The sequence below is a fragment of the Apostichopus japonicus genome, chromosome 17, assembly GCF_037975245.1.
Source record: "Apostichopus japonicus isolate 1M-3 chromosome 17, ASM3797524v1, whole genome shotgun sequence".
NCBI lineage: Eukaryota > Metazoa > Echinodermata > Holothuroidea > Aspidochirotida > Stichopodidae > Apostichopus > Apostichopus japonicus.
The window spans coordinates 18,053,890-18,198,068 of record NC_092577.1 but is presented as its reverse complement, the minus strand read 5'-3'; the positions used below and the strand labels follow the sequence as shown (position 1 = coordinate 18,198,068).

At 40.9% G+C, this 144,179-nt stretch overlaps 5 protein-coding genes and 1 long non-coding RNA gene across 6 annotated transcripts; 1 reads left to right on the top strand and 5 right to left on the bottom strand.

Moving 5' to 3' along the window:
• Positions 1-3,789: 3,789 nt before the first annotated feature.
• On the bottom strand, positions 3,790-9,935 carry LOC139984473 (uncharacterized). The gene is made up of 11 exons (XM_071998388.1): positions 9,921-9,935; positions 9,183-9,317; positions 8,438-8,551; positions 7,957-8,093; positions 7,622-7,724; positions 7,210-7,287; positions 6,699-6,879; positions 6,201-6,284; positions 5,812-5,889; positions 4,790-5,420; positions 3,790-3,992 (listed from the first exon to the last, which is right to left on the bottom strand). Exons 1-10 carry the CDS (start codon positions 9,933-9,935, stop codon positions 5,293-5,295), a joined length of 1,053 nt encoding a protein of 350 aa, XP_071854489.1. The 3' UTR covers positions 3,790-3,992; positions 4,790-5,292.
• Positions 9,936-28,974: 19,039 nt separating this feature from the next.
• Positions 28,975-30,662, top strand: LOC139985180 (uncharacterized). The gene is made up of 2 exons (XM_071999436.1): positions 28,975-29,188; positions 29,229-30,662. Exon 2 carries the CDS (start codon positions 29,311-29,313, stop codon positions 30,253-30,255), a length of 945 nt encoding a protein of 314 aa, XP_071855537.1. The 5' UTR covers positions 28,975-29,188; positions 29,229-29,310; the 3' UTR covers positions 30,256-30,662.
• Positions 30,663-94,756: 64,094 nt separating this feature from the next.
• Positions 94,757-106,631, bottom strand: LOC139954636 (general transcription factor II-I repeat domain-containing protein 1-like). The gene is made up of 8 exons (XM_071954529.1): positions 106,431-106,631; positions 101,268-101,397; positions 99,881-100,077; positions 98,909-99,056; positions 98,453-98,536; positions 96,018-96,176; positions 95,410-95,469; positions 94,757-95,099 (listed from the first exon to the last, which is right to left on the bottom strand). Exons 2-8 carry the CDS (start codon positions 101,290-101,292, stop codon positions 94,999-95,001), a joined length of 774 nt encoding a protein of 257 aa, XP_071810630.1. The 5' UTR covers positions 101,293-101,397; positions 106,431-106,631; the 3' UTR covers positions 94,757-94,998.
• A 5,348-nt stretch (positions 106,632-111,979) lies between these two features.
• On the bottom strand, positions 111,980-114,100 carry LOC139954635 (uncharacterized). Its single transcript, XM_071954528.1, has 3 exons — positions 113,882-114,100; positions 113,026-113,201; positions 111,980-112,688 (listed from the first exon to the last, which is right to left on the bottom strand). Exons 1-3 carry the CDS (start codon positions 113,973-113,975, stop codon positions 112,326-112,328), a joined length of 633 nt encoding a protein of 210 aa, XP_071810629.1. The 5' UTR covers positions 113,976-114,100; the 3' UTR covers positions 111,980-112,325.
• Positions 114,101-114,230: 130 nt separating this feature from the next.
• On the bottom strand, positions 114,231-115,428 carry LOC139984567 (uncharacterized). Its single transcript, XR_011799091.1, has 3 exons — positions 115,338-115,428; positions 114,635-114,695; positions 114,231-114,290 (listed from the first exon to the last, which is right to left on the bottom strand). It is a non-coding gene; the product is annotated as an uncharacterized lncRNA (long non-coding RNA).
• Positions 115,429-116,021: 593 nt separating this feature from the next.
• LOC139984959 (uncharacterized) lies at positions 116,022-134,283 on the bottom strand. The gene is made up of 6 exons (XM_071999118.1): positions 133,805-134,283; positions 131,119-131,646; positions 129,362-129,464; positions 117,552-117,629; positions 116,592-116,772; positions 116,022-116,248 (listed from the first exon to the last, which is right to left on the bottom strand). The coding sequence occupies exons 1-4, from the start codon at positions 133,805-133,807 to the stop codon at positions 117,601-117,603; spliced, it is 663 nt and encodes a 220-aa protein (XP_071855219.1). The 5' UTR covers positions 133,808-134,283; the 3' UTR covers positions 116,022-116,248; positions 116,592-116,772; positions 117,552-117,600.
• Between the last annotated feature and the right edge of the window lie 9,896 nt (positions 134,284-144,179).

Here is a 144,179-nt window from a genome sequence, read left to right as displayed (position 1 = left end):
TGAATTCTAGTACTAGACCAATATTCTAAAATGTGTTATTTCAACCCAACGGCTGCATTCTGAGCCAGTCACAAAGAATTTTGCACATATTCTGTAATATTCTGGCATATCTTCAGTATAAGATCACTGTAGCAATCATCCCAGCAAAGTATTGGGAAGTAAAATGCAATAACTATATATAGCGAAATATAATCATGATGTGTTTTCACTTTGTGTTCCTTTGTATAAGTGGGTCTCAACCAGGATAGCCTTGTTCTTTATATGGGACAATCTGTTCAGTTTGACCAAACATATCCACCCCAAATAATTCCGCTTCTCGTAACACTGCCAACTCGAGCAATTCCAAAATACAATGCTACGGTATTCTTGCTTAATCTCATTTTTGGAAAGGCACCGGCTATTTAACTATGGGTTTAAGTCAATGTGTTCTCCTACAATTTTGAGAGCTGAACATTGAGTGGCTGAAATTCCAACTGGATGGGTTTTGGAGCCAGAAAATTCCGAATGCTGCCTTTTTTTTGGGGGGGGGGCGGGGCTGTTAATAACTCACATGGAAATTTTCAATTGTTTACTTCATTCCAACTGAGCATTTCGAATGAAGTGAACAATTAAACATTTTGCAGAAAATATGTCAACTAACGGGTCAAAGTTTTACATGTTGATGGCACTTTTAAGCTACCGTAGATTAGCATTGAGCGTTTTATCGTATTTCATAGAGACATAAGCCTATATATCTTGAACTTACTTGGAGCTAGCGAACAGGGTCAACCCACCCAATAGCAAAATTATGTATAAATAAACCGAATTGAAGCTGGCGAACGTTGTACAGTAGTCTATTAGGCTTTTTTTGTTTTAGAGTATTACAAATCATGCGAAGTTTTGTACGGTGAAGTATAAGGATCGCGAGATGCAATTTCTCAAAGAGGCAAGGAAAACGTGGTAAATATGACTATTTGGTCAATTTTTACCAAATTTTGTAGGTCATTTACAATCACAAGAATATTTGAATAGGCCTAGGTAAATTAGAGCGTTACAGTCGGAAATTCCGATTGTCGCACTCAAATGTTCCAGCTATCGTCAGTTTTACCAAGATTTGGGGGGGGGGGGGGTGACAACCCCAACACCCTCTAGCGACGTCCCTGCTTTCAGTAAGGGTGTGGGTGGATGGCGACAGGTGGTGGATATCTAGTCAACGGATGAATAGACCAATCAAATGTCAAATGTAGTATGTTATGACAATACAAGTGGGGCGGCGGGGGGGGGGGGGCATATCATCACCAAATTATGAAGGTACCTAGAAAGAACACCCTTGTAGAAAGTCTTTCTACTATTCATTCCCACTCATTTATTATGTAACTTGCTCTGCATCAAGTACAATTCTTTTCCCAAATTATCTAGTATAGGTTTTGAATGGACTGTTACATGTGGAAATTAGAAAAAGGTAGACAAAGAGATGAAAAAAAAAGTACACACACAATGAATATTACCAATCAGAATTATACTTGGGGTCACCTGAACTTTCAAGACTTATCAAATATTTTAGTCACTTGAATGTGAGCTGCACAAAACACACCCACTCCATATAAGGTATGAAAAATGACTCATAAACCTACCATACCACTGTAGTGTTGCCCTAATGTAGAACTTGTCCTTAAATTTTATGAGAGGTTTGTTAGAAATACAAGTTATTACTTCCAGAGGCACTGCTTAAAATATGATAGAAGTCATGTTTATAATGCATTTTCACCTCCTTCTTCGACGAATGGAAAATAAATGATCACAAGTGGAAGTTACTGACCAGGAAATTAATACTAAATAAATGCAAAATCCATAACAATAGTTGCTCCAAAGAATCAATCTCATGAAGGTGAGAAATTTGGAAGAATAAACTGGGATGGGCAAGAAAATAACATCTGATAATTTAAAATGTTATAACTCCGGAAGCATTAATTAAAGATCCCATTTAAAACAATTTTTTGAAATATTCAACAAACATGAATGCAAGAGTGGTAAACACTTCCCATTGACACATGCAAAAATCCTCTCCAGAGAAGGTAAATGGGTATCCTGGAACTAATATAGGTTCCATACCATAACATCTGTTCTGATGTAACCAATACAACAACAACTTCCTTCATGTAGTTATCTGTTAAATATAAACTTGATAACAAAAGATTAATGAAATGTTTCCTTGCACTGACCATAAAAATATTGTCTTACCAAAACATATTTTGAAAATGCAAATAACATATTGCAAGCAGTAAGAACTGTTATAAGATGGATTGATAGGGATCCTATCTGATGGCATTTGGGGATTTTGTTTTTGCTTTGCCAATGACATGTTTATTACGCAACAATTTGGTAATAACATCTTACTAATGGACCTTGCATTGTAAATATAATAGTAAAAAAATTATACAAGGGCCAAAATATTTTTAAAACAGTGGTAAATATATTAAATGTTTTGAAGTCTCTGTTATGTATTAATTTTCTCTACATGAATATTCTAATAGATCGGACTACTCATGTTCTTCTTCTTCATCTTCACTCAAGGTTAACTGATTTACAGGAATATCAATATTTCCTCTACGAGCTATAGCAAATTGACTTTTTAATATAGGAGATAAAGAATCAATAGAAGACTTCTTTCCTCTGTAATGAACTAATAGGCCTTCTTCCTTCAGTGACCGGGGTTGATGCAGCTCTAAATTTGAAATAAGGTTATGAAGTATTGAGGCCTGAACTTCATAAAACTCAATGGTGTTCTTCATCTCCTTTGTGGTGATATTTTCCTCTTCATTTGCTCTGTCTAGCATATTGAGGGCACACACTGCCTTCCTCTTCACACTCATTGGAATTTTTTGTTTGTCCTGTAAATTAACAAATAAGTATGTTCCCTTATTGAACAATTAAATAACAATATGTATGTATTAACAATGCATTCATTGTACAAATACTAAACACAGTACCCAAATGAATGGGCTACATGGTGTGACTGTTCCAGTGATGCAGTCATTGTTATTGTGCACATATTTTCTACAAATAAATGACTAAATATGCATGTATAAAGTTTCATCTTTTAAACTGCAAAGAGGCTTGCAGTCACCACCAGGATTACAATCTATGATCACTGTTTGCTCTATATGTGGATGATATATGTATGATACATGTTTCCATCTAGTTTAAAACAGTAATGGTCAGTGATGTCAGGTCCTACTTTGTCTGCTGTTGTTAGGAACCAAACAAAATTGTTGTTGACTGTCTACCCTGTAACAACCAGAGCAAATAGATATATGTACATTTAAAGGTGCAATGACTCAGAAAAACAACTGATCAGTCAGTCAACTGTCAAACATATACAATAATAATTACCGTTGAATGTGCATCATCCAAATAATGATACAAATTATTGGACAAGTCAGCCACTTGTGCAAATGTAATTGGTTGGTCAAGTCAGAAAAAAAAATTGATTATTTGTCTGCAAATACTGCTATAAAATATTCACACATAGAGAATGTACACATAAAAACAGTGTGCTGCTTGTGCAGGCACAGCCCAGCGATAGCAAACCAAAACTGAAATAAATTACTGATCAATAACTGGATTAAAATTCTTTAAATCTGGTCTGGACTCAACAGTTCTTCCACTCTAATCAGACAAATGAGCAAAAAAGAAAAATATATGATATAAAACAACAAATATTTGAATTGAGAAGAACCAGCAGTATTGCTGCGATACATTTACATTTCACCTTTCAGAAACAACTATTGAGAAGTCTATAAGAGATATTTCAATGCAGCTTACCACTGTACTTTTTGGAAATTTCTTTGGGGTAGCTGTACTCAACCACCTGACTCCTCATCTTTTCAAGGATATTTTTCCGTTTAACTTCACAAAGCTCGGTTGAAATGGATGAGTATTCAACAGAATCCCTGGACCAGCGACTTGTGATGTCATGTTTTTTTTCAGATTTTTGTATTGCATCTAGCACTCTGCAAAATTTGAGCAATATAAAGAAAGAAGTTGGTTATGAATTGGATAAGGTAATATTATTGACATGGTTTGAAAATAGAAAAGTAACACAAATTTAGAGAATGACCTTACTCCAATATATCAATTTAGCTAAGACATAATATATAAATGAAATTGGTAAATTTGGAAATTACAACAAGCTTTGCTGAATTATTCATTTATGTAGGCTTCCAAATAGTAAAAAAAAAAATTGTTCAAACACTTCCTTCATTGCTAGAACACAAACTCAACATAGGCTAATTGTTAAGTTTATTTGTTACTAACTTTGGCTATAGGAAGACAGACATTGTTCAAAATCTGAACAGCCAGACAATTAAACCATTATCAGCTGAGTTAAAGAGTGAAGCAAATGAAGCTAGACACAGTAACAACTAAAAATATGTACGACTATATGAATCGCATGTGTAATCTAAACTACATTGAGAGTTATGACTGAAATAACACTTTCTTCTTGTCTGAAGTATATTAAAGTGTGAATATCATATTAAAATCACACTCACAGATTATCTTCCCTGAAACAAAAGCATATTTCATAAATTTTAACCTGTACATGTTTGCACTTATATCAGAAGGAAAACTATATCTAAATTCTCACAAACATAAATATATTTTGTAGGGTGTCCATGGATACTTAAACACCAATAGAAATGAGAGGAAACCTGTGGACAAGAATGTAACATTCTGTGCATCTTTTTGAAAAAGGACACCTTCCCTTCATTATAAATATCAGCAAACAATTGCTTTAATGTGTACTTACTCCCGAATATGTCTATTAAGCAGCCTGATGTGGTCGTGGTCTTCACACAAGGCTAACTCACAACTGAATAGGTAAATGAAAAGAAAAAAGGTCATAAAAGTGACATTCCTGTAAACCTTGAATAGTTGCTTAAATACATGTTTCCATAACCTGATGATGATCTCAGTAGGACTTACTGAAAACAATTGGACATACTTGAAGCATGAATTATTTGGTTAATAGTAAATGCCATAGACAGAACTCTCAACTTCCAACTTCATTAGGTCATGGCATTTAATGTGTTTTTACATTCAACAAGGGCCATGAACAGGCCTCACAAAAGAAATGAACATGTATTACTATTCAGGCATGTTCTGTTAATAGCCATCTTATAATAATATATCTTCTGCAGTAGATGCATGGATCTGAGGACAATTACAGAACATAAGTTCACTAGTTTAATCATAAAATTATACACTGAATACACAACATTGTAATCTTCATTGATGGCTTTCTTCCAGCTATTATGTTACACTTAGTCTTGGGGAGAGAGGTAACCTTGCAAGCTTTTCTTTGGTAATATGCAAAACACACCATAGTTCATGATACTGGTCCAGGTTTTGTACGTAGACCTCTTTCCATGAAGCACTTCCTTGAAGAAAAATAAAAAACACACACATGTTTAAGAATCTGGAATGTGAAAACTAATAAGAAAATAAAACAAGTGAAATGGAATATGTACAAAGTAGTAAACAGTATAGTGACATTTCTTATAGAAAACTGATTATTCCTTAAATGGTATTCCAAAGACTCAATATCTTACAAGACATTGACAAACTGCCGATAAAATGTGGAGACCAAGGATCTAAAAAGTACACAAATACTACCCATCTGAGGGCAGATATAATAAAAAGCATTCACATGCACTTTCAACACTAAGTTATACAAGTGCAAGTTGTAGTCATGGGACCAACCACTTTGGATGGGGGAAGCTTTAGTGAATTCTAGAGCTTCTAGTGTCTTATGATATTGGACACACTTACTTCCTGATGATTTTTTGTTGCTAATGGCACATTTATCTTCTTCTCTCCACCTTTTGATGTCATCGACTGTGGTTTTAACTATTGCACAGAGAACGAAAATCCAAAAATGATGCAAGAGACATAACCCTACCATAGGATTCCATAGTAACCAAAAGAGCATATGGGAATGGTTTGCATTCACTTTAACCATTCCTAAGATACCTATGGTGCAGGCTTTTATATGCAATTGTAGTGGAATAATTGAAAGGAACAACCACAGAGGCTGTTATGGCACCTGCAGGTTTAGAAAATAGCATTTATGATTATCAAAATGAGAATATAGCCCTTATGAATGTTCTCCTTTAATGCTGACTTACATAGTCTAGTACATTAAAAAATAAAACACTCACATTCTCTGCAAATCTCCTGAATTTCAGAGTTTGATTTCTGTGCGACATCCCGGCATTTTTGGAGGCACAAACATAGTGAGGCAGCTAAAAAAAATAAAAACAAAGAATAAATAAATAAAACGCTAGTAAACAATTGGAAACAAATGTCAAATGTTTAGCCACATCTTCCTGATTATACTTTGGTCGAGACATATAATGCCTAAATAAACTCATCTGACAGTGAAGGCAGTGAAGTAAGAAGGCCTAAAGAGTGCCATTGATGACTGATCTTAAAGGCATTTTGAGAGCAGACTTATTCTTGGGAAGCTAAATGCAAACTCATAGTGCCATGATAGTAACTTTTGGGAAGTGCCATCTCAGGCCTTCACCACACTAATTCCGATTACATCAATATTTGTTTGATTGTATTGAACATTTGAAGAACTTTAACCTGTATTTTATTGGGGATGGTTTAATTGGCTACAGTTTTGAAAACTCATGGGATAGGATGAAGCTTACCTTGGTTGCAAACCTTTCCCATGGCAAAGTGGCGAAGTGCATCAGAGAGAAGGTCGATGCGATGCGAAGGGGTCATCTCTTTGGTTATGTGGGCAAATTTTCTTAAATAAGACCACAACCTTTCCATGCCTTCTCCATCTGTCAGCCCATAATCTTTCCTCCATCTTGTGATGTATGCAACCTGAAAAGGACAGCTGTTAACCTTTACAGGGGCTATGAGTGTGCCCTAAATGCTAAGTATGCCAAAATGGGCAAAACAAGAAATAGTTTGATGAGCAACTTTGACCATTTTGGACTATTTGTTGTCTAAATCATTTAGACTGTCGAATACATTGAAATCACATTTAATTTAGTTTCAACAGTCTTTCACTGAATTTTGGAACAATCAAGAAATATGTCAGTCATGACAAAAGAACACACTCTCTGTATACACACACAAACCCCTTGCATGAATACAGTAGGTTAGAATTCTAGTGAAAGCTAAAGGACAGCAAAATATGTGTTTCTATACCTGGCATTGCACCTTATGCCCATATGCATGAAAAACAGGAAGTGCAAGGTCATATCCTGTAAGTTGTGGCAAGTTTTTCTGTAAGATAATAGAAGTGAAAATGTTATCATGAATGTTTTGTTGACCGTCAATTATGCAATGACTTTAATAATAACTTCATTGCTATGATCTTCTTTGGTTTTCTTAGCTTCTTTTTGTAATTTTTTGTTATAAAATATATGACAACATACTATTGATGCAAAGAAATTTTAGTTATCTGATAGCAGTTGTTGACTGAATATATTTCTGCAGTTATTGTTCATTTCTATAAGTCAAAATGATCAACTGCTTCTCTAATACATCTCAATCCTTTCTGATGACATGAAGAAATTTCATATTTCAACTTTGAAATATAAGTAACAAAACTATTTACCTTAATATGTGTGTCAAACTTGCATGCTATATCATAAATGACATGATGATGCAAGGTACTACCCGTCAGTAATTTCTTCAGTAAAAGAGCAGGGTATGCATACCTGAAATCAATGAATAATAAATATTGAAAAGTGATGCTATGATGTTGCTAAAGTGAGTTGGCATCTTTTATCTATAGTTAGAGAGAATTTCAGAGACGAGATGTGTAAGTTGAGGTGATTGAACAATGTAGATCAATCAGAAAATTATATCCTGTCCGCCTTTCAAACAAAGCAAGAGCTTATGCTTAACGCATGTTGTTTGGGTCAATGTGATTCATTCCATGTGACATACCTTTCACCGTGGCGCATGCTCAGAAAAAGACGGGGCACACCATGGCGACAAGCTGAGCCAAATACACCAGTGGCATCTAAGTTTGCGGTCTTATTCTTCGTTCTGATAACGGAGGTGGCTTGAAAACTGTTGCACTCCTGTTAAATTTACAAACATGTTAATTAGCCTGAAATGATGCCAATAGTTGCGTGAACAAGAGTCTCATATTGCAATATCGAAGCAAATATGAACTGTTCTTTATCTTGTTTAAATATGATACTTTAAGCAGTCGAAATTCTCCCGATGCTTTATTAAATATGACATCTAGGAATTTAGATTAGATTATTGATAGCAACATTAATGATGATAAATAGAAATTGTTCTTTAAAAATGTGCAGAGAAACCACACAAACAGTCTGCAGTATTTGTTAAGAAGCCATGTACTGTGCAAGTCTGAAATGAGTGTTGCTGGTACAATGTGCCTGTAATATGTTGAACTTACTTGATGTTCTTCCTTACTAGATGTCTGTGTACTGTACTGGTCGACATAGTCATCCACTTCTTCCTGGTTGATGAAAAATTTAGAAGCATGCTTGGGTGGCTCTAAAGCTTGTTCCTGAATTTTTTTTCCTCACCAGACCAAAGTTAGCATCAAGTGACACAAATATGCTATCATTTTTCTGCAGAATGAAAAAAGGCAGTTCTTTCAATTAATCATGTTCTGTCTTCTCTTTGTTGTACTATGAGGATGGAATGCTTATGTTACTTTCATTTTAAATGTGAACTGTAGAGTGCATTTTCAACACAAATTACTGCATGTATGGTCAATGTACATTGTGATGGGTTACTTTTCAATATTAAATGTCTTTGAAAAACAAACATTACCCAATGGTTTGTTTCATATCCTTTCTTATCATTTGCTTCTGGTTATTGAGGATGCATTGCAAGGGTCATTCACACACTAGCCTACAAAAAGAAGTAAGTCACAGCTTGTTTTGGTTACCAGAGTGCGTGACATCTAGGGCACCCAGCTATCTGTCAAACATTTCCCAGTGCATTTTGGTCTGTTACTTTACACACTTAAAGTTGTGGTTATGACAAAGTTATGATTCTAGTTGTCTTTGGCATTTAAATAACTCATGCCACAGTGTTACCAGCCACATGCCAATATTCAAATCACTGCTGCAGCCAAATGAACATTACTGCCAATAACAATTAATTAGTAATGAACACACAGTGAAAATTACCTTTGGGCAAGCTGGACAAGCTGAGCCATCATCATACAAGCCTTCTTCTTCCTCAGGGAGCCTTTCAGTTTTATAATGAAAGAAGCGAAACTCTTCAAATGTCTCGTGTGTTAATGTGCGATACAAGTATGCAGTCTGTAAGAATAAACAATACATTACCATGTAATGTCATAACTCACTCTACAGATATAAGGCCAGCAAGTATATGAAATTTCAGTCACAAAATACAGAACGCCTGTCAGAATTGTAATAAATTTTAAGGATAAATAAAGCTAAGGCACAACAGTTGACCCATTAGAAAAAGAATACATTTTTTAATTCACAAAAGCAAACAATTGATTGACTTTACAAATAATGCCTGGTGTGAAGAGCTGACATATATTCATCCATGTTTTAAATGTTGATACAATATGTTAAAAACCAAAAATGTTAAAACCACTTACCGATGCTATCTGTATGGTTATCTGTACAACTTAAATAGCAACTACTTCATCAGCAAAATAAGATATTTCAGGATCACTTTATACATAATTTATGCTCACAATCTGAAATATATTAGAAGAATGGTTGACTCCTTTAAAGACACTAGAGAATGTTATGATACCTAACATGAATGATCAGGCATTTTGAATCATGACAAACTGTATGTAACAAACCAGTTCTATTTCATATCCATTTCATGTATTATGCCAATGATAGAAGTACATTTATGCTCCACAAAAAAGCTCATCGACCTACCTCGGAATCTGACATGTAATTTTTCCACTGTAAGGAATGGCATATAGCTCGCAGTGAGGATTGAGTTTCTAATAACAGGACTCTCATCCATTCCAGCAGTTCAATACGAATAGCACATCTTGGTCCTTTTGCACTGGAGGGCCAATAGCCACATCGTACAAGACTCTCAACTTCCGGTACACATCAACAGAATATAAAATCACATGTGTGACCTCTCCCTTATAGAGCAAGAAACATAAAGAAATGTATTTGGATGTAGAATGGTGAGCAAACAAACGTTAATCTTCAAGAGAAACCATGAAATTTAATTGTACACATGCATTCTACCAAGCTGGTTTATTTGTGTTTAACCTGCCTTCTCCCTCATTTCTTTTCTACTTTTCCACTTGTGTACGTTACACGATAAAACCAACGGGAATTTAGCTCTTCTGCAGAGGAACCATTTTAATACTGACTGAAAGGTACAGTACATTTATCGTTTGTTGGTAACATCAACACTACATTGCAGAAAATTTCATGTGACATCAAAAGACACCACAAACTGACATTCAAATTACCCCATTTACTAAAACTCTGGTAATTTTTTTGGTTATTTGCATAACAAGTAATGCATGTAACTATCTACCATTTACATTAAGTGGGATGTGGTACCTGTTCTAGGGTGTCATCAAGCATATCAAATATGAAAACTCATCATGCGCAGAAGTTCACACCTGCATAACATTAATTTGCAACTAATCAAATGAAAAACAAACTATTGGTGTTTTTACAGTACCTCTATGGTCAAATACGTCCATTGACCTCATGAAAACGTTACGGCAGTCTTCATGGTGGGTAGCCTTCAGCTCTTTCTTAAAGTTGAAAGTGGAACGAACACCATCCTTAACAAATATAATCCAAATAAGAAAATAATAAATGAATAATAAATAAATAAAATTATATGCACAGCGGTTGGTGATCATTTTTGTGAGTTATACACTAATTTTAGAACTTCTTGTTAAGAATCAACCCCCTCCTAAAAGAAGATTGTCATGTTCAGTAAATTTCAGTCCACAATTCAAAGTAGTAAGTCCAAACTTGAATGTTTTCAGATCTTGACCTCTGTTGACTATTCACCTTTACTTTACAGACCTCTGCTGGCCTTTAATTTACATGTGGATTTCATAAACAAAGTACTTCTTGGTTTATCATGTCTACAATCCAATGCATAACATAGACAAACACATATAGCATTACCATCACATATGCTTCCTTTGCTTTGACAGGGAATAAACATCAAAACTGACATGCATCAGTACATCGTATACATCTAATGGCCCACCAATCCTATCATAGTTCCTGAACCCCTTACCCACAGCCCCATATAACCTACTGTATATACATATGGTACAGATTCTGAAGTAAGGCAAATATAGTAGTATACCTTGTACTGCACTAAGTTGTGAAACTTTGTATTCAGTGCATGCTTTTCCACTGCACATCCAGGGCACATCACTGGTCGAGTGTCGCAGTCAAAGCAGATGACCAATACTTCAGGGGAGGGTTCAGAACAAACCTGGCAGCAGGTACAAGAGGGTACAGAGGATTCAATGTAGGCAGTTTGTACATTTCTTCTAATATTTTGCCATGCTCGGACCTCTTCCTCTTTCTTGGTTGGTTCAGTCTCTGCAGCTGATGGACTTTTCTCTATCCTCACCTCAGCAGCCACATGATCCATAGATGGAGTTCGACTGGTCGATGGTGCTGTTCTGTCACATACATTTTCAGTCGAAACATGTGGTATATTGACCGGGAAAAACTTGACTGGAATCCTTGTAACAGACAGGTCTTTGTTGATGTGTTTTCTAGTAAAAACAAGTCTTTTGCGCTTGATTTTCTTCTTTGGAGGCATATTTTCAGGAAAACTTTTGAAGGAAGATGAAAAAACATGAATAATTTAGATCGATATGCAGTTTCCCGAGTTAAGGGAAGGGAGGAGGGGGGAGCTTGATTTTGGAATTGGAGAAAGAGTGACGAGGTGCGTGCAACCAGCTATCACCTGTATTTTTCCCCACCACACATACATGTTTAAAATAGACTTCTTTTGGAATATTGATGAATACTCACGAAACCTGTATTTGTTACCATCTTCCACAACTACTCAAAATGCGATATTTCTAAGATCTTAGAATGACTTAAACTTCCTTACTAATATTTAGCATAAATTTAGGTTTAGAGAGCAGAACCCACTTTCAAAAGTAAAATTAATTGACTTAATCATGCATGTCCTATGCAGTAAATACATATGCAGCTAGTATGGCATATCAATTTGCATACAACAAAAGCAGCAACAAAGGCTGTTGTCATAGGGCATTTAAGGTCAGCTGAGGCCATAAAGTGGAATTCTTGTATTTATGCCATATATGGTGACACTATTGTAATAAACAACAAGAAAAGCCACATTGTACAGTAGCTAGCTTTCCCTTTAACCTGCACAGAAACAAATACCAGTCTATATCTATTAAACATAGAACTATATACAGAAATAATGAACATAAGTAAAGTACTCTAAGGTCTACAATACTGTTAACCTTACCTTAAATGTATTCACTCCCTTTTAAAACTTTTAGATCTCCCACACACTTAAACAACACTCTTTGAATGCATAGGCACATATGTACACATAAATGGCAATTACTGACTTTTTAACCTTTCTATTGAACTATAAAGCTGCAGTACTGATAAAGCCACGTCATGAGTCAGCCATCAACTTATCATGGTTAAGTCAACTATAGGCCTCCAATATATATCATAAACCCCAGAATCTTAACTATTTTTACAATAATTATGTTAAAAATTAAAGAACAATTGAATGAATGGAGGCACTCTGATGAGTAATTGGCCTCAACATTCTTTATTAGCAAATATATCACTTTAAGGCACTGTACTACAGCATTATCCTACACAATACACAGTACAATGAAGTATAGCAAATGCCAACCTTCATTTTGCAGTAGGGGTAAATAAGACTATAAAATAAATAATGCCAATTTAATTAATTGACCAAATTTAAATAATACTTTACACTAAACTTCTTGAACTCTTCTCATGAGATTGATGACTTCTCCAAAGTAGAACAAATGATGAAGTGATGGAACAAAGGGAAATTGGAGCAGATGTTCCCCAACCAACTCACTAATATTGATCTTCTTAGAAACATTGAGAAAAGGACAGATGTATGCAGTGTCTGAGAAGTAGCCAATCAAAGACAAACATTAACTCTGGATTACTTTACCTGGCTCAAAGACACCATACTCTTAAGGGGTACAGCTTTGTAGCAGGAGGAACCTGTCATGATGACTCACATCCTGTTTATTCCCTACTCTCCATTTTATTCCCTACCCTCTTCCCTTAATCCTCTCTCTGTCCCTCTACTGTTTATCTTTCACCTCTCCTTTTCCTGGGTTGGTTTCGTTCATTCTTCTCTCCATCCCTTGTGTAGTAATCCTCTTACATATCTATTTGTGGTCACCGTGCTCATTAACCTGTCTGTATTTCTGTGTGTGTATTTGTCCCTGCTGTTAAAGTACTTGTCATATAGCCTCTGAAGATCTTGCTAGGCAAACTAACCACATCCTGTTTATAAGAATTCTTTAAGAGGAGCTCTGTCTCTTTGCGCAGAGCTTTATTATAGACCAATAGGGAACTTAGTAAGGCAGGCCAATTGGGAAATATGCAAAACTACACTTACCACAGTAGATTTATGGTACACTTTGGTAAAGGTGGGTGAAAATGCAGTTGTGCATATCTCATAGAGGGTCTTTTTATTTCATCACTGACACATTGGTTGTCCAAATATTGACCAGTATCACAACTGCATCAAATTAATTCTGTGTAGTTTTGGGTATATACTGTAATTCACTAATTTCTGTAAAATCTTTACCAATTATTCCAAAAAGCATGTTCCATTACCAAAATGCTACATGTTACACAAGAAAGGTCATTCATCTGGGGACTTTGGTGGGATTCGAACCCACACTCCAAAATCAAGCTTTGGATTCAACCTCATGACAAAGTCTTGACCAAAAGAATGTCCAACCTGGACCACATAACATGCTTTATGTGTAATGAACAGAACAGAATTTGCTTAGACTGTATTATATGACATAAATTAAGGTCAAAGGAATGATGATAAAGTCTTGATTAAGCTTCAGTTCTATTTTTTGGAAATGAATGAATGAAACTGTAATGATTAGCAATGTCGTCTGAGCAGCCTGCTGAACCTATACACCCTTGACCTACATGATAAGGCCCCGTCATGTTTCCCCAGATCAAATTTTGGGTACATTCTCACTGGTATTTTCCACAAATGTATTCAGACAGTCAGACACTTATGCCCAACAAATATGAGCCGGCAATGTACAGGCACCGTCATGTTAGGCCTATGGCCAATGCAGTTAGGCCTAGGCCTAGCCTATGTCCAAACACAGCACCTACAAAGGCACCTAGGCCTAGGCTAACCATTTTTTTTTTTTTTTGCAGTATGGCCTGTGAAAATAACCCTACTAAGAAATAGGCATATAGCCTAACAAGTAACACTAACTTACTGAACAATAACCATAGTAATACTTCGACTACTGTCCTAATCTCCGTTAGGTCTTTCGTGCGAGTAAGACTGAGAGCAGTTAGCCTACGAGTAGTTAGGCCTCTGTAAGGCCTTACGTTAGGCTAGTACTAGCAGTAGTAGTATCAGTTATCTCTAACATGTAACATACGCCTATCAATTTCACGACACGATTGCACTTACTATAGAAAAATGACGCAGATCGAAAGCGTTGATGGAGTAGGCCTACTGGTTGGACTGAATATCTAATTCATGTAACTTGTTTGATGTTGGTTGTTAACTTTATGCCTAAGTATCAATGTACAGCGAATAGCTTTGTGTTGCGATGGAAATACTTCAGGTCGTTATTAGAGTTAGAATCCCAGTCGCTTTCTGTAATATGCGACTATCAAAAGTCTCCTTGAATGGCTTGTAAGGGTCCACGATTGTTATCGTAAAATTCATAACATGTGTGATGAAGTTATAACACAGCACGATAACTATCGTGGATCACCATTAGCAAGAACCACGTTAGTTATCGTGACGACAAGTAGAATCGGGTGGCCGGGCATAAAACTCACGTGCGATACCCCGGTCAGCCCCGTACCTGCTTCAGGTGTGGGGAGACCGGGCACGAAGCCAAGGGGCTGCCCAAATAAAAAGTGTGGGCGCTGCCTTCGTCTTGGGCATGCTTGCCCAAGCGAAGTCGTGTGCTCACTTTGTGGGAAGGAGGGACATGTCTTTCGCGCTTGTCCCTCCTCTTATGTCTTTATGACAAAGAGTGGGGGTCAAGCAAAGGCGTCAAGTTCTGGCGCACCTACTGCCCCGGAGGAAGCTCCACGTAAGAAGGGTAACCGGGTGAGGATTCACTCTCCGCACCTCCTTCACCCTCCCCCGTAGTTGCAGACCCCAACCCCGTGCCCGCACCGAGAAAGTCTCCACCAGCTTCCCCCATCAACCCCGTGCCCGCACCGTCTCCACCACACAGCGAAGCGGACACGGGGTCTCCACCAGCTTCCCCCATCAACCCGTCCAGTTCCGTCCCCAGTCCGCCGCCGGTATCGCCAGATCCGGAGACTTCGTCTGACGAAGACTCGGTCGTCGGGTCTCCGGAGGCTATGTCTGACAGTGACTCCGGAGGCTCGGTGATCGTCGAGCCGAAACGTGCCACTGGGACGAGCTGGTACGACGAGATGGGGGAACCCTCACTGAAAAGGTCGGCTTCAAGTGACGACTCCGACGACGATATGTCGTCTAGAGCGCGCTTGAAGCTTACAGAATCGTCGTCGGCGTAGTTTCGCCCCATTGCCCTCTCATGGCCCATACATTTTCAGTTGCCACTTTCAACGTGAATGGCATGAGGGATCATCGCAAGCGCAGTCGCATTTTCCAATATTGTACTTCAATGGAAGTCGACTGCGTTTGCCTGCAAGAAACACACGATTGGTTTGCATTCTTTTCAAGTATCCACAGGGTAACATCTCCCTTTGCAATGTGTATGCTCCCAATCGGCCTTCTGCTAGACGAGAATTTTTTAAGACACTGCCTTCCTTTGTTCCTGGTAGTGCTCCATGTGTCATGGTCGGAGACTTTAACTGTGTCCCAGACCCGGGTCTTGACAGACTCGGGGCTTCTGTGTCTGCTAGTCCCGACGCTGGGATCACAGAATTGGACAGATTCACTTCGGCACACCTTTTAGCCGATGTCTGGAGGCATATGCACCCGTGTAGTACGGTCTATACGTGGGTGAGGCCTAACGGAGAAGATGCCTCCAGAATAGATCGAGTGTATGCGCCCGTAAGTTTTAAATTTTCGGGTTGCGAGACGCTCAGCTGTCCGCTCTCTGACCATGACACTGTAGTAGCACGTTTTGTTTTGCCTTCCATTTTCCCGATCGGGCGGGGCCTATGGAAGCTTAACTGTCGGATTCTTGGCGAGGCAGAGTTCCGCTAGGGTTTCGAGACCAGGTAAAAAGGATGGCAAACATTGAAGCCGGCCTTTGCTTGTACATCCCAGTGGTGGGATGATATCAAGTTGCGCATCAAACGCTACGCAATTCAGTATTGCGTGACCCGCGCACGGCGTCGAAGAGAAAAATTCTCGAAGCTGTGCGCGGAGGTGAAGTTTGGCGACCCTTCGGCAGTCATCGCTTTGCAGACTTATCTCGATGAAAAGTACCACGGTGCCCGCGTCAGGGCCCGTGTCGAAGCGGTGGAAGCCGAGGAGCGCCCTTCACTGAGGTTTTACCAGTCCGTTGGCTCATCGGCGGGTGACAGACGCGTCCCGTCTGTGCGCGCTACCGATGGGACCGTGGTCAGTGACCCTCACGGCATTGTCCGCGTATATAAAGAGTATTATTCGAGTTTGTTTACGCGTGGCAATGTCGACTTGTCGGCACAGTCTGATTTATTGAGGGGAATCTCAAAAACCGTTCCCTACGATGTCAATGATATTTTTTTGGGGGGGGGGGGCGGAATAACCACTGTTGAGCTTTGGAAGGCGCTTTCGAAGATGAAGAATGGCAAGTCCCCGGGTTCGGACGGGCTTCCGAGGGAGTTCTACCGAACCTTCTGGGCAATAATAGGACCCGACATCAGAGCCGTCTTCGAGGACGCCTTCCAAAACGGACTGTTAAACCAAAGTGAACGTCTGGGCATGTTTACTTTGCTGCCAAAGTCTGGGGACCCCTTGGATCCCCATAACAAGCGCCCGATCACCTTGTTAAATGTGGACTACAAGTTGCTGGCTAAGGCTTTGTGCAACCGCCTTGCACTGGCTATGCCGCATCTTGTTGGTGATCTCCAGACTTGTGTAGTGAAGGGTCATTGCATCCAGCAGAACTTGTGGTTGATGCGCGACTTGACCGACTTTCTTATTGAGCGTGATCTGCCATGTGCATTGGTGTCTCTGGACCAGCAGAAGGCCTTTGACATGGTGGATCGCGGTTTTTTAATGAATGTATTGGAGACGTTTCAGTTGCACCCGGTTTTTCGTTAAATGGATTTCTGTTTTGTATCAAGAAAGTTACAGTTCTGTTATCGTAAATGGGTTTTGTTCGGAGGTTTTTAACGTAGAGAGGGGGGTGCGCCCTCTGTCTCCATTACTTTATGTTTTGTTTAGCGAGTCCCTCTCTCGCCTTTTGGAAAGGGACTCCAAACTTGTTCCATTCGTTGTGCCAGGGGGTGCCAAAGTGAAATGCGCTCAATATGCAGATGACGTGACATGTATTGTTTCGACTCTGGGCTCCTTTCGCGCACTCTCGCAGGATCTATCTATTTTTGAGAGAGCTACCGGGGCGAAGTTGAATCCAGAAAAGACAAAGGGCCTTCGTCTTGGTAGCTGGAGATACAGAGACTTACCATTCGGTGCGTCGTGGTCGGATCAGAATATCAAAGTTAATGGTATATGGTTCGGCTACGATGCACCTTGTGATGTCACCTGGAAAGAGAGGGCTGAGGTATTTCAGAGCAGACTCGAAACCTTTGGCACCCGCTGGCTTTCGATCTTGGGGAAAGTCACTGTTATTAATCGTTTCGTTTCGCCCATCTTGTGGTACCCGGGCGCGGGTGTACCCTATTCCGCGTCGCGTCCTGGTGCGGTTGGAGAGGGCGATTTTTTGGTGGTACAGAGCTGGTCAAGAGGGCGGTATTGTACCAAAAACTGGAGAAGGGGGGACTAGGGGTGGTTCATTTGGGAAGTAAGTTAACTTGTTATTTAAGCAATTGTTTGTAGCGGTAACTGACCCAGGGTTGCCTTGTTCATATTTTGTACGTTTTTAGGGCGGGTTGCACTTGCGTCGATGGGTTCCGGCGCTGTTTAGCAACAGAGAACCGCATAGTAGCACACCAAGCAGAGTGGTGCGTGTCATTTGCTCCGCTCTTATTGGGTTGCCCCCTGTTGAACTGTCACGGCCAGCCCTCGTTCTCAGTTCCTTGCGGGATAGGGCCTTGAGTGCAATTTTTGTACAGGGACGTCATCCTGTCCAAGTATGGCGTTCGGTGCATTCAAGGCTGAATGGTTGCAGGCTCCGTGATCTTGCGTGGAGAATTGCACACGGTGCCTTGGTGACCAATCTGAAATGGTTTCACTGGCGATTGGGTGATGGACTGTGCCCGAGGACCGGCTGTGACAGCTTAGAAAGTACTGCCCATGTTTTTTGGCATTGCCCCTTTGTTTTGAACTTGTGGGAGCGGTTTCAGTCCTGGACCGACCGTTTAACGGGAGACCGTTCCTGGTCGGTAGGACAGGGCTTTGTTTTATATGGATTAGATCCTCCAATTTGTTCTGTTGCTGTGTTGCAGCGTATTATTTATGTTTGTTGTATTCTAAAAAAACTTATTTGGAGGAATAGATGTGATGTTGTTTTTAGGGGGAAATTTGCCAGTTGGCAGGCAGTCCTGGAGGCGGTGAAGTCTGACATTCGCCTTCAAGTTGAAGGCGATTTTCGCCGTTTATCTGGGGCTGCCTTTTTTGGACGGTGGTGTGCTGGGGAGGGCTGTTTTGTGTCGCTGCGTGCTGGTCGTCCTTTTGTGGTTTTTGGAATGTTTCAGTTGGTGGTTGGGCGTTTTGTCTCTACAGGTCGGTGGGCGTATGTACTTTTTTTTTTGGCTCGCTTGACCTGAGTTTCGTTTGTAAGAATGGGGTGGTTTGGTAGTGCCGTTTGGCCGTGACGTTTTGTATCCCGTATGACGGGTCACGTAAAAAGCACCCCCCCCAACAAAAAACAGTTCTCGTGGTAACATTGTTTTCGAAAGCGTCTGGTATCTGCAGCACTACTACCAGTGGCGTAGGAAGGTACTTGAGTGGAGGGGGGGGGGGCTGCATACTGCTGGCCGGCCTGTGGGAGGGGGTGTCCCCTATTGATTTTTTTTGCACTTCCAGGTGGCCTCGGATGCAATTTGCTGCAATATAGCACACTTGAACACCCACTCCATTTTGTAAATAATTTAGCATTTTCACCTGGCCTTAGATGCAATTTGGCGCTCCAAATGAGATTTTTTTCTGCCAAAATAATGTTCTGAGCACCAAGTTCCTTACTGATGATTATCCACAATCGCACAAACAAGTCATCACCATCATGAGAATAACAATGGGGGCCATCATCAACTACAGAACAGATTGGATGGATGAACCAGTCACCAAAGCGGATATCCTACCTGGGACTTACGGTGTGGGAAACCTCATGGGTACTACCCATGTTCATACAATTTCCAACCATTATTACACCTTCAGTGCAGAGTAACACATCTCATTCAAATTTACTGAAGAACCCCAGCCTTCGCTCATTGGCTAAAACAAACTATTTGGCAATGTGCCAAAGCAACATTGTTAAATCGTTGTTGCGTCATCGTGGTTCTCAAATACGTCTTCAAACGATGTACGGCGGAAAATTACCGTTCTGGCGTCGCAGTCGAAACAGGGATGGTCATCAATATTCTGGCCAACTTGGCAACTTCGCTGAACATCTGCCCTCCTCCTGGGGCTTCTAGCAGAATGTTCACAACTGGCTGAACCTTCGTGACTTTGACTAGGCACTGGTGCACTCCGGGTGTCTGCTTTGCGACACAGATCAGCTGTGGTAGCATGTTGAGCTGCCTCTGCAATCGTTGGCAATCAATGTACATTTCGTTATGAGAGCTGTGTTTTGTTGTGTCAAGACTTACTGTAATTCGCAAATTTTTTTCGCCCCCAACCCACTCCCTCGAAAAAAAATCCCAAGTCTGGTGCTAGCTTGTTTACGAGCGAGACAAAAGGTGGCACAACACTAAGTTTTATGAAGAAACGGACACGGACCGAAGGTCAACAGAAACAATAACAATCCCAATCTGTAATACAACAACTGAAACTTATCAATCTCTCACTAACGCAGCGTTTAACGTGACGCGAAAAGGACACGGACCCAAAGGCCAACAGAAGCAAAACAAATAAAACACTACAAACCGGCCCCAAAAAGCCAACCCCAAACCAGAAACAGTAAAAATAAAAGCGACCAATATTATATAACGACCACACAACGCCCACACCTACCAACTAACTCACTCCAAATGTCATGCTATGTACTTGCTCACCGTTTAATTCACATTGGTAGGTCTTTGTTTGGGTATCGGATCCAACAGTATACTTCAAGTTCTAATGAATTTACTTATTTAGCCTTTGTAGTTTCTATCTTCCAGTTCATGGGTGTTATCGGATAGATCGTTTTGTTAATGAGTAGGTACATTTTTGTATTATTGCTATTAGAGGTAACCTACTTTATTCTCGTCTCTTTCATACTCAGTCAGTTTCTTGTTTCAGTTTGACCACATAAAAACAACTGGGGAAATTGAGAAAGCTTCATCTGTCTTTGCCTCATTTTTGGTTAGCTGGCTGTCTAGCAAGCATATTCTACGTGAGTGAGGGCAGCACATATGTATTTACTTTTTGTTCCAAAAAATGTTACAACCTATGGTTTTACCATTTGCTTTTACCTCCATGGTATGACTGCCGATTCAAAGCATTAATCCAAAATGCTGCATAGCCCAAGATCACATCTCCCTGCTGTACTGTATATCAGCCATGGCCCAGGAAATTTCTCGGAAGGAAAAATAGGCCTACTGTTCATAAAATACTATCATTGGAAATCAGGCTCGAGCAATTTCCCAGTCCGTGCCCCCTGTACAGGTAGCAGTTTTGACTCGCACAATTACCCCAGCACCCCACCCCCTATATTTCATGGTCATTACAACATTGAGTTTTGAAACATGAGTTGATGCCTTGGTGGCTATATTTCTCTATCAACACCAGTAATGGATACCGTGGGAGCAATTGAACAATGTTCCTCAGTGAGATGAGAAAGGTGGCAAATGCTCAGACCCAGCTTTACTTCCTCTGAGCAGGCGGTAGCAACAACCAACTCTGCTGTGGATATAGCCGAAACTACTGAAAATCCTACGGAAGATGCAGGTGAACCATAGAGTTGGATTGCCAGTTCGACGAAGCCTTCTGGAAGTATTGCATCTTCTCATGCTCCCTGGTCTGCAGAGAAGGCTCAGCCACACCGCACAAGGCGTCAAGCCAGAGAACATGTGTCGCTCTGTGTTCGGTCGATGGCATTGGCAACAGGGCGTAGCTGTAGCTGACTTGCGAGGTCCTTGCATTGACGGTGTAAGTTCATGTCCTGGATCTTGCTCACGATGATGGGATCGAAGTTGGTAGTGTAGATCCTCAGCATGTTCAATGATGATGGTAGCGTAGTGGGCTTTGTTGGTCAGGAAGGTGTCGATGCAAGTCAGGTGGCTCTTCCATCTGGTATCCCCAGGGAGCTGTGGCTTTAGACTTCCTGGTCGCTCACTCAGCCATGCTGCAGGCTTGTGGTGATTGCGGAAGTACTTGTGCACTTCAACAACATGTGGTATATAATGGATGCAGGAGCTCAGTCATTTTCCGAGGAGATTGAGCGAGTGGCTGGAACAAGCATACACAAGGAGATCTGGATCGTCCTCTTCGAGCTTGCTCCTCATAGACTCCCAAGTTCTTCGCATTGTCAGTCACTATGGATGTAACCATGTTTTTGCAGTTTTCCCCTCTCTTTGTGCTTATCGCCTCTACGAAGTATGACTTGTTATCCACGTGGAGGGAGGTTGCAATGACCGGCTCATTGTGGAAGTTGCTCCACCTGTCTTCCACAAGAGTAACAGTCTCCCCCTAAAGTTCCTCTTCAAGCCCATCGCTGACGTTGAGGAGTGGTCCACTCAACATATTAGCTGTTGGAGCTTTGTATCCTGGTCGCAGAGATGAGATCCACGAGCAACTGAATTCCGCCGACATTGAAAGGTATGTTGCAACCATAGAAACATTTTGCAACTTTCTCATGTAAGTTATCCCAGGCATCAGCTGAAGTTCTGCTCACATGATCAAACAAACTCGACTGCGATACCTTCAACAAGTCATTAATTGCTTCCTCTGGCTCTGCTCTATTTGTTCCAGTACACGTCTTGTGTTTCTTCATTCGACATGCATTGGTCCTCTGCATATGTCCACATCTTTTTACAAACAGGATTCTCCATCCGTGACCCCTTTAAAGCACTCCCAAATTGAATCTATAGGATATAGACGATTCTATAACAAATTAACGTTATCGGGGATGCATGCACAGAATGTATAAGTCAAGTAAGAAATGATGGTATACCTGCATTGTTTGATCCGAACTGTCTTGTTACTGAGCGTTAGGTAATCCAAATATATCCATAGGTCCAGCGACGAAAGAACTATGGCTTTCCGAATGTCTCGAAGAGATTCGCGGATAACGTCAGCGAAGATGGTCCGTTCAGGCCTAGACTGGCCAGCTCAGTGGGGATTATTAGCCGCCGGGAACTGGTAACAAAACTAGGCTAGCTGGACTCCAATCGGACTGAGTAATAACCTAGGCTTAACGACTGATCCTAGACTTGTTAGGATAACCACAACTGATAATAAATATGAACAGTAAAACGACAGCAACTAGTAACGCTGAAAAGTTCGTCGCGGTACTACTGTAGTAACATTCTATAATTATAATACAACACTAACACTGTACAGCATACGACTGTAAACTCACTAAACAACTCACTAGTCAAACTCTTGACTGAAGTATTTGGTCCACGAGACTAGCGAAAACTTCGGTAAATATTATGCTTCGTGTTTTGCTATCCAATGTTACCTGACGATGCCAGTATTTAAGGCGATGAAACGGAGTTCCAACAATGACGAAATATAATATATCCGAGCCGGGCGCAGCTTCCGCGGACAGGATGTAAAATAGACTGCACGAGGAGTCAGGAAACCCGTCACAAAGTTTGCGCGATGCCACTCTTAGACTAGATAAATGCTACAGCTCCGACCTCCCTCCTCCCTTATTCGTTCAGGTCTGAAGACTAGTCTCTACACTAACTGCAAAACCTTGAAGTTTTGTCAATACGACACTCAACACAGTGACATTATGACCTCTACATATATGCATTATACCCGTGTGCCCATGTTCAGGTTCAGTCACTTATCCAATCAATGACCTACTTGCTAAGCAACTGGCAATTCACCCTGACCTTCCAAGTCTCAACTAGGGCAAAGTTTATTCAGCTCCATTTTAATTGTAGCAATGCAGGCTTCAGGAGTTGGATTACACTAGTTTCCAGGGAACACTTGCCCCTCCACTCAGAAACTTGTTTTTAACTAACAACTGTGCTATAATCAGGAACATTCTGGTCTGCAAAATATTACTTGCCTATAGTTGTCCGATCCTAGTACTATATTGTGTAAAGTATAAGCTGGAAGCAGGCCATGTGCTCCAAACCTACATATAGACTACCTAGATGACACTATGGTGCTTCTTGTCAATTTATTACATTGTTAGAAATCATTGCAGGTTGTTATGAAACTCGCGGTTTTTCCACCCCGGAAGAAACCTGTGTTATCTTATCAGAAAATTTGTGCATGTATAGAAACTGGAATTAAACTAAGTGTATTTAAACTCATAAACTGACAAACAACCCGAGAAGTTGCAAGGTATAATGCTACCTGGTTATGACAAGAGCTTGTATACCAGTCTTCCCTTCCCACATCCCCTCCAAATATACAAACAATTAAGTGTGAACGTTCTTACTAATCCAAGTTAGCATCAACCGGTTATGCTAGTGACGATTTTCCAAGAGGTTTGCTGTCACAACAGCTTCCTGAATACCTATGAAATGGAATAACGACACTTAATTTTTAACTTGATACTTTACAGCATGGAACAATGGGACAATATCACTAAGATCATTTAACATCGTCCATGCAACTAAGACAACGCACATGCGGCCTACTCCCAAGTCAGACAAGCAATGATGATTATTTTTCTTTCTCCAAACACAATGTTCTTTAAAATGTATTCAAAATAGAACCCCCCCCCCAAAAAAAAAGAAGAAAAAAAAGAAGAAACAATGATGTACTATGATGAAAGTATACATATATGTCTGGTGTACTTAAAAATAAATAACAACTTGTGAAGTTAAGGTGTACTGCTGTATCTACCTATGGCAAGAGCTTGAATACCAGCCCCCCAGCCCGCCTCCCCCAACAAACATTTGCAAAGAACATTGTTACTAATCCAAGTGAGCTACTGTAAATTGTGCTATTTGGAAAAAAATCTTTGGAGGAATAGATGCACTTATTCAATCTACCATCCTGCCAGTCTCCTTGACAGTTAATGATTAACTTGTCATAGAAAACTGCCTTTTACTATAATATCCCATAGAAAGGTGAATAGCTGAGGACCAAGAACTGAGCCTTGTGGAACAGAATGATCCAGAACAACAGGATCAGAGGTGGAGACATGCTGTGTGGTGCAAGTGATAAACCAATCTTGTAAGCCAAGATGATTTCCGAGTGTTAACGACAGATTATTATGATAAACGGTTCCAAGGGCAGCAATCTTTCATTTATCCTATGCAGGCAAGATATTGTATCGGACACGATTTTTAGTATAGCGCCACCAAGTTCGTGTACGAAGAAATGGAACATTTCCAGTAGTTAAATTTGGCTTTCAAGGCGAACGATGTAAGTTACTGTTTTCATTGTTAATACCTGAGCATAAGGGGGTTTCCCTACGGTTAATTGTGATAATGTTATAGTTTGAGATGCCTTCGTTCGGAGATTTGAAGTTGTATTTTGTTATGCTAACGTTTCATACTATGTAGCTATGTGTTATGAAGTCTGCAAGTAAGGAGAAGGCTGCGTATGTCCCAGGGATAACTACAGGGGATTAACATGCTGGGATTACTTAGACATGTTATTAGGGTTGAAGGATAGAGCTAGAGGAGAGGAAGATAGAAGGGTTTACGGCAGTTGGGCTGTGGCTTTTGTGAGGAGCGAAGGTATTAACGAGAGACCAGGAAAGGGAAAAGCCGAGGTTGTGTGAGACGAAAGCTCTGATAGTGTTGGAAGGACACGATGGTCGCTAGTGGACCTCCTGTTCCTGACAGGGAGGTCCACTCGATCAATGTTGACGAGGAGCTAAGAACTCTGCTAGCTCGCAGGAAAAGGGGGAACACGGCTAGGTGCCTGAAAAGACCCGTGTTGGGGAAAAAGGAAAAAAACATCGTAGATAATGACACCGGACACCTTATTCCTCGTCACCCTTAATGTGAATGGGGTGAGGGGTACCCCCAAAAAGGCCTGTCGTCTACTATCGGGACGGCGTTCCCCGGATGAAATTTGGAGTGAGTTAGTTGCTGGGGTGTGGGGGTTGTGTGGTCGTTGCATAATATGGGTTCGGTTGTTTGTGGTTTTGAGTTGGGTTTTTGGGGCCGGTTTTTTTTTTGGGGGGGGGGGCTTCTGTTGGCCTTTGGGTCCGTGTCCTTTTCACGTCACGTTCAACGCTACGTTAGTGAGAGATTTGTGTGTGTGGGTTTCAGTTGGGTTTTTGGTGGTTGTTTTACAGGTGGTTGTTTGTGGTGATTATTTTACAGACTGATATTGTTTTGGGTTCTGTTGACCTTTGGTCCGTGTCCGTTCTCTTTGCACGTAAAAAGCACGTTGGAAGGTAAGCAGAGGTTGTTAATGAAGGTTTCATGTTTTGTGATTGTGAAAGGAAGCAGTGGCATTTTGTGGAGTCGGATAATTGCATCGAATAACACTGTCCTGAACTTATTACCCCAACTTACAAATTAAGCGTAAGTGCGTTGTCATTACCGTAGTTAGAACTATATGGTCGTTACGGCGTATGGTGTATTCATTTAGCATTGTAGTATATTACGATCACTTGGCAAGATACGCCAGGATAGGTTGCGGAGTACCAATTATTTGTTTCAGAGTGTTTGACGCGAATGTTAAAGGTTACATTAGTTTCATTATGTTTCTCGCAATTTTTTTTTAGTTTTCACATTTGGAACATTTGATGTCCGTGTGATGAACTTACAGCATTCAACTTTGAAATTGATAGCCACAATCAAATGAGGGTGCTTCTCGTCAGTTTTCGCCTTACATTCGAAATATCGGCCATACCTATAGTTTCATCGGAAACTGTGAAGTCTCATCATGGACAGTTGTTCGGTTTTCGTGGCCCAGGTTCTTTCCTGGGCGACTTTTTCTTAATAAGTACCTGTTGTAGAAGGATCTAATAGATGCATGGAAGAAGATCCATAGAGGACCCGAGGAAGTCCTGATGTGTTAGCTGAGGACAGCAGTAAGAGCAGTGGATCACTGACATACAAGACTAGTACAACAGTGTACGCCATGATGTTATAAAGTACAAAGAAAAAGATGCGGTACAAAATAATTGACCGGGCCCAAGAAGGGGGATCCATTTTCTTCGTAGATTTAAATAGGTTTGTGGTACCAGCACTAACACTGATGAGATTTCCTTAACCATGCGGCAATCACTCTGCCCAGTACTGCAGAGAATCCTTGGACCAATTTAGGACGATATAAGCCAGATGTGGGAAAGGCTTCATGAGAGATATGGTGATACAGTTAAGCTAATTGACACTTGTCAATGAACTTGAAAGGAAACGGGAGATTCGGGATGGAGAAAGTTGGTACAGTAAATCGATCTGGTTGAGGCCAGCTATCTTGGCGGGAGATGTCGGGAGAGTTGTGGGCGAGATTGTAAGAAAGTTTTCGCCAACTGTGTTTGATATGTGGATGCGGTTCATGCATGAAGATGAGAACAAGGTTCACAAGACAGACAGTGTCGAATAATCAATGGACGGCAAACGAAGCAACCATTCAGCTATGGCTATTGTTCATTCAGTACATGTGGTGCCAAAGATAAGCTGTCGTACGATTTAGTCCAAATCCGCTGAAGAGAGGATGCAGATCGTCAGAGTAGGTACGGCGTGCTTGTGTTGTTTAGGTGTACGAAGAAAACGCAGTGTGGCATTGGCCGTCCAGGTCCACTGTTAGGGTCCGGTGGCAAAGCTGGAAGCCAAGCGATTTGGTGCACTCTAGGGGACGCAATATAATCACTTTCGCTTCAATGATTAAACGCTGAATCATATGTAAGCAATTGAGGACGGAATTTCATCAATAGATGTACAGTATGAGAAGTCTTTCCTAACACAGCAGAAATGGGATCTTTTCTGAAAGCTTCCAAATGCATGTTTTCTAGCATTCTTCATGCTAACAAATTCTCGCGCTACCAATGTGATATCTATGTTTTCCATGCGTTATTTGTGTACATTGCACACAGCAACCCAGTTTAACCTCTTCTGAGTCAGTGTACTCCTCAGCCAGATTTTAAGACGTCTGAGGTCACCAAAATAGCTTTCTGATTCGCATGAGGACACAGGGCAAACCAATAGAAGTCTTGAAAGCTGCTCACTAAGTGGCTCATAATCAAGTACATCTCAAGCAGGTCTTTGTCCATCTCATGTTTAACCAGGATGTCTCGCATATCCTTCTTTCAACCCAACCCACTATCCGATGTTCTGCTAAATCTCTCCCTAATCTGGGTCATGGCTGTATCAACAACATCAAACGGACTCGTCCTGTAGTGAGACTGTATATTCCCAGCTGCTGGGTCGGACTGGTCCAGACAGTCGCTTTCAGGGTGTCCTGACTCGAGGTAACTTCAGAAGTTCAAGCCCGTACTCTGCTATCCTCGCCTCTGTGTCCGAGAGAATCTCAGTGAACGACTCCTTTTTTCGGAGATACTGGAATGTTGCCATTTCCTGTTCTGAACATTCCATTATACCGGATATCGACTGTTTTTTGGCCTGCATTATATTCTATAGTTGGAGGTACTTGTTCAATTGTTTGATCTTTGCTGTGTGTGGATTGTACTCAGGTAGTCTATCGGCAAACCAAATCTCATTAAGGTTGCGGTCCGTCTCCCCATGATCGCCATTGGTTCTTCCCGAAGCTGGTAGTTGTGCAATGCTCATTTTCATAATCGGGACAGCTGTATATTTATGTACGGCAAATCGGGGGAGAGGCAGAGGTTCAAGGCCACCTTACACACGTGGTACATTTCGTGGCAGAGGATTCTCTAGAGGGTCTGGTCATTTTTTAGACCGTGGCATGGTGGGCAACAAACGTGCCAGAGGACAAATGACCCACCACTACCGACCCCCGAAACAACCAAGACATTAGATTGTCGAGGTAAGGAATATGTTGTTAATGATTTTCAGTTAATATCAACAGAAGCCATAGGTGGTAGAATAAAAAACTGCTTGCCAAGGTGGCGGGAGTTGACATCTGATAAAACTATCCCTGAGTGGGTAACAGGATACAAAATCGAATTTAAGGACCAAGAGCCATTTCAGTTGAGACCACCGTTACAACCAAAACGTACAATAGCCAGGGGGAATATATTTCAAACATTTTTGTTATTCCCGGAAAGATGGTTCAAATAGAGTTATATTTAATCTCAGAAGATTAAATTTGCATATCCGGTATCGCCATTTCAAAATGGATTCCTTGGCATCAGCTTTAAAGTTAATGCATAAGAACTGCTATATGGCTTCTGTGGATTTAAAAGATGCATACTATTCGGTTCCAGTATATAATTGCTTCCGAAAATTTTGGCGTTTTCCATGCAAAAATGAGCTGTTTCAGTTTACTTGCTTGCCAATGGGCATTACGTCAGCCCCAAGGGTTTTTACGAAATTGCTGAAACCCTTGTTTGCCTATTTGCGGAAACAAGGAGTTGATTGTAGGGGGTATATTGACGATTCATTTTTACTAGCGAATAGTTATGAAGACTGCTTAAGTGCTGTTCAGCAAACAGTCAGCTTATTTCAAGAGCTAGGTTTCATTGTTCACACTAAGAAATCAATATTGAAACCATCCAGAGAACTAATTTATTTAGGGTTCATGTTGAATTCAACAGAAATGACAGTTTGGCCAACATCAAACAAGATAATTGAGGTTCTGGGTCATATTTCCAGGTTAAAACAGAAATTCACACCTTCGGTGAGGGAGGTAGCAGCTGTTATTGGCTACCTCGTGTCTCTCTTCCCAGGGGTGCGACATGGCCCCCTCTTTTATAGGTTTTTAGAGAGGGAAAAAACTTCGGCTCTCCAACGTAATTTTGGTAACTTTGACAGTCCAATGTTACTCTCATCCCAAGCATTAGAAGAGTTATCTTGGTGGGAGGAGCATTTGAAAGGGAACTACCGGGAAATTTTGATTCCGGACCCACTTCTAATCATTCAAACTGATGCATCCCTATTTGGGTGGGGTGCTGTTACACTTAGGCCGCATGCGCAAGCGTCGGGCGTGTGGAACCCACAAGAGCAGAGTTTACATATAAATGTACTGGAATTAAAAGCTATTCTACAAGCGTTGAAAAAGCTGTGTTTAGGCTCCAAGGATATCCACATTCGTATCCAGTCAGATAATACAACAGCTGTAGCATATGTTAATAACATGGGAGGCTCGCATTCCATGCAGTCTAATTTGCTTGCTAAGGCTATCTGGTTATGGGCAATTGAACGGAATATTTGGATTTCTGCTGCCTTTTTACCAGGGAAAGACAATGTAATAGCGGACAAATTATCACGTCCACAGAAACATCATACCGAGTGGATGTTGCAACCAAAGTTTTTGGGTGATATTGTAGCTAGGTTTGGATACCCTAGCATAGATTTATTCGCATCAAAATTTAACAAACAAATAGATACATATGCATCATGGAAGCCAGATTCAAAGGCATGTTTTGTGGACGCCTTTTCGGTAAATTGGAAAGACTTTTATTTTGATGCCTTTCCCCCTATTAGTCTCATTGGCAAAATGATACAAAAAAATAAAAATAGATGAGGCATATGGAATTGTTATTGTGCCAGATTGGCCTTCCCAACCTTGGTATACAACTTTGGTGTCTCTTCTTACCGCAAATCCAATTATTATTCCACAGAGGTTGGACATGCTGGTACTTGCGGGAGATACAATTCGACATCCGCTTTGCCCCAAACTGCGGCTTCTGGCTTGCCGCTTGTCGGGGAGGCACTCCGAATGCAAGGATTTTCACCAGAATCTAGCAAAATTATCATTTCATCATGGCGAAAAGGAACACAAACACAATATGCAGGTTTCCACAGAAAGTGGGGACAGTTTTGTATTCAAAGGGAGGTGGATGTTTCGACCGTCTTTGACGGATGTAGTAACATTCCTTACCCACATATTCAATTCCGGACTCGGTTATAGTTCTTTGAACACCGCACGGTGTGCTCTTTCATCAATAATTATGAGGGATTCTGATACCATAGGCAACCATCCTTTGGTATCAAGATTTATAAAGGGAGTTTATCATCTAAGACCGCCTTCATGTCGGTACGATAACATTTGGGATGTTTCAATAGTGTTAAGGTATTTAAGAGGCCTGCATCCTTTAAGTTCACTTTCTATGAAGATGCTAACACTGAAACTGCTTACTTTAGTGGCACTAGTTTCCGCTCAAAGATTACAAACCTTGCAGCTATTAGATATCTCCACAGTGCATGGGGATGGCAGTACTTTTGTCTTTACGATCCCTGACCAGATCAAACAATCACGACCTGGATCTGGTCCGATAAAAGTTGTACTAAGAAACCTAAGAGGTAGTTGCTCAAAACTATTTATTAGTTATGTAAAACCGCATGCTGCAGTTTCTCGTGACACGCTTGCAAGATGGATCAAGCTGGTCTTGGATTTGTCCGGAGTTGATACTAAAACATTTTCCGCTCATAGTACAAGGGCCGCATCAACTTCAGCCGCCTACTCTAGGAGTGTGCCGATCGAAGAAATATTAAAAGTTGCTGGATGGAAGTCAGAAAAAACGTTTGCGAAGTTTTACAATGAGGTTCTCCATCAAAACGAGACATTTACAAACATTCTGTTAAGTTAATACTATTATTACGCCTGCTATCGAAAAGGCAGATTTGTGTTGCGTGCATTGAACACATGCTAAGATTCAGTTACTAAAGCAATGTTATCCTTCTGTTGGTAAGCTTCTGTTCACAAAATGACAGAACAGAAATTATTCCCTTCACTGGTGCAAAAGGAAAGAAAGTATATTGTTAATAACGTTCTAAAATAACTAAAAGAAATTCATATTATTTGTTGTTAACCATATGGTTTATTGTGTTTACAAGTAAGTACACAGTCATTGAGCAGAGTGAATCACTCTAGTCAAGTACAAAATAAAACAAAGAAGACACAGAAAATGTGTTGATCTACGAGTTATTCTCCTTGCTTCGTGTTCACTTCAAGCTTTAAAGTCTCATGGGAGACCGACCTCTGTATGTTACGTAAGAGATAATCCTAAAATTAAATGAGACTTCGCAGAAGTTGAAATTAGATTAAGATTATCTCGTCGTAACATACAGGGAGAGGGATCACATGCCCTCCCTTAGCCCAACCCGTTTTGGTCGGATTTGGTTTCGAAGTGAACCCTCATCTTTAAAAGATGGTGAATTAGACGATCTCATGTGATCCCTCTCCCTGTATGTTACGACGAGATAATCTTCTGCGAAGTCTCATTTCACTTTGCACATCTTCGGCCGTCTTTCTCCTATGTCCACCTGGTCTATCTGAATAAATTACACGGTACTTCATATTTTGAACCTGTTTTACATCCCTGGGTGCAATGTTTGTGTAAACTTTTCTGGCTTGATTTTCCTTCACTGTATTTTGTAACTCATCTCTTCACGTTTTAGTTGATCGTACGTATTCAGTCTCCTTTTTCCGAATACCGTGAGCACTCCCTTTCTTTGGAAATTTACCGAGATACTCGACAACTGTAATGTTTAATTTTGCACAGTCGTCGTGGGGAAGTGTTCAAACCAACATATACGCTTCTTGAATGAATGATCTCGTTTCAGGGTAGGTAATGATTGAATGATTATTACATCGTTGTCCAATGGATGAGGGGATACTTCAATATTTTGCCCACTAACAACTTTACAATACTTTCCCTGCTTTTTCTTTATACAAACAAAACTATTATTTACATTTAAGAAATCTGTTCTCTTTGTTGATGTCAATTTATAGTCCCAGACTCCACAGTCGTATGTAAAAACACTCCTTTTACCATGTTTTCCATTTACCACATTCACACAGTTTTTAATAACACAATACTTGTTATCCTTGTTACCTGGGGGAGATTTCGGTGTACTTTGGCTGATCATTACAATTAGAAATTAAGTTAAACAACTCATCTGGAGTTGGCCTTCGAAATGGCCTTTCAAATTCTTCCAACCATCATCATGTCTAATAACCTGTCCAACAAAACTGTAATCAGCCAAAAAACAATCAGAGCCCTCCGAATCTGAAGTGGAGGTTGTACGCCGTCTTCAATCTCTTTATGAGTTCTCTTCCGTTTCTTTCCAAAAGGGGCCGACATGGAGTCCTCGAACTCATCCTCAGATGGTCGCTGAACTTGTGGCAAAACATCATGGAGGTTCTGGAGGTGATGGTGATGAAACATCGATCTTGAGCCGGGGGTGTGACTGAAAAAGTTAAGTCATAGACCTCAAGTTCACATGGGTCCATACTTGAGGGTGGCGGTGTTGAGACGGTGTTGACGTCACTTTGGTCCTCTCTTTGCAGTGGTTGTAGTGAGATGCTATGAACTTGAGACAGGGGCGTGGTAGATTAAGTCTAGTCATGGATCTCAACTTGGTCCTTGCTTAGTGAGGATTGTGAGTCTCCGCGGGTGAATAGTTGGCAGGCTTCCGACGAGAAGGGGTTGATGACGCCAATACTTAGGCAAATGTCTTCTTGTTGTTGACATTTCAGATGAGGGGGACAAAGTTGTTTGGCATTCATGTACTACCTCAAGAATGTCCTGTACATGTACACATCAAGAAGGTAGGTTGCCCTCTTACGCAGAACTCGGGGTTGTAATGTCAAATTTAGGATTTTAACGCACAGGTCCGTCGTGCCGTTCATGGGTAGATAAATGGGTGGTGCCCCGATGCTGATGAATATGCGCCATCTGTGGCACAACTCGAGCATGCACTCTCGCATGTTGGGCTGACCAAATCCAGACCTGAATTGTGATGCATATCAGTATATTGTCGGCATATGTGATCAGTTCAATGCAGGTCCGTAGTCGTTAACTCCTTCGATAAGGACTCGTCTCCTTCAATGAACAGACAGTTACCATCAGTTCCCACGGCGACAGGCGTGCGATCGTCCACCCCCCCATCCCCCGTTGATGATGATTTCAGGTGTATCGATGGCAAGTCAGGACGCAATGCTGGACCTATGGTCACCTTCTTGGGCAAACCATGAAGTACAGGGGCTTCCCTCAGCAGTATACCCTCACGTTTAGCTGTGAAAGCTTTCAAGTTGGAGGAATTGTTGCTCAGTCTTCATAAGGAAAGTCCAGTGTTCCGGACAATGTAGCTTGGTAGCACCCTCTACAGGTGTAATCATGGGTCATGTCTCTGGAAAAACAAAAATTGATTTCAATGTACAATTTTGTCTTTTTCCATTTTCGTAAATAAACAATAGCTATCTCTTAAATAGCGACCATAATTGTGAAAACTAAAGTGATCGATTAACCAAGTATATTACAGTATTACCAATTTCGAAATATATAATAAATATTCCCATATAAATGGGAGAGCGAGTTTCACACTTAAGAAGAATGCATTTGTATTTGGAATACCACTGTTAATTTTTTCCTGATAAATATAATACTTCATATGAAAGATAAGGAAATTCATAGGGTGTTTTACTTGAAGACGATAACCAAAACATATATCTTGCTTAAAGAAAACAAATTGTCTATTTAATATTTTTGGCTGAACATTTAACATAAAATTACACTCCCAAAATAAATGAACTAACGTTTCATCTCTTTCACCCCACAGAACGTACATCGTGGACTATCCTCCTTATTCATTAAAAAAAAGGAAATAATTAATAGCTAAAATACAATGTATAAAACGAACATGAAAGTATTGAATCTTAGTAGCTGTAAGTGACTGGAAAGGAATTTGATAAATATCTCTCCACTGAAGCTCACCTATATTGAAGTGAATTTCTATTTAGAGCTTGACTTCGGTGGTGTTACGAATCTCTGGATAAGCTGATTATATATATAACGTGAAAGGAATGTTATGAATAGTATCCAGTAAAGACACCCCATTGTTATCACCCTGGGTAAATAACTCTTTCCAATGACTGGGAATTCCGTGGATAATACCGTAATACGTTGTAAGCGGACAATTAAAGTTATACTTTTTGGTCAACGACTAGTGTCATAGGACACAATAGTTGTCATCTATTAAATCTTTTAAATATGTTATCCCCTTGTCCTGCCAGGATTGATAAAAAAGAACTTCATGATCAACTTTAATATAATGATTATTCCAAATGTTTTGATCCTTGAAATTACAAGTTGGGTTCTGTAATGCAAAACGGGACCAGCCATGGATAACATCATTTAAAAACGTATTAGTAGTCTTAATACCAATAATTACAAAGAAATAAACAATGTTTGGCAAAATTCCTTACATAAAGTGGAAGTATCATTTCCATAATACAACACTTTTGTCATGACCACCCATCGCCTCATCCAAATACATTTCAAACCATCAATGAAGCTGTTAAGATGAACTGCTTTTAACCCACCAATGGAAATAGGATTTCTTAAAGTAGTACGCATAATTTTATCAGGTTTTCCCGAGCAAATAAACTTATAATTACTCGACTCAATCAACTGAATGAAATATTGAGGCGGGTTCGGAAAAAGATAAACAAACTGAGAGATTACAAATTACTTAACTAGGCCAATAGGGGGTGAGGTCTCGAATGACCACATATTAAGAATATTTTTGAGGCGAGCAAGCTTTGGGAGAAAATTCAGCCGAAGCAGACTGTCTGTCATTACTAACCACAATACCCAATACAGTGATTGGGCCATTGGTCCACTTAATATCATAACTATCTATAAAAGGGCCAAGTGGATTAATATTGGACTTATCACAGTTTACTTTAAGGCCAGATGTCAATTCCAAATCCCTAAAAATCTGACAAATTTCATTCAGAGAAGTGTGGGAACCATCCAGAAAAATTGAAGTATCATCTGCATACTGCATAATCTTTCATTAAGAATTGAAATACCACCGATAAGTGGATTGGAATTGATATTAAGAGCTAAAATTTCAGCCCAGATAATAAAGATATAAGGACTTAAAGAGCATTCCTGTCTCACTCCTCTATAAATACAGTGACTGATGCCGTAGGGTTGCAAATTATAGTACGGAACCTGTGGAAAAAATTTTCATTCAATTTGAAAAAAATTCAACACTGAAATATCAAATGCTTTCTCCAAATCAATAAACAGTCAAAAACCCGGGATAGATTGTTCTCTGCAGAAATCAATAGTATGAAAAATACAACGAATATTCTCGCCAATAAAGCGACCTTTCATAAAAGCAGTTTCACTGGGGCCAATAATAGCACAAAGAACCCTTACCCTCGCTGCTAATGCTTTTGAAGAAATTTTGTAATCAGCATTTAAAAGTGAAATTGCCCGGAAATACTTAACAAGAATAAGGCAGAGAAACCAATACTTGACCAAAATTGCTTGTAGAAGTCTTCAGGGACATCATTATCATCTTTCAAATGACTAATACCCTTGTTTTCCTATTACTGCTTTGGAGATGCCAAAAATATTTTGTATTCCTTTCTCCTTGTTCCACCCATTCAGCTCTAGAACGTATTATAATGCCCTTTAATTTATAATCCTTGCAATATTAAAATTCCAAAAGTACCTCCGTAGAGTCATATGAAACTGTTTCTGTAACTCTGTGATGTGTCTAGGGAGATGAACCTCATTATGCTTTCTTTCCTTTGCTTTTTTCTTACAATAGTTAATAGAAGCAACACGGATTTTATTCTTAATATACTCCCATTTTATTGCTGGGTTGCTATGGGGAATGGAATTTAGAGCAGAAGCAATAGTGATCTCGATTAACTGAATGTAGTAATAATCAGCAAGCAATGAACAATACAATTTCCAGTATCCCGGACCTCTTTGAACATAATTAATGCTAATTTCTAAATCAATAATGGAGTGATATGCAAGGAGGTTAGAATTTACCAAACTACGAGAGATTTATCGATAGCCAGATTAAACACAAAATTAAAATCCCCACCAATAATTATACAATGACAAGAAAAAGCACAAATATGATTGAACAAAATCAGAATCATCGAAGTTGGGACCATACATACAAACCAAAGTGAGAATACTGTCGAATATTTTGAATTCGCCAAAAATACCTTTATTTAGAAATGTGTAGAATGGTCACCTCAAACCGAGGGTGCAACAGAATACAAACCCCTCTACTTGATGAAGTCCCGTGACTAACAACAGCCCAAGGGGTATATGACAATACACATATTATCAAGCAAGATTGGGCTCAAATAGTCCAAGTAATTGTGGTCCTACATGTACGCATAAAGTAACCAACACTATAGCCAACACTTTTGTGATCACAAAATGTGATCGGATTTTTGATCAAAAGGTACTTTTGAGATCTAAATATGGCGTCGAAAATGTAACAAGTATAAGGTCACCTACAAGCGGGTCAACAGATATGATAACATTGGTGACCACAGATGACGTGACCTTTAAGTTTGAAAATATTCCCCTATACCATTCGCAACTTGTCCAAAAAAATCAACCTTGTCACACCTTGGCACTGGGAGTTATTGCATGAAATGTCTAAAAATTAACTTTTGACCTCCTATATGAGGTCAAACTTCACACACAAAGCTCATCCAGGGGTCAACCTATTCACATTTATGATCAGAAGGTACCTTTAACATCTGAATATAGCATCGAAACTGTCAAAATCCCCAAAACACGAAAAGGTCACCAGAGGTCAAATTGAGGTCAAGGGTCACCCAGATGTGGGTGGACAATTGGATTACGTGGAAGCAACTCCCAACCCTAACTGACAATTCCTTCTCAAGTTATCGCAAAAATACTACTTTATCATTAATTGACCTTTGGTGACCTTGGATCACATGAAGTTTGAAAATATTACCCTATACCATTTGCAACTACAGCAAACTATCATGTTATGAATGCATAAATATGTGAACAATATCTACTATCCTTCACTAATTCAACTAATTCAACAAAGGAGCCTGTAGAGCTAGTGTAGCTTCTTTCTGAGTTTTGAATTAATTTGGAAAACTTAGTTATATCAGTTATCAGTTATATCGGATTGACAAACAAGTGAAGCAAAGTAAATACCCTAGCCTATCCATATTAGACTTAAAACAGTAAAAGAACCCAATGCCTTAGTAACTTATTTCATCTTGTAGTTGCTCAGCAGGTTCGAGGTTATTTCACCACTTAAAAACCCATTCTCAGACAAAAAAAAGACAAAACTGAAATGGCTACACAAATTAGTACTCTATAACTGAGAATGACCATGCATGCAAATATGCAGTAAATTTTCAAGTTGCCAGACTAATTTATTTCTTGCTAGGAACTCTATAATTGTGCTGGTAAAGTAGAGTAGGAAATGAAAACAGTTACTTTATTGCGTATAGGCCCCTGTCCCCCACGTATCTCATTGCATACTAGACTTACAGTTACAAAATAAATATGCCCATATCAAATGCTCTTGACAGGAACAACCAGCAAATTGAGGTAGGCCCTCCATGGTGCATAATTTTATAAATCTGGGCCTGAAGCTAGGCTACAGTAGTCCTACTTTTGCTATTGCTCCGCTCATGAGAAGTTGCATTTCTTTCGAGTTTAATTTTCTTGTGGGGACATCTCCCTACCAAATCCATATTACACTAATGTACAGTAGGCTAAGTCCTATTCATATTTGCAGAGCTACCGAATCATAAACCAAACACATGATACCGCACACTTCCATACTGATCATGTTTAGTAGGCGAATATAAGTAGAAAAGCATAAATAACACTTCTTGAAATGTTCGGCCTAGGCTAGGCTAGGCTGCAGTAGCATGGACACTGCGAAGTTAATCACCTGAAACTATACTTGATATGGTTGGGTCATTTTGGAGAGAAAATAACTGTAGCTTCGTAGTTTTTCGTGCAATTGGCTCTTGCTGTAGGTTGTCTCATCGTGAAATCGCGTATTTCTTAGGGTGTCCGAACTTCGCAGTGTTCCAAACTTCGCAAAACTGACTATACTACTGCTGTGCTAGTAGCCTATGTCTCTCAGTGTATTAGTTGCCTTAGTTTGTAGTACTCGTAGTAGTAGGCCTAGCTAGCATGATCTATTGAACAATATAACAAGGAAGCCTACGGTAGACCAAACACTTCGGCCGGAAAACAGTATACAGTAGCCTAAATAGTAAATATATAACGTTAGTCGTTAGCATAATTTGCTGCCTACCTTCTCGTATGATCTGCCACCAGTAAATGCTCCGCGAAGGTAGCATTGGTCATTCTGTCGATCCCCGATCTCTGTTCCAGTAGATCGTATTTGGAGACCCAGTCCACCTCAACAGCGCGGCGACGCGGCCGCAATATACACGTTACGTGTGTTATGGTACCACTGCATGAAACTGTGCTATATATTACGTAAATTTACATACAGGGTACACTGTACACTGGCAGTATATTACAAATACCGTGTCACGTGATTAACGGTGAACCATCGAAACATATGAAATTGGCCCGCCCTCTAAAAAATTCCTAGCTGAGAGTGTGCTTTTAAGGTTATAACTTCCATGTTTATATGACTATGAATAACAATGTAAAACATAGGAATTGCTACAAAACTAAGGAACTGATGTCATCAAATATTATTGTTGCCGGACATGCTACAGAGATGGGATGAATAGCTAATGGCATGATTTTTAAAGCTCTATAACATACATAAATCACATTTTGAGTACACTTGCCCTATAATGTGGATTTTTATGCTTAGTACTAAACCATTCCATTCTTTTTCATTGTGTCGTATCTACATTAAATGATTATACACCTTAATTCCTGCTCATCAATGTTCATTATTCTAGAGTACATCCATCCATTTATATATTTTGGTGTTCCAGATTTACTGTAGTAATATGTTATTGCCTATGCCATTATCTTGTCATAAAACATTGAAGATGTTTATTCTCACCTTGCCAGAAAAAGTAAACGTTCACCTTTCTCCGACGATTTGAAATGAATTAATGTTTTTAGGATTCCAATTGATCCAGAGGATGATCTTACATACATACTGTTGGCCCTCAGCAACATTCGCATTGTATTTGCAATTAGGATGCATATAGTTTCAGTTCTGAGAGTTTAATAAAATGGAATTGTGGAGTATATGAATTATTGTTTAGTTTTCATCGTTGTCTCCTTGAAAAATATATTTCAATGAATGAATTAATCTCTGCTGTACCACGACAGTACATGAACGGTTCAAGTGTTATTGACCCCCCCCCCCCATTCAACAACCTACTATAATATGTCGGACACAAGTGCAACTAAGCTATATCCAGCTCTTCTCTCGTCCTTTGGATGATAGGGGCGACTACACTTTCACGCTGAGACAAACGTTTAACTTTAACAAACACACTTGAGGCATGCTCCCAGGACTGTTATATTACGTCCCCATCCCATGGTCGTGATTGAAACTTGGACTTCAGCCACTTTCCTGAATGCTGAGAGGTGGTGAACCTGTAGATAACTGAACTATTTTAAGGGACACAGTGAACTAGCTGGTCTTAAAATTTGGGCCACACTGTTGGCCCAGTTGGGCCCAGTGTGGGTTTAAACACTTGGGTCAAGCTCAGTCAACTGGGCCCGAAATGGGTCCCATTTGGGCCCCATGCAGTTAGCCTCATTTGGTAAAGTATGGGTTCTGTGTGGGCCAAAACGATTGTGGCCCAGAATGGGTGACAGCTGGCCCGATTGGTTCCCGTATGTCATTGGTTTGGGCCCCAATCAATCTGGCCCAACTGTGACCAGTTTGGGCCACTCGTGGGCCCCAATCTGTTTGGCCCAATTGGGCCCTGTGTGGAACGAATTACAAATCTGAATGGGCCCCAATTGAGCCCCATTTGGTCCAATTACGATTGCTGGGCTGGCTCTCTGCTCAGTTTGAAATGCATTGTTTATCACTAGATGGAGAAGTGTCTTTTGGATGCTGTAGTAAGTTGTCTTCCCAATGAACTCCAACCCTAGGAAATGTGCAAATTGTTACAACTTTGAAAATGTATTTCCGCTGAAAAGCAATGCAGCACTCACCATCAAATTGGCAGCTGGAATAGAACCTACCATTGGCTGCGACCTCCAATCCAGCACCATATGCCCATTTATACAGTACAACTCAACCCTGTGCAGTGTGCCCATGTTCTCTATTTTATGGATATCAGTGACATACCTGAAGCATGTATGTATGTATTTTCTTTCCGAAACACAACGTTCTGAAAGAGAAGGATCACGATCCTCCTCGTCCTCTGACGAAGTGTATTGACTTCCTGGCTGGTAGGACACGTCGCTTTCATGTTGATCATCCACGGATGAGCTGGATCTCTTCATGGGACTTTCATGGGTCTTTTAACAAACAGGAGATGATGTTACTGGGCTGTTAGGTAAAGCTTCTTCCCCTTTGTTGGCTGCTGTTTCAATCTAAGTTAAGACAATTAAAAGTCGTGTAAAAGTAACTTGGCCTGACGTTTCGATCCTAGCAGGATCTTCTTCAGAGGCTAAATGACAAGTACAGTAACAGAAGGGAGAAAAACACGCACAGAAAACAGACAGGTTAATGAGCATGGTGAACACAATGAGATGGTCAGAAGAAAGCAACAGGGAAAGAGGAAAGGTAGGAGATAAACAGTGGAGGGACAAAGAAAGGATTAAAGGAACATGGTAGGGAAAAAACTGGAGAGGGACAAAGACAGAAAGGTGTGGAGAAGGAGTGGGGGACAGAAGAAAAGTTTGTGAATGTTAAGCCCATGAGGTTGAATGGTGCGAAGGCGTTGCATCCAGAGCCTCTCTCTGCTGATTCGTACTAGGTCAGGGCGGCTACCTAAGGATTTAATCCTCTGTAGAGACATGTCGATAATGGTATCCTTGATAAGGTTAAAATGTTCTCCAACTGGGGTCTGTCTTCATGGTGTTGACTGTGGATCTGTGACCATGGAATCGCTTCTTGAGGGTGGTTTTGGTTTCGCCAACATACTGGATGCCGCAAACTCTACAAGAGATCAGATAGAAGACATTGGTGGAAGTGCAAGTGATGTGACCCTTAGTCTTGTGTGTGAGTTGCATGCTGTGGCTGGTGATAGAATTGGATTCAACAATGTGGTGGCTGCAGACTATACATCTCGAAGTACGATCACATTTGAAAGTACCATGCTGAATGGGTTGGAAGTTAGAGGTGGAACAGCAGCACGCACAAGAAGGTCTGGTAGGTTGCGTGGTCGTCTGTGGGCGATGGGCTTTTTTCAGGGGCGGCTCGTTGAAGTGAGGAGAATGTTGTGGAAGAGGAGGAAAATTTTGGTGGAGTAACAACCAGGGGCAGCTTGTTGTCCCAATATCGTCCCTTTTTGTCCTTCACTGCCAAAGTAAACTCTGGAAAGGGAGCGGACTCTCTGAATGGCTTCACGCACCCTTCTGGCACTATGGCCCCTGGCAGTAAGGTGTTTTCCAAAGCATCTGTATGGCGAATGAAAGAGGAATTGTTAGAGCAAATGCGACGAAGAGCTTGACTGTAGGTAATTCCAGACTTGCAGTCACGGGGCCCGGATGGCAGCTTCAAGAATGGAGATACAGGTGTGTGTCTGTGGGCTTGGTGTATAAGTCTGTAGAGGGAGAACCGTGTTCCTTGCGAACAGTCACATCGAGAAAGTTAACCTGTTGGTGAGAGTAATCAGAGGTGAATTTGATGGTACTGTGGAAAGAATTGATGTGATTGATGAAGGTGAGCAGGCTATCCTCATCACTGGTCCAAACAAAGAAGATGTCATCAATGTAGCACCAGCAGATAAGGGGACGGCAGGGGGCTGTACTGAGCATGCGTTCTTGAAGGCTAGACATAAACAGGCATGCATAGGAAGGAGCCATCCTGGTTCCCATGGCAGTCCCGTGTCTTTGAAGGTAATGCTTGTCCATGAACGTGAAGTTGTTTTTGGTGAGAACCTGTTGCATGAGAACTTTAATGTCAGAGACAGGGCTACACTCGTGGCTGCAATACCTTCAGCATCAGGGATGTTAGTGTAAAGAGAAGTGACGTCGAAAGTACCGATGATGGCTGTACTGGGGATTTGGTTCTTGATATCTTGAAGTTTTCTGAGGAAATCTGGAGTGTCATGGATATAAGAATTAATCTGAGGAACAAGAGGATTAAAGTTATTATATAACACTGTGCATCAAGTTTACTGAAAATAATTTTAACACTTCCATTTATTTGAGCTTAACAAGCAACAATGTTTGCCACCTGTAAAAGCAACTTGCATAAGAATCCGGTATAGTCAAAGAAAAAAATCAACGCATGTTTAACCTGATGGAATGTTGTGATTAAAGAAACTGCACCTTTGCATATGTAGAATTATTACAATAGAAAGCTTAACCTCATAGTATGTTGAAGACAGAAAATAATCAATAAATCATGCTTTTACAGGACTGGAGATTCATGGCAGCTACAGTGGCTGTTGCCTCTGATGTTTGCCACGATGCCCTGAAAAAATATGTACGTCTTAAGGCTTCAATAGCTTTGCAGTTAAATGACTAATCTCCAGGCCTGCCTTTTATATAAATGAAATCATAAGGCTTTAAAATGCCGTCCAATTCTCAAATTTCAAATGGTGTCTTTTGAAGAAAGAACGGATTGGCAAAAATGAAATTTCAGCAAATAATTATTTTCTATAAAACCATTTTTAGAAGTTTACCCGAGGGTAAAAAATTGTCCAAATAAAGGATTTTACTATTACAATCACTTAGAGTAAAAGCATAATATATGAACATGGGGTCCATGCAATGTATGATCCAACTGCCCAGCATGAGAAGTCCTGTTGTCAAAGGAAATTAGGCACTAGCAGCAAAACATTCTACCTCTGTTTGTGTTGATATCGTGACAGTCTCGAAGTCAGTCTGCACAGCCACTTCTTTGTGTGAAAGCCAGGCCTAGTTGCATTAATACCCCGCCACAATTTACCTGCACCCTAGGTGGCTACATTCTTAAATGGCTACGTTCTTGATAACGATGCAATCGTAGCCACTATCCCTACTTCCCTCTGACTCGAATTATTTTCTACTCTTCCCTGTACAAAATGATACACACAAATGAGAAAGATGCAACTGGACCCACCCTAGCCCCTCTTCCTACACATTCAGATTTAAAAAATTTTTAAACATTTTTTTGTATCAAAAGATACTCTTTCTACTCCCCTCACATTTTTCTTTATTAAAAGATAGGCAGAAATGGGACCGATGCAATCACAGCCATGGTAGCTACACTTTCTACTTCCCTCGGTCTTTAATAGAATGTAAAAGGATAGGCAGAAATGAAAACCAAGCCATCGTAGCCACTATCCTTACTCCTCTCCGACTTAAAATTTTCTTTAACATTTGTTTGTATAAAAAATAGGCCGCAATGAAAACGATGGAATTAAAGCCGTCTTAGGCACTCTGCCTGCGACCCTCAGACTTAAAAATATTGTTCATTATCTTTCTGTATAAAAGGATAGGCAGAATTAAGTACGTGTAACTGGGGCCATCATAGCCACTCTGCCTGCTCCCCTCAGACTTAGAATAATTTTCAACATATCTATGAAAAAGTTTCTGGGATAGAAGAAAAAAATGCAAATATCTGAAAGATGTTTATTTCAGTTTGTATTGTCTTTGTCTTACTCCCATGTGATGTACATACTAATAAACTATTTGCACATCATTACGGAGTGATGCTTGAAGTCTGTTGAAAAATACTATTTTTTGAATGATTTTTTTCCAAAAGAAGTTTTTTTAAAGTATTGTAGTGATTTCAGTGTGGTGAGAAACTACATTTTCCCACATTAACTTGTTTACACCCATTGTAGTATATATGACTTTAATGAAAGTCTTATGTAGTCTTTGTAATCTGTACTCCTGAGAATCTGTAAGTGTTCATTAAAAAAACCTAATGAGCCATAAGAATAAGTTTATCTTATCTTGATTCAAAAGCTTGGGAAAGTTTTACTGCATGCTCTTATAGTACTAATATTCTGCCCTCTCTATTGTGCACAACCCTGAACACTGCATTCCAAACCAAGTGAAATGACCCTACAAATTTCAGTATCAAAATTCAATTGTGCCTTTCAGCTCCTGTCTATAATATAATACAACAAATTCTAAAGCTAACTCAACAATCAAAACCAGTAAACCATAAACACATGAGCAAAAATGCTCATCACAACTATTTTCCAATTTCTTCACAGATAACAGGAAAAGTTTCAGCCGAAGCAACCTACACCATCATTGGCATAGATAGCGAAGAGTAAGTTCAATTGACATACATAATTTCCTCATCACACATGAGCATTAGTGTCCTTCCTTACAAGAAAATTGACATCCTCACGAATCACCATATTTAATAGAAATTTTAACAAAACATCACCCTACTATTCAAGTTAAAATCAGATATGGTTCAGTTGTAGGTTAACAGCAAATTGAAAGTTTTGGAAGAAAAAACAGCCTTCCGTTACCTTTTGTTTTCACTTTCTGTAAAACAATCAGAAATATCTTGGTATCTGCGGACCATTAACAATCACTCGAATGTTCAACAATATTCTGTGATTTGTTCTCAATCTGGTGACCTCAAATTCAAGCATTAAATGAAACTTTGTGAACCAAGATTCATATATATAATTTTTAGCTCATACCTACAGATTTCATGCTACAATGTTGTGACGATATTACTGTGGAAGTGTTACTTTCAGGTTGTTCATGAATTTAAGATCAAAGGTCAACTAAGGGTCTTTTGTGGCCAGGGCCATGGCCCTATATTTTCAATAAGACTCTTAATTGATGGCCTCCAAATTACCTTCGAAATAGTTCCCACCAAATGTTGGCTATATGTACGAAGTTACATGTTCATACGAAGTTTCATGTTGATTCAACAATCTCTAGTAATTTGCTTCTGGTGAGCCAAAAAATGACCTGCAAATTGTCAGCACAATGTACTAAGTTTCATGTTTATCCACAATGTCTGGTAATTTGACCTCAAATGACCCCTGGGGACCCTCGAATTTGTCACCACGAAATGTGCTTTTAACGTGATCCGCCATGCGGGATACAAAACGGCCAAACGGCACTACCGAACCATCCCAGCACGAAATGGTGACTACATGTACCAAGTTTCTTGTTCATCCAGCAATGTCTAGTTTGAGCCCCAAAAATGCCAGGGCCTAAACACTTATAGGGCCCAAAGAGTTCTATCTATGGATCTATGACACATACCTAACATATGTATCAAGTTTGATACAATTGCATTCAATACTTTTTGAGTTATGGACGTTTGTTAGGAACAAGGAACAAAAGAAAAAGGAACAAAATAACAGAAGAAGAGACATGATGATTTCTTAAGCTGCTGTCCCGCAACTAAAAATGTACCCTGGTTCACATGATATCTGCTCTGACCAGGGGACAGTAAAACTTGATTTGAATTTCAGCTTGAAACTTCTCCAAACATGCCTCTGTCACCTTTTGCTGATGGATGATTATCAGTAAACATGCAAGTGTACCTTCCGAACTGTGTCCGACAACCTTCCCCCTGTCCTTAGAAGGACAGGGGGAATTCATCTGCCCTAGTTTATTTACTTCTATTTCTTGTACAATTTCAGACTAGACAATATCTCCATCATCACAGAGTGCGGGAACACCTTCGACCTACCTTCCAGTCTGCTCGAAGTCACTGGCCCTGACCTTATTGACATGACTCCGCTTCAATGTCAATTGACAGTGGAAGGAGATAAGGTCAAGAAGATTCAGTTTCAGTATCCTGTTACTACAGCAGTATAGTTGAAAGTCCAAATAAGAAACTGATGACTACAGGTTATTTCTGGACAAAATTGGCCCCTGATTGACCGTTATTTGGTCATCTGTATAATCCCAGTCTTCTCGAAGTCACTGGCTTTGACCTTATTAACATGACTCCGCTTCAATGTCAATTGACAATAGAAAATAACGTCAAAGATAAACAGTTTACCCTCTTGCTACAGGTGTATATTTAGCAAGTCAAAATGAGAAACTGACAACCAGGGGCTCGAGCCGAAGGAATCTATGCAATCATGAGTGCATGTGTGTGTGCGTGTATGGTTATGTGACGTGTGTGTGACACGAAGCTTGTAAGTAGGTTTTCTTGGCACTCCAAAAGTGGATTGAGGTCATACTTGGTACAGAAGTTGCCCATCATTAGTAGACGATCTCTATTTTCGTTCCAATATCATGAATATTTATGAGTGGGCAAGGTTTGGAGCGAATTCTCTAAAATGTCAATATCTCGGCAATTGCATGTCCGATTTTGATCAAACTTCTTTTGATGGGATTGGTAGGTGGTTTGGTACGTGCAAAAGACAGCTGTGTAAATACAAAGTGAAACATATTCATGTACAAAGTTTTTTGCTGAAGTTATTCACTACATATGAAACTGTCTATTTCCAACTAAATTATTTTGTATTCCTTGCCAGAGGCTCAAAGAATCTATGCAATCATGATTGTGTGACAGGATGTCCTCCTGTAGGTATGAATACAGGTTGTACAAAACCTGTATTATTGACTTCTGTTGAAGAAGCCATGTAACAATTCAGTAAATCTAGATGAATGGTATTTTTTTCGCAAAAATCAGTATCTTAAGCAAGTGTACAACAATGAAACTTTTTACATACGGTTCGATAAGAAGCCTACCAGACAACGTCAGTAGTGACCTCATTCTGTTTGTCAACACCACCATTAAAAAATGCGGTGTTTACAGATTTCTGGTTATTACGTGAATTATTCACATATACCTTTCATTATCTTCGGCAGTGTAAAGGAAGTAGTCTACCCCTATTGTTTATCTATCTATCGTTCCAGTAATCCAGTAATAAGAGAGGTTGAAATTAATTTTTCCACATGAAGCACAGCTATGGTCAAACTTCATATTTGGTGGATAGGTCCACAATCAGTGGCGGCTGTGCATGATATTTATTCAGAGAGAACAAACCAGAGGGGGCTTTTACCTTCACATCATATCATTTTATACTTCCCCAGTCTTTTCACCCGATTCTTTCCCCCAAAATAGTACTTATTTATCATGTGTGCTCCAAAAGTCACCTGTATTTCAACTACAAAATTTATATCACCTTGCCGACATGTAATCCAACACATTCCTGCCATTTAGTCTTGAGACAGACTATGACATTGTTATTGTTTAAGTTTCTTTTTATATTCCTTTTACATCATTTGTTCTTCCTTATTTTTATGTTTATAGTTTTATCAGCCATTTCTACAATAGTGTTGAAATAAAACGAGCCTATAAAACGAACAATTACGACTATGTAATTTCTGTACATGTTAATATGTTGAAAATGATGAAAATTTGACTTCAAATTACTAGACATTGTTGGATCAACATGAAACTTGGTACCTTTAGCCAACATTTCCTGCTGCAAAATGGGGAGGTCATTTTACTAGACATTCATTCATGCTTGAATAGAATCCTCAAATTTGATTGGTGTTATCGTGAGGTTATCTAACAAATAATCAACAGTCTTTAATGCTATCGCTGGATGCACTCTGGCTTCGCTTGTATTAAACCCAGAGCGTTGATTATTCTATATATAACCTCACTCTAGACAGTGAAAAAAACCGTCATTGTTAGATCATCATGAAACTTGGTACATGAGGTAATTGGAGCAAATTTGGTAATTATCATCAAAGTTCACAGGAAGTATATCTTATTAACCGCAGCAGCTATATTGACATGGTTTGCTATATAGTTGTAGGCTCATTTGCTCTGGAACTGGTGATTTGCATGGATACCGATGAAAACCACTGATAGCTCAACCAGACGAGACACTTAAGACGGATCACCTTGATTTATTTCTCAAGAAATAATATAGATGGAGAAACAGCTGCATTGCTGCTCTTGTTAATACAGCGCTTAAAGATATTGCGATGTAGACGAAACCATTTGCTCAATTACATCGCTGAACATAGTTTTATTATTTTGTACCTGTACCTTTAAATTAAACTCCGTGTCTTTATGATAATTACATAAAAACACACGGTGATCATGCAGTAATAAGTTGAATTTATGATTCCTATTGTGATTGGACGAGCGCTTGTTGATATGCTGGATGTTTGGGTTAAAAATAGAACTGCTGTGCACGCCTGCAGCGCTGCGTGAATTTCCGTATAGACTGTGCACGTGCTAGTACCACCAAATCCAACTCTCTACAATTAGATAGATCCAGTGCAGTGGAATATTGGTAATCCAACTCGCCAGTAGAAGAAAGCGGTAAGTAATTTACTGTTCCATCTAACGTTACTCCGTTAGTACAGTCATCTGTTTATAGCTCCATGGTACAGTGGACCTAGCGTAGGGCTAAGTTAAGGCTGATTTGTACTTGTATACTAGGCCTATATACAGTATTGCGAAGTTAGGAACTCTGCTAAGATCGGACATCCTCATGTTCGTAATATTTCTGCAAGGGTAAAATGAAAAGCAAGCACTTTTCAAATATGTAATTAAAATCATCAATAAATTGAATGTAAGGTCAAAAAAATATTTCCGTCAGGTACTTGAACATTGTGTTTACTTAAATTCAACCTCGCAAAACTGAACTGTGGCCGCCATTTTAGTTGGCCGTTCGAATTATACTCCGACGTTGTCAACCTAGGCATAGGCTAGGCTAGCCAATATATTCCTGTACAGAAAATACAATAAAGGCTGAATTTTGTTTTATACGGGTATTTCTTCAGTTGAATGGATGAAAATCCCCTCATATTCTGTTTGTAAACTTTACATGGTCCATCTAGTAATACTACTACTAGGCTAGTCGTACTCGTTAGTAATTTATTATAGTAAGAGTTATGCGAAGTTAGGAACAATGCATAGTCTGAGAAAAATGAGAAAAATAAATACCTACCAGTTCAAATATATGTAATAAAGGCTCCAGCTAGGCCTAGGTGGCCACTAGGTGGCTACGTTCTTAAATGGCTACGTTCTTGAGAACTATGCAATCGTAGCCACTATCCCTACTCCCCTCTGAATCGAAAATCTTTTTCCACTTTTCCCTGTACAAAAGGATACACATAAATGAGAACGATGCAACTGGACCCATCCTAGCCACTCTCCCTACTGTCCTGAGATTAAAAAAATTTTGTAACATTTTTCTGTATTAAAAAGATAGGCAGAAATGAGAACAATGCAATCGGAGCCATCTAGCCACTCTTTCTACTCCCCTCACATTTTTCTTTATGAAAGGATAGGCAGAAATGAAAAGCAGTCCATCGTAGCCACTCTCCTTACTCCCCTCCGACTTATAATATTCTTCAACATTTTTTTGGTGTAAATAAGTATAAATAAGTATAAGAAATAAGTATCGTGCAACTGGGGCCGTCGTAGCCACTCCGCCTGCTCCCCTCAGACTTGGACAAATTTCAACATGTCTGTTCAGTTCAGTTCTCGTGGAGTGCGGACGTGTTTTCGGCTGCTCTCGACTTTTCGTTGACCACACCTTTTTGTGTTTTTACGTTGGCCTTTCATTAGTTTGCAGTTTGTGTTAGTGTAGTTTGTGTGTTTTGGGCTTGCTTCGTTTTGGTTTTTGTATAGGTGCGTGGCTTTGCCACACCCCTAGCTGTCATGGCGGCTCGCCGTGACAGCAAAATCGTATTGTTGAGTTTTTCGGGGGAGGCTAAGGTCGTCCCCGGACAAGTTTTTCAGTTTTGCGTTCTGTTGGTTTAAAAGTCCCTGGAGAGGTTGACGCGCTTCAGCGTAAACCTCTCCGGGGTATGAATTGTTTTCATGTTCGCTTACCTCGGAGGCTGCCCGCGTCCGAGGCGTCCATGTGTTGGAGGGAGTCGAGGGACTGAAGGTCACACCGTATGACAGTTCGGTGTGGGTGACAGTCCTCCATCTCCCTCTGGACATGTCTGAACAGATTGTCGTGCGGACACTGGGGCGTTTTGGGAAAGTAACCGGCTACGAGGAGCCGGAATTCCTTGAATGTAAGGGTGTAAAGACCGGGACCAGACGAGTTAGATTACAACTCAAGTCCGATATCCCCTCTACCTTGTGGGCTAATGGGCACAGGGCCCACGTTGCATACCCGGGCCAGCCTCGCACTTGTTGGAGGTGTGGGTTGGAAGGGCATGAGGCCAGGTTGTGCCCGAACAAGCGGTGTAGCCGCTGTTTACAGGTTGGGCATACCCTGGCCGAGTGTAAAGGGGATATCGTATGTGACTCGTGTGGGAAAAGGGGCCATCTCGCTCGTTTATGCCCAGACCGCTCATACGCCGCGAGAGTGGCTACGGGCGTGGTTGAAGCGGTCCCCGTCTCGGCCTTTCACACCGTATCACCTGATGCTCCTCTCATCGCCCCAGTGTCTGACACTAGCGCCCCGGTGGAGGTTTTCAACTCCCCTTCGTGTTCCACCTCGTCCCTGGAGGAAGTTGCCGCTCCGGCCGAGACTGCCAGCCTGCCCACTAAGGCGGAGCAGGACAAAACGGCGGAGATGGTATTAGCGGAGTGGCATGCGGAGCAGGATGCCGCTTGTACTGGTTCACCTGTAGCTACGCCCGCTATCGGTGACACTAGTCGGCCCTCGTCGGCCCTCGAGTCAACCGGCCCAAGAGACATTAAGTGGCCCAGATTCGGACTCGCCAATGGAGGACTGTGCTTCCGCCTTAGTAGTTGTGGCTAAGGAGTCCTCCGATTGGTTTGATGAGACAAAACACGCCACTGATCTCACTGACTCGAGCGGCCCTTCCACCCTGCCCGCAGTCGCTTCCACTATACCGGACACGATGGTCGCTAGTGGACCTCCTGTTCCTTGTGACGAGGAGCTAAGAGGTCTGCTAGGTCGTAGGAAAAGGGGAAACACCGCTAAGGGCCTGAAAACAGCCGTATTGGGAAAACATCGCAGGTTATGACACCAGAGGCCTTTATGCCTCCTTTGGATCAGGGGCATCTTGCGGGACTGTGTCATTGTGTGGGAAAAGTGGAGAAAGACCATGAAGGTCGGGTGGTGTGCATACACTTAAGGCTCACGCGGGGTGAGTTGGTGGTTTGCAATGTATATGCCCCCAACCGGCCAGCATGTAGGAAAAATTTCTTCACGGTGTTGCTTTCCTTTGTACCGGGTAAGGCAAATTGTATCCTTTGGGGGGGGGGGGACTTTAACTGTGTCCCTCACTCTGCGTTAGATAGACGTACCACCGGCATGATTGAGCTAGGCTTGTTTGTCAAGCACCGAGATCTTGTGGATGTTTGGAGGTCCCAAAATCCCCAGGTGGTTGCTTGTACGTGGCATAAACCAGATGGAACAGTTTCATCCAGACTCAACAGGTTTTATGCCCCGCGCAAAGTTTCCTCGATCTCGGTGCTCGATTATTTCATGTCCTTTATCTGATCATGACGCTGTTGTTTTGCGCTTGCAGCTGCCGGAGTCCTTTCATGTGGAGAAGGGACTTTGGCGGCTGAACACGGAAATTGTTAAAGAGCAAAACTTCAAGGAGCAATTTGTCGAGAAGTACAGAGGATGGCAGTCCCTCAAGCCTGCTTTTCCCAATGCGTTAGTCTGGTGGGACGAGGTCAAGTCCCTCATCAAGCAGTTCGCAATCAGGTATTGTGTTGAGAGAGCTCACCAACGGAGATTCAAGTTCCATTCCTTGTGCAATAGAGCAAGGGACGGTTCATCGTCTGATCTGCATGCACTTGGAGTGTTTCTCGATGAGAAACTGCACGGAGCCCGAGTGCGTGCCAGAATCCAGTTTGTTGAGGCGGACGAGAAGCCCACTATTCGTTTTTACCGGGACGACACTAAGTCTGTGGTTGACCGCAGAATAAGGGCAGTGTGTCATCCTGGTGGGGTCGTCGTGGAGAGCCCGCAGGCAGTCCTACAGGTATTTGGGTCGTTCTTTTCGAACCTATACTCCAGGGCTGCTGTTAGCGAGGATCTCCAGGAGGACTTGTTGTCTGGTATAGACAAGGCCCCCCCCCCCCCCCGAGAGTAAAAATAATAGCTTGGGCTCGAATGTCTCCGTTGGTGAGCTCTGGACAGCGGTAGCAGCGATGAAGAAGGGAAAGTCCCCCGGTCCCGATGGCCTCCCGGCAGAGTTCTATAGGACCTTCTGGGAGGTCCTCGGTGGGGACTTGAGAGATGTGTTCGCTACCGCTTTCCAGTTGAATTACATGAGCCAAACACAGCGGGTTGGAAATATCGTTCTCCTCCCAAAGTCGGGAGACCCTTTGGACCCTAGAAATAGGCGTCCAATAACGCTGTTAAATGTGGACTACAAAATCCTGGCCAAAGCATTAGGAAATCGCTTATCGGACGTGATGCCGGATATTGTAGGTCCTCTCCAGACTTGTGCTGTGCGAGGCAAGTGTATTCAACATAACCTCTGGTTGATGACAGACTTGATCGAGTTTCTTAAAGTTCGTGATTTGCCATGTGCACTGGTCTCACTGGACCAGGAAAAGGCCTTTGACATAGTAGATCACGACTTCCTGTTCAGAACCTTAGAGTCCTTCGGATTGAACTCCGTATATATTCGTTGGGTCTCGTTACTATACAAGGACGTCACGAGCATTGTCACTGTTAACGGATTAACTTCTGGTCCCTTCCCGGTTCGAAGAGGAGTCCGTCAGGGTTGTCCCCTCTCCCCGTTGTTGTATGTTCTCTTCAGCGAAACGCTCAGTACCTCGCTGGACAGATGCTTTGGATTTCGACCCTTCAACGTACCGGGTGGGGCTAGACTTAAATGCGTGCAGTATGCCGATGACGTCACTTGTATTGTGTCGGACCTCGCCTCCTTCAAGCCTTTATCGAAGGTTTTGACCACCTTCCAAGAGGCTACTGGTGCCAGACTGAACAAGTCCAAGACCAAAGGGCTGCGATTGGGGAGGTTGGCGCGGCCAATCCCTCCCGTTCGATGCTACTTGGTCAGATGTCATGATCAAGGTAAATGGCATCTGGCTAGGTTATGGTGCCCCGGAGGCCACCACTTGGGCCGAGAAGGCTGATCAGGTGGAGGCAAGGCTCGACACATTCGTATCCTGGTATCCTGGTACGGTGATCGCCGCACCGGATCATGCCTTGGTGCGACTGGAGAGGATCATTTTTTATTTCATTTGGGGAAAGCGCAAACCAAACCTTGTCAAAAGGACCGTTCTGTATAAGACCCCCTTGAGCGGTGGGCTTGGTTTGGTCCACCTACCATCTAAACTGCGCTTTCTCCTCTTGAAAGGTGTTTTTGTTGCTTTTGAAAATCCTTCGTTTCCCTTTGCTTTTTTTGTCAGGTACTGGGGTGGGTTTCTTTTTCGACACCACTGGCCCGGATCCTTTTCCAATAACCGGCCAAAGGCGACACGCCCTTCTGGGGTCTATACTCAGATTGGTGACTCTCTTCGTAGAATCAAAGAAGAGGGTGGGCCACATGTTCTGCTGAACGTGGCCCCCTCTGTGTTATACCCACCATTGTTTCGTTCAATGCTCGCGCCTGTGTGCCCTTCGGCTTGCCGGACCGCCATCTCTCCATATATGTGGCGGTCTGTGTGTTGTAAGTCACTAGACAGCCGACTCCGGGACTTGGCGTGGAGGATTGCACATGAGGTCCTCATCACTAACCATTTTCGCCTAGTCAGGTGGCGATTAGGTGATGGGATTTGTCCCCGTGTGGGCTGTAAAGCCATCGAGACTATGCAACACCTTTTGCTGGAGTGTCCCTTTGTCCGGTTGGTGTGGGATTGGTTTCACGCCTTCGTTATTGGTGTTATTGGTTGCACACAGTGGGCCATTAGTAGTGATTTTGTTTTGTATGGTTTGTTGCCCCCTGTGTGCCCAACCTGGGTTAGGGATCTGCTGTTGTTGTTTGCCGCTGTCATCAGGAGACACATCTGGAACAGCAGATGCCGCCTAGTTTTCGACGGGGACGTCTGGAGGGCAGAGGATGTTGTCCCCCTCGTGCAGAGTGACATCAGGTTGCGCATGGAGGCGGACCATGCACGGCTTCCCGACACTGCCTTTCGTAGACGCTAGCGCAAGCCCGTCGTCTACTATCGGGACGGCGTTCCCCGGATGAAATTTGGAGTGAGTTAGTTGGTAGGTGTGGGGGCTGTGTGGGTTGTTACATATTATAGGTTGGTTTAATTTTTCTCTTTGTGGTTTGGGGTTGGGTTTTTGGGGCCTGTTTGTAGTGTTTTATTTGTTTTGCTTCTGTTGGCCTTTGGGTCCGTGCCCTTTTCGCGTCACGTTAAACGCTGCGTTAGTGAGAGATTGATGGGTTTCAGTTGTTGCTTTACAGACTGGGTTTGATTTTGATTTTGTTGACCTTTGGTCCGTGTCCGTTTCTTAGCACGTAAAAAGCACAAGAAGTCTCTGGGAAAGAAGAAAACAATGTCAATATTTGAAAGATCTTTATTTCAGTTTGTAGGGTATTAGGCAACTTCTCCGTTATGAAAATCATGGCGACCTTCACAATCTGTGGTCAATTTCTATTGCTCCCCTATGAAGCTTCAATTTAGGGCCTAGTAGTTAGGTTCGCTCGTTATAAGTTGTACAAGGGAATTAAAATTCTTGATTTTATCAAATTTAATGTCTCTGTTTAGACCAAATAAAAAACAAAATTTACGAGGCCCTTCTTTCATTTTTGGTTCCTTGCTAAAAGCAAAGGAACCTATGTATTCAGGTTGGCGTGTGTGTATGTGTGTGTGACGCTTAAGCTTGTATGCACGATAACTCAACAAGGGATTGACTGATCATGATCAAACTTGGTGGGTGGGTGGCCCATAGTGAGTAGATGAACCATATTGTTTTTGGTGCCCACAAAGGTCACCAAAGGTCAGTTATGGTCCAAAAACCCAAAATACTATGCAATAACTCCCAGTGCCAATGTGCGACAAGGTTGATATTTTGGGACAAGTTGTGAACTGGTTAGGGAAACATTTTGAAACTTAACGGTCATGTGATCTGAGGTGACCAAAGGTCAATTAATGTTAAAAAAGTAGTTTTTTGGCGATAACTTGAGAACGAATTGTCCGTTAGGGTTGGGAGTTGCTTCAGTGTAATCGAATTGTCGACCCACATCTGGGTGACCCTTGACCTCAATTTGACCTCTGGTGACCTTTTCATGTTTTGGGGATTTTTACAGTTTCGATGCTATTTTCAGATGTCAAAGGTACCTTCCGATCATAAATATCGATAGGTTGAGCCCCGTGTGACCTTTGTGTGCGAACTTATAAGGGGTCAAAGTTTTCGGTCGGAGTTAGGATGGCTGTACAGACTTATCGTGTTGATTTTTGGAATCAGCAGATCAAACTACATTTGAAACCAAGGTCAAAAGGTCACATTAGAAAAAATGTGCTTAGTTTGGGAGAAAACGGGCGAAAAAGAAAATGTTTGTTTTGATGCTAGATTTGGATATCAAAGGTACCTTCCGATCAAAAATGTCAATGGGTTGACACCCGGGTGACCTTTGTGTGTAAAGTTATACAAGGTCAAAGTTAATTTTCAGACATTTAATGCAATAACTCCCAGGGCCAAGGTGTAACAAGGTTGATATTTTGGGACAAGTTGCAAATGGTATAGAGGAATATTTTCAAACTTAACGGTCATGTGATCCGAGGTCATCAAAGGTCAATTAATGTTAAAAAACTAACTAGTATTTTGGGTGAGAAAATGGGCAAAGAAAAAAATGTTTGAATTTTTACAGTTTTGATGCTATATTCACGTCTCACCAATCAAAATGTCAATAGGTTTACCCCAGGTGACCTTTGTGTGTGAAGTTATATGAGGTCAAAGTAAATTTTCAGACATTTAGTGCAATAATTCCCAGTTCCAAGGTGTGACACGGTTGATATTTTGGGACAAGTTGCAAATGGTATAGGGGAATATTTTCAAACTTAACGGTCATGTGATCCGAGGTCACCAAAGGTCAATTAATGATAAAAAACTAGTATTTTGGGAGTTGCTTCAATTTAATCCAATTGTCGACCCGCATCTGGGTGACCCTTGACCTCAATTTGACCTCTGGTGACCTTTTCATGTTTTGGGGATATTTACAGTTTCGATGCTATTTTCAGATGTCAAAGGTACCTTCTGATCATAAATGTCAATGGGTTGACCCCCGTGTGACCTTCGTGTGCGGAGTTATACGAGGTCAAAGTTAAAAATATTAATGAGGTCACGGGTCAAACGTAAAAAACTCCCAAGTTGCAATAACTTGGCTACTATTTATTGGAATTTCGTCAAACTTGGTACGATGATATTGGTAGATAGTCTCCACACACTGATGTGTGTTGCAATTGATATCATGCATGTTTATAAGGGGGGGCCTAGCATTATTTCGTTATGAAAAGTTTGTATGCACAATAACTCAACAAGGGAATGACCAATCATTACCATAATTGGTGAGTGGGTGGCCCATAGTAAGTAGATTAACCCTGTTGATTTTGGTGCTCCTTTCATGAATATTAATGAGGTCATGGGGTCAAACGTGAAATACTCCAAATTGCAATTACTTGGCTACTATTACTAGTCGGAATTTCGTCAAACTTGGTACATGATAATGGTAGATAGTCTTCACACACTGGTGTGTGTTGCAATTGATATCAGGGCTTAGCATTACTTTGGCAACAAAAGTTTGTGAGCATACAGTAAATTACTGTTGTTGTATTAGGGCTTTATTAGAAATTTCCCTATGAATGGAACTAATGAACAGCAGCAAGGAACCATGAAATGTTTTCATTCTGGTTTAAATGGCCGCCCGACACATTTTTGGAGACTACCTGCCTGGTTAATTTTTAACTTCTTCCTTCAAAATATAAAGACTCCTATGTAGATGTACATACTAATAGACTATTTCCACAGCATTGCAGAGTGATGCTGAAGTCTGTTTCAAAATCTCCAAAAGAAAGTTTTCAAAGTATTGTTCTGACTTCAGGGTGGTGAGAAAGTAAATTTTCTCACACAATTTTGTTTACACCCATTGTAGTATATATGACTATAATGAGAGAGCCTCATGTAGTCTTTATAATCTGTACTCCTGAGAATCTGTAAGTGTTAATTACAAAACCTAATGAGCCATAAGAATAAGTGCTATAAGCGTATCTTATCTTGATATAAAAGCTTGGGAAAGTTTTACTGCATGCTCTTATCTTATTATTAGTCCTGGGAGAGTTTCATTGTATGCATGTGCTTATATTATTCTTTGTAAAAAGGTGCGAAGACTGCTGGCTTAGCTTATCAGGATTGGTGGTCAGTAGCATGGGTTCTGTTTAAAAAGAGATGTAGTCAGTGGGCAGTAGCCAGATCCCAGTTGTTAGTTGTCAGCTACCATTTAGTTTGCTACTCTAGCAGTTACTCTAGTTATCATATTTAGTCTGTGTCACTCGGTCAGTTGTTAGTTGTCAGCTGTTAGTAATTATTCAGTTAGTTCTTGTTTACCTTGTTGTTATTTAGCCTTTTAAGTCAGTGTCTTGCATTAATAAATAGAAGCCAACTTTAATAGCTGTGTTTCGTGACTTATTTTGGGGCTACAATGTTATTCTTTGAACAATCAACTTTTCCGTTTCCTCAATTTACGGTGGAACAGTCTCGTTAAAGTTCGTACCATTTGGCGGTAACGCTACAGTATGTCGAAATGCCTTGCCTATGTGTGAAATCTACATCCAGTTCATAAGGTATAGTATTGTTAAGTTTTAAGAAAGTTTGCTTTTGATTTATTTCAAAGTTTGTGTATTGCTCAAGTTTGTTTAGCTTTATAAAGTTTGATTTTAAGTTTACTCAAGTTAAAATAGTTGTTGGTGCTGGTGCACTGCTGGTTTTATTAAAGTTTGAACAGTTTGGAAAAAGGCATACAAACTTGGAGCAAGTTTTGTCAATTTTCAATCTACATTTTGTTCTATTGCAATAGTTTGGACATACAACATACTAATTTTCCTAGCAACAGCAAGTATACATAGTTCTCCATAGCCAAAATAATATCTGAAACAGTCATATAGTCTTTTACATTCAGATTACTAATACTTAATAACAATAACTCATTACACTTAGCTTGTACACGTTTTTCATAGCCCAAACAGGTATATTACATATAATCTTAACAAAAATGTGCAAATAACTAATATCAAACATAATGCCCCGAAAATCTAGGAGGTCACGTGCAGGAAGGTTGAATCAAGAAAACCCTATTGCAACATATACACAATGGCGGACACCAACATCTCTTGAAGTTCCTACTCTAGATATTTTATTTACATACATAGTGATGGGTTCATTTCATCAGGGAGACATGCAGTTTTCAGAGTTCAGAGCTGGAAGACAATGTTCTTGCAATGCTCTTATCGCTGTTGTTTTAATCAACATATATGAAGTTATTAGTACCTCTCATATTGATAGAATCTTACGAGGTGACGAATTGTACAGATAAATAAGGGAAAGATTAATACTCACGAATCACCTTGATAATTCCCAACATTTAAGTACAGATGATTTTCCATCCCAAGTATCACTTGATAACATCATACACAATCTAAAGTTTTTCCCAAGTATATATCGCAAGCTTTCAATTGCTGATTCATGGTCAATCTATTTTAGAACCCATTGATATTATTTTTCAACATGCATTGTGTGTATCTGATACTAATGTTATGGTTCTTAGAGGATATATGATAGCAATATTTAAAAAAAAAGGATACATATGGGGTATTTGATTCACAAAGTAGAAATAATCATGGATTGCTTGCTGATAATGGCAATGCTGTTCAACTTTACTTTAATAATATACAAAATCTCATCTCTCATGTACGCAATTTAGGTCATTCTTTTTTTCTGTGTGCTTCAACCATTATAGAGATAAAAGCAATTTCAATACAATCTGTCATGCATACTTCTTCAGGATCAATTGACATGTTTGGCTCGAAGTCATTATCATCTAATTTTCAATACCAAAATTCGCACCAACCAAGTAGTACATCTACTGACAGTATTACACATGACAGTAATACACAGCATTTGAGGAAAGATAACCATCAACGGTTGTATAAATATAGGACGCATGCCTTAACTAAGAAAAAAATTTCATTAGCAAAATTGAAAGCGAAAAGATTTGCAAAGAAAAGTAAATCTAAATCTAATAGTTCACAACAGGTACCCAAGTCTAAGCGCTGTGAGAATAATGTTAAAAAAAATAGGCTTGGCATACATCATTCAAGTTCGACTAAAGGCGAAAAACCCTCACATGAAGGTCAACTACAAAAATCAAAGCCTCGGAAATCGTGCAATAAGAAAACTAGAAGCTGTATACAAACTTAACATAACACCACAACTAATAGCAAAGCAAATACAAAAAAGGTTGCGTGAACTGAGAAAATCAAAGCCTTACAAATCCTGCAATGAACAAACTACAAGCTGCACTCAGCCATCTGCCAAACATGGTAATGGAAATGTTAAGAAACCTTTGCCAAGAAATAAAAAAATCAATAGCCAAAAAAAGCCAAAAAAAGCATGGACCAAGTTATGTGTGTACAAGTTGTCAGCAAACATGGGTTTAGACATTCTGTTAGCCAGTACCAATGAAGTTCTTAATGAATGCACTACTGGGTATTTATCTATCCGAAACCAAGAGTGGGTTTGTCACACCTGTCGAAATTATATGAAAACAGGAATAATTCCAACATGGTCTATTGCGAACCATGGTGGTTTTCATGATAAACCAGAACAGCTTAATTTATGTAATCTGGAAGAGAGATTACTATCTCCACGTATTCCTTTCATGCCATTCAGAGAACTTCCTAGGGGTGGACAAATGTCCTTGAGAGTAAATGTTGTTAATGTTCCAGTCGATACTATGCCAACAATTGCTTTGTCAAGACACTTAACTGCATCTGAAACTGTACCAGTTAAGCTGAAAAGAAGATTGACATATATATGTAATGTTTATGTACAGAATGTAAGACCGTTGAAAGTAATGGAAGGACTTCATTGGTTGGTTAACAATGGTTCTGTTTCAAAGAATTAAAGATACAAGTCGATTACGAATAGCTAAAAGTTATAACTAGAGCTCCAGGTGAGAATAGAATACCAATTTCCTTCTTTCATGATCCAGATGCAGAGTTTGTAGCATTTCCTACATTACATGTGGTAAGAGGAGGCCACAGCAAAGGTTACCACTACATTATAGTGAGATTTGTAAATGGGAGCTCCGAAGCATTGATAGACGTGTGGCTACTTGCATACCTAATTTATTATTGAAGTTGAAAAAGATTCAAATGAAAGAAATCGCAGAAAAAGTTATCCTTATTATTTATTATACAAAATTTCTATAGCGCCTTATCCAATCAGAAATTGATCTAAGGCGCTTTACAGTAAAATACAAACAATCATGATATACAAATATATAAATCGATAATGTAAGGTATAAAAAGGGTATAAAATTTGTTAAATACCATCTGACAAATTGTATAAAAACTGCAAATGTAAAAGCGAAAATGATACAAACAAATTCTTAAAATTTAAAATATATATCAATGTGAAATTTTTTTCATTTTAAAAGCGCTATAAATGGAAAATGCGTTGTAATAATGTGACAATAAATAGTATAGAAAGCACAGTTAATGGAATGCAGATCTAAATAGAAAGGTTTTCACTAGTTTTTTAAATTCATCTATATTTTTGGCACACTTAGCTTCCTCCGATAAACTGTTCCATAATGTCGCAGATGAGTAATCGAAACGCCTGTTTCCGTATGTAGAAGTTTTAATGACAGGTTTGGTATGTAAGGACTTGGATTCTGAGCGTAGAGATCGAGTAGGCTTGTATTTATGTATTAATTCAGAGAGGTAGATAGGGGCTAAACCATTAAGTGACTTATATGTATATAACAGAATCTTATAATTGAACCTGTAACGAATCGGCAACCAATGTAAGTCACGTAATACGGGTGTAATATGCTCATGTCTACGAGTGCGACTTACAAGCCGTGCAGCGCGATTCTGAACTCGCTGAAGGCGATCGGTCAGCTTGTGAGGCAGGCCATATAGCAGGACATTGCAGTAATCCAGTTTTGATGTCACAAGGGCATGGATTAAAGTCTTACATGCATCATCTGAGATATACCTTCTAATTTTGCCAATATTCCGGATCTGCCAATAACAGGACTTACAGATAGAGTCAACTTGATTATCCATGGTAAGATTGTGATCAAGATATACACCTAAATTCTTTACTTTAGGAACTGAACATATGGTGTTAGGTCCCATATTTATATACAAGTCTTGAATAGCATTACCCTGAAATTTTGGTGAAAATACAATGAACTCAGTTTTGTCCTGGTTAAGTTTCAAACAATTAACCCGCATCCACCTGACTATATCTGAAAGGCATGCTTGGACCTTCAAAGATACATCATTCCAGGACTCAAGGGCACCAAAATTCAAATACAATTGCGTATCATCAGCATAATAGTGATGGTTGATGTTATGGCGCTGAATTATTTCTCCAACTGGACGGGTAAACATACAATATATCAAAGGACCAAGTACAGATCCTTGTGGCACCCCAAATCTTAGCTGTTTCTCATCAGATATAACATTATCAATTTGTATACATTGCATTCTGTCCCTAAAATATGACTTAAACCATTTTAATGAGTTTGACGCAATTCCAAAAGTATGTTGGAGACGATTAAATAAGATCTCATGATCAATAAGGTCGAAGGCTGCTGATAGGTCCAACATGACCATCATTGTTTGGAACCTCTTGTCAAGAGCTGCGGCAATATCGTTATGTACTCTTAGTAAAGCTGACTCAGTTGAATGGTACTGGCGATATGCAGATTGGAGATTATCATGCAAAGCATTGGCATTTAAGTGATGTTGAAGGCGTATTGCAACAACTTTTTCTAAAAGTTTGGATATAAAAGGTAAATTTGATACAGGTCGGTAGTTTTTAAACACTTCTTTATTCATACCAGGCTTTTTGAGCAGTCGTTTAACAATAGAACGCTTAAAACAAGACGGCACCTTTGATTCAATGAGTGATTGGTTTATGATGGCGGTTATAATTGGCAGGAGTGCATCGACACATTGCTTCAATAGCCAAGTAGGTATAGGGTCCAAGTTGCAGGACTTTGTTGGGGAGCTTGTAATTAGCTTCCGTACCTCTTCTTCGGTGGCAGGAGAGAGATTCTAGAGGACAACCACCAAAAATACTATCGTCTGCCAGTATGTCTACACTGACCGTGGCATCACAAGTATCATATTCCTCACGAATAGCTGCTACCTTGTTTATAAAGAACTCACCAAATTCATTAGCAAGACTTTCAACACATGTGTTTGATGGCAATGTGGCATCATTTGGTTCACCCATTAAGTCTTTGGTTAGACTGAAAAGTCGTCTTTGATCACTGCCACATTCCGCAATTTTGTTGCAATAATAGTTCCGTTTTTCTTGAACTAGAAGTTTATTAACAACTTTACATTGGTTTCTATAAATTTGCCAGTGGACAGTAAGACGAGTCGTCCTCCATTTTCTTTCAGCCTTTCTTCGTTCATGTTTTGCATGTCTGAGTGTGTCTGTGTACCATGGGGTATTGGGTCGTAAAGTAATTGTCTTGGTACATTCTGGTGCATGGCGATCAACTAATTTGCTCAAATGATTAATGTAGGTAGCCACTAGCTCCTCAACCGACTGATTGACATTCATTAAGGTTTCACAATGTTTGATGTCCTCGATAAAATCAGGAACACTGATATCACGAAACTTTCTGAACTTTGTAACTTTGCGAATGTGATCTGGTTTATGCGTATTGATGTTGAGACTTACAGCGTAATGATCACAAGTCAAATTTCCATTCATATTACCGAGACATGCGTCAACAATAGATGGTGAACCATACAGTGTGTCACTGTGTTCTGGGGTTATCACTACATCCAGGGTATGTCCAGCACGATGTGTTGCACCAACGACATGCCCATTCATCAAAAAATATAGAATTCTTGAATCCATTTTTAGAAGAGGGAGGGGGTCGGTAGATAACACTTAATGCAAATTGTAAATCACCAGTGCTGATACAGCAATCCATATGCTCAAAATGCGTGTAGAGATTATCCTTAGTCGAGGTGTTAATCTTTAGTGATAATCCTTGCTATCAGAAGATGTAAGATTAATGGTAAACAGTTATACATACAGTTGGAGATATATTAGACAGGGAAAAGAAAATTCTCCACCATACCTGGAAAAAAGAAAAAAGGACCTTTTAGCAATGGTGGTAGTTGGGATATCCAACTTATTTTGTGCCTTTATCAGCAGCAGATACTCGGTGGCATGATTTATTGAGAGTACTTGGCAAAATGATTGATAATAAAAATTATACTGATGAAGAATTGGCAAATATGAACTGGAAAAGACGCTGCAGGTTAGTCAAAGCAGATCCTGTAACATGCGTAGGCTTCTTTGATCATAGACTTGATCTTCATCCAATTGGAAAAATTGTATATTCCTTTCTTAGGATAGAATTTCAGCATAGAGGTTCGCCACATGCCCATATACTGTTTGGATAGAAAATGCTCCAACTGTAGAAAATAACAGCTCTGAAGAGATTGTAACATTTGTTAATAAATATATATCTTGTTCAGATGATGTATCGGTTAACTTAGTAGCAATGTTGGAGCTTCAGAGACACAACATTCAAAAACTTGTCGTAAAGGAGGCAAACCTATGTCGTTTTGGATTTCCCAAGCCACCGATGAACAAAACTATGCTCCTGAGACCAATTGAAACCGAAACGTTTTCACATGAAGAACATTACAATGAAGCAAAATTAGTGTTTGGCCTAACTGAAGAAGACTACCTACATACTATTTGCAGTAGTTTAAAATCCAGCGGTCACCTTCTGTTATCAGGGTTAATTGTTACATGAAGAATTTGTTCGGAGTCTATGGAGCTAATCATGACATCCAATTTGTTAATGATCCATATGCATGTGCTGTTTATATTGTTGCATATATGAGTAAGTCTGAACAGGGAATGAGTGTTCTTTTGGACCAAGCATGCAAAGAAGATAAGACATTTCTTTTGAAGGAATGAACCCAAATGACACTGATATTGAATGCAGTAATGTACTTGAACGTTACTCAATGAGAACCAAGAATGCTAGAGAGTTGGCCCTTAGCTGATTATGTATCAAAATTAATTGTGGAATTCCCCAAAGAAATAGAAGATAACTATGGTGATGATTATGCTGATGACCCTACAATTACTGATCATTCAGAAGATCATCTTTCAGCAGATACTGACATTAACATCTCCTTGCCATCAGGTATTTCAATCAGGACAGACAAAGTCCAGTAATACGTTTTGTAACTACAACAAAGAGACTGGTCCTGAAAATTTCTATAGAGAGAAGCTTATGTTGTACAAACCTTGGCGCAATGAATCTCACCTGGTAGGTACATACAACACATATAAAGACAGCCTCATGTTGATGTCATAAACCCTTATTTGAATAAATATGAACCTAAAAAGCAGTTGACACATGCAGATTTGACACAAGCGATGTTAGACTATTTCAGTGAAAATAGCTTGCCAACAGTTGCACCCATGACACAACAAATGGAAGAAGATGATTTGATGCTAGGAACATGATATAGTACTGAATACAGCTTCTTGTATCCCACTGTACAATCACATGCTGTTTCTCACATATGAAATGAAATAGGTTTATGTGCAACTGCATCTCCAACTGTTGAAAATTTGTCTAAACGCATTTCAGATGAACAATTTCTTCAAACTTTGTCTCAATTAAATGTCCAACAAAGAAAATTGTTCACGCATGTCATGCAATGGATGACTACAAACAGAGAACCTTTACATGTATTTCTAACTGGCGGAGCAGGTGTAGCAAAATCAATTGTTGTGAAAACATTGTACCAAGCTTTCAACAGATTGCTTTGTTCGACAGAAGGCGCTGATCCAGAGCAGTGTAGAATTTTATTATGTGCACCTACTGGGAAAGCTGCGTATAATATTCATGGACACACTATTCATTCTGCTTTTAAAATTGATCCAAATAGAGGATTCAACTATAAAAAAACTAACCACTGACAAGCTCAACACTTTGCAAGTAAAGTATAAGTCTAGAAGTTGTAATCATTGATGATATTTCGATGGTAGGAAATAGACACTTTCTCTTCATACATGAGAGGCTGCAAGAAATAATGGCTAATAAAAAACCATTTGAAGGGGTTAACATAATTGCAGTTGGTGACCTTTTCCAGCTGAAACCTGTTATGGATCCATGGATATTTCAAGATCTTGAGCATGGTTATGGACCTCTTGCGCCAAATATGTGGAAAGAATATTTTACTGTACATGAATTGACAGAAATCATGAGACAAAAAGATGACATACAATTTGCACAATTACTAAATAGGCTTAGAGAAGGAGAACATACTGCAGCCGACATACAGGATTTAAAATCATGCATCATACATAATGAAAGACTAATTTCGCCTTCCATTCCACATTTATATCCCATGAACGCTTTGGTCAATCAGTATAACGATAAAACATTAACTTTGTCTTGTAATAAAAAGATAACTATTTCTGCTCAAGATTCAATTTGTGGAAATATGGCAAACAGCATCAAAGAACAAATTAAAGCTGCAATACCGAAAGATGGTAGTAAACTTGTTTGGTACATTAACAATTGCAGTTGGCAATAAATATGAAACTATAGCAAATATAAATGTTGAAGATGGCATAACAAATGGCAGTGGTTGTGTATTGAAAAAAATTCATTACATTGACGCTAATAATCCTTTACCTAGTATACTCTGGGTTAAATTTGACAATCCAGATGTTGGTAAAATTCCAAGAGCTCGCTACAAAACCTATTACAATGCACACATTGACAGTACTTGGACACCCATATTTGCTATTAAAATAAATTTCCTAGTAACAAAACGAAAAGTCCTAGCTATAAGACAACAATTTCCTTTAAGGCCTGCATGTGCCAAGACCATACATAAAGCTGAATGTGACACACTCACAGAAGTAGCTGTCCATATGGGGAAATCTACAATTGCCCATGCACACTATGTGAAATTGAGTAGAGTAACAACAAAAACAGGTATCCATGTGTTGGAACTTAATGAATCAAAAATCAAAAGTTACAGAAAGTGAAATCAATGAAATGGAACGGATGAAATCTACTTCTGTTATGAATCTATGTTATACTCCAATGTAAGCAGCTATTTTAACATTGTCATTTAAAAATTGCAGATCACTTCATAAACATTTCAAAGATATATCGAAAGACCATAATTTCACTAAGTCTGATTTAATATGTGTAGCAGAAAGTAGATTAACAAGCAGAGATAAAGATTATGATATTCCTGGATTTGTTTCAATGAGAAATGATCAAAATCAAACTGCAGCAACGCCCACCACATGGTCTTGTGATGTTTGTAAAGCAAAATTGTACAAATTCTAGTGTATCATTGCATAGCAGTAATCTGTTTGAATGCATGACTGTGACTGTGTGCTTTTTACGTGCAAAGAAACGGACACGGACCAAAGGTCAACAAAACCAAAAACAATCCCAGTCTGTTAAACAAACACCAAAAACCCAACTGAAAACCCACAAACAGAAATCTCTCACTAACCCACAAATGTATCAAATATAGCGTTTAACGTGACGTGAAAAGGACACGGACCCAAAGGCTAACAGAACCAAAACAAAGCTCCACAAACCAGCCCCAAAAAGCCAACACCAAACCAGAAACAGAAACCCCCAACCCATATTATGTAATAAGGACCACACAGTGACTGTGACTGTCACTAGTCCATTGCCAATACAAGTATCAACAGTCTATGAGGCTCCCTCTTCTTCTTTCCATAAATTCAAACACTTCATTGAAATTCAACTTAGGCCACAAGTATCAATTGATAAGCCTTTTCTTATTGTGGGAGATTTCAATTTCAATGTCCAACAGGAATCTACATTTCTACAGTTCATGACCTCTACATTCCAATGTGAACAATATGTAAATCAACTTACTACATCAGCTACCACCATAGACCTGCTACCACCATCAAGCAGTCTATTGTGTGTGGTCTGACCATAAAACTCAAGACCAAAATAGCAAGTTGCAATTAACAACATTCCAGTATTAGTAGCATATTTTAAATAGTCCATGCTTTTTGGTTCCTCTCATTCCTTTCATCATCAGATGGCATCGAAGACAAGAATGGTTGTATACATGCTTACCGAGCTGGAGCCAAGAGGTTCAAACTACATTGCTTATGCAATTTCTGAAAAAGGCGACATCCATGAGATGTTCATTGTCAGCATTGGGAAGTCGCTAGCGAAAACGCTGGCAACTTAGTTGAAGAAGGATAGGTTTTTTGTCCTAGCGAACTTTTCTCTCAACAAACAAGAGGAGTGTTCCTATCTGCGGTTGGCTGCCGACAAATCAAAGGTAAGATTTAACCAAGATTCACAATTAGTTTAAGTGGTACTGACACCTATGCACTCTTACCAGATCCACGACGAACATTTTTCCTACAGCAGGTATCAACCATTATATCCAATTGAAACCATTATAGTCACTCGTAAGTTGGGTAATAAAAGACCCACCCCTTCAGGACTTGAACCGTTGACTCGCCCAAAAACCTTTCGAATCTTATGACTTCATATCTATTCATACCAGTCTGCTCATTTTCATATGAACACTATACAATACTCAAGATTCCAGATACATCCAGTCATATACTACAAGTTATACGTGTACGTCAGAACCAGCGGACACAACAGTTTATAGCTCCATTTAGCCAAGCTGGGCACCTGAAATTTTGCAGAGTTGGCAACTTCCACAGTTTTTTTTTGGTTTCACTGTACTGTACTGTGCTATACTTCCCGCCAGGCGGGTGTGCGCCAGTTCGTATATCGTATATCGTTATCGTATATAGTCATCGTATATTGTATTTTATCCAACCTATCTTTAGTTTGTTTTGTTACTCCTCTGTGGCCCAGCCACCTTCGGTATCATGGCATCGCGCCGTGATTCCAAAATTGTTAAGTTAACCTTCACCGGTGAACAAGCGGTTCCACCGGTGCAAGTTTTTAGTATTTTAAAGAGTAAGGGCGTTGTTGTGCCTGGAGAGGTTGATGCGTTGCAAGCTCTCCAGGGTCGTAATACTTATGATGTACGTTTTACAAGTGACGTGACCCGGCAGAAGGGTGTGACGTTGCTGAGTGGGGTTGAAGGTTTGACAGTTACTCCATACGAGCGTTACGTATGGGTAACTGTCATCCACGTAGGACTAGAGGTGCGTCAGGAACTTGTCGCAACTGTTTTAGGTCGGTTTGGGGCTGTCAAGGCCATCAAAATGTGCTCCTACGCACAGGCCCCTGGGGTGTTGAACGGGCACCGACAGGTTCGGATCGACCTCAAGCAGGACATTCCCTCCTTCCTTTTTATTGCCGGGCATAAAGCTCACGTGCGTTACCCCGGTCAGCCCCGTACCTGCTTCAGGTGTGGGGAGACCGGGCACGAAGCCAAGGGCTGCCCAAACAAAAAGTGTGGGCGCTACCTTCGTCTTGGGCATGATGCCTCTGCTTGCCCAAGCGAAGTTGTGTGCTCACTCTGTGGGAAGGAGGGGCATGTTTTTCGCGCTTGTCCCTCCTCTTATGTCTTTATGACAAAGAGTGGGGGTCAATCAAAGGCGCCAAGTTCTGGCGCACCTACTGCCTCGGAGGAAGCTCCACGCAAAGAGGGGGAACCGGGTGCACCTAGTTCACCCTCCCCCGTAGTTGCAGACCCCAACCCCGTGCCCGCACCGGGAAAGTCTCCACCAGCTTCCCCTATCAACTCGTCCAGTTCCGTCCCCAGTCCGCCGCCGGTATCGCCAGATCCGGAGACTCTGTCTGACGGCGACTCCGGGGACTCGGTGGTCATCGGGTCTCCGGAGGCTCTCTCTGACAGCGACTCCGGGGGCTCGGTGATCGTCGAGCCGAAACGTGCCACTGGGACGAGCTGGTACGACGAGATGGGGGAACCCTCTCTAAAAAGGTCGGCCTCAAGTGACGACTCGGACGACGATATGTCGTCTAGAGCGCGCTTGAAGCTTACAGAATCGTCGTCGGCGTAGTTTTGCCCCATTGCCCTCTCATGGCCCATACATTTTCAGTTGCCACTTTCAACGTGAATGGCATGAGGGATCATCGCAAGCGCAGTCGCATTTTCCAATATTGTATTTCAATGGAGGTCGACTGTGTTTGCCTGCAAGAAACACATATTTTGGAAGAAGATGTCCCTCTATGGGCTTATGAGTGGGGTGGTGGGCTGCATGCTTCGTTTGGTTCGTCTTCATCCTGTGGCACTGTCATCCTTCTGTCACCTCGTCAGGCGGGTTGTGCCACTAGGGTGGAGACGGATCACGAGGGCCGATTGGTTTGCATTCTTTTCAAGTATCCACAGGGTAACATCTCCCTCTGCAATGTGTATGCTCCCAATCGGCCTTCTGCTAGACGAGAATTTTTTAACACGCTGCCTTCCTTTGTTCCTGGTAGTGCACCATGTGTCATGGTCGGAGACTTTAACTGTGTCCCAGACTCGGGTCTTGACAGACTCGGGGCTTCTGTGTCTGCTAGTCCTGACGCTGGGATCACAGAATTGGACAGATTCACTTCGGCACACCTTTTAGCCGATGTCTGGAGGCATATGCACCCGTGTAGTACGGTGGGTGAGGCCTAACGGAGAAGATGCCTCCAGGATAGATCGAGTGTATGCGCCCGTAAGTTTTACATTTTCGGGTTGCGAGACGCTCAGCTGTCCGCTCTCTGACCATGACACTGTGGTAGCACGTTTTGTTTTGCCTTCCATTTTCCCCATCGGGCGGGGCCTATGGAAGCTTAACTGTCGGATTCTTGGCGAGGCAGAGTTCCGCCAGGGTTTCGAGACCAGGTACAAAGGATGGCCTTTGCTTCTACATCCCAATGGTGGGATGATGTCAAGTTGCGCATCAAACGCTATGCAATTCAGTATTGCGTGACCCGCGCACGGCGTCGAAGAGAACATTTTTCGAAGCTGTGCGCGGAGGTGAAGTTTGGCGACCCTTCGGCTGTCATCGCTTTGCAGACTTATCTCGATGAAAAGTACCACGGTGCCCGCGTGAGGGCCCGTGTCGAAGCGGTGGAAGCCGAGGAGCGCCCTTCACTGAGGTTTTACCAGTCCGTTAGCTCATCGGCGGGTGACAGACGCGTCCCGTCTGTGCGCGCTACTGATGGGACCGTGGTTAGTGACCCTCACGGCATTGTCCGCGTATATAAAGAGTATTATTCGAGTTTGTTTACGCGTGGCAATGTCGACTTGTCGGCACAGGCTGATTTATTGAGGGGAATCTCAAAAACCGTTCCCCACGATGTCAATGATATTTTGGGGGGCGGAATAACCACTGTTGAGCTTTGGAAGGCGCTTTCGAAGATGAAGAATGGCAAGTCCCCGGGTTCGGACGGGCTTCCGAGGGAGTTCTACCGAACCTTCTGGGCAATAATAGGACCCGACATCAGAGCCGTCTTCGAGGACGCCTTCCAAAACGGACTGTTAAACCAAAGTCAACGTATGGGCATGATTACTTTGCTGCCCAAGTCTGGGGACCCCTTGGATCCCCGTAACAAGCGTCCGATCACCTTGTTAAATGTGGACTACAAGTTGCTGGCTAAGGCTTTGTGCAACCGCCTTGCACTGGCTATGCCGCATCTTGTGGGTGATCTCCAGACTTGTGCAGTGAAGGGTCATTGCATCCAGCAGAACTTGTGGTTGATGCGCGACTTCACCGACTTTGTTATTGAGCGTGATCTGCCATGTGCATTGGTGTCTCTGGACCAGCAGAAGGCCTTTGACATGGTGGATCGCGGTTTTTTAATGAATGTATTGGAGACGTTTTAGTTGCACCCAAATTTTCGTCAATGGATTTCTGTTTTGTATGAAGAAAGTTTCAGTTCTGTTATCGTAAATGGGTTTTGTTCGGAGGTTTTTAACGTAGAGAGGGGGGTGCGCCAGGGGTGCCCTCTGTCTCCATTACTTTGTGTTTTGTTTAGCGAGTCCCTCTCTCGTCTTTTGGAAAGGGACTCCAGACTTGTTCCATTCGTTGTGCCAGGGGGTGCCAAAGTGAAATGCGCTCAATATGCAGATGACGTGACATGTGTTGTTTCGAGTCTGGGCTCCTCTCGCGCACTCTCGCAGGATTTATCTATTTTTGAGAGAGCTACCGGGGCGAAGTTGAATCCAGAAAAGACAAAGGGCCTTCGTCTTGGTAGCTGGAGATACAGAGACTTACCATTCGGTGCGTCGTGGTCGGATCAGAATATCAAAATGAATGGTATATGGTTCGGCTACGATGCACCTTGTGATGTCACCTGGAGCGAGAGGGCTGTGGTATTTGAGAGCAGACTCGAAACCTTTGGCACCCGCTGGCTTTCGATCTTGGGGAAAGTCACCGTTATTAATCGTTTCGTTTCGCCCATCTTGTGGTACCTGGGCGTGGTGTACCCAATTCCGCGTCGCGTCCTGGTGCGGTTTCAGAGGGCCAATTTTTCATTCATATGGTCTGTTGGTACAGAGCTGGTCAAGAGGGCGATATTGTACCAAAAACTGGAGAAGGGGGGACTAGGGGTGGTTCATCTGGGAAGTAAGTTAACTTGTTTGTTATTTAAGTAATTGTTTGTAGCGGTAACTGACCCAGGGTTGCCTTCTTCATATTTTGTACGTTTTTGGGGCGGGTTGCACTTGCGTCAATGGGTTCCGGCGCTGTTTAGCAACAGAGAACCGCATAGTAGCACACCAAGCAGAGTGGTGCGTGTCATTTGCTCCGCTCTTATTGAGTTGCCCCCTGTTGACCTGTCACGGCCGGCCCTCGTTCTCAGTTCCTTGCGGGATAGGGCCTTGAATGCAATTTTTGTACAGGGACGTCATCCTGTCGAAGTATGGCGTTCGGTGCATTCAAGGCTGAATGGTTGCAGGCTCCGTGATCTTGCATGGAGAATTGCACACGGTGCCTTGGTGACCAATTTGAAAAGGTATCACTGGCGATTGGGTGATGGACTGTGCCCGAGGACCGGCTGTGACAGCTTAGAGAGTACTGCCCATGTTTTTTGGCATTGCCCCTTTGTTTTGAACTTGTGGGAGTGGTTTCAGTCCTGGACCGACCGTTTAACGGGAGACCGTTCCTGGTCGGTAGGACAGGGTTTTGTTTTATATGGATTAGATCCTCCAGTTTGTTCCGTTGCTGTGTTGCAGCGTATTATTTATGTTTGTTCTGTTGTAAAAAAACTTATTTGGAGGAATAGATGTGATGTTGTTTTTAGGGGGAAATTTGCCAGTTGGCAGGCATTCCTGGAGGCGGTGAAGTCTGACATTCGCCTTAAGGTTGAAGGCGATTTTCGCCGTTTATTTAGGGCTGCCTTTTTTGGACGGTGGTGTGCTGGGAAGGGTGTTTTGTTTCGCTGCGTGCTGGTCGTCCTTTTGTAGTTTTTTAATATTTCAGTGGGGGGGGGGGGGTTGGGCGTTTTGTCTCTGCAGGTCGGTGAGCGTATGTACTTTTTTTGGCTCGCTTGACCTGAGGTTCGTTTGTAAGAATGGGATGGTTTGGTAGTGCCGTTTGGCCGTGACGTTTTGTATCCCGTATGACGGGTCACGTAAAAAGCACTACAAGTTATACACAAAATGAACTAGGATTGGCGGAACAAGCTCCAGCTGTATCCAGACATTACCTGAAAAGTGTGGATGGGTTTGAATGGGGAGGGGGGGGGGGAGGGGGAGACTAGTGGAAATAGAAACACATGGGGGATCTATTTATGTAAAAAGACGTGGCTGGTTGTTTGCAAGCAAAAACTATTTGCAAGCAAATTTTGTGCTGCTAACTATCACAAATATTTGATAATGTTTTTCAGATGACAACTTTCAACATGAATTTTGAAACATTAGTTTCTCAAATCTCAACATACTAGATGCTACAAGACTAGTGAAAGTACTTTTGAATAGCAATTTGTCCATATATTTCCCATAATAATGAACGGTCTTCATAACACTAAGACATTTATCATATCTATGGTACCCATACCACCAGCCTTGAACACCCTCCAGCGTAACTTCCCCTACCCTAACCACCATCGATAATATGTATGTTCCAAATTTCTATGAAGTACAACCATCTATTTCTTATTTACAATAGGTTTTGAAGACGTCAAAGTCATTCCGCCTTCCCAAAGAGAAAGTAGAAAAGTTTTTCAATGCAACACTCTGCACCATCCCTGATGCTTTAGCGTCACCAAAGAAGAGGAGGCTTTCCGTTGAATGAAAAGTAAGCAAAGGTAATTTAATATGCTAAAAGTATCTAATCAAAACAAAATGCTCTAAAGGTGAAACAGGAAAGCGATTCACAAAGCAGTCATAGTTAAGTGGAATGTAAGTTTCTTTTTAATGAAACTCCCATTTGGAAACCCCAAAGCTACACCCAAAGTCACTACACCGCAAAACTAATAAACACTGTATGTGTCTGTGAGGATTTTAAGACATGAGCTTCGTATAGAGGTGGTACTAGACAGCACACTAATATTCAGCTGTTACAATCATGGTGTTATTTGCTGGGTAAATAGTCCATAATGAGTAGTTGAACCCCATTACTTAGGGTCATCATGTCACGAATATTAAAGCTTAAAATTCAAATAACTTCGAGAGGTATTGCTAATTATAGCTGACAATGAATCATGCCTTTTTATCAGAGCACAAACTTGGCCAACAAATAACTTGTCAAAAGAATGAAATAAGGCTACACAATTTGTCATACAGACCATCATTAGTGAAATAAACCCTATATAATAGTATACCATATTCATTCTAATAGCAGCTCATGCCGTAATAGAAACACATTTGAATTTTCGATAAAATATCAATTTTTTATACCTCAATAGTAGCACACTTTGACAATTCGGATACACCAATTATCATAAAGACGAAAATTTGAATATAAAAACACCAACATTTAAACACTGAAAATAGTGTGAAGTACAGCCACAGTTCATGTAACGCAAACAGGAGCTTGCCCCAAATGCTTGGCGCTGACATAGCAGCTGAAATAGTTCTCATTCATACATTTTGTACATGTACCAGTTCTGCTAAATGCTATCCTGATAAATATGTATGTTTTGGTTTTACGACCGCGCAGTGCGTTTCTATCAAATGAATACGATACGCATGCATTGTCTAGAATAATGAAATGTAGAGCAATTACAGTACTCGACGTCATTTTCAAAAAGGACACAAAGTACATGTAATACATTTTCCAGTTTGTTCATATGTAAATACTTAACAATGATAATAACAAACATTGCTGTAGTGTATTATTCAAAAATATTCACAAAATGCACTTTCTTCAATTGTTAGGTGTATGATATGAAAGAGGGTCCCACATGGAAGAGGCGTGATATTCTGCTTGCAGATGAAGTTACCAAGAAAAGTATCTGCTGTAAGCTCTGGGGAAGCACTCCGAAAAAAATACTGACAACGACACTGGATCAGTAATCAAAATCTCCAATGTAGAAGTAGATGTCTACAACGACAGGCATCAACTGAAGTCTACCACGTTGACAGCACTAGAGGTATATATTGTATACATATCTGAACTGTATTATCGTTTACATGAAAGAATCTGAGAGTGTTCACACTAGTTTCCATTTATTTTTACGATTTTTATAAATAGAATAAAACCAAGGGGGAAATATTGTATTAAGATAAAGAAAATGTAATACATCAACACAGTGGAATACTAAGTAGTATGAAGGGGAAGGGGGGGGCTGAATTCAGCAGTCAATAAGATGAAGAATAAGATAGGACAGCTCGCCTGTGTATAGCACTCTTTTGCATTTAAGCCACCCACCTACATAAACAAGAAATTTCTCAGAGAGGAGAGGTACATTCCTCAAGACGGCATGGCATCCTGGCACTGTTACAATGCAAAAAATAGCACCCGATACTCATAGCTAGTACAGTAACTACTGTTCATGTTCGGCCACCGTGCATCAGTAACTACTGTGCTGTGTTCGCAACACGGTAACATGTGTTACAGGTGGCACAGTAGTTACTGCAAGGCTGTTACACGTTCCATTGTAAGACAAAGAACTGCGCGACTGGACAAGGAGTCTAGGAGTATGACGACGGGATCGGAAATGCCTATGATACAAACCTAAAGGAGGTACTGTACCGCTTGATTCCAGTTCACACCTCTGTTAAAAATTCGTCAATTCGTCATGCCGAGAACGAAGAAAGGACATGTTAGGGTATATCCATAGGCCTGCTTAAGTTATAGCATAAAGCTTATAATGACTAGTACAAATACTACTTCATTTTTGGAACCGCGTATTAATGAACACGCACTAGCCTAAATGGTTCGAGTTTTTAACGCCTAAACAAAGGAACAGTAACGCTACTGACGGTCCAATGCATATATAGGCCTGGGTTAGGCCTAGCTTAATTTTGGCCTACAGGATTATTACTAGCAATAAGTCTAGGCCTACTTACACTCTCTGTGCACAGTGATACACTCCATTACTTTCTCTTAGCATGCTATATATCATGGGGCCAAAACAGACAACTTTATTGGCTAATCAGATGGAAAAGTGTCTGAAAGTGACCACTTGCAGATCTAATTCTTCACACGAATGTTTCCGTGTTCACCTTGCTTGGCATACTGCCTGGTTTAGTGCTACAATCGTGTTTGAGCCAAATTAAACATTTTTTTAATTTAACTTCTATGGTTATCATTTTAGAGAGGAAAATGTGGTGCTAGAGATCTCCATGGTGAAGTTAGCCAAATAGCTATGTGTGAGAGATGATGTAGATGCAGCGTAGATGGAGTAATGAGGTTACAACAACGTTGAGCAGATCGCACAAACTGTGAAATGGGGTGTAACACAGTAGAGGTGATGCACAGCACTACTGCAGGGCTATTATGTTAATTGTACTTGAAAATTCATGTTCATATAGTTTGGTACCAGTGTGACAGTGCCTTTTGGCAATTGGGTTTGATGCTTGCTGTGTAACAAGGTTAAGTTTACTTTTGCTTCTTAAACCCTTCACTTTGGCTATAGCTATGCTGGCGGACTGCATAGAACAGAACTGTGTTTAGACCTATGTCTAATCAGTTTTGATTTGGTATAGGTCCTTCAAAATTTTAGATCTAAACTATCAAATGCAGTTGTGATAAAATGTTCAAGTTTGTTTGTAAAATTTGCATACATGGGTAGCTTTAGTAATGCATTTAAATGTTGAAGTAATAACATGTTACGCTTATATGGGCACAACCACTATTGAATTAAAAGAAATGTAGGAAAGATATGATAAGAGAGTGGTTTCCTTCCTGTTTACGGTCATGTAGTTAGACAAGTTGAAAGTCAGAAGACGCATTTGATATTGATGCTACTACTTGTATACAGTGGCGGAGCGTCCATACAGTCAGGGGGGGCGGGGGGCGGGGGGCGAATGCCCCCTGACAGACTCAAATGGACTGCTGGCGCCCTTTTCAGCTTCTTACCACTTTTTACTTATTCGCGATTATTGACTTTTTAGCGCTCTCATCTACCTATTGACATTTGTCACATTTTGATGGCGATGATACCTATCTATTCTTTGTTTATCTGCTAATTAGCAAGGCCTGGAAAGGGTAATTTCCGGTGATCTAGGGAGTATCCATACTCAAAAAGGTTCTGTTCGCTCCGCGCCAACCTGTGGTGGCGCTCCGCTTAGATAGTGTTGAAAGCGCCTCTACAGACCATTCTCGACCCCCCTGATCAATACCCCTAGCTCCGCAACTGCTTGTATATTGGGTATCAGCTCATCAGTAATCAATGCAATCCATTAGATACTCTGTTAAAATAAATTTAAGACACATTTTGTTCATTTCATGCAGATAAACATTTCCTGTTGATGACTGTTGTCGGATTGAAGATTGCCGCCAGTATGGAAAACTAACAAAACGGATTGATCGTCATCTGAAGTCTGCTCACAGTTTGAATAGATCCCAGCATAATGCCCTGCCAGAATGCTCACCTGCTGTGTATTTCAAAGAGGCCAAAAAGAAAAAAATGGATGAAGTATCGGCATCCTGAAATTTATAAAGTCGAGGGATGTAAGAAGAATGGCCAACATTTTGCCTCTCTTACAAAACATTTGAAAAGTGTTCACAAAATGACCAGAAAAAAGTATGAGGAGCACCGGTTAGTAACTTTTAGTAAAGTTGTAGCAACAAATGATGAGCAACATCAAATGCATTCTTTTTTTTTAGCGGATTTCAAGTAACTCTAACTTAACCCTTCTGATTTTTTTAGTTCTTGAACGTTACTCTTACTTTAACTTTTCTTGATAAACTTCATTTACTTTTCCACGATATGACTTACAACCTAAGTAATAAAGGTGTGAGCATATGTTTCAATAATTTAATAGCATCTAGCAATTGTGCTTAAACATTTCTGTTTCTTGGTGAAAACTACTTCTGAAAGCCTGCACAGTGCCTTTTTTTACATAATATGCAATAGAAAATTCTCCAGTTTTGTCGTGAAATGTTGCCCTAGTTTCCACATGGGTCTTTCCTTAATAGCCTGGCTGAGAGTTAAGAATGTGTATGTATAGTCTCACGAATGGATGTACAGTTTTGGCCCAGTTGTTGTGGGTTAGGGTTAACAGTAATGTCAACACCCAAACATGTACTGCCTGTATTTGTTAAACAGTTATGTCTGTGACGTAGTTACTACATATGGCAACCTATGGCAATTATCTTTTAGCAATTGTAGAGTCACTTTTCAGACATTTAATAGGTCACCTTTAAAGTCAAGTTTCCTAGTATGTGACCTGCTTGGCATAAATATTTTTGGGTGTAAAAGGGTAAAAAATATTTATGCCAACTGTTGACAAAGTAAATCAGTCCCCATATGAAGAACAGCGTTTAGTGATATTGTATGAGTGGATTCCACGCCTAGCCAATTTGTAATACAATTTCTTCATTGCTTATGATAATATTATTCAATGACTTTGCAGAGCTGGGCCTATAAGTTTACTGGTGAATGAGTAAAAGCCTTAAACATTTCTCAGTATTTCATCATAGCATATCCTCAAAGATCACTACCACAAAGATAAGCTACCACAACATGAAATGACTGGACAAAGGTGTTTTACAGCTATCATCAGCTAATAGTTAAGAAGTTTCAATTTCAGTAGTCAGTTGCAAACCCATAGAAAGATACACTTTGTTAGTTTATGATGCTCTCCAAACATGAGCAAAACATTGGCGGGCCTCATGATTAGTTGAATTGTTAATTCCTGTCTTGTTTTGTTTTGATGATAATCATAACCTTGCAGTCAAGCAGGTGGATGAGCGTGTATGTGTGAGACACCTTGCTTGTAAACAGGATATCTCAAGAAGGGAAGCTTGGAGCAATATCATATTTGGTGTGTAAAAGTACCTCATGAAGTAAAAGAAGCCTATTATTTTGGTGGAGGTAAAAGGTCATTTGGGGTCACCAGAGGTCAATTTGTGGTAACATTGTAAACATATCTTACGTCGGGAAGCTTGGACAAACCGCAGTCATCTCTTTAGCTTTTGTGCTTTTGCTTATTTATTTCAAAATATCAGCTATTGGTGATCGACAGAAGAAACATTCATCACTCACATTAAAGTAATTAGCTTTTATTGGTTTCTTAAATTTTCCAATTATTCTTTGCAAGTGCAATGTCGGTCATTCACTCGCTCAGATCTTGCAAGCAAGGTTATTTTATAACCTACCGTATCTCCCACCGACTAGCCTATTAGATAACATGTGCCCTTCGCCTTATAAGAATATGAGAAGGCTGTTTTCAATTGAAAATTAGCTTAAAGGCATCTGTAGATAAGTATCAGAAGTCTCTACGAAATCTGAAGTAACTTAAGTATGTCGGTAAATTTCAGAATTGCAATGTACGTCGCTGCGTACATGCCTAAGCACAAAGGTAGGTAGAGTTGGCATATACAATGTTGCTATTGGAATGGACAATATCATTATGAATCATCGTTATAATATGTCTTTGCTTCCGTTGTTGAAGTTTTTCATCATATTATGCAAATTGCAAAACTTCAGGTGTGGATGTATTAACGTTGGGGAACTGACCAGGCACAGTTTACGAAAATTAGCTGTCCCCTAGTTTGAGGCCAACAGACGCAAAATCTTTGAGACCCAGGGTTTACCTTGCCATGCGTCTGCTTATTAATGTATGACCAGCCTAGTGTGTCACATTAATATACAATTTTGCTGTCTGGCTTATGTTTAACATTCTAGCCTTATTCTTGTAACCTTCGACGACTGATAAGCGACATGTTATCTGTGGTAAAAGATTGGTATGTTGAGACTGAAACTTTTGAATTAATACAGTGGATTTGCATTAATGCTGATCGTTTGTAAACGAGTCTGTTCCTAATTGATATTTTGGTCTTTAATTTGCTAATCTGACAGGGGGAAGTCCAGCAACTCGTGATGAAAGGTGCTCAGTTAAACCCAAGTTACCATCAAGTGGTAAGATAGCTGTGTTGAATTTCTCTTAGTATGTATAAGATATCCAATTTCAATTCCCCATAAATCACAAAAGACCCTCCCAGACCCAAACATATTAATGTTGCACATGTATGACTGAGGATTTTGTTTACAAAGGTGACAATTCAAGACAATATTTTAGTAAAGTATTTAAGACAAATGTACATGGTTCTAAGGGGATAAAGTCATTATCTAAAATCCCAATGGTCAAAGTCAAACAGGCTAGTTGGCCTACCAAGGTAGTCAGAGTGTAATGCAAGGTCAACCGTCTTATAATGCGGATAAACTTAAAATGTATTCTTTGTATTTAATGGATATACATATATCTATGTCAGGATGATGCATATGATCACCTTTGAGTAGTGGATGAGAGTGCTGGTCATTTGATTTCTCTGGGTTCCAAATAATACAAGCATATCTCAACTTCTGAATAACTTTTAAACTTAAGTAATTGAGATTTTCATTGAAGTAATGGGAACAGAATTCAATATTTGTAGGATATCAGACAGACTGGACAACTTTTGTTAAGTGAATTTTATGTTTCAGGTGATATCTTTCATTGTTTACTCTTGCTGAAGTACTGAATGGTTCTAGAAAGCTGGTCCTACCTTTCTAATTTTTAAGTCATAGCAGTGAGGGTTTGAGTGATCACACGTATTGTCCCTACGTGTAATTTACATGTAGCAGCTCTACTGATTAGAGAATAATTACCAAACTTTTAATATTAAGTTCATTCGTAAGTCCCATTGAGAGTTTTTAAGGTACCAGTAGTTACCAATCCCAATAGGTAAATCCATGCTTTAAAATGATTTCATGTTCATTTCATTACTCCGCATGTGCAGAAGAAGACACATATCCAAGATACATGTACTACCAGGTATACACGGAATCATGTCAAATTATGATTATATCTGATAATGTAAGAGTATTCAATTTGCCAGAAGATGAGCCGCACTGCATCACATACCACATAAAGAAGTTAATTGTGTCTGGTTCCCACGAAGACTGGTTCAGAGAATCCATGAATGAAGGGTCTGGTACCATCATCCGTGGAAAGGAACCCCAAATACTTCAGTATGGCTGTGGACTCTGTCCTTACCAACATAGCGTTGACCTCATTGCAAAACCAAAATTATTTCCAAGTTGAATCTTTCACTAATGTGCTTTTTACGTGACCCGCCATGCGGGATATAAAACGTCACGGCCAAACGGCACTACCGAACCATCCCATTCTCAAAAACGAAACTCAGGTCAAGCGAGCCAATAAAACATACGCCCGCCGACCTGCAGAGACAAAACGCCCAACCCCCCACTCAAACATTCAAAAAAACACAAAAGGACGACCAGCACGGATCGAAAGGAAAAACCCCTCCCCAGCACACCACCGTCCAAAAAAGGCAGCCCCAGATAAACGGCGAAAATCACCTTCAATCTGAAGGCGAATGTCAGACTTCACCGCCTCCAGGACCGCCTGCCAAGTGGCAAATTTCCCCCTAAAAACCACATCACATCTATTCCGCCAAACATGTTTTTTCACAATAGAGCAAAAAAAAATAATGCGATGCAAAACAGCAACCGAACAAACTGGAGGGTCTACCCTATATAAAATAAAGCCCTGCCCTACCGACCATGAACGGTCTCCCGTAACACGGTCGGTCCAGGTCTGGAACCACTCCCATAAGTTAACTACAAAGCAACAATGCCAAAAACATGAGCGGTACTCTCTAAGCTGTCACAGCCGGTCCTCGGGCACAGTCCATCACCCAATCGCCAATGGTATCTTTTTAGGTTGGTCACCAAGGCACCGTGTGCAATTCTCCATGAAAGATCACGGAGCCTGCCACCATTCAGCCTTGAATGCACCGAACGCCATACTTCGGCAGAATGACGTCCCTGGGCAAAAATTGCATTCAAGGCCCTATCTCGCAACGAACTGTGAACGAGGGCCGGCTGTGACAGGTCAACAGGGGGCAACTCAATCAGAGCGGAGCAGATGACACGCACCACCCTGTTTGGAGTACTACTATGCAGTTCTCTGTTGCTAAACAGCGCCGGGACCCATCGACGCAGGTGCAAACCGCCCCAAAAGCGTACAAAATATGAAGAAGGCAACCCTGGGTCAGTTACCGCTACAAACAACTGCTTAAATAACAAAAAGGTCAATTTACTTCCCAGATGAACCACCGCTAACCCACCCTTCTCCAGTTTTTGGTACATTACCGCCCTTTTGACAAGCTCTGTACCACCCGACCAAATAAATGAAAATATCGCTCTCTCCAACCGCACCAGGACGCGATGCGGAATTGGATACACCGCGCCCGGGTACCACAAGATGGGCGAAAGAAAACGATTAACTACGGTGACTTTCCCTAGGATCGAAAGCCAGCGGGTGCCAAAAGTTTCGAGCCTGCTCTCAAGCACCTCGGCCCTCTCGTTCCAGGTTACATCACAAGGTGCATCATAGCCGAACCATATACCATTAATTTTGATATTTTGATCCGACCACGATGCACCGAATGGTAAGTCTCTGTATCTCCAGCTACCAAGGCGAAGGCCCTTTGTCTTTTCCGGATTCAACTTCGCCCCGGTAGCTCTCTCAAAGATAGATAAATCCTGCGAGAGGGCACGAAAGGAGCCCAGACTCGAAATAACACACGTGACGTCATCTGCATATTGAACGCACTTCACTTTGGCACCCCCTGGCACAACGAATGGAACAAGTCTTGAGTCCCTTTCCAAAAGACGAGACAGGGACTCGCTAAACAAAACATAAAGTAATGGAGACAGAGGGCACCCCTCGCGCACCCCCCTCTCCACGCTAAAAACCTCCGAACAAAACCCATTTACGATAACAGAACTGAAACTGTCCTGATACAAAACAGAAATCCATTTACGAAAAACCGGGTGCAACTGAAACGTCTCCAATACATTCATTAAAAAACCCCGATCCACCATGTCAAAGGCCTTCTGCTGGTCCAGAGACACCAATGCACATGGCAGATCTCGATCAATAACAAAGTCGGTCAAGTCGCGCATCAAGCACAAGTTTTGCTGGATGCAATGACCCTTCACTGCACAAGTCTGGAGATCACCCACAAGATGCGGCATAGCCAGTGCAAGGCGGTTGCACAAAGCCTTAGCCAACAACTTGTAGTCTACATTTAACAAGGTGATTGGACGCTTGTTATGAGGGTCCAGGGGGTCCCCAGACTTGGGCAGCAAAGTAATCATGCCCAGACGTTGACTTTCGTTTAACAGTCCGTTTTGGAAGGCGTCCTCGAAGACGGCTCTGAGGTCGGGTCCTATTAATGCCCAGAAGGTTCGGCAGAACTCCCTCGGAAGCCCGTCCGAACCCGGGGACTTGCCATTCTTCATCTTCGAAAGCGCCTTCCAAAGCTCAACAGTGGTTATTCCGCCCCCCAAAATATCATTGACATCGTGGGGAACAGTTTTTGAGATTCCCCTCAATAAATCGGCCTGTGCCGACAAGTCGACACTGCCACGCGTAAACAAACTCAAATAATAATCCTTGTATACGCGGACAATGCCGTGAGGGTCACTAACCACGGTCCCATCAGTAGCGCGCACAGATGGGACGCGTCTGTCACACGCCGATGAGCTTACGGACTGATAAAACCTCAGTGAAGGGCGTTCCTCGGCTTCCACCGCTTCGACACGGGCCCTGACGCGGGCACCGTGGTACTTTTCGTCGAGATAGGACTGCAAAGCGATGACAGCCGAAGGGTCGCCAAACTTCACCTCCGCACACAGCTTCGAAAAATGTTCTCTTCGACGCCGTGCGCGGGTCACGCAATACTGAATTGCGAAGCGTTTGATGCGCAACTTGACATCATCCCACCATTGGGATGTAGAGGCAAAGGCCGGCTTCAATGTTTGCCATCCTTTGTACCTGGTCTCGAAACCTTGGCGGAACTCTGCCTCGCCAAGAATCCGACAGTTAAGCTTCCATAGGCCCCGCCCGATCGGGAAACAGGAAGGCAAAACAAAACGTGCTACCACAGTGTCATGGTCAGAGAGCGGACAGCTGAGCGTCTCGCAACCCGAAAATTTAAAACTCACGGGCGCATACACTCGATCTATCCTGGAGGCATCTTCTCCGTTCGGCCTCACCCACGTATACGCCTTACTACACGGGTGCATATGCCTCCAGACATCGGCTAAAATGTGTGCCGAAGTGAATCTGTCCAGCTCTGTGATCCCAGCGTCAGGACTAGCAGACACAGGAGCCCCGAGTCTGTCAAGACCCGAGTCTGGGACACAGTTAAAGTCTCCGACCATGACACATGGTGCACTACCAGGAACAAAGGAAGGTAGCGTGTTAAAAAATTCTCGTCTAGCACATTGCAAAGGGAGATGTTACCCTGTGGATACTTGAATAGAATGCAAACCAATCGGCCCTCGTGATCCGTCTCCACCCTAGTGGCAAAACCCGCCTGACGAGGTGACAGAAGGATGACAGTGCCACAGGATGAAGACGAACCAAACGAAGCATGCAGCCCACCACCCCACTCATAAGCCCATAGAGGGACATCTTCTTCCAAAATATGTGTTTCTTGCAGGCAAACGCAGTCGACCTCCATTGAAATACAATATTGGAAAATGCGACTGCGCTTGCGATGATCCCTCATGCCATTCACGTTGAAAGTGGCAACTGAAAATGTATGGGCCATGAGAGGGCAATGAGGCAAAACTACGCCGACGACGATTCTGTAAGCTTCAAGCGAGCTCTAGACGACATATCGTCGTCGGAGTCGTCGCTTGAGGCCGACCTTTTTAGAGAGGGTTCCCCCATCTCGTCGTACCAGCTCGTCCCGGTGGCACGTTTCGGCTCTACGATCACCGAGTCTCCGGAGTCGCTGTCAGACAGAGCCTCCGGAGACCCGATGACTACCGAGTCCCCGGAGTCGCCGTCGGACAGAGTCTCCGGATCTGGCGATACCGGCGGCGGACTGGGGACGGAACTGGACGAGTTGATGGGGGAAGCTGGTGGAGACTTTCTCGGTGCGGGCACGGGGTTAGGGTCTGCAACTACAGGGGAGGGTGAACCAGGTGCGGAAGGTGAATCCTCACCCGGTTCCCCCTCCTTGCGTGGAGCTTCCTCCGAGGCAGTAGGTGCGTCAGAACTGTGCGACTTTTCTTGACCCCTGCTCTTTGTCATAAATACATAAGAGGAGGGACAAGCGCGAAAAACATGTCCCTCCTTCCCACAGAGTGAGCACACAACTTCGCTTGGGCAAGCAGAGGCATCATGCCCAAGACGAAGGCAGCGCCCACACTTTTTGTTTGGGCAGCCCTTGGCTTCGTGCCCGGTCTCTCCACACCTGAAGCAGGTGCGGGGCTGACCGGGATAGCGCACGTGAGCTTTATGCCCTGCAATGTCACTGGGAGTAGCACATCTGGTTAACTCGCTTACAGTATAATGTTGGTGATCAGTAACAGTTATTTACATCTTTTCATATTACTTCATATGACCATTTTTACCAATGTCTCTTATTATAGTATGTAATGAACATAATGTGTTCTTGTACAGGAATCCATGAAAAGTTTAAGTGCTAGTACAGCGGTCAAGAAAAATTTATGTATACTAACAGCAGCACTAAAAGAGATTTCTTGGTGGTGTACTATGTGGCATATAAATAGTAAATAAGTCCAAGCTGCTTGCTGCAATGTCATTGCAATTTTTCCCTCCAAGTTGCTCAAATATATGGCTTTCTGTTGTATGTTACGTCTTTTCCTGCCCAAACCTAACATTTTGCAAGAAATGGGTTTACAGTGGTATGTGAAGTAGTCTCATAATGTTTCTTAATTCTTCGTTTTATTCCTACACACAAGCTGAGAGAATCATGAGATGTTGTTTGTGTAGTGACTACATTTGAACACAATATCACTAGATGCAAAGATGCTTGCCCTTCAAATTTTGTTCCTAGGTTAATGTTACATATCAGATAATTCCAATTGTTTTAGACTGAATCAAGAGGGTCAGCAGTGCTGAAAAATATGACAACCATCTAATGCAGTATTAGGTAGTTGAAGTTTTGTGAACCTAGCTGAAACTTTGACTGTCGACCTTGGCTTGAGTATCTTTTATCTCTCTGAATTTCTTGACGCATATTTCAACGGACTGCTTTTTCAACTTCAAAACATTGTTTTAAAGTCAGAACATAATCTCTTTAATTTTCAGGGAAATTTTTTGTTTTGGTTGAGGTCAAGTGGCGGTAACAGTCATATAAGTTTCATCAATAAATTCAACGTATATCCATAAACAAAAGATTCAACAGATGCATTGATAGAAACATGAGCAGCTTACATGTACATCAAACTCTGTAGGTACATAACCCTTATTAAATTTTGGGGAGTGGAAAGTTTGTTTGAGGCCACCAAATTTCAAAACTGAAAACCTTAAAAACACAGCACCTGACCATTCATGACAAACTTCAGCTCATACTTGATATGGGGGCAAAACTTAGTAAATTATTTGCTGACATTGCCCCAGATGGGGGGTAGAAATGCTGTGGTTGTAATGTTAATGGTTACAAATTGAAAATCCTGTAAATGAGGAAATAAAAACTTTTTACTCAAATTTGTCTACATACTTGTGTGCCTAGTATTTTTTTTCTTATGTCATGTTATCGATATGATACATATGTCACTTTTTAATGAAGCATTATGAGTGAAAGCAAGTAATTTTGTGTTCAAGAAAAACTTTTTGAATGAAAAGGTTTATGCATGGCCTTGAAAACAAGGCATGTATGGTTGTGTTGAAAACAAAGCAGACAATATGATACAAACTACAAGACAGACATTACTAAACAAAAGAAAGTTGAAACAATGGTTGTTTCTCTGCAGTTAGTCTCATAAAGTAATAATCAGATTTTGGAAAGAGATGTTTCAAACGTTTCTTAAACTATGAATGCTCAGAATGATGCAGAGATCCGGAGGGAGGGCGTTCTACACTTTTGACCACACTTAGCAAATGTTCTATCACCATGGGTTGTAGTTTTATGTTTAGAAAAAATGGACAAGTATCCAAAACTTTATATCTGCAGGCTAAACCTGTACATCAACTAATACCATATTAAACTGGTACTTGACTATTACACTGTTGAAATGGGCATTGTTAGGGTGTTATAATGTGTCCTAGTATATAAATAATTATGAGGGCTTTCCTGCGGAGCGATGCGTGGTTGAAAAGAGAAAGCATACATGATGAGTTGCGTGCATTTAGTACATCTATTGAGGTGTCTATCTCACTCAAGACCTGGCAATCGAATGCCCTCCAAACTACGATCGTATGAAATTCAAACCGACTCGGGGCGGAAAACTGAGGAGGAATAGGAAACATTTAAAGGAAGGATGTGTCAGTTGGCTTTCGTGGAGTGCAGACGTGTTTCGCTCTCGCTCTCCATCTGATACAGTTACTTTCTTACCTTACCTTACCTTACCTTACTGTACTGTACTGTGCTATACTTCCCGCCAGGCGGGTGTGTGCGTTTGTCGTATATAGTTATCGTATATCGTTTTAAGTTTAAACCTGTCTTTATAGTTTGTTTTTGTTACTCCTCTGTGGCCTGGCCACCTTCGGTATCATGGCATCGCGCCGTGATTCGAAAATTGTTAAGTTGACCTTCACCGGTGAACAAGCGGTTCCACCGGTGCAAGTTTTTAGTATTTTAAAAAGTAAGGGTGTTGTTGTGCCTGGAGAGGTTGATGCTCTACAAGCTCTCCAGGGTCGTAATACGTATGATCTACGTTTTACCAGTGACGTGACCCGGCAGAAGGGTGTCACGTTGCTGAGTGGGGTTGAAGGTTTGACAGTTACTCCATACGAACGTTCCGTATGGGTAACTGTCATCCACGTAGGATTAGAGGTGCGTCAAGAACTTGTCGCAACTGTTTTAGGTCGGTTCGGGGCTGTCAAGGCTATTAAAATGTGCTCCTACGCACAGGCCCTGGGGTGTTCAACGGGCACCGACAGGTTCGGATCGACCTCAAGCAGGACATTCCCTCCTTCCTTTTTATTGCCGGGCATAAAGCTCACGTGCGATACCCCGGTCAGCCCCGTACCTGCTTCAGGTGTGGGGAGACCGGGCACGAAGCCAAGGGCTGCCCAAATAAAAAGTGTGGGCGCTGCCTTCGTCTTGGGCATGATACCTCTGCTTGCCCAAGCGAAGTCGTGTGCTCACTCTGTGGGAAGGAGGGACATGTCTTTCGCGCTTGTCCCTCCTCTTATGTCTTTATGACAAAGAGTGGGGGTCAAGCAAAGGCGGCAAGTTCTGGCGCACCTACTGCCCCGGAGGAAGCTCCACGCAAGGAGGGGGAAACGGGTGCGGATTCACTCTCCGCACCTCCTTCACCCTCCCCCGTAGTTGCAGACCCCAACCCCGTGCCCGCACCGAGAAAGTCTACACCAGCTTCCCCCATCAACCCCGTGCCCACACCGTCTCCACCACACAGCGAAGCGGACACGGGGTCTCCACCAGCTTCCCCCATCAACCCGTCCAGTTCCATCCCCAGTCCGCCGCCGGTATCGCCAGATCCGGAGACTCTGTCTGACGACGACTCGGTCGTCCGGTCTCCGGAGGCTATGTCTGACAGCGACTCCGGAGGCTCGGTGATCGTAGAGCCGAAACGTGCCACTGGGACGAGCTGGTACGACGAGATGGGGGAACCATCACTGAAAAGGTCGGCCTCAAGTGACGACTCCGACGACGATATGTCGTCTAGAGCGCGCTTGAAGCTTACAGAATCGACGTCGGCGTAGTTTTGCCCCATTGCCCTCTCATGGCCCATACATTTTCAGTTGCCACCTTGAACGTGAATGGCATGAGGGATCATCGCAAGCGCAGTCGCATTTTCCAATATTGTATTTCAATGGAAGTCGACTGCGTTTGCCTACAAGAAACACATATTTTGGAAGAAGATGTCCCTCTATGGGCCTATGAGTGGGGTGGTGGGCTGCATGCTTCGTTTGGTTCGTCTTCATCCTGTGGCACTGTCATCCTCCTGTCACCTCGTCAGGCGGGTTGTGCCACTAGGGTGGAGACGGATCACGAGGGCCGATTGGTTTGCATTCTTTTCAAGTATCCACAGGGTAACATCTCCCTTTGCAATGTGTATGCTCCCAATCGGCCTTCTGCTAGACGAGATTTTTTTAACACACTGCCTTCCTTTGTTCCTGGTAGTGCTCCATGTGTCATGGTCGGAGACTTTAACTGTGTCCCAGACTCGGGTCTTGACAGACTCGGGGCTTCTGTGTCTGCTAGTCCCGACGCTGGGATCACAGAATTGGACAGATTCACTTCCGCACACCTTTTAGCCGATGTCTGGAGGCGTATACACCCGTGTAGTACGGTGTATACGTGGGTGAGGCCTAACGGAGAAGATGCCTCCAGGATAGATCGAGTGTATGCGCCCGTAAGTTTTAAATTTTCGGGTTGCGAGACGCTCAGCTGTCCGCTCTCTGACCATGACACTGTGGTAGCACGTTTTGTTTTGCCTTCCATTTTCCCGATCGGGCGGGGCCTATGAAAGCTTAACTGTCGGATTCTTGGCGAGGCAGAATTCCGCCAAGGTTTCGAGACCAGGTACAAAGGATGGCAAACATTGAAGCCGGCCTTTGCTTCTACATCTCAGTGGTGGGATAATATCAAGTTGCGCATCAAACGCTACGCAATTCAGTATTGCGTGACCCGCGCACGGCGTCGAAGAGAAAAATTCTCGAAGCTGTGCGCGGAGGTGAAGTTTGGCGACCCTTCGGCAGTCATCGCTTTGCAGACGTATCTCGATGAAAAGTACCACGGTGCCCGCGTCAGGGCCCGTGTCGAAGCGGTGGAAGCCGAGGAGCGCCCTTCACTGAGGTTTTACCAGTCCGTTAGCTCATCGGCGGGTGACAGACGCGTCCCGTCTGTGCGCGCTACCGATGGGACCGTGGTCAGTGACCCTCACGGCATTGTCCGCGTATATAAAGAGTATTATTCGAGTTTGTTTACGCGTGGCAATGTCGACTTGTCGGCACAGTCTGATTTATTGAGGGGAATCTCAAAAACCGTTCCCCACGATGTCAATGATATTTTGGGGGGCGGAATAACCACTGTTGAGCTTTGGAAGGCGCTTTCGAAGATGAAGAATGGCAAGTCCCCGGGTTCGGACGGGCTTCCGAGGGAGTTCTACCGAACCTTCTGGGCAACAATAGGACCCGACATCAGAGCCGTCTTCGAGGACGCCTTCCAAAACGGACTGTTAAACCAAAGTCAACGTCTGGGCATGATTACTTTGCTGCCAAAGTCTGGGGACCCCTTGGATCCCCATAACAAGCGTCCGATCACCTTGCTAAATGTGGACTACAAGTTGCTGGCTAAGGCTTTGTGCAACCGCCTTGCACTGGCTATGCCGCATCTTGTTGGTGATCTCCAGACTTGTGCAGTGAAGGGTCATTGCATCCAGCAGAACTTGTGGTTGATGCGCGACTTGACCGACTTTGTTATTGAGCGTGATCTGCCATGTGCATTGGTGTCTCTGGACCAGCAGAAGGCCTTTGCAATGGTGGATCGCGGTTTTTTAATGAATGTATTGGAGACGTTTCAGTTGCACCCAAATTTTCGTAAATGGATTTCTGTTTTGTATGAACAAAGTTTCAGTTCTGTTATCGTAAATGGGTTTTGTTCGGAGGTTTTTAACGTAGAGAGGGGGGTGCGCCAGGGGTGCCCTCTGTCTCCATTACTTTATGTTTTGTTTAGCGAGTCCCTCTCTCGTCTTTGGAAAGGGACTCCAAACTTGTTCCATTCGTTGTGCCAGGGGGTGCCAAAGTGAAATGCGCTCAATATGCAGATGACGTGACATGTATTGTTTCGAGTCTGGTCTCCTTTCGCGCACTCTCGCAGGATCTATCTATTTTTGAGAGAGCTACCGGGGCGAAGTTGAATCCAGAAAAGACAAAGGGCCTTCGTCTTGGTAGCTGGAGATACAGAGACTTACCATTCGGTGCGTTGTGGTCGGATCAGAATATCAAAATTAATGGTATATGGTTCGGCTACGATGCACCTTGTGATGTCACCTGGAACGAGAGGGCTGAGGTATTTCAGAGCAGACTCGAAACCTTTGGCACCCGCTGGCTTTCGATCTTGGGGAAAGTCACCGTTATTAATCGTTTCGTTTCGCCCATCTTGTGGTACCCGGGCGCGGTGTACCCTATTCCGCGTCGCGTCCTGGTACGGTTGGAGAGGGCGATTTTTTCATTCATATGGTCTGGGGGTACAGAGCTTGTCAAGAGGGCGGTATTGTACCAAAAACTGGAGAAGGGGGGACTAGGGGTGGTTCATCTGGGAAGTAAATTGACCTTTTTGTTATTTAAGCAGTTGTTTGTAGCGTAACTGACCCAGGGTTGCCTTCTTCATATTTTGTACGTTTTTGGGGCGGTTTGCACCTGCGTCGATGGGTCCCGGCGCTGTTTAGCAACAGAGAACCGCATAGTAGTACTCCAAACAGGGTGGTGCGTGTCATCTGCTCCGCTCTGATTGAGTTGCCCCCTGTTGACCTGTCACAGCCGGCCCTCGTTCACAGTTCGTTGAGGGATAAGGCCTTGAATGCAACTTTTGTCCAGGGACGTCATTCTGCAGAAGTATGGCGTTCGGTGCATTCAAGGCTGAATGGTTGCAGGCTCCGTGATCTTGCATGGAGAGTTGCACACGGTGCCTTGGTGACCAACCTAAAAAGATATCATTGGCGATTGGGTGATGGACTGTGCCCTAGGACCGGCTGTGACAGCTTAGAGAGTACTGCTCATGTTTTTTGGCATTGTTACTTTGTAGTCAACTTATGGGAGTGGTTCCAGACCTGGACCGACCGTGTTACGGGAGACCGTTCATGGTCGGTAGGGCAGGGCTTTATTTTATATGGGGTAGACCCTCCAGTTTGTTCGGTAGCTGTGTTGCACCGCATCATTTTTGTTTGCTCTATTGTAAAAAAACATGTTTGGCGGAATAGATGTAATTTGGTTTTTAGGGGGAAATTTGCCAGTTGGCAGGCAGTCCTGGAGGCGGTGAAGTCTGACATTCGCCTTCAGATTGAAGGCGATTTTCGCCGTTTATCTGGGGCTGCCTTTTTTGGACGCTGGTGTGCTGGGGAGGGGTTTTTCGTTTCGCTGCGTGCGGGTCGTCCTTCTGTACGTTTTTGAATGTTTGAGTGGGGAGGGGGTTGGGCGTTTTGTCTCTGCAGGTCGGCGGGCGTATGTTTTTTTGGCTCGCTAGACCTTAGTTTCGTTTGTCAGAATGGGATGGTTCGGTAGTGCCGTTTGGCCGTGACGTTTTGTATCCCGCATGGCGGGTCACGTAAAAAGCACCGCTCATGTTTTTTGGCATTGTTACTTTGTAGTAAACTTATGGGAGTGGTTCCAGACCTGGACCGACCGTGTTACGGGAGACCGTTCATGGTCGGTAGGGCAGGGCTTTATTTTATATGGGGTAGACCCTCCAGTTTGTTCGGTAGCTGTGTTGCACCGCATTATTTTTGTTTGCTCTATTGTAAAAAAACATGTTTGGCGGAATAGGTGTAATTTGGTTTTTAGGGGGAAATTTGCCAGTTGGCAGGCAGTCCTGGAGTCGGTGAAGTCCGACATTCGCCTTCAGATTGAAGGCGATTTTCGCCGTTTATCTGGGGCTGCCTTTTTTGGACGCTGGGGAGGGGTTTTTCGTTTCGCTGCGTGCGGGTCGTCCTTCTGTACGTTTTTGAATGTTTCAGTGGGGGGGGGGGGGGGTTGGGCGTTTTGTCTCTGCAGGTCGGCGGGCGCATGTTTTTTTGGCTCGCTAGACCTTAGTTTCGTTTGTCAGAATGGGATGGTTCGGTAGTGCCGTTTGGCCGTGACGTTTTGTATCCCGCATGGCGGGTCACGTAAAAAGCACATTTAAAGGAAGGGGAAAAGGTTCTACCCCAGTCAGAGATTATAAACCATAACTCTGACCCCAGTTCAGAAATAGAAAATATTCTGGCACCAGAACCAGAAGGTCCAGACCCACAAGAAGATGTTTTTATTACTAGGTCTGGTCAGAGAGTAAAGAAGAGATTGATGTTGGAATTATAATTTTTACAAGCTGTGTAGTATTGTTTGCGAAATACTACCAGACTTACACAAAGCCCTTGTAATTATTAAGAACGTTTAATTGAATTGTAGCCTATCTAAGACTCCCAACTTATTAAAGAAAGGGGGATGTAATGTTATTGAATATGCATTCATATGTACGTGTGCAAACGATGCACTACATTGTATAATCTGCACCTGTATGTTAATGAGCTGTGTATTTGCATATTGATATATAAGTTAAAGCATGCCGTCTGCCCGTCCTTGTTCACCCTGTCTCTCCATCTGTCAACAAGTAACCTTGGACATGTCGTCCTATATATCTGTCCTGTACAGCATCATGTAACGCAATAAATTATAACATGTTATTTGTTAATACTCTACGTCGACTGTGTTCTACTTGATTGCTTAAAAGAACTCATATACCTAAACAAGGAAACATGACAACGTCATGCCGTAGCCTGGCATTTACTCTACTAAAACATCTTAATTACACTCAACATACAACCAAACACTTGGCAAGCTACTACTTAAACAATTATGCTATTTTAAATAAAAAATTAAGGAGATATAAGTGGAAATCCTTAAATGCCTTTATACAGATCCAGGGCTTCCTTTGAGATGCTCCCTGCATCTACCCATTGATTATATTTGGAAGAGTACCCGTGCCACTTGACCAGATACTGAGTTTCTCCCTTCTTCTGCCTCTTCTTAAGGACTTTCTCCACCGGGAAGAAATCAGCTGAAACAAAAAAAATACTTTTAATAGCATGGAAAACTTAATCATTTAACAATAATAGTGGTGAATGATTAATCAGGAAGTTGCTACTCCAGCTTGAAAACTATGTTCAAATTAGTAGGCCTATGCCCTAGAAGCAGGAACCCACAATGTGCAAAATATGTAAGCATGTTGAGAAATCTGTTAAAAGCAACAGAATCATCTTCAAATATGTCCAGCAGAATGACTGCAGGTTCTATGGAGATTATGAAGATGATACATAGTTCCATTAGAAGTGCAAACTCATGCATCGGGATGTTACAATCTTCGTAACTTCCAATGAAATGAGATGATGAGAGGGATAAAAAGAATAAACAATTTCCTACTTCAGCACAATGTAATGACAGGAAGTAATGGTAACATTCACATTTATGAAGGACAGAAGCTACAAGTTAATGACTTTAATGTAATTCATTTCTGTCATGGATGTTTATCTCAGACTCATTAGTTTTAATAAGAAACAATCACATTGGGAATTACATCATGCACTGGACATGACATTTGTCACTTTTTAGGATAGGAATGCTCACTGGCACACTGAGTACTAACAAGGGTTTGTCTGAGTGTCATGGTGACAAATACTCCCCTAAGATACTACAAAATCTTTGTCACTCCAGTAAGTGGAGATAATAGATACAAATAAATACCCTGTAATATATCACCTTGCATGTCACTTATTAAATCTGACATTCACATGATATGTCCACGCTTCTCTTTGTGAGATATCCTGTTTACAAGCTTTACTTCACAACACATACACATGCATGCATCACGACTAAAAAGGTTACAATTATCATCAAAACCAAAAATGATGAAATGCAATGCTTGTTGTATGCATAAGCAAAGAATGTTCTAACCACTGCAATAAAGATAGAAATGAAGTAGAACATGACAGCCAAACCACTAACCCTCTTGGTCGTACGATGGCTGAACAGCTTCATCATGACTAGAGCCTTGATCTTGATCCTGCAGGTCTAACATTTGACTCTCATCACTCACAGACACTGCAAACAGAAATTACAGAGGAAAGGGAACAAACACAGTGAGCAAGCACATTATATAAAATTGATTATATTTGTGTTTGTTTTAAGCTTTGATATGTGCAATTCTGCTGCCGACATATTAATATTCTGATCATGGTCACTACAAAACTGCAGAACTACAATTTAACAAATGGTAAACTAGCTTAAACCAAAAGGTTTAGATTTTGAACAGGAAGTTAAATGACTTGTGCTGTAAAATCGAACAAAAGATATTTTTAAAAAGTATGTTATATCAGCAAACTTTTAAGTTCGATATAAGTTTTGTACGTACCATGTTGATTTGCTGATGAGCAATTGGCCACTGGAGTAATAGTTGCATTGCTGGAAGAACCTTGTGAGGAAAAGCAATGAAAGTGAAATAAATTTGATTGGTTACAATATGTTCTCATGAGAACTTACACACACTATAAGTATATACAACAATATATGGACAATATAAATGTGTACAGTCATGAACACCATTACAGGACGAAAAAACAGCAAGTACCCTAAACCCAGGTCAAAATTTTTATGTAGTGGTGTAAATATAACATACCACTATCTATATTATGGACAGACCCCTCCCTTCTCCATTTCAGTGAATATATTTCATTGTGATTATTTCCCTTTAAGCTGGTATGTGTGTACCTACCAGCATGTATCATGTGACAATTTCAATGAAGTTCTGCAGCAAAAACACCCAGCCCCTATGTCCACTCACCCCCCCCCCTCCCCTACTCTCATATCATGTTTGTAAGTGTTCCAATTGTCCTGCTTAGCTTTATAACAATTGATGACTGTAAATGACTGTAGAAAGCAAAAGGATATCTGCTCACTGAAAGGTAACACTTGTTGGCCTTGTGCTTTACTAGTAAGACAAAAATAAAACAACAAACTTACAGATGGTAATACTATTTTTGCTGCGTAATATTGCTTGCAGATCATCGACTCCATACGCAGACGGTCGTTTGCAGGTAATACCAGGTGGCAGACCATCAACCACAATATTCCCCATAGCAAGCTGCTTGTAGCTCATTGCTCTTCTGCCCGTACCTGCATCTATGATCATATAAACCAAACATGTGTCCTTAAAATGTTGCAGGGATAGCAATGTGCCTTAAATCAGATAGCTAGTAACATAGTTTACTAGTTTACATGATAAACTCGAGTTCATGCCTCAATCCAGCTAACAGTGTAATATTAACACACAAGAACTGTTCTATTCACTGGAAACCTTCCCAACATTAAAGCTTTGCAAGTTTCCTTAAGTTGAAAACATTTTAATTCCTTTAAATTGAATATGTGGTGGTTTTTCTACATCCTCTAATCCGTTCAAATTTATGTTACATCTTTTCACTTCCATTATCACAAATTGCATTATGTTATTGTGGGACTCAGTAAAACCTAGCACTTTTGGACAAAATAATTCCTATTTTCACAAACATTCCTAAGCGCACAAGTGACTGTAGTTCACCCTGACGTAGATGTGTGGAGTTGTGTGAGGAAAACCGTCGATCCAGCTATTCACTTCAGTACGGTACTATGCCTGTACGACACTCTGTCAAATATAAACTGTTAGTATCAAAATGCCAATGATTTTTGTAGTAGGATGTTGCCAATACACTTTTTGGAACCGAAGATTTAGTTTCTTTATGTTTCCCAGTCATCAAACCGACGACAAACGCTGCAGGCTTGGATTTATTTTGTAAGGAGAACTCGCAATGACTTTCTCGCTCCCAGGTTTCCCACCGTATGCCGGCAAAAATATGTTCAGCACACTTCAGAAACGATGACTGGGACAGAGGATACATTGTTCCGAATAGTTTCCTTGGGACGAATTGGCGTTATGCTAGATGTTTACTTCTAAACTCAAAATTGTTACCTTTTGTACGTCAATTTTTTTGACCCTTAATTACCGTCACATTTCAGTCTTTGGGTGGTATAAGCAATATCTTTCATATGCCAGGCTGACAGTTATTTTCACGTCACTTAGTCATATCTAGGTAAATCCAGGTTTATAAGGACGGGTTATAGACAACGAGGATGACAGAAAATATGACTTATTCAACCAGCGAAGAGTTAAGCTTTTTTTATTTACCTTAGGAAGAATGATGGGCTATACTAGATCGATACTGATTAGTTCCATTTTTGGGTCTTCTGTTAATAGAGATAGTCATCCTTATTGGTTGGCTGGAAGTATGCTTTGAATATTTGGCATGTTTGCTATACCATTTGAAATTATCCATGCCAATTGTGCTCGACTACCGACTACCTAATGTATATATTTTCCTGAGACGGTAAAAGTTCATGCATTTTTCACTTTTCAAACTCTTAAAATGTGTAACAAGGAATCCATCAGGCATTTTGTTTTTCTGTGGTGTTCCAATTGCTTGTGTATCTGCTTTTGTGCAGTTGTGACTTGCTGAAAGCATTATACTTTATGTCAGCAAGACTGAGACATATACCCCGCAGAGCTTTGTATTTCTTGGATTCAACTGTATCCACTGACCGAAACTAACTGCAAAACACGATTAATTGCAACAAAAATTAAGAAATACCTGAAATGTTGATATTTTCACAAGGTAAGAATCGGAATTCCGGTAAGGCCTCAATATCATACCGCACACTATGTAACGTGGCCTATAATGACAACGAATCTTACAAAATATGATCAGTCGTTGATGCAGGTTTGTAACCATAATTTACTTGTAATTGAAGAACTGCCAACCAAAATCAGTTTAAGTAGCTATGTGTGAACAATTCTAACAACCATTTCTTTCTCCTGTAGCTGCATGTTTATTGCAAGAATGAAGTTAATAAATGGCTCACTTTCTTAAGAGAAGTAAAAAGAAAGTCCATTGTTATTGTTTTGCCTATGGGGTACACTCTGCAGAATGACGACACACAGTGACCTGTACGTTCATTAGCTTGTTCGCATCACATTTCTGGTCAGTGAGAATCTGGTAACTTTAACATCAAATTTCTTTAAATTGCTTTCTTTTCCAACTAAACGGAAACCACAGTATTGTTTGTGTAGTAAATACTTTACTATGAGCCGAAAAATTGCAATATTGCATTTTAATGTCTGCAGCTCATAATAATGAACAATCAATATTAGGCAGCTAATGTAAGTAGCGCTGTCAACAATTGGGAAACTGATTGACTGATTTTCCAGTTGTTCGTACTTCACTCAGCAGTTTAAGAATGGAATTTGACTTTATCATATCAAAAAAATTCCTGTTGATTGCTAATGAGTTATAAGTGACAACAAGACAATAGTAATATTTCTCTCCCAAGATGCAATCGATGAATGTGATTTAGTCAGTTTCACTTACAGTATTTTTCGTTAAAGAGCTCCTGCACGCTGGTACGTAGTGTTGCACGGGTTGCTTCTTTAACAGGACCATCAGCATTACCCCCTATTGAATGAAACAGAAAGAAAAAACAATCACAAGTTTGATCTACCTTCAAAATGAATGTATGACCTTTAAATATTTCCTCATATGCAGTTGATTTTTGTGGGATAATTGTATGTATATATATATATAAATATATATGTATGTATATTAGATGATCCTGCAAGCAGGAACTCGCGCCACTTGTGCTACTGTGCATTACACCACCTGATAGATTTGACTTCTACTGGAAAACCCATTCATGTAATTGCTCTACTTACTACTTTGGGATGAAGTCAAAGCAATCTGACTTCCAGGCATTTAAAGTCTCTATGCCGCTTGACTAATAAATAACTGCAATGAATAATAACTCAACAATGAAATTGTTTTGCATACCTATAACACTCAGTCCAAATTTTCGTAAGAGTTCTACCTCTTTATCTAAAAACTTTTGTCCTTCAGTAGTTCCTGAACTATGGAGATTTTGCTCTGTATCTATGGCAACGAACATTGCTTCATAGTCCAATTCTTCAAGTTGAAAACACTGGAAAGAAATGAAGAACGATTATATTACTCCCAGTAATAGGAACAAACATTAAAGCACCCTCAACAATCTCACACACGCACACACACACAGACGTGCAAAAACAAGATGGAATATCTTTTTGTTTTCCAGCACAATACCCCAATGATAATTCATTGCAATATTGAGGTAAATTATTGAATTGCTAGTTATTTGAGTCAACGATATCATAGCAGACATGCTTGTGACCTCTATGACAGAATACAGTAACTGGAGTTAACATGCAACATCACAGAGTCAATCTGATTCACTGGTTATGACTTTTGTGGTAAATTTGATTGTGATTGTTGTTTTTTGTTTCATACTTTGAAAGATGACTTTGCTGTTCTTCAGTACAGAGCACACTATGATAACACTAATATTTCCACTTTTATTTGCTATAGTAAAAAATGTGGAGGTACGTAGCGGTTCCATGCATGTTCTATCATATGGGGGAAATTGGTTAGAGTTTGCGTCTTAATTCTTATGTCAAGTGTCAAGTACTTGGGAATGTTGTACTAGAGTATTTTCATCGGTAATGAAATATAGAGAAACATTATTTGGCATAGTCATTGGAGTAAAAACATAAGTGAAAGACTATTTAATTAGCAGCCATGATAACACCTGCAATGTCATACCTACAGATGGGAGTGAAACAATATGCAGCTCTAATTATACAGATTGTTATAGTCATCAGTCTTCCACTGAAATTTCTGCAGTATGTAATTGACATACCATGAAATTGTGTTTATAAACACTCTCACTACAAATGATAGCCTTTGGTTACTGCTATTTCAGTTTTTTACCATTTTCTTGATTTCAGTCAAAATGTGCCTGGCCATGACCTTCTTATGCTCCTGCCTGATTGTAGCACCTTCGGCATCCATCCTATTTTTGTTATCTGCTTGCTCCTTGTATTTGCTTACTTCTGGTGTACCTTTTACTTTCTTCCATGCTTCATTGGCTTTGTTAAGGGTTGTAGCCTGGTTTTCAGGTGATGTTGCTGCAAAACAAAGAAAAATTGAAGATTAACTCATTTAGGCAATTATGATAAAAGGCAGCTCAATGTCAGTATTTTATCCAGATAGCTGCATCCCTAAAAGTGGTTAATTACTTGGAATTCAGACAGAGAACTTGTTTCATGCAATGAATGTACGGAGTGTAGCATATATAGACCACTCCAGACAACATTACACAGTATTACTTGACTACTTGCATGCAGATCTATTGTACACATTTGTACCTGTGCAGGAGACAAACCCATGTCCCATATCCCACAAACCATGCATGCTTACATAGAAGAACGTTATTTTGAACACAAGCTGACTGGAATCAGTACACGACTTGTGATTAGGCCTCAAGTAATTAAATTCTCATACACAATCGGGACTAGAGAACACTATGAATCTTGATCAGGCATTGCAAACTTAATATAATGAACACATGTTAATAATCTCTAGAAGAAGGCTCCAATTCAAATTCTTGAATATCCCAGGCATATCTATGTCACATCGTAAGCCATACATGACCTTGATCACAAGCTCATGAACAACACAGATACAAATCATCCAACTTCATCAAATTTTATTCAGTTACATTGGACACTGTGTGAATAGAAGAATCTTTCCAAATTTGGACACAGAGCCAGGCTGACAGACAGATAGACTTAAGTCAGACAGACATGATATCCTTACCTTGGTTGCATAAAGGTGAACATTGCCATGTTGAGCTGTGTATGAGCTGACTTATGGTAAAGAAATCATAAAAGCTCACCACTTTCTCTTTTTTATGTTTTTAGTAACCAACATGTCACCCCACATTTTGTGAGTCCTGTGTTGGATTTTAGACTCCCACCCCAGTCAGAAAGAGCAAACACCTGGGTTTAGTACCACCATTATGATCAGTACTAGTATCACATTTTTCTAATTTGTTTTTCTTTGAAATGTCATGGCATGCATGCTAACAATCTTTGTCACAGCTAAACAAGGAAAGTGATTGTGGGAAGGATAGAAGGGGGGGGGGGTGACTCAAGCCACCTCCTTCAAAACCACCACAAAGAAAGCCAATAGTAAAGCTGGATGTTTGCTCAATTCTTCTAACAATAAAATTAAAAGACTTGTGGCTTGCATCAGAAACAAGGTTGGATTTTCTTGACTGCTCAAATATAATGAACTTCATATCTACTGTACCCACCATGTTCTGAAATATACTCTGCCATGAAGCAGCTATAGGCACTCTTTTTCCTGGGTTTTAGTGAAGGTACTTTGCTGCGGCTGCCAAATTTTCTTCTGACCTGCTTTGTTTTTTTGTTGTAATTCCAGTTCTAATGAGATATATAAAAAACAAATACATAAAAAAAAACGGTGTGTCTAGTGTCATTTAAACAATTACAAACAATCCAATAAAGTATGATCAAGTCAGAAGCTAAATTTAATCTAGTGATGGTAGTGGCCTAGAGATATTGAACATTCCTGGAACATTTCTTCATGTTTGTCTTTCAACCTTCTCAACTATTTTTAATCGTCAGATTAATAAGACAGATTTGGTCAACTCAGCTTACCAACATTTGGCTCATAAACATCATGGTAGCTGATGGCAATTGCCATGCGTGGCAAGCATTGAATCACTGCTGCAAGTGTAGGTTACAAATTTTGGTAAACAGTGTAATCCATACAAAATCCAGACTGGCCTAAGAATATGCTGATGTAGCACATTATGTTGCCAATGAATTTAAGTGAAAGAAGGTTGAAGTCAAAGTACTGTACACTTCGTTATAACGTAATGATGGGAGATGTAGGTTTAATGGAAAAAAAACTTGACACACTGCTGCTAGACTTGCTTCAAATAATTAATGTAGAGCACCACAGAGCAAACACAATTAAAGGAATAGTTCAGGTGTCAAAAATGTTTCTTATATGAAAGAGGACAATAAAAGAAACCCAACAGTGAAGAAATTATTCAAATATGTTTTTCCGTTTAGGAGATATTCAAATTTCAAGTTCTATCTGATTGTGTAGAAACTGCTGAAATCAGACTAGCTGTGACGTCATATCCTCACATTCCTGAAAAGTCTTTGTTATTTTATTAAAATATTTTGTAAGATTTTATGACCTACAACCAAAAGATACGTCAGGAGATCTCATATGGGTCAGATCCAAAACCTCTGCCAATGTTATGGACGGAATTCACAGAGATAAAATCCCATCAAAAATAGTGTGAGAGTTAGTATTTGGTAAGGTATGCATGATTGATCTAAGTTGGGATACCTGTACCTGTACCTGTACCTGATATAACGGAAAAAAATTAATTGGGTAGTGCAATATTAGTCTGAATATGCAAATTAGGTGTTCGTTATGGACGGAATCAGAAAAATGATCGATCTCCACCAACCTTCATAGTGGGTCAAAACTCTGTGAAGTGTTCAGGATTTCAAAGTATCAGGTACTTTTCATCACAGGCCTGGTACCTTAGCTTTATCATACTCCCACTCATAATCTTCAATGTACCTCTATTAACCCACTACCCCAAACCAAAATTCTGTGTTATGGACGGAATGTACAACGTCATGGACGGAAGGTTTTGTCCTGATTTAGGATCAACTCTTGAATTGTGAAGTGTGTGTTATAAGTTAATACTTATGGCCAATATGTGTAATAATATGAAATAAAATTGAATTTATTATAAGAAGGGAAAGAGCTAGTCCTGAAATAGGAATTGTTATGGACGGAATGTTATGGACGGAAAGTATTGAATTAGCCTGAAATGAATTGCTACAGCACATGAAAAGTTTCACTCTTGCTGAAGGTACTCATCAGGTGGCTTTCAGCACTATAAGCAGAGGCTGTCAGTACTTTTCCCATTTGTTTTTTTCACTTTTGTGGCTTCACCTCCTTCAAACAATGCCAATGCAATCAAAGTTTCACCAGTCTGCAAAGCTTGTATGAAAGAAAACAACACATGCAAATAAAACTGTGGACATGGGAGGCCTGTATGGTTGAACAGTCATGAAAATTTGAAATAGACTTTTCAATCTCAACAAAATACATCGATTCATATTTGTCAAAATTTTTCGTCACCATCACGGCTCACAATCTCTTTGAAACTTGTCCCTAATATATTCAACCACCTTTGTTGCAATTCCCACTTTGCTACTTGAAATTTGGAGGACAGGCTGTTCTAGTTTCCCCATGATCATTCCTAGTGGGATATTTGTCTCAGGTGATGGCCAGAAGAAAGTATTGGTAGGGCCCTTAGGGTGTAGGAAGGAGACATAGACATCATTACTGTCAACTGATATTTGGTCCACCTTTTCCAACCACCAGTCTCCTTCATACACAAAAACCACGTTGCATAAGGATGACAACTTGGATTTATAAGGGTCATTCCGTGTCAAATCAAGAATGGCTGTTGCTGCACCCTCTCCAAAAAATTCTCAAATTTTTGGTATGATTGGACCATCATGAAATAAGCATATTCTGAAAATTTCAGTTGCATTGCTTTCCAATTGGCCGATTTATCACACTTTGAAATTCCGCAATTTGTCGCCACCATGGCATTTTCTTGACTTTTGAGGTCTCATTTCTCAGCAATTAACCATTCTACCACCTTTCTATTACAGATGCCTATAGAGTCTATCCCATAGATAGGATCACTAAAAAATGTGCTATTTTTAGTGATGAATTCCTCCTAAACCATTGCTTCAGGGTACTTGATTCTTTCAGAGGTTATTATGTCTGGTACAAACATTACAAAATAACGATTACAATGCTTTCCTATGATATATTTGCAAGTTGTGCAACTCTAAAGTTGCTATTTCATGCTGCGATTCAGCATGAGGTAGGAGTTTTTATGCCAATTTTTTACCAAAGTAACCATGTTAGAGCTGTCAGGGTTTTATACTTAAACTATAAGTATAAAGTTCTTACCCCTAAACAAATTTCAGGGTTCTTGCTGTTCTGAATAATAATTTAAGAAGTTGTTAAGCTGCTCCGATGTACAAAAGAGGTCGTCTTTGACGGCCAATAACTCAAAATGCGTAATGTTGAAAAAATCGGATAATTTTTTCTGGAAGAGATATAGTACCACCCTGTTTGTACAAAAAATTTCAGGAGGGTGTTTTGCCTTATTTGAAATAAAAAATCCTCAAAGTTTGTGATTTTTACCGAAATTAATTTTTTTTTTTTTAAATTAGGGAAAACATCACCTGAAAGCGTAGAAAAATACTGTAATGTACATGTAAAAAAAGGTTTTCCATCCAAAATACCATTCATTCACATTTGATGTCTTTGATTTAACTTAATGAAAACATTCTGCATAGTTTTTCCAAAGAAAGTAATTTCCATCCATAACATTCACATTCCGTCCATAACGTTTTCCTAATTCCATCCATAACACAGATGTTTCATTGAACCCCAGCTTATCAATATGCAAGAATCTGGTAATTTTTCACTTCATCCTTAATGGCATTGATAACCTTCAGAAGATTACATGCAAATTTTATCACTGAAGTGAACTTTAAACTTGCCAGGAGATTAATGACATCAGGTAGCGTTACGGACGGAATTAATGATTTTCTTCTCGATTAGAATCTTAATTAGGGATGCCCTACTTAATTTTTCCAAAAACTATTTTGGAGAGATCAGTACCATAAACAATTATTCAGGTGCAGATTCCTGTGAATTCCATCATTCCTTGCAGTTCAGTGGCACAAATTGCTGTTTCCGTCCATAACGCTGGTTTAAGTGCATTGTTGATATAATTAAGCAGTACTCGTTAACAAAGAAACATACAAATTTAATTTTTTGGCCAAGCAAGCTTAAATTGTTCTTCTTTTGGACAAAACTATCAAAATTGATAACTATGATCATCTAAATTTTAGCCCTGAGGTTGACAGGTTTTGGATCTGACCCATATGTGTCAAGGGAAGTGTTTGAGATATAATTATTCTTTAATGAAATATATTGACACATGTTAAGGAAGTGAGGATGTGACATCACACCCTCACAGTTAGTCTTTCTACACCAGTCATTTGCAAAGAAATTGTGAAATCTTCAAAGTGTGATATCTCCTTAGCAGAGAATGCTATCATGGTAGTTTCTTCACTATTCTGTTTGTCTTTTTAAGCTATTTCATACAAGATCTGAATCATCAACAGTTTAAAGACCTTGTGTTTGAGGAATTTACAAGATAACCTCTGCAAGGGGTAGTAGATCCCTAACAAAGCTGTTCATGGGCACAGATCAACTGGGACCGTTACACAAATTATGTGACATAGTTTTATGCAGGCAATACAGCAATTCTCAAGAGAACAGACAGACATGTATCATGGCTAGCATGAACTGCTCACTCTGGTCTGTGAGTCATAGAGTACTGCTCCTATGGGAAATTAAACAGGGAGTGTTTCCTACAGTATATTGAGAACACATACATTCCTCTGAATTGACAGAACAGTTTGCACAATTTACACCACCATCCCTAGCCGATGTACAGTACAGCTGATCACCGACTTCTGATTAATTATGGATTACATGGCACAACTGACTCTACCAGCCATAATTGGCTTTCTTACTCAATATAAACATTCAGGAAAGATTGATACTTAGGTACAGTATTCTATTAATGTTGACGACGAAAATCATAACGAAGATGACAATGAAGACATGAATATTTTTTTTTACCCAATAATTGCCCTCATTCAGGGAGTCTGCTTTAATTCCTTGGATGCCTTCTTTTTCCAGAAAATGCTGTGACAAGTATATTTTCTTTTTCCCCCATTATGGGGACATTCCGTTTGTAATGCAATATCTTGGGTATGTCTCAACATGCTCAGTAAAATTTACCTCAGTATTGTGCTGTCAGTAATCTGTCATGTCTTACAGAGATTGAGTAGTTTGCTTCCAATTGACAGTTGTTGAATTAGCTTTAGATTAAACTTAGAGACTGCAATGACTGTTCCTTGTGTCATTGGTTGCGAGGAACGTTTTAGAAGTTGTTACTGTCTACATAAGGCCTTCTACAGAATAGCACAGGGAGGGCACAGGCTACCTGCAGATGGTCCAGATCAGATCCCAGCCATTCCTCGGTATAAATTAAACAGGCATAGCCTAATTGGGTTCAAATAAGACTAGCTATGACTCCTTTTGTGGAGAATAAGAAGATCGCTTGCAACTGAGATAAAAACAATGTTGTTTAACTACTGCGCTGGATCAAGGTGACCCTAGAGTCCATTTCAGTGGGCTTTCTAACATCACGCCCGCCCTGGTTGAGCTCTCAAACTCATAGGAAACGAATCAGCAGTGGCAGAAAATGAACCCAATGTTGTTCAAATTTGAGCAAAATAATAAATTTTAAACTGACCTTTATTCTTCTGGCACTTAATGAAGTTTCTTTTGTTAACTCCAATATCTTTTTCTTGTTCGAACTGCTCCCATAACTCTGCAGCCCATTACACCAATATTCCTCAAGGAGTTTACTCTCATCAGCGGTAAGTGCATTCCTACAAAAGAAACAGAAATGTAAATTCTGCTGGGGAAGCAATTTATTTAATTTACAAGAAGCCTATTTAGCAAGATATGGTAGTCTTATTTCAAAAGCATAATAGCTTAAATGCTTGTTAAATTTTTATTTATGTTTTAATTAAACCAACCATTATTACATGTACCAGCAAATTTATAATGGACTTTACAACATTGAAGGTTTACTGTATTTGACCTTATATGCTAGATTTTCAAATATGGTCACCTTTGGACGAAATTCTTTAATCTTTTTATTACCAATCTAGAGGAAATTTACCATTTCTGCATGTCCTTACTTGGCAATATTCAGGTGAGCATGCAAGGTGCCCTGGTCTTTCCACGCCTACATTATGCCTTATAGCTTGTCCTCACTATTTTTAACAAGTGACTTCAAAGGTTATGCTACCTCAGTTGATTCTTCTCTAATTTGTGGTCAATGGGGAATATGGCAAGACTTTAGAAGGTTGTAACTACCAAGGCTAAATGTCATCACAGCTGCTGCTGAGGGTTAATGCCATAAATTTAACTTCAAAATCTCCTCAAGCTGAGATAAATTCCAAGGACAGGATGCAGTAACAAATTGCAGTGGAATTTATATTTATTTCAGAAACACTTAGTTTCTACAGCACTCATCAACAGGCCTGGTAACAGCTAAAGGAAAACCTCACTTAGGAACAGTTAATATCACTACTTGATTGAGGATGAGGAGAATGAAAACAAACTACAGGCTTATGTTGTAAGTTGTAACTCCCCTGTATACAGAATGTTAGATGTTAGATGCAATTTTATGTAAGTTTTCTGAAGTGCAGCTACACTGTAGGCTAATGATCAATCGACCTTATTTGATGTGATGGAATATAATTTGTTTTTGTAAATGTCACTACATTTTTAACATACTTAACAGAACCGCAATGATTGTTTTTGATATGAGTATTCTAGCCTCTCCACCTTTAAGAAATTCGTATGAAACTAGTTTGTGTTGATGCCGTTACTGTCATTTAACTGGCATATATGCTCATATTTGCAGGAATGAATTGCCTTACATTAACATAGTTATGCTATGGAGGTGCATTTACCGGGAACTCTACTTCATTAATATATATCTAAGTTGTATATTGAAAAAAAAAATACAAACAAATTCAAACAAGTAAAAAAAAAATGAATTTGATGGTGATTGTCTTCATATTATTAACTAAGCCAAATGTAGTATGGTTGGACAAAGGCCTTTATTGCAAGTATTCTAGCTTAATTGCTGCAATGAATTTCCTAATATTAAGGCAGTTATTCCACGTCAGTTGTGTACAAAAAAATCTGCCACACTTAATCAAAAGACCTAAAATGCCATGCAGCATGCAGCAAGGTTGTTCCGGGGCAATTTAGTTGTTATCCATGATCCACATTTCATGCTTTGAAAGGGTCAAATTGATAAATAAAGTTAATGCGTTCTGCATCCCGGGTTGAGTGATCTTACAGAAGGTGGAGTTTCTCTCCCCATTGAAATTTTGTTTCCATAATAAACGTTTGTTAGAGGGGAAGTTGTGCTATACTATTGTAGGAAATAATTGCTGTCCATTACCACAAAAATAAAATATAAAAAGAAATTACACCAAAAATCAATTTAACATAAACAATGTATATATTCTCCATCAAAACAAATTTAATCCATAAAATATCAAGTTATTTCATCGAAAATAAATTTTCATAAAATCATGACATTTGAACCACTATTCCTAGCATGTCAAGTCGGTAAAATCAACAAAAACGGAGATATGTATGCCTATCCATCCCAACTGTACACCACTATGATATTGTAGCGAAAATTTATATTCACTATGTTCGTTTATTATTTCTATGTTTTTATCTTTATCTTATACCGGAATAAGCCGGTGAACTTCTTAGGCAAAGTTTATTGACCTCCATATTTGCATATAGTCGTGCGAGAGGCTTCTAGCCAATCACTGAACAGCTGATTGCATCACCCGTTGCTTCCTGTGTATTGTTATAACGTTGGAAATTCCATGGAAAATTACCGTATATACCTGTATTGATTTTACACATGTGTTAGGGAGTCGAACGAAAGAACGCAAGCGGTTAAGACGTATACATGTAAGTTGTCGGAATTATAGGTGAATTGGGCCTTATATAAGTTTAATTACTTGATCAAGGACACGTTTAGCTGTAAAATTAATGACATATTGCTTACAAATAGTTGCAATGATCCGTAAATTAGTTTAGGACACGAAACGGTTGTGTTATTCAGAGTAAACTTACTTCCAGAATTTAACGAAGGGCTAGGTTCGATAGGCTGGTTGATATACTGCAACGTTAGGTACTGTGTTCGAGGCAGCGCTTTGTCGTAACGTAGCGAGCTAAGAAATGTGTTATTAAGTAATTATTTGTGTATCAAGTAATTTGGGTCAGAATATATGTAGGGAACAAAGTGTTAATTAAGAAAATAAGGAACGATATGTTGACCCGTTATTGTGTTATAGGCCACTGAGAGTCACGTAGCCATTGAACGCAAGTGGGGTATATAGTAAACAAATTCATGATGATACATGTTGGTTGTCAATTTTAAAACGATCGTTAGCCATGATTTGGTAGTTATTTGTCTGTTAGATTTTGGGAAAGACTGTTAATTTACGATCTAGCGAACTACGATCTAGCGATCTAGCGGAATACTTTTAATCAAATTCCTTACATTATATACCACGTGGAAGGACGTCTCTCTGGCGATTGATTTACTCGCCAAATACCTTCTCAATAGTTAGCCAGCCATATACTCAAAATATATTTTCTCATCGTTTACCTACTCATGAGAAATCTACTCACTGGTCATCTACTCGTGAGATAACTACTCAAATATATTTTCTCATCGTTTACCTACTCATGAGAAATCTACTCACTGGTCATCTACTCGTGAGATAACTACTCAAATATATTTTCTCATCGTTTACCTACTCATGAGAAATCTGCTCAAATTATGATTTCTCACTTATGAGAAATCTACTCCTGAGACGTTTGCTCAGTTGTCTTCTCAATGTTTAGCTGCATACTAGAAACCTGCTCATAGGATACTTTCTCAAGAGCAACTGTGGTATGTGAACTGGGGAGAACACTGCTTATTGTTATCTAGTATACTCTACTTACTCGCGAGTAGCTGTGCCGGTGAGACACTTTCTCAGATACCAGTGAATGTATTTACTCAGGTATACGTTATGATTACATGCTCATCATAGGTCATTGCTAGTTTCCAGGCTCAGTGTTACTCTTGAGCAATTACTCAAGTTTGAAACCGTTTTATACACTGACACACTGTAAATCCGTCTTGCTGTTCTTCGACTCACCAATTAAGAATAATCATTTGTAAAAATTTGAGAAATAAAGTGATTTCCAAGAAACAACACAGAAAGTTCTCTTCATCATTTTCGTTGACTGTGCTTGTATGCAGTGGACCGAGGTCAACGTTACAATATGTTACCTAATAACTTTCGTATGATTTCATTTAATTTGGTTAATATATTCCCAGCCATGTTGGCTGCATGCAATGCTCATTCAAACGTTTGATCTTCGTTGTGAATTTATTGCATAATAATTGGACAATTGAAGATGACATGGTAATCACAATCAGTTATACTTAGAATAATAATGTCAATGAGTGAGGATTCACAGTTTGCACCATTTCCTGCTACTCTCTACAAGTTTGACGGAAAAATATAATTGATGAAATATGACTCAGGTTACGAATTAATTTAGGTTTTCATATTTTCCTCAATAAATAAAGGTGATGCATCTTCTAAAGTTCTGCTGAATTTGCACTAGGAAATCAAATGTTACATAATGACAATATGTATATAAGGTTTTACTGGATGCTAATGGCATGCTCCATATTTATCATAAAATAACACTGTTATCTGGTTGCAGGGCAAGAAGCACAGAATTTTAAACTTAAACATGAACAAGACTACATTTATGGTAGGTTGGAGTAAAGTTTTGAAGGGTGGTATGTACTGTGCAAATAATTGATGACTGGAAGGCCCCAAATCTGCCATTTATTAATTGCGGTTCTCGGCAGATCAAGTAACGTTAGGAAGGCATCAATGCCACCGATTGACCAATAGAGGATTTGGTATCGTTGAGTGCAAATTTGCTTTGAGCAAATCTGCAGTAATGGTCAGGTTCAATGATGTTATGTTATGTAGGTATCATAATAAACAATAACCCTGGGCTACAAAACTCAGACCTTGTAGCCGCCTGTTTCAATATCTGTATGTAGCATGATTACCTCACTGGTTGGGAAAGAGCTTTGTATGTGCCAGTCAATAGAATTCTTTCACAACTTGCAAAATCACAAGCACATCACAGCTAGCCTACATGTAATTGTATTTTTTTCTGCTACATGCACATGATGCAGGTTAACAGTACATGCATGTTTGTATTTCAACATGAATATAGTATCTCTTTATGTTGTAAGTCTGAAATGATACTGGACCATTGGACAACTTCAACACGCTCAATGGACAGAAAACCACCTACTGCTGATGCAATAAAAGGCTTTGAAGTGAAATGCTGATACTTTCAAGAGATGCTCTGCAATGTATGTAAATACAGCTGGTGCTTATTTTGACTGCCTCTGCACTAATGTCCATTTTATGTATACAAGGAGAAGTAACAATCCATTGGAAGGTACATTGGGCCATGCACCACTCTCAACCTGGTGAGCAAAATAGTTAATCTGTGCAGGCAATGGCAGAATGCAAAGGTTTTGTAAAATGTATGCATATTTATCTCAAAGCCTTTGTATCTAGGTATTGACCTCACACTGTCTTTGACCCCATGAACATCTGTGGAGACTTACTCACCATAGGGTACCTAAGAAAGACCTATGAAGTTCAAGCAACATTTCCTGCTGAGATGTAGCATTTTTAAATTTTTCAGAGTTTGACCTCAAATGAATTTGATCTCTATGAAAAACAATTATTTATTCAATTAGTGCTACCTACATATTAAGTTTGGAGTTCAAGTAACTTTCCCTTTTTGAGATTTGGACTAGCTGAGGCACTCTTTGTCTCGACACCCCTCATAAGCAAGTTCCTGCTTGCAGGAGGATCTAATATACATACATACAAACATACACTCTCACACCTACACCACATACCCATTCCATAGGTTCCTTTTTGTGTTCAACAAATAATCAAAGAGGGCAATCTGATCTGCTTTTTTACCATCGAAGGCAGCAGATCACATACCCCTGGGCCTTTTTTTGTCAATTCATATTGAGCTAGTACATTTCAAAATATAATACCTGCATAAAATAATAATAATTATGTTAATAATAATACCTGCAAACTTCAATATTTTTATGTTATGTAGAAACCAGGTATTACTTTGAATTACTTTCTGAGGTCCATATTGTAGGTTCACATAAAATTTAATGTGTAATTGCATCAGGCATTGCATTGCCTGCACAACTATGGAGCATATCGCTAGCTGTTAGTAATCATGATTGCTGTAAGACAAGCTATCATCATCCGCTTTGTTAAAGGGTATGTGAGCTGAATCGCAAAAGATCAGCAGTTACCAGTAAAAAAACTCTACAAAGGCCACTATTGACAGTGAGCTGTACATAGAAGCTTAGCTTAAGACCGCACATCCTTAGCCTGGCAACTGTTGCTATGAAAACTCAGATATCTGTATATAGCCCAACTAGCAAAGGAACTACAAAATCTCATCCTCGCTATGAGAGCAATAAGATATCTTCCAATGTGTCATCATCACTTAAGAGCAATTCATTAGCTTTAATGTTAAGATATCCTGCTACTGCTAATTGCTCAAACTGTAATGTAGCATTTTCTTCCAATTGTTCATAATAACTCTTCTTGTCATGTAGCAAATATTTTAGGCCCATATTTGCCAGTGATCTACTCCCTTGGTCCAACTTTGATATCTCAGCCTGGATGATAGATTGTTCCCTCTGGTAAAAATGGAGAGTGTTTTTCATCTCTGTTCTGACAATTTCTTCCTCTTCATGGCCTCTGTCACACAGATTCAGAGCATCAATGGCCTTTCTCCGAACGACAAGGGGTATTTCTTGATTATACTGCAAGCAAATACATTATTGTTAGGAAATAAAATAACTTTCAACTTTCACTACGTTGGTTCCAATTATTATCCTCAGGAGTCAGGATCCACCCCCCCCCCCCCCGGAGTAAGGTGCCCATTTCATATAAGTAGGTCACTGAGAGCTAACAATGCCTTAACACTTGAGTGATGAAACAGTGGTCAAATGCTGAGAAAACACTTTGGTCTATCAGTATATGGGGTATGTAATGGTTCCATGAGCCCCGATATGGAAGGCTCTCAAAATAATGAGATGGTGTGTAGACTTAATAATGTGGATCATGAAATGTACACTGTATATTGAAACAACTACTCACACTGAGTACATCACTACTAATGAGATGGTAGAAGTCACTTGAAGGATCAGCAACTTGAGCAAATGTTACAGATTGCTGAGAGGCAAATTTATTGTTGAATCCACGAATGGAGCTCTTCAATGAACCAGCAGACCTTTTCAGCTGCTTTGCCACTCTCTGTGCAATAGCCTGCCCATCTGTATCATAAAGAAGTAGAGCAATCACTTACACAATAATAGGTTTGGTGATTCAATGACAATGTACCTGGTAAAGATTGACACAGTTGAATATCAAACCATTCCCATCTAACAAACTTACTTAGTGTGTTTGTTATTGCCCTAATTAATGAAATATTTTACAGGTTTAGTGTAAATAGGTTATTCATAATATGCTCTTCAAGATATTCCTGAACTATATTTGTCAACTCATCACCAAATAAAGATATTCCAGTGATGACTTTCCTATATCCTGTTTAATGCATAGTAAAACCTGTGCAACATGAACAGCCATCACCACATGCATCATATTGTTAGTCACTTTTGTGTTTCCATCGCTGAAACTACATGCATACCGAAGAACAGCTATACAAAGCAATGCAGAGTACCTCAAGTTGCATGTCTTTCAAATAAGTATACGTATCCTCCAAATCAAATAGTATCTTGAAACCTTCCTTACTATGTACTATAAATCAAGCCACATTCTTACTGAGTGCATGTAAAATCATATCGCCCAAGTTGTTGTGTGCTATTGGGTAGGTTATTCATGAATACAAGTTATACAAGTGCAAAGTTTTTACTTTCTAACAGTATCTGATATAAATGCACCAACTGGTAGAATACTTGACATAACACAGATGGAGATACCAGTGTGTACATACCACTATATTTACGTGATATTTCTTTGAGGTAACAGTATTCTACTGCTTGACTTCTCATCTGTTCCTGCATGGCTTTCATGCTTCTGTTCTGCATGTCTCTTGACACATCGCTGTACTCAGGGGATTCTTGAGACCATCGGACTGATATGCCATTCCTCTCTTCTGTTTTTGCTAATGCCTCATGCACCCTGGAGGTAACATCAAAAGTTAGTAAAGAAAAACATACTGAACAAAGTTTATCATGATTTGACTGGTTTTGACATAACAGTTATAGAACCACTGATCATGATATGACACTTACATGATATTAGAGATACTCATTACTTACAATTGCTAAAATTGCAATATACTTATGTGTGAATTTGTTAGCATAATCTGATCTTGGTCTTCACATAGCGCTAGATCCAAACTAAATGAAAGAAATAAAACGAAGAGAATTATGTTCCCTATCTCCCAAGTGTAATGACAGCATTATACACATATAACCAAGTCTGCACCAGTAGAGACAATTATGCCCAATTTAGCGCATAAGGTGCATAAGAATAAATCACCTGCACAGTGTACTCAATGTGGTACACCTATGTATACTTCAGATTTGCCTGAACTTCCTTTTCAGTCTGTGATATACAAGCACGGTATCGCACACAGACACGCACACGAATGCAAACAAATATGCACACTCACACGGCAGCATGGTTTATACAAAGTTTATGATTTTATTGCAACGAATGAGAGCAAAATGTCATAACATACCACAAAGCGTGATACAGATCCAGATTTTTAACGTAACTTTCTTTCCAAGAAAGATTGATTTCTGAAAAGATGAACGAAAGATACTTTCTCTTTTGGTTGATAAAAGCAGGTACATTCCGTTAAAGGTTACATACAATTTACATACAAGCTCTACCAGCTAAAACATATTACATGTGCAGGAGCTTGCAGGTAAAAAAAAAACAATTTGCATGTAACTTTTGTTTCGGTTTTATGCCCTTTCGAAGATTCCTTCACTTTGAGAAATCTTGCCAAGCAGTATGCATTCCAGGGATACAGTAAAGTAACAATTTAGGGAAAAAATTGTCAATCTTGAAAGATACAGGAGAAAGGAGCCTGGCAGCTGACTCTTATTGTAAAGGATAATGACAAATGAAGTCTTAGGACAATTCATATCAAATAGATTCAGCGTAAGATCAATATATTTTAAAAATGTTTCAATATAAACAAATCCTTTTCAATGGCAAACTGTTTGCTCTGAAGAATAATCTGTCAAGATCAAAACATCAGGCCTAGAATTACTTTTGCCATGTTGATATAAAAGTTTTTTTTAGCATTGTTTATGTTATTAGTGGAATCTTGACTGAAATGAAAAAGTATAATACAAAAAGCACAGCAATTATAAAGATCTACCCTCTTCTCCAAGCTACAAGCCCTGAAGTATTGAGAGAATTCATAAACTCACTTTTGGATGTTTTTTGCTTCTTTGCCAAGAGTGCTTTTGCTTCCTCACGCCATGAATTAATGGTGTTCATTGTGACAGAAACTATATGAATAATGTGAAAGAACAAACATGTCATAATTTTAATTAACTGGGAGGTTAGGGGAGGGGGGAGGGTTAAGGAAGTGTGGTGACTGGTGAGAGAATCTTCAAAAATTTTGTTTCTTAGATTTTGTGCACTTGGGGGGGGGGTGGGGAGCAGGTGAGTTATAGCAACTATTCATTTTAAAAGGGGAGGGTTGGAGAGGATGGTATCTGTAGGTGACTTACTACATTGCTTTTTCTTTCCATGGTCCACAGGATTGTCCACACAACAGGGTTCTACAAATGAGAACTTTAATTACTTACCTTAAACCTTCACTATGCAGCTAACCATGCATCACACATTTGCCAATTTTCTGTGATAAAAAAGCTTCATTATGCAAATAAACCCAAATACCCCATAAATTGGCAATTAATTAAATAAATTTGGAAACAAGATACTCTATAAATCACCATTTGTGACCAAATGGCAGGTTCTGATATTGAGTAATGTGTGCATACTTAACTTAAAAGTGATGAAAGTTCGACTTGTACCTGTTCACTTTTCAGCTCTATCAGCTGAAACTTGTAGCTAATGCAGGAATAATCATAGCATGTGTGCAGTAATCAGGGTTGTGGTGATTTTGATTCACTACGGAAAAAATCCTTAGTCTACTTTGCTCCTGATTTTATTTGTGAAATTACCTAATACAAGTATGGTGAATCTTAATGTAAACACTACCAAATTTCTGCTTACATATCCCAGTGCATATAGATGAGATGCCTGTATCCATAATGTATGTCGGCCTACTACCACACAGACTTGTATCCCTACAATGTGTTTGTGGTGCTGGCTGAAACAAAAATTATCACAATATGGTGATCCTTTGCTTTTCTTAGTTATGTCACAAAACAAATTTTAATAAGTAACACATATCAAGACTTAGCCTACAAAACCAATTTCTCTGTAAGTGCTGCAAATCACTCAAATTGCATAATCTTGGAAGTTCATCAATTGTGTATTACTGAAAAAATTGGTTTTGGCACACAGTATTACTTAGCAGAAATGGTCTGTCATATTATTTGAGAAAGTTGCCTTACTGTATTGACTGAGATAGTTGATGCATATGCACATGGTAGTCACTACCTTAACATCAATAACTGATCATGTAAGGCGCATTCATTAAAGTAACTCACTAAGGTTGGCAAGTTTGCATGCAGAATAATGCAACAGTGCATCGCTTAGAAGATCGATCCTGTGTGATTGGGTCATCTCTTTGCTGATATGAGAGAACTTTCTCAGAAATGACCATAAACGTTCCATACACTCCCCGTCCGTTAGGCCAAATGCCTTCTTCCATCTTGTGGTATACGACATCTACACCACCAAAAAACAACGGAAAATGCTGATTATTATTCATTTACAGCAAAATTCACAAATCTCTATTAGTCAAGTAAAGGTCTGGTGTATTGGCCCTTAATATAGCATGCCAGCACTGAATAAGTCATTACTCGCCACATCATCTGATGTGCTTGATCTACCAACCAATGAACACATTGCTTTAAAGCCAACACACATGTTCTCTGTACAAAAAGCATCTAAGCAGAGCAAACTGTACAGGCTGTCTAGCCTGTGAGGTCACTTACGAATGATGTTATGCAACAGGCGATTTTTTTTTTCAAAATATAACTAACATGCACTGACAAGGTGATATGGGAGCACTGAAGTTGATAGATCAACAAAATGAATGAAGACCAAAAATTGATTTACAAATTTCTGCAAATGCCCCAACTCCCAGCGGACTAACGAATAATGCAAAACATGTGCTCTATTTATACTTCTAGTACACTAGATTTTTTCTTATCAACATTCTGTGATTTCAATCCACCAAAACCAATATAATACTGGTACCTACTTTAGGCTCATAGTCACATGCACAATTTGAAAACTGTAATGGTCTCCAATTAACTCAAAGCACACACATTCACCTGCACCCAAGCACACACACACACCCAATAAAAAAAGTATGTGTACATACATACTCATACAACTACCTCAGTTATAAAACTAGGTGGCATACGACACTTGCATGCCTGTTCTGAAAAATGTAGTATGAGAGGAAGCAGACAACTTGTCAGAAGCGTGCATGTGTTTACCTGGCAATGAAGTTTATGTCCATATGCATGAAATACAGGCAGTGCCATATCAAAACCTCCCAATTCCGGCATATTCTTCTGTGGACAAAGAACAACTGTTGTTTTTAAATTCAAAATATAAATTGATAATTCTTACCAAATGTCATTGTTCATCTATTGCAATTGTGGAGAAGCATATTTTGTGTTTTCACAAAATGGCTGATGACTCTTACTGAAAGTGAACTTTGACCTTAGCTTCCTGAGCACTAGTAATGCCCCTATTGTGGTGATCACTGTGATAAATTTTCACGACAGAATGCAGGAAAAGTAGCATTGTATTTGTAGTTATTGACATACGGATAGGCAGACGTACAGACATGGTGGATAGACAGACAGATGGGCAGACCGACTGTCAGACAGATCTATAGACAGATAGATGGATCTGAAATTGGGCGATGTCTACGTCGGATACTAGTGTTAGCTAAGAATGTGACGCATATTTTCCTCCTACATGAAATTCAATTAATACAACAATGTGCCACAACGCATTAAAGGAATAAGATTTAGAATTCACTCTGAAACCTAGATTAACTCTACATTGTGAATCTGTTTCCAATGGTAAGGAAAATACATTACGTATTGGGCATATTGTATTCCACATACATACAGGTGTTAGAGGTTCGCACCTTAATGTGTCCTTCGAATTTGCACGCAATATCATAAATGACAGTAGTGCCGGGTATGCATACCTGCAAAAGGAAAAATGACCTAAAAGTGTTACCATGGAAAAAGCTGCTAGTATACCTTTCAATTCTTGTGCCCTCTTAGGACTTGAGAGAAAATTCTAATTGTTAGTTCAAGGCTTTAATAGGATGATCCTTATCTAGAATAACTGTGGAAAGTACAGAGCTCATATCATACCATGGCATGTCTATTAATTAATAAAAGACTGCTTTTGCAATATAGGGTGCTAAATTTAGGCCAATAATGCAGATCTTCAAGTACTGATATAATCTAAATCTGCAGATACCAGTGATTAGCTATGTATGACCAAGTGATCATGGTAGGCTGTATACCTACGTTCACAATGTGTACGTTCAGTAATATATAATAGGGAATCACCTGTGCATGTACTTGTGAAAGTGCTTATGTTGCGGAAATAGAAGTGCTAACTGCAAGTCGATTGTTTTACCAATTCGCACACATAACATCATTCACCTAATAGATGCGCTCAAAAAATGGTGCTTTGAGTGAGAAACTGGTGAATATTTTAAACTAGATTTGTACAAGCAGAAATCTTTCAAATGGGGACAAGTTTCACTTGGTTAGAAAGAGAAATAAGAACTATGAGGACAATGTATCAAAATCTTCCATCAGAAAATGCTTTAAATTGTTCACTACAATTATCCATTCCATTTTCATGCTTGGGATGAGTAAATAGAAGAGCATGATCAGAAGCAATCTATGCTACACCAATTTCTCAGACATACTAAATATACAGCAGTTTGATATCCATGTTACCACAATGGCCAAGTTACACCACATCAACATATATGGTGTGTAAAGAGTACAGAAACCAATGACATACAATTTAACACGCAGCGTATGGAGGGCATACACTTTTCGATACATGTGCAGGCTTCTAGGATGACAAGATCAATGAATGCATTAATTCGATTGTGGATACTCAGTGTGCTTTGCACCTCTGATACATCTTATCATCACTAAGAAAAGATGTTTACATCTCTAAAAGGATATAGTAGTTGGGTCTGAAGAAAAGCATAGTCTTCAAATAAAAAAGGGCAAAGAACAGCAGTTCAGGACTTCATTCAGGAATGCTCACGACAACCACCAGCATATCTCATTGTGTTCATGTGATGAATAACCTTCAAGAGTTACTACAAACAATGCACTAGTTTCTGAAGTATGCAAACTAAATTTCATCCCTGATAGTCAAAGAGTTCTTGCAAGTCGAGTTTGACATGCAAATGTGCCAAATAGGTTTGAAGTTTTGGTTTACATCACTTGAACGTATGAATAGGGCAGTTGGCTTTCGTGGAGTGCGGACGTGTTTTCGCTCTCGCTCTTCATCTGTTACAGCTGTTATTGTACTGTGCTGTGCTATACTTCCCGCCAGGCGGGTGTGATAGCTTGTGTTCGTGTGTTTTCCTCAGTTCGTATATCGTTTGTTGTTTCACTATCCTGTCTTTTGTTTGTTTTGTGTTACTCCCCTGTGGCCTAGCCACCTTCGGTATCATGGCATCGCGCCGTGATTCTCGGATAGTTAAGTTGTCGTTCACCGGTGAACAAGCTGTTCCACCGGTGCAAGTTTTTAGTATTTTGAAGAGCAAGGGTGTTGTTGTGCCTGGAGAGGTTGATGCTTTGCAAGCTCTCCAGGGTCGTAATACGTACGATTTACGTTTTACCAGTGACGTGGCCCGTCAGAAAGGTGTCACGTTGCTGAGTAACGTCGAGGGGATGACAGTTACTCCATACGAGCGATCCGTATGGGTAACTGTCATCCACGTAGGACTAGAGGTGCGGCAGGAACTTGTCGTAACGGTTTTGGGTCGGTTCGGGGCTGTCAAGGCTGCCAAAATGTGCTCCTATGCACAAGCCCCTGGGGTGTTGAACGGGCACCGACAGGTTCGGATCGACCTGAAACAGGACATTCCCTCCTTCCTGTTTATAGCAGGGCATAAAGCCCACGTGCGGTATCCCGGTCAGCCCCGTACCTGCTTCAGGTGTGGGGAGACCGGGCACGAAGCCAAGGGCTGCCCAAACAAGAAATGTGGGCGCTGCCTTCGTCTTGGGCATGATAGCACCGCTTGCCCAAACGAGGTTGTGTGCTCACTATGTGGGAAGGAGGGACATGTCTTTCGAGCTTGTCCCTCCTCTTATGTCTCTAGGACTAAGAGTGGGGGTAAGTCAAGTTCCGACGCACCTACTACTTCACGAGAGGAGGGGGAATCTGGTGGGATTTCACCCTCCCCTGCACCTGGTTCACCCTCCCCCGTCGTTGCAGACCCCAACCCCGTGCCCGCACCGAGAAAGTCTCCACCAGCTTCCCCCATCAACTCGTCCAGTTCCGTCCCCAGTCCGCCGCCGGTATCGCCAGATCCGGAGGCTTTGTCTGACGGAGAATCAGTGGTCATCGATTCTCCGGAGGTTCTGTCTGACAGCGACTCCGGTGAATCGGTGATCAGCGAGCCGAAACGTGCCACTGGGACGAGCTGGTACGACGAAATGGGGGAACCCTCTCTTAAAAGGTCGGCTTCAAGTGACGACTCGGACGACGATATGTCGTCAAGGGCGCGCTTGAAGCTTACGGAATCGTCGTCTTCGTAGTTTTGCACCACTGCCCTCTCATGGCCCATACACTTTCAGTTGCCACTTTGAACGTGAATGGCATGAGGGATCATCGCAAGCGCAGTCGCATTTTCCAATATTGTAAATCAATGGAGGTCGACTGCGTTTGCCTGCAAGAAACACATATTTTGGAAGAAGATGTCCCTCTATGGGCTTATGAGTGGGGTGGTGAGCTGCATGCTTCGTTTGGTTCGTCTTCATCCTGTGGCACTGTCATCCTTCTGTCAGCTCGTCAGGCGGGTTGTGCCACTAGGGTGGAGACGGATCACGAGGGCCGATTGGTTTGCATTCTATTCAAGTATCCACAGGGTAACATCGCCATTTGCAATGTGTATGCTCCCAATCGGCCTTCTGCTAGACGAGATTTTTTTAACACGCTGCCTTCCTTTGTTCCTGGTAGTGCGCCGTGTGTCATGGTCGGAGACTTTAACTGTGTCCCAGACTCGGGTCTTGACAGACTCGGAACTTCTGTGTCTGCAAGTCCCGACGCTGGGATCACAGAATTGGACAGATTCACTTCGGCACACCTTTTAGCCGATGTCTGGAGGCATATGCACCCGTGTAGTACGGTGTATACGTGGGTGAGGCCTAACGGAGAAGATGCCTCCAGGATAGATCGAGTGTATGCGCCCGTAAGTTTTACATTTTCGGGTTGCGAGACGCTCAGCTGTCCGCTCTCTGACCATGACACTGTAGTAGCACGTTTTGTTTTGCCTTCCATTTTCCCCATCGGGCGGGGCCTATGGAAGCTTAACTGTCGGATTCTTGGCGAGGCAGAGTTCCGCCAGGGTTTCGAGACCAGGTACAAAGGATGGCAAACATTGAAGCCGGCCTTTGCTTCTACATCCCAATGGTGGGATGAGGTCAAGTTGCGCATCAAACGCTACGCAATTCAGTATTGCGTGACCCGCGCACGGCGTCGAAGAGAAAAATTCTCCAAGCTGTGCGCGGAGGTGAAGTTTGGCGACCCTTCGGCAGTCATCGCTTTGCAGACTTATCTCGATGAAAAGTACCACGGTGCCCGCGTCAGGGCCCGTGTCGAAGCGGTGGAAGCCGAGGAGCGCCCTTCACTGAGGTTTTACCAGTCCGTTAGTTCATCGGCAGGTGACAGACGCGTCCCGTCTGTACGCGCTACTGATGGGACCGTGGTTAGTGACCCTCACGGCATTGTCCGCGTATATAAAGAGTACTATTCGAGTTTGTTTACGCGTGGCAATGTCGACTTGTCGGCACAGGCTGATTTATTGAGGGGAATCTCAAAAACCGTTCCCCACGATGTCAATGATATTTTGGGGGGCGAAATAACCACTGTTGAGCTTTGGAAGGCGCTTTCGAAGATGAAGAATGGCAAGTCCCCGGGTTCGGACGGGCTTCCGAGGGAGTTCTACCGAACCTTCTGGGCAATAATAGGACCCGACATCAGAGCCGTCTTCGAGGACGCCTTCCAAAACGGACTGTTTAACCAAAGTCAACGTCTGGGCATGATTACTTTGCTGCCCAAGTCTGGGGACCCCTTGGATCCCCGTAACAAGCGTCCGATCACCTTGTTAAATGTGGACTACAAGTTGCTGGCTAAGGCTTTGTGCAACCGCCTTGCACTGGCTATGCCGCATCTTGTGGGTGATCTCCAGACTTGTGCAGTGAAGGGTCATTGCATCCAGCAGAACTTGTGGTTGATGCGCGACTTGACCGACTTTGTTATTGAGCGTGATCTGCCATGTGCATTGGTGTCTCTGGACCAGCAGAAGGCCTTTGACATGGTGGATCGCGGTTTTTTAATGAATGTATTGGAGACGTTTCAGTTGCACCCAAATTTTCGTAAATGGATTTCTGTTTTGTATCAGGAAAGTTTCAGTTCTGTTATCGTAAATGGGTTTTGTTCGGAGGTTTTTAACGTAGAGAGGGGGGGTGCGCCAGGGGTGCCCTTTGTCTCCATTACTTTATGTTTTGTTTAGCGAGTCCCTCTCTCGTCTTTTGGAAAGGGACTCCAGACTTGTTCCATTCGTTGTGCCAGGGGGTGCCAAAGTGAAATGCGCTCAATATGCAGATGACGTGACATGTGTTGTTTCGAGTCTGGGCTCCTTTCGCGCACTCTCGCAGGATTTATCTATTTTTCAGAGAGCTACCGGGGCGAAGTTGAATCCAGAAAAGACAAAGGGCCTTCGTCTTGGTAGCTGGAGATACAGAGACTTACCATTCGGTGCGTCGTGGTCGGATCAGAATATCAAAATTAATGGTATATGGTTCGGCTACGATGCACCTGGTGATGTCACCTGGAGCGAGAGGGCTGAGGTATTTGAGAGCAGGCTCGAAACCTTTGGCACCCGCTGGCTTTCGATCCTAGGGAAAGTCACCGTAGTTAATCGTTTTGTTTCGCCCATCTTGTGGTACCCGGGCGCGGTGTATCCAATTCCGCGTCGCGTCCTAGTGCGGTTGGAGAGAGCGATATTTTCATTTATTTGGTCGGGTGGTACAGAGCTTGTCAAAAGGGCGGTAATGTACCAAAAACTGGAGAAGGGTGGGTTAGGGGTGGTTCATCTGGGAAGTAAGTTAACTTGTTTGTTATTTAAGCAGTTGTTTGTAGCGGTAACTGACCCAGGGTTGCCTTGTTCATATTTTGTGCGTTTTTGGGGAGGTTTGCACCTGCGTCGATGGGTCCCGGCGCTGTTTAGCAACAGAGAACCGCATAGTAGTACTCCAAACAGGGTGGTGCGTGTCATTTGCTCCGCTCTGATTGAGTTGCCCCCTGTTGACCTGTCACGGCCGGCCCTCGTTCACAGTTCGTTGCGGGATAGGGCCTTGGGTGCAATTTTTGTACAGGGACGTCATCCTGTCGAAGTATGGCGTTCGGTGCATTCAAGGCTGAATGGTTGCAGGCTCCGTGACCTTGCATGGAGAATTGCACACGGTGCCTTGGTGACCAATCTGAAAAGGTATCACTGGCGATTGGGTGATGGACTGTGCCCGAGGACCGGCTGTGACAGCTTAGAGAGTACTGCCCATGTTTTTTGGCATTGCCCCTTTGTTTTGAACTTGTGGGAGTGGTTTCAGTCCTGGACCGACCGTTTAACGGGAGACCGTTCCTGGTCGGTAGGACAGGGTTTTGTCTTGTATGGATTAGATCCTCCAGTTTGTTCCGTTGCTGTGTTGCAGCGTATTATTTATGTTTGTTCTGTTGTAAAAAAACTTATTTGGAGGAATAGATGTGATGTTGTTTTTAGGGGGAAATTTGCCAGTTGGCAGGCAGTCCTGGAGGCGGTGAAGTCTGACATTCGCCTTGAGGTTGAAGGCGATTTTCGCCGTTTATCTAGGGCTGCCTTTTTTGGACGGTAGTGTGCTGGGGAAGGGTGTTTTGTTTCGCTGCGTGCTGGTCGTCCTTTTGTAGTTTTTTAATATTTCAGTGGGGGGTTGGGCGTTTTGTCTCTGCAGGTCGGTGAGCGTATGTACTTTTTTTTTTTTTTTGGCTCGCTTGACCTGAGGTTCGTTTGTAAGAATGGGATGGTTTGGTAGTGCCGTTTGGCCGTGACGTTTTGTATCCCGTATGACGGGTCACGTAAAAAGCACTTTACTTATATCATCATAAATCAAAGCAACACAAACATTATGCATTTGTACTATGCCTACTAATCCATTTCATCAGACCTATCGTCAAGGAAGTGTTTGTGGCACAGAGCCCATGAAAAGATATTTCAGTAATTATATTCCTTTGTTTAAGATACAATAACTTATGGAATAAGATTATGTGAGAAATAACAATTTAATAAATTTGATTTGTTTATTTTTTTACATCTGAATTAAATTTCTCACTCAGAGTAAATTATATACTTTTGAGAGAACTTGAGTTACAATCATAGCACAACTTGATATACTCACCGTTCACCATGGCGCATGCTTAAGAAAAGGCGAGGAATACCATGTCTACATGCACAGCCGAATACACCCTTTGATGACAAGTTTGCGGATTTGTTCTTTGAGCGAATTGTATTGGCTGCCTGGAAGTTGCTACAATCCTAGAGATATGACACAAAATACAACACTATGTACATCAAAGGAGATTGCACATTTCAAATGTGGCTAAAATGAATGTACTTGAATAATGTCTCAAGAAGTTCAATATTTTTGAAACAACTGAAAACAAGAGAACACAAAAGAGGATAGACTCGAGTGCACCAACTGTGCAAAACTGAGAGACATACTTGTTACATAGATTGCAAGTGTAGGAATGCAAAGATAACAATTATAGCCATTTGAGGGCAATAACTCTGTTTAGTTAGATAAACACCCCCCCCCCCTCCTTTTGTCCGAAATGATTGGTTGCCTGCAAAAAGCTGTACCATTTGAGCTGATCAGAGTTGCAGATATATGGTAGATTTCAGATAAGAGAATTTTATGTATATTTTTTCTTCAATGAATACAAATAATGTGTTTCAACAAGAGAAAAGCTCAAACTTCTCATTTTGGACACAAAAAAACCCAGACCTGAGTTAGGTCAGGAAGACAAACATTATTGTTTAAGAATGTGAGCTTATCATTGGATACTACATCATTAACTGATCATATTTATCTGAACTTTGAACTAGGCAAAAAGAAAATAATTGAACTTTCAAAGTCTTTGTTTTCCAAGTGTGTTCACTTCCTCAGATTGGTAGCTGTCTACAAAAGAATTAACTTCTTTATCATCAAGGAAGTACCTTGTAGCATGCTTCGATGGCTGTGAACTTGTGCCTGAGTTGCTCTTTCTGACAAGACCAAAATTGGCATCAAAACTGACAAAAATGTTCCCCTCTTCCTATTAGGGGAGTAGAAAACAGTAAAAAGAAAGATTACCATAAACTGTAAATGAAATTGACACATGTCATTCTGCATGTAAATAGTGGTGGGATCAACATAAAACCACATGTTTACAGACACAAACCTCTTGATAAAGATGGCGAGACAAACAAGATTGAAGAGGGATTATGTATTGGCGTTAATCCACGCTATTCTGTCCTCTCAAGGGACTTGATATAAATATTACTATCTGCTTATAATATTTTCAGGATTCCACTTGTGCAACAAATCTACTTTTCATGCTTCATTTAAAATGAAATGGTTCATGTATGTTTATTCCAACACTGTAACTTCATATGCTTTCATCATAATATATTATTTCTTGTTACTTTTTTAATATTAACAATTAAGGCAAAAATTAAAGCAAGACTTTGCATTTGTTGCAATTTTCCACTTTTTTGACATGTCCATAGAGGTTTTTACATATATCACTCACAAAACAGCAAACTAAGATATTAGCCAAGTTTTTCCCTGCAAGCAGCATTAATTGGCGAGTAATTAAGGACATTTGCAGATAATGAGAAAAGTGTATAACGACAAAATCCACATTTAAAATTAATCGCATGCAGTTCCCCCAAAAACCTGCTAGTTTGAATTCAACCAATCAGAGATGCAGGTTTAGTTATGAGCCGTTGCTAAAACTAGATTCAAACGTTGCATTGGTACAACCAGGGAGTTGTTATGGAACTCCCTGGTACAATTGCCCAACGGAAAAAATCTTTGAGTAATCAAAGTTGAAAGTTGTAAATTTGCCACCATTTTTGAAGTCAGATTTGAATAGATCAGCTAGTTATGTATGTCGTTATTGCATCGTGGAGTCAATGAGGTTGAGAAAGTTAATAGAAAAGGACGCAAAATGCTGCTTTAAGACACCCTGTGATATGTTAAGAAGTATTCTCCAATGTGTGATGGACAATTAGTGATGGACTTCAGCATTGGTTCTCCTGGTGTTAGCATGAAATATCTTTGAATGAGCTGTCACAAATATTTAGAGCATGCAATAAATATTCCAACTAAAAATTCCACTGTAGAGAAATTGAAATTTGCACTACAGGAGCATTCTATGCAATAATCATAACTGCAAACTTTATAGAAAAGCAGAATACCCTAACAATTTTATTTTTTTGAGCTGTAGCAAATTTATAGCTACATTTTTGGCCAAAATTGACAGCTGAGAATCCAATAATTTATAGATAACAGGGGGGGGGGGTGGGCAAGTGAATCCTCAAGATACAAAATGATGCAAAATGTTTAATATTAAAGTACTTAAATATTTGCAAACATTTCTTTGTATTCCTATTCTTAGATCAGGAACGGCATCATCATCCCCTGTGCTGCCAATGATTGAAGGATTCCTGTAATGCTATTATAACTTACCAGTTGCAAACCTTTGTATAAATTGAATGCAAGTGTTAAGTAATTTATATGATTAAATTTAGGTTTCACGTTACCTTTGGACAAGCGGGACAAGATGTTCCATCATCTATATCAAGACCCTCTCCTTGTAGGTGGCTGATCAAAAAGTAAAAGTGACGGAATTCTTCAAAGGTCTCATCTGTTAAGGTGCGATACAGGTAGGATACCTGAAAATTCAAAATGTTAGTCGGATACAATTTTTGCTTGTAAATGAAGATATAGGAGATGTGCTAACTTAATGACTGTAAAACAAGCAGCACACACCTGTTGGTCAAAAAACTCCTACATCAATGCCTGCATGTTACATACCAGAATATCCATGAAAATCAAAGCTAAGATATGTATTTCCTTTTGGCTGTTTAAACTGTGTAAAAAACAACTTTTTATTTAAAAAGCGAGCCATCTTAAGTATTAAATAAGACATTTGTGAGATGCGGTGGAGTGCCCTATGTGTGCTCAACTTCAAATGGTTACTCACTGATAAAACAATATCGTATTGTTTCCTGTGAACATCAATGTGCAGTCAGTATTACGACATGTTAAATTCTGATTCTATTACCTAAAATTCTTACCAACAAATTTTTTTCAAGACCCACATCTAGGGGGACACAACAAGCTGCAAAGTTAACTTGACACTCACATCGTTATCTGCTATTCCATGTAGCCACTTCAATGATTGGCATATAGACAGTAGAAATGTTGCAATCCATTTTAGCAAGCAGATACTTATTGCACAAGTGTTTTGTTTTGTTTCGCTGCGTGCTGGTCGTCCTTTTGTAGTTTTTTAATATTTCAGTGGGGGGTTGGGCGTTTTGTCTCTGCAGGTCGGTGAGCGTATGTACTTTTTTTGGCTCGCTTGACCTGAGGTTCGTTTGTAAGAATGGGATGGTTTGGTAGTGCCGTTTGGCCGTAACGTTTTGTATCCCGTATGACGGGTCACGTAAAAAGCACTTATTGCACAAGTTGGATTCCTCGGACTAGATGGCCAATAACCACATCTCACAAGACTCTCTGTATCATTTGTGCAATGGCAAAAAGTCACTTGAACAGAAAAAGCCATTCCTGCAATGGTTAAAGGGAAAAGGGAGGCATGCTTAAAGGCATTGAAGACTCGTGCACAAAGAAACATCTCATGCCGGTCATCTGACCTAGTTTCGAATGAAGTGTAACAGAAGCGTTTTAGGCACCACCATCAATCCCAGAAAATACACACACAGTTTGCTACCGTAGGTACTGTAATTAGACACTTGTGCACAGTCTTTACATGCAGCTACAGTCAATACCCACAACACAGTGTACATAGCAGCGATGGACATCTCAGGGCTAGATTAAAGATAACAAGGTATCACGTTTCATTACTGTCTGCATTTTGTAGCGGCACGAAAAAAAATTCACTTGCAAGCAACAGAAAGTTTACTTTTTCAGATGGCAGCGGTTTCAGGCGTGTCTTCAATGCCTTTAATCAACAGATCACCAAACCCTTGTGTTTGATATCTATTAGGTTTCCTTAATGCAGGGGAGAGCGATGAAGGCAAAATCATACCAAGTAATTATCGTGGTTCCCTTTCTTGAGAAATTGTAATGACTTATGGCATTATTATTAAAGGCTGCATAAGAACATCATCAATTTCAATCGACAGTGAATTCTGATTCCAATACACAAGAGCAAAGAGGCACATATAGATTACAACTAGGCCTATACACACTGAAGAGGAGACTCAACAAACACAAAGGAGATCACAATAGTTTCTTTGCAATCTTCAAATAGAGAATAATTTCCTAGTTTGTTTGCTTCTGAGGAAAAATTTATACAAAAGCTCAACCTTTTTATCCTGAATATATCTAAGCTAACCCCTTATTAATAGAAACAATTTTATGTGTATAGCATGTGTATATAATCCCATGCAGTATCATCATACCCATTTTAGAGAAATTCTGGTTGTCACATTTTTGCAACTACTGTACACTTCAACATATGTCACCAAATGTAGTAGGGCGTGGTTAATATGGAGAAACATTGCAATAAATCCACCCGCAAAGTATGATGATAATGAATTACTCCCTCGTGTGGTTATCCCACACAATAAAGAGTCACAAACCCATATCCGTACATCACAATAATGCAACATGGCATTATCAGTTGAATTGCACAAAGAAGCATATCACAGCATGGTATTAAACAGTGTATGTATTCCACTATGGGGTGTAATTCTTACCATGTTTGTCAAATAACCTCATTGACTTCAAATATTTCTTGTTACAACTGTGTTGTGAGGCATTGAGCTCTCTGCAGAAGTTAAAAGTTGAGCGGTATCCATTCTGTGAGCATTAAACATAAAAAGCAAAAAGATAGTGTTATGCTCATCACTTACGGTAAAGGTCCAAAAAAGTTTGGTCAAATAAAAGCAATTTTCATTTCTTGAAGATTTTCATAATACTGTGCAGCAGGGTCCTTTTTAATCTCTCCAGAAGGTAGTTTTAATTAAGAATCTTGAAAATTTGTGTACTACCCCAACTTTGAAGAATGCCAAAACATCTCATTGTATTACAAGGGTGGTGTAGAAAGTTTATGATGCTCCATATGTGCAACATTCCTTGTAAATGGTTTTTTGATGTTGGGGGGGGGGGGGTGCAGATGGGAGGTGTCTTGAGCAAGAGAGGTTGCCTTTCACAGACTGTTGCATTAAATAACATGTCTTTTTATTATCTTGGATCTTAGAGTAATGTCTCTGTCTGCCATGCTCATTATACTTTTTTATCGGAATATAGGGCACCAGATTTGTAGGCCCCAAAGCAGACTCCATGAAAAATGGTGTACCAGGTGTGGGTGTCATATATATTCCTCTTCCTGTACATGATATTACATTAATAGGTTGGATATCATTGAAATTAATCTACAGGCAGCCTTCTACGAGACTTGCATGCATTGAAGTAGGTTACACTAAACTTTTTCTGTTTAAATTAACACAGTTAGTCACTATTTATCCACATTTACCAGAAATGATCAACCAGTAGCGAATAGGTCTCTTCAATGCCCCTCTCCCGACCCCTTCCCTGCATGTTATTGTGTTACATAAAGCTCAGCCTAGTAGAGTACAGGGTGGTAACAATTAAGGTTATGATCGAAACAAGCATGAAAATCAATTGTCCTAACCTGCAGTTTAATCTAAGTAGGAACTTCACAGAACATCATAGTTTTTTACACAGTATGACAAAATGTGTTACATTCATAATTCATAAAAGATCATATTGTAATAGGTGCATGAGAATCAGAATTTGTAGCTTCATTGAGTGTACTGTTTTAATTCATCCATGCCACTACCCATTACAGTACCCTAGAAATGTAACCATGCAAGAACACTAGAAATTTGCATATACTGTAAGTTCCTATTCAGAAACCAAAAGCTAGGAGGAACTACTGTTAGTGAAAGCCGTGATTTCCATACTGTAAATCCCACCTTGGGATCATTCAGTAGAAGCTACCAAAAGAAATCATGAGTAACCATTTTGTGAATTTGCAGCATTGATGTATACTACTGTTTTCAATATCTCTTTCAGAACAGCTATCTCTTGGAGCCAAATGCCAATGCAGAAAAATTAGTCACGGTTCAAATTATATATTCATTATAAGGTTATGAGTTTGGGCATGAAATAATGATAACCCGTACTTGACAGGACATACAGTACATGTGCAAGTACTGTACTTACAGATCACAGCGCACAGACCAAAAAAACTACTTTATTGTGATCCAATTTCAGGAATTGGCATCGCAGTGCCAACCCCTAAACATGGCGCTAAAGAACAAAGCCACATATTCTCATTATTTTTTTTTACTTTCTGTGAATATAATATATAATTGCTTTTGAAGTTATTTGTGTGTAGTTTGGTAATCTTCAACTAGAGCATTGGCTACCTCAATCTGGACGGGCTGGTGTAAAATATGCTCTTTGAACACACAAAAGTGGCTTTTACCTTAAACTGTACTAAATGGTGGAACTGTACATTCTCTCTGTGACTTTCTACCGCACACTCCCCGCAGAAGATAGGTCTTGAGGTGCAGTCTTCACACATTACTGGTTCTGAAATTACAGTGTTGCAGGAATCACACATGTTGGAGCTTGGGGCAACTGACTCAATGAAAGCCTTGGTAAGCTTGGAACGAAGTGCCTGCCAAGCATTTGCAGCTTCTCTCTTCCTGTTTCTCCAGCCATCAGATGATTGTGATGATGATGCTGACAGAGTACGAATACTGAGTTCTCCTGTGAGAGGGCTTGGATCACCTTGATGGAGCTCCTCGGTAGCAGGTGGATATGGGTATGTCTCCCCAGCAAATAAACTGCTCTCAGGGTATGTCCTAGTCAAAGGGCCACTCCTCTCCATCTGTTGACTACATCTTGTGTACTCAAATGGGGACCTCGTCTGGGTCAGGTCGTCGTTTACCTTTGTATGGAAAAACTTTAATTTTTGTTTTTTCATTGGTGGCTTCGGAGGCATGATACTCTGTGAAAAGATGATGACAAGTATTTTTACATCTTTTTTTTACAATCCTGTACATGTCTGGCAGTTGGTTTTACTTTTCTTTGGTTATATTGCCACATGCAAGCTTGAATGACTTATTGTAATTTGGCAAAAAACACAGGCATTATTTTAGAGCTTTAGAGAGTCACTTCTAGGTTCAGAGGGATGCTGAGTAACCAACGTAACATTTTATCGAAGTGGTGAGTAAGCACGACTTTCTATACAAATTTTATGTGAGAAAGCTTCTCCTCTGTTGCACAATATAACAGCTGTGAAAATATGTGAGTCATTTAACTACAATGTTTCCTAGGTAAAGTTTCAAGATATAAAAGATATAATTTCTATGCATGATGCAATGGTGGTTGTACGTGGACCAATGTCACACTGAAATGTCATTTCTACACTACCCTTCTTGTGGGCCTATACTGTACTGAAGTAGATTACAATTACTGCGTATTATTTGCGTATTATTTGCAGCGTATTATTTATGTTTGTTCTGTTCTAAAAACTTATTTGGAGGAATAGATGTGATGTTGTTTTTAGGGGGAAATTTGCCAGTTGGCAGGCAGTCCTGGAGGCGGTGAAGTCTGACATTCGCCTTCAGGTTGAAGGCGATTTTCGCCGTCTATCTAGGGCTGCCTTTTTTGGACGGTGGTGTGCTGGGGAAGGGTGTTTTGTTTCGCTGCGTGCTGGTCCTCCTTTTGTAGTTTTGTAATATTTCAGTGGGGGGTTGGGCGTTTTGTCTCTGCAGGTCGGTGAGCGTATGTACTTTTTTTTTTTTTTTGGCTCGCTTGACCTGAGGTTCGTTTGTAAGAATGGGATGGTTTGGTAGTGCCGTTTGGCCGTGACGTTTTGTATCCCGTATGACGGGTCACGTAAAAAGCACATTACAATTACTGCACCGTCGGATATTGGGAAATAACAACTGTGCCGCCACGGGATATGTCACATGACTCTCCATGCAGGGTATGTGCACACCCACTGGCTAACAGATTTGGTTTTTCAACTGTCTGGTTACCAGCAACTACATGTAATCACCAAATGTGATAATCACACATACTGTAAACAAATTAGCAGTGACATTCATTTAGTTGCATACAGATTGAGAAGCTGAAGAATTATCACCCCTTTGAAAACTAGCTAGAGCAGACATTTCTTAAGGGGCAAATTTCATCTTCCAATGCACAGAAGACCTATCTTAGACTTAGCAAGTTAGACTAAATAATATTAGAGTAGATAATGTACAAAGAATTAAACACCGTACACAGCAATACTTGTGTTGAAAACTGCACCACTTTGACTGAATTATTGGCATTTGCAAAAAAAGAAAACAGCGCTATGTAGGACACACCTTTAATGTCTTTGACAGGCTTTCAGTTAGGTTTATCACAAATAGTGGCCATTTGTTTCCTAGCATTATACAATTTCCAATTTCCAGGGTAGCTGTTAATATATTTATGCCTATGCGAGAAGGAGAAAAGCTCCTCGTCAATCTAGCACCAAACTCAAAAGACAAAAATCCTATTTCCTCTGCCGTAATTGCATTCAATTTTACCCCTGCAAATTACATACGAGTGTTCCATAGTTGTTTCTCATGCATTTAGTATATATAGTTTACAGCTCAGCTCAAACCAAAAGGTTATACTTTGCAGTGATAAGGTATTAACGATTGCATCAAGTACCTGTTTTTTCCGAGACTTAAGGGCAAGGACCGACAATTTGGTGCTACATTGCTTAAAAGTGATTCACCTTCTCGTACATACTGTAGGCCTGTCTGTCAGTTTAGTGACCGTTTAGGCCTAACATAAATGTCACAAAAATACCTATGGTTTCTTCAACTACACACGCCTTTAGGAATTAGGGTCAAAAGGGGTACTTACCACTTAGAAAAGTGCATACCTTTCCGCCATTTTAGCACCATGGCGGTAAAGCACTTTGCTATGATGGCGGTAAGACTAAGAGTAGGCCTACATAACTGTGGTTATGGGTAACGTTAGTATGTAGGCTAGGAATAACAAGGAATGGATTGTTAGGATGGGGTAAAGATGGGCTAGGGAACAAGAAATTCCCAGAATTATGTCCCCAAATAGGTCTTCTAGAATCTGTCAATTTTTATTTTAATTCAATTACTTCAACCAACCATTGAACATTTGAAGACGGTGTACCTCTCCTTCCATGCGATTTAAAGTAGGTTTCACCGGAAACACCGCCTCCTTCAAGTTCGATCATGCTGGAAAGTCAGCAGCTAGCACCATTAGCAAAAGTCGAAGGACTGCAGTACCACACCAAGACCAAGGTACATTCCTGTACACCAGGGTAAAGTACTTCCTAAAATGTACGTTTCCGCCCTAGGCAGTGCCATGGTGGAAATGCTCGAATCCTATGGCGGAAATGTATGGCGGCATGTACCTAGGCTATGGCGGAATAGCACTAGATCAAGATTCGGGTTAAATACTTCTAAAGTTTACTTTTGTTACGGTAAAGGTACCTGGCATAGAGGCTGTACGACTTTAATAACCTAGTGGGACTTGTGTTAAATTCTGGCCATCAAACACTCCAGCATTTGCAAAAACAAACGGGTATACTGTACTAGCCTAGTAGTAGTAGTAGTACCTGCCGAGTCATTATGCTGGAAAACTATTGTATTACTGTTACTAGGCTATCTATTTGAGACTTGCACACACTCACCAGTCCGTGAAGAAGGTTTCAATTAAATGGATTTACCAAAACGACAAAAGTTAAGATACCTTCTGAATCTCGTATGCAGTTTAAAATAACCGCTGCCGCAGTGTGTCCGCTACGTGTTGTGGCAGCGCCGACAATGCACTCCGTAGTCCGAACGGCTAGGGAGTAGTCTTCGTTACCCAGCCGCCGCGCATTTTAAGCTTTCGGGCTCGTAAGTTCAACGTGTAACAGCTTTGCAGTAGTTACTGTGCCACCTGTAACACATGTTACCGTGTTACGAACACAGCACAGTAGTTACTGATGCACGGTGGTGGAACATGAACAGTAGTTACTGTACTAGCTATGAGTATCGGGTAAAAATAGACAACAATTTCTGAAACAGGAGGAAAACCAGGATGGCATTCCTTGCAAAAATGACAAAGGAAGTTTTCGTCCCAGATGCCAACTATTTTAGATATATGCCACTGTATAAACATACTTGGAAATGATTGCATCATTTTGCATCTCAAGTACAAGGAACCATAGTGCCTTTCACTGATTTTTCTAAGCTGCTATGATGCAATTTTGGCCTATTAATTTGGCACATTGCCACGTTTTTGGTTCCTTGCTAAAAGCAAAGGAACCTATGTATTCAGGTTGGCGTGTGTGTGTGTGTGTGTGTGTGTATGGGTGTGTGTGTGTGTGTGACGCTTTAGCTTGTATGCACGATAACTCAACAAGGGATTGACTGATCATGATCAAACTTGGTGGGTGAATGGTCCATAGTGAGTAGATGAACCCTATTGTTTTTGGTGCCCACAAAGGTCACCAAAGGTCAGTTATGGTCCAAAAACCCAAAATACTAAAACTGCAATAACTCCCAGTGCCAATGTGCGACAAGGTTGATATTTTGGGACAAGTTGTGAACTGGTTAGGGGAACATTTTGAAACGGTCATGTGATCTGAGGTCACCAAAGGTCAATTAATGTTAAAAAACTAGTATTTTTGCGATAACTTGAGAACGAATTGTCCGTTAGGGTTGGGAGTTGCTTCAGTGTAATCCAATTGTCGACCCACATCTGGGTGACCCTTGACCTCAATTTGACCTCTGGTGACCTTTTCATGTTTTGGGGATTTTTACAGTTTCGATGCTATTTTCAGATGTCAAAGGTACCTTCCGATCATAAATATTGATAGGTTGACCCCCGTGTGACCTTTGTGTGCGAACTTATATGGGGTAAAAGTTTTCGGTCGGAGTTAGGATGGCTGTACAGACTTGTCGTGTTGATTTTTGGAATCAGCAGATCAAACTACATTTGAAACCAAGGTCAAAGGTCACATTAGAAAAAATGTGCTTAGTTTGGGAGAAAACGGGCCAAAAAGAAAATGTTTGGTTTTGATGCTAGATTTGGATATCAAAGGTACCTTCCGATCAAAAATGTCAATGGGTTGACACCCGGGTGACCTTTGTGTGTAAAGTTATACAAGGTCAAAGTTAATTTTCAGACATTTAATGCAATAACTCCCAGTGCAAAGGTGTAACAAAGTTGATATTTTGGGACAAGTTGCAAATGGTATAGAGGAATATTTTCAAACTTAACGGTCATGTGATCCGAGGTCATGAAAGGTCAATTAATGTTAAAAAACTAGTATTTTGGGTGAGAAAATGGGCAAAGAAAAAAATGTTTGAATTTTTACAGTTTTGATGCTATATTCACGTCTCACCAATCAAAAATGTCAATAGGTTTACCCCAGGTGACCTTTGTGTGTGAAGTTATATGAGGTCAAAGTAAATTTTCAGACATTTAGTGCAATAATTCCCAGTTCCAAGGTGTGACACGGTTGATATTTTGGGACAAGTTGCAAATGGTATAGGGGAATATTTTCAAACTTAACGGTCATGTGATCCGAAGTCACCAAAGGTCAATTAATGATAAAAACTAGTATTTTTGCGATAACTTGAGAACGAATTGTCCGTTAGGGTTGGGAGTTGCTTCAATTTAATCCAATTGTCGACCCGCATCTGGGTGACCCTTGACCTCAATTTGACCTCTGGTGACCTTTTCATGTTTTGGGGATTTTTACAGTTTCGATGCTATTTTCAGATGTCAAAGGTGTACCTTCTGATCATAAATGTCAATGGGTTGACCCCCCGTGTGCGGAGTTATACGAGGTCAAAGTTAATTTTCAGACCATTAATGCAATAACTCTCAGTTCCAAGGTGTGACACGGTTGATATTTTGGGACAAGTTGCATATGGTATAGGGGAATATTTTCAAACTTAATGGTCATGTGATCCGAGGTCACCAAAGGTCAATTAATGATTAAAAAACTAGTATTTTTGTGATAACTTGAGAACGAACTGTCCGTTAAGGTTGGGAGTTGCTTCAATGTAATCCAGTTGTCGACCCGCATGTAGGTGACCCTTGACCTCAATTTGACCTCTGGTGACCTTTTCGTGTTTTGGGGATTTTTACAGTTTCGATGCTATTTTCAGATGTCAAAGGTACCTTCTCATCATAAATGTCAATAGGTTGACCCCCGTGTGACCTTCGTGTGCGAAGTTATACGAGGTCAAAGTTAAAAAATATTAATGAGGTCACGGGTGAAACGTGAAAAACTCCCAAGTTGCAATAACTTGGGTACTATTTATTGGAATTTTGTCAAACTTGGTATGATGATATTGGTAGATAGTCTCCACACACTGATGTGTGTTGCAATTGATATCATGCATGTTTGTAAGGGGGGGAGGCCTAGCATTATTTCGTTATGAAAAGTTTGTATGCAAAATAACTCAACAAGGGAATGACCAATCATTACCATACTTGGTGAGTGGGTGGCACATAGTAAGTAGATTAACCCTGTTGATTTTGGTGCTCATATCATGAATATTAATGAGGTCATGGGGTCAAACGTGAAATACTCCAAATTGCAATTACTTGGCTACTATTACTAGTCGGAATTTCGTCAAACTTGGTATGATGATAATGGTAGATAGTCTTCACACACTGATGTGTGTTGCAATTGATATCAGGGCTTAGCATTACTTTGGCAACAAAAGTTTGTGAGCATAAATTACTGTTGTTGTATTAGGGCTTTGTTAGAAATTTCCCTATGAATGGAACTAATGAACAGCAGCAAGGAACCATGAAATGTTTTCATTCTGGTTGTTTCTTTAAACCACGCAGATTGGGACATATCACATCTAGTCATAGGTAAGTACTAATATTCGGCTCTCTCGATTGTACACAACCCTGAACACTGCATTGTGAACCAAGTCAAATGACCCTATAAATTTCACAATCAATTTCAATTGTGCCTTTCAACATTCCAAACCAGTAAACCATGAACAAAAGTGCTCATGTCAACTACTTTCCAATTTCTTCACAGATAACAGGAAAACAGGTTTCAGCCGAAGCAACCTGCACCATCATTGGCATAGATAACGAAGAGTAAGTTCAATTGGCATAGATAATTTCATCATCACACATCACCATTAGAGTCCTTCCTTACAAGAAAATTGACATCCTCACCAATCACCATATTTAATAGAAATTTGAACTAAACACCACCCTACTATTCAAGTTAAAATCAGTTATGGATCAGTTGAAGGTTTACAGCAAATTGAAAGTTTTGTAAGAAAAACAGCCTACAATTAGCTTTGAAGTTTTCACTTTCTGTAAAACAATTGTAAATATCTCGGTAGCTGTGGACCAGCAAGTTCGTATTCACAATCACTCCAATGTTCAACAATATTCTGTGATTTGTTTTGAATTGGTGACCTCAAATTCAAGCGTTAAATGAAGACTCTGTGAACCAAGATTCATGTATATCATTTTAACTCATACCGTGCTTTTTACGTGCAAAGAAAACGGACACGGAGCAAAGGTCAACAAAACCAAAAACAATCCCAGTCTGTTAAACAACCACCAAAACCCAACCGAAAACCCACAAACAGAAACCTCCCACCAGCCCACAAACGTATACATTGCAGCGTTCAACGTAACGTGAAAAGGACACGGACCAAAAGGCCAACAGAACCAAAACAACAAAGCTCTACAACCCAGCCCCAAAAAGTAAACTCCAAACCACAAACAGAACCCCCCAACCCATATTATGTAACAACCTCACAACCCCCCCCCCCCCCACACCTAACAACTAACTCACTCCAATATTCATCCGGGATACGCCGTCCCGATAGACGACAGGCTTGCGCATTACCTGCGAAGTTTTCCCAGTACGGGTCTTTTCAGGCCCCTGGCAGTGTTGCCCCTTTTCATACGAGCTAGCAGAGTTTTTAGCTCCTCATCAACTTTGATCGAGTGGACCTCCCTGTCAGGAACAGGAGGTCCACTAGCGACCATCGTGTCCGGTATAGCGGAAGCGACTGCGGGCAGGGGGGAAGGGCCGCTCGAGTTAATTGAGATCAGTGGCCTGTTTCGTCTCATCAAACCAATCGGAGGACTCTTTAGCCGCAACTACTAAGGCTGTAGTGCAGTCCTCCATTGGCGAGTCATGTTATGGCAAACCGTGTCCAATGGAACAGTAATAGTTTGTGAAAAACGAATGTTTAATCTGATTATACAGATGACCAAATAACAGGGGCTACTTTTGTAAAACAAATAACCTCTAGTCATCAGTTTCTTATTTGGACTTTCAACTATACATCTGTAGTAACAGGATGATATGGTCGCTGTTCGACAGCAGACCGCTCTTCATCTCGCTGTGATCCGTTTTGTATTTACGGTATAAATTCACTTCCTGGCAGTTAATATTTCCTACAAAGTTGATAGTGAGTGCTCCTGAAGTCCCTACCCGTCATTACTGAGCTGTGACTGATTGTACTCGAAATAAACGAGGAACTTCATGGACTTAGCCGGGTGATTCAGCTCGTTTCGTGGAACTGGTAGCCTATACCCAATGTGGATACAGTGCTGTTCTTTGTCATGTGGATGCTCATTATATTGCCATCATTCCGCCAAACTGGCGCTGTGAACACGAACCAGGACATATTACGGTATTCAGCCTACGAATTTAAACCCCTACGACCCGGGAGATCGAACCAGCACAAGATATTCGATTTGCCAAAGGAAGTGCGACCACGCCAGCGGGGACACCGTTCTGGGGTAAGATTGAGAGCTTACAGGCGCTCGAACAAACCATTTCTACCTATCGTGACTGTGGCGAATACCCGCTCCCTCTGTAATAAACTTGACGAATTGCAAGCTAGTACACGGTATCTACATAACTATAGAAACTCTTCCATCCTATGTTTCTAAGAAACTTGGTTCCATCATGATACGACGAATTTGGGGGTAGATGGATTTCATTTGTACCGGGCAGATCGTACCCCAGAATCCCTGAAAGAGAGAGGGGAGGCGTGTGTGCTTTCATTAACAATAAGTGGTGTAGTCCCAACAACGTACACATCAAAGAAACACTTTGCACACCAGACATTGAGGTACTGCCTTTGACAATCCGCCCATTCTACCTCCCACGAGAGTTCCCAGCCATCCACCTTAAACGTTGTGTATATTCCACCATCAGCCAACGTTGAAACAGCTCACGCAATACTGATCGAGTTAATTGCTGAACAACAAACCAAATCCCCAGACGCAGTAAGCCTCATTACTGGTGACTTCAACAACTGTCAAGATGGTTTCTATGGATACACGCAGTATGTAAACAGAGCCACGCGAGGGAATAATACGCTGGAATTATTCTATTGTTCGGTAAAAGACGCTTACAAGCCGACTTTCCATCCACCCCTTGGCAATTCAGACCAGTGCTCCGAGAGAGTAAGCCGATCAAGAAAACAATTGAAGTCTGGAACCAGGCGGCCCAGGAACGCCTGCAGGACTGCTTCGAAGAGACTGATTGGGACTTGTTTATGAAAAACTGTAAAGATATCGATGAACTAACAGACACTGTTGGTGAATATAAAAACTTTTGTAAAGGCATCGTAGTTGAAAAGAAATGGGTGACACTCTACCCAAACTCTACCCATGGTTTGTTAACGTCAGAACTGAAAGCTGTTATCAACGAGAAGAAAACTTGCTTCAGAGAAGGTGATCGAAATAAACTGAGAACGGTGAACCGGAAATTAGATGGTGAAATACGGAAGGCCAAGGATAGATACAAGGACAAAATAGAAAGTCATTTCAAATCAAATGACACTAGCATGGTATGGAAAGGCATGAAAAGCGTGACTGGGTGGGAAACCATAAAACCAATTATATCACTGTAGAAAATGTAACCTCTGACAACATGCCTGATGTTTTTAACAAGTTTATGGGTAGGTTTGATAATCCTGAATTTTCAGCAGAGATTCGGCGTGCCTCATAGACTAGATGGTTTTTGTCAATCTGAAAGAATAGAGTTCACCCGTGGTGAAGTCTTCCGGGAATTGAGGCGGGTCAAACCTGGCAAGGCCTCTGGACCAGATGGTATTAATGGTAAAGTCCTCAAAATGTGTCATGTAACATGTCTCTACTCACTCATCATGTCCCAGTCTCCTGGAAAACTTCCCACTTGGTGCCAATCCCTAAAAAATCTGCCTTTAGTGTTTTTAAATGACTTAAGACCAGTGGCACTCACCTCGATCCCCATGAAAATCTTGGAACGTCTCGTACTTTGACGATTGCGCCCCCAAATTCGTGATCATGGGGATCCCCTGGCGTTTGCGTACAGGGAAAAGCGCTCTGTGGAAGATGCAATCTTGGTTTTTGTTTACTCCATGTATAGGCACTTGGACAGTCCTGGTAATTTTGCTACAGTCCTATTTGTAGATTTTTCATCTGCATTCAACACCATCCTTCTACACATCTTAGTTGACAAAATATGTGGTTATGGAATTAACTATAATCTGACAAAGTGGGTGTTGGACTTCCTGACAAATAGGACACAGAGTATTTGTGAATGGCAGAGTTTCTAACGATATTGTGATGAATACTGGTGCCCCACAAGGTTGTGTTTTATCTCCCGTTCTTTTGTTAAATTTGCTGACGACACATGCATTTTAGGTCTTATTGAGAAGAATTGGTGACGAAACCGGGTACAGGCATGAAATATCCACCTTTACGAATTGGTGTGACGAAAACAGATTACAACTGAATGTGTCTAAAACTAAGGAGCTTGTTGTTGATTTCCGGCGTAGGGGGCACCAACTAGAGAGAATTGAAATTAGGAACGAGCCAGTAGAACAAGTCAATTCTTATAAGTATCTGGGAGTTTGATAAATTGGAGTGGGGTGAACATGTAAATACTGTTCTGGCCAAAACTAATCAACGTATGTTCTTTCTACGGAAGCTCAATTTATTCAGACTAGACGCCTCTCTCATTTCTTTGTTCTACAATGCGGCCATCGAGACCATTTTTACATTCTGCTTGGCTGCATGGGTTGGCAATACGACTGCTAGAGACATGGCTAAGTTGAATACACTTGTTAGAAAAGCGAGGCGAGTTTGCCGGTCTGATGATCTCAGATCGGTAGATGAGCTGCTTGTCAGGGAAACTAAAAGAAATATTATGTCAATTACGTCGTCGGAACATCCTGTAGGAAATCAGGTTGAGTAAAGCAGTCGAACTGGCAGGCCAATTGTCATCAGATGCCGGACAGAAAGATACAGACGTTCGTTCTTGCCAAGGGCCATTCTTAGTCTTGCCAACGAGTTTTGTAGGAAATAGGTTTTTTTTATATATGCCAGTACATGTATTTTTATTGTCTTAAGAAATGTATATATTATAAATCTTATGTTTTGATGTATTTTTGACTGTTTATGTATGTTATCTTCTTATACTCCAACTGAATCTCCTTGACCTTATCTCCTTCCACTGTCAATTGACATTGAGGCGGAGCAGGACAAAACGGCGGAGATGGTATTAGAGAAGTGGCATGCAGAGCAGGATGCCGCTTGTACTGGTTCACCGGTAGCTACGCCCGCTATCGGTGATACTAGTCGGGCCCCGAGTCAACCGGCCCAAGAGACATTAAGTGGCCCATATTGTGACTCGCCAATGGAGGACTGTACTTCAGCCTTAGTGACCCGGCAGAAGGGTGTCACAGAGTTGGGAAACACAGAGTTGGTAGTTGGCTTTCGTGGAGTGCAGACGTGTTCTTCGCTCTCGCTGTACATCTGATAACAGCTATTTTTTCACTGTACTGTACTATACTTATACTGTGCGCCAGATCGTTATCGTATGTAGTTATCGTATATTTGTATTTTATTCAACCTCTCGTTAGTTTGTTTTGTTACTCCTCTGTGGCCTAGCCACCTTCGCTATCATGGCATCGCGCCGTGATTCCAAAATTGTTAGGTTAACATTCACCGGTGAACAAGCGGTTCCACCGGTGCAAGTTTTTAGTAATTTAAAGAGTAAGGGTGTTGTTGTGCCTGGAGAGGTTGATGCGTTGCAAGCTCTCCAGGGTCGTAATACTTATGATGTACGTTTTACCAGTGATGTGACTCGGCAGAAGGGTGTCACGTTGCTGAGTGGGGTTGAAGGTTTGACAGTTACTCCATACGAGCGTTCCATATGGGTAACTGTCATCCACGTAGGACTACAGGTGCGTCAGGAACTTTTCGCAACAATTTTAGGTCGGTTTGAGGCTGTCAAGGCCATCAAATGTGCTCCTACGCACAGGCCCCTGGGGTGTTGAACGGGCACCGACAGGTTCGGATCGACCTCAAGCAGGACATTCCCTCCTTCCTTTTCATTGCCGGGCATAAAGCTCACGTGCGTTACCCCGGTCAGCCCCGTACATGTGCTTTTTACGTGCATAGAAAAACGGACACGGACCAAAACCCAAAACAATCCCAGTCTGTTTAACAATCAGCATACACCCAACTGAAAACCCACAAACAGAATCTCTCACTCACCCATAAACAATGTAGCGTTCAACGTGACATGAAAAGGACACGGACCCAAAGGTCAACAGAACCAAAATAATAAAGCTGCACAAACCAGCCCCCAAAAGCCAACCACAAACAGAACCCCCAACCCATATTATGTAACGACCACACCCCCCCCACACACACCTGACAACTAACCCGCTCCAAAACTTCATCCGGGGCACGCCGTCCCGATGGTAGACAACAGGCCTGCGCATTACCTGCGAAGTTTTCCCAATATGGGTCTTTTCAGGCCCCTAGCAGTGTTCCCCCTTTTCTTACGAGGGAGCAGAGTTCTTAGCTCCTCGTCATTGATCGAGTGAACCTCCCTGTCAGGAACAGGAGGTCCACTAGCGACCATCGTGTCCGGTATAGCGGAATCGGCTGCGGGTAGAGTGGAAGGGCCACTCGAGTCAATGAGATCAGTGGCCCGTTTCGTCTCATCAAACCAATCGGAGGACTACTTAGCCACAACTAATACGGCTGTAGTGCAGTCCTTCGTTGGCGAGTCAGAATGTGGGCCACTTAATGTCTCTTGGGCCGGTTGACTCGGGTCCAACTAGTATCACTGATAGCGGGCGTAGCTACCGGTGAACCAGTACAAGCGGCATCCTGCGCCGCATGCCACTCCGCTAGTACCATCTCCGCCGTTTTGTCCTGCTCTGCCTCAGTGGGCAGGCTGGGAGTCTCGGCAAGTTCGATCAGGGGAGAGGTCGGACACGAAAGGGGGAACAAAGCCTCCACCGGGGCGCTAGTCTCGGACACTGGGGCGATGACAGGAGCATCATGTGATACGGTGTCAGAGGCCGGGACAGGGACCGCTTCAACCACGCCCGTTTTCCCACACGAGTTGTAAACGATATCCCCTTTACACTCGGCCAGGGTATGCCCAACCTGTAAAAAGCGGCTACACCGCATGTTCTGGCACAATCTGGCCTCATGCGCTTCTAGCCCACACCT

Excerpts from the sequence above, each read along its gene's own strand:
- LOC139984473 (XM_071998388.1), bottom strand. Across the intron at positions 5,890-6,200 it reads TCAGGAGATTTGCAGAGAAT|TTAAAACCACAGTCGATGAC; the intron begins GTGAGTGTTTTA and ends TCTGTGCAATAG. Across the intron at positions 5,421-5,811 it reads CAACAAAAAATCATCAGGAA|GAAGTGCTTCATGGAAAGAG; the intron begins GTAAGTGTGTCC and ends TTTTTCTTCAAG.
- LOC139985180 (XM_071999436.1), top strand. The coding sequence starts at position 29,311 with ATGTTGAATTCAACAGAAATGACAGTTTGGCCAACATCAAACAAGATA.
- LOC139954636 (XM_071954529.1), bottom strand. The coding sequence starts at position 101,292 with ATGGCAGAGTATATTTCAGAACATG. Across the intron at positions 99,057-99,880 it reads TGACTGAAATCAAGAAAATG|TGTTTTCAACTTGAAGAATT; the intron begins GTAAAAAACTGA and ends ATTTCTTTCCAG. Across the intron at positions 98,537-98,908 it reads ATTTGGACTGAGTGTTATAG|GGGGTAATGCTGATGGTCCT; the intron begins GTATGCAAAACA and ends TTCATTCAATAG.
- LOC139954635 (XM_071954528.1), bottom strand. The coding sequence starts at position 113,975 with ATGCAGAACAGAAGCATGAAAGCCATGCAGGAACAGATGAGAAGTCAA. Across the intron at positions 113,202-113,881 it reads AATATCACGTAAATATAGTG|ATGGGCAGGCTATTGCACAG; the intron begins GTATGTACACAC and ends TTTATGATACAG. Across the intron at positions 112,689-113,025 it reads TTAGTAGTGATGTACTCAGT|TATAATCAAGAAATACCCCT; the intron begins GTGAGTAGTTGT and ends ATTTGCTTGCAG.
- LOC139984959 (XM_071999118.1), bottom strand. Across the intron at positions 129,465-131,118 it reads ACCATTTAGTACAGTTTAAG|AATGGATACCGCTCAACTTT; the intron begins GTAAAAGCCACT and ends TAATGCTCACAG. Across the intron at positions 117,630-129,361 it reads GAGGTTATTTGACAAACATG|AAGAATATGCCGGAATTGGG; the intron begins GTAAGAATTACA and ends CTTTGTCCACAG.